Source organism: Rutilus rutilus (assembly GCF_951802725.1).
Source record: "Rutilus rutilus genome assembly, chromosome: 15".
NCBI classification, from domain to species: domain Eukaryota; kingdom Metazoa; phylum Chordata; class Actinopteri; order Cypriniformes; family Leuciscidae; genus Rutilus; species Rutilus rutilus.
Genome location: NC_140220.1, coordinates 4,028,100 through 4,172,278, shown reverse-complemented (window position 1 = coordinate 4,172,278; position 144,179 = coordinate 4,028,100). Strand labels below are relative to the sequence as shown.

The window sequence follows — 144,179 nt, the reverse complement described above, 5'->3', positions numbered from 1 at the left end:
AAAATGTGGCTTGAATTTACTTTGAAACAATTTTCACACCAATAAATGGTAATACATTGCATTCAATGTGAAATTTTGAAGTAGGAAGACTAAAGTAGTATTTTCTTGTAAAACGTACTCCAATTATCTTTGTAATAGATAATTTACAGTGTAATAGGATGACAGCTAAGGCTATGCTAAACTACTAGCGCAGAATCAAAATCATAATTTTCATAACCCTTTTGACGGTTTTATACTATTTTAATAAAATTTGCATTGCTGAATTCACTGGCTGACAGGAGCAATCAATTCAATATAGGGAAAGCGATGACAGAAACGCAATGGATGAGTGTTTTAATATTAAACAAAGAGGCCTGGTTGACAAACAAAATTTGAAATCATTTTTGTTTTGTCAAATCTGACAAGGCGTTCCAGACAAACCACGAGGGTGGGCATATATGACTCCCAGAGCAGCTTATTGAGAGAAACCGTAAATATTTCCACTGACATCATGGCCATATCCAGAGCGGAAAACGTTGGAGTCGATGGATTTACTTGTGCTCCATGGCACAGAGATTCCGTCGGATCAGGATCGCTTACGGTCTTAATTAACATCAGCTGCTGGTCTCTCGGCCGGCATATGAGAAAACCCCAGCGTTGCTTTTTCCAGCCTTAACACTCAAACGTCGAACCATAAACCTGAAGCTGCTTTCATTTAAGAGCATGGATTCTTCATGAGCACGACGTTCACAAATACACATACACGCATGCAGTTGGACTCACTGTACTTGTCCTTTCAACGAACACGTTCAGCAACGCATGCGTGTCAAATACATTTACGAAGCCAGATACTTCCTTTTTAAACTTTTAACTGTAGGTTAACATCAGACGTTTGTCATAAAAGTTTTATTGGGTGAAAAGGGATGACTGCCTCGACTAAATTTCCATTCGTGCAGCATGTCTGGCCGAAGTCTTACCTGTAATGCTGTAAATTGGTGCATAAAAATTCCATTATCAAACTCATGAGGATGAAGTTTACATAATGAATTATTTGACCAGCACTGTGTGGATTTCTCCAGTATGGTGGCCTACTGGCCTTTCAACGGTACTCTAAGTCTCATTGGGTCTACGGGCGGATTTGCATGAGAACACTTAAAGTGCGACAAAAATGAAAACCTACGGACAGCAGCTTTAACTACGACAGGAGTCATAATAATTCATGCATGAATAACAGCAGCCTTAACGCAACATCACTTAACTGGGCTGAATACTAGTTGTAGTACTTGTGTATTTGATTGTACGTTTATGATAAATAATGAGCTAAAATTGGTAAATAGTTAACAGTGAATTAATTATGATGTGCCCCCTCAAGTAAAGTCATGACACAGTCATGCATTAACAAGCCATTACTTTATGTTAGTGTATGGTTAGTTAATGATGAATTCATTATGATGTGCCTCCTCAAGTTAAGTCATGACACACTGATGCACTTACAAATCATTAACTAAAATATGAATAAACATATACAATAAGAGTGCCATCCTTATTCCTTTACAACCATGGTATAAAAAACAAAGATTTTGTGTGAAATTATGTGTAGTTCTTTTATTTTTATTTATACAATTAAACATATATGGACTTAAAAGAAAGCACAAACACACCTGTAAAGACACAAATATGGCATGTTTACATGGGCATAAGCTATAAGCTAATGCTAATCGAAGCATATACATTTAAACAACAAAACATACAGTTCATTTTTGTACATAACCTCCTGAAAACTCCCAAATACAACATACATGCAAACATGTCTTTAATTATTCATTCTGTTTACCAAAGCAGTCAACATTTATGAGATTAAAATGCCAGCATTACCATAGGAACGAGCGAGCACCGAGTGCGCCACTAATGAGAAACACTTTTCCCTCCAGAAACAAACCCTACATTCTGTAGTTCCAGGAAGAAAAGTAGCTGTAGTACTAAACATATAAAAGTCAGAAAACAGTTTAGTTCAAATGAAATTTATTAGTGGTAGTTATTAGTCTATTTTCCACCTTTATTTAGACGGATCTGTGTGATTAATGGCTAAATAATCATGTGCCATTTCGATTGTTTGTCACAAAGCTGCAGATTACGATATTACACAGTTTAAATTATGGCAGTATTAAATTATGTTTAATTAAGATTTAGATTACTTCTTATTTATTCTTACAGAGCCTGATTGATTTAGTTTACCCCTAAACGTTAATTAATGCATTAATTATCAAACATGTGCAAACATGTTTAAGGCTGCTGTTATTCATGAATGAATCATTATGACATCGCTCTTCATTGGTTCATGATTAGTTCATATCTTCACTAATCATGAGTTTATGTTGAAGTAACAAATTAATTCAGGTATTAGTACATGATTATTCATGCACTGTTATTGTAACGTGTTACCTTGCGTGGTAAACGCTCTTAGATTGTGAATAACAATGGAGTGTTGTTCTGCTGTTTGACAGTTTCTATCTACACAGAGTCTGCTGGTTTACTGAGAGTTTACCGGTAGCGTCTGGATTCGAAGAGTTCCTACGAAAACTGTCTGAATGCTAAAATACTTTCCTGACAGCGGAGCTCTACTGCCAGAACGAGGGGCTCATTGGTTCATGGAGGCAAAAAACAAACAAAAAAAACCCACCATTGACGCTGCCAAGACGATTTATCCAATCAAAGCTCTGACTGCAGACGCCAGGTCTCTGAGGAAAACTTTGCATCGGTCAGTGACTCTGATGGAAACATGCCATAACCGCTGCTGGTAAATGCTTCTGTTTGAGCTGTTGCTTCGAACCTGGTGCCGTTATTTATCATCTGTTGGTTAAACTGAATCCTCTGCCTAGACACTCGCCAACACAGCCTTTTTTGGGCTGATAAAATTATCTGAGCAGCATGGGAAGCCTGTAAAACTGCATGCTGCCTCACAAATGTCACCTCGTTCAGTCTCACAAATGGCTGATAGCGGCAGCAACTCGCTCACGCTGACGTCTGGACTCTGTAACTTGTGACAGGTGTTTACCGCAGCCCTTCGACAGAAACAAAATGACACAAAACTAGGACAATGTCGTCACAATGCACGCTGTGAAAGTGTGGCTAGTTTTGTCATACTGCATATCGCGTGATGTGTAATGTACACTGCCTATTATTTTTTTAGTATGGAAAGCAGTGTGCAGTACGCAAAGCATTTATTACTGTAATACTGTCACATTGGAGTCACATGACCTCATTATGCTACATTATGTTTCTTAAAATATGTCAGTCCAATTGAACAATGAGTCCTTTTAAAATCACCAATGACAATTTAATGGTTCATTTGTCACACTGGAAATCAGTGGTTGCCAACTCACAACTCAACTCCCAAAACTGCACATTTTGCTTGTCTCCTTTGTCTGACACAGCAATTTCAGGTCTTGGAGTCTACTAATAAGCTGATGACTTGTGTTTGATTAAGGAGACCTTCCAGGAACGTGGTTGGGAACCACTCGAATCCACTGCATTTATTTCATGCTGTGTGTTTCAGTTGTATAATCCAAGCTGACATATGTAGTAGGTCACCTAGTTATTCTATGCAAACAGAAAATTCACACACAACAGAGATGGAAACTCATGTCTGAGACAAAACTGACTTGAATATGCAATTATATATTGTGGGTTATAACCAAGGGAGATGGTTATTTTCTCTGAACAACACTCACTACACTATTTTCTCTCTCAACACTATTTAGATAAACTTGAGTTTCTCTTGTTGTTGTTTTTTTTTCATGTGAAAGGTTGTATTCTTCAGCAGCAGTTCCTTGAAATACATATTTTAAAAACAGGGTTAGTAAAACTAACATGCAAACTATTACCAAAAGGGATCTGAGACTTAACTTGGACGTAACAAAGACTTGCACTGCGGAAATAGTCAAAGTACTTTCCAATCCCATTATTTCTCCGCATGTCCATTCCTCTCAGCTGATTCAATGGCTGCATATGGAGAAATCAAGGGTGTTTATTTAATTAGTAAAAAAGACAGATGACCTTCACCATATGGTTTTGCAAATATAACCATCTGCCTTGTCTTATTGGTTGATCTGCTTTCCCCCAGAAAGCACAAGCAAATGCACATAAACAAAGAGAGATGTCTATCTTTGATGACAATAATATTTAAACGTAGCACCTCTGGATATATGATGTCAAACCCGGCAAGAAAAAGTAGAAATGTGTCAACCAGAAGAGATTCTGATATACAATTTATACCACGGTATATACAAAGCTCTGAGACGACTAGTGAAAATGCTTCCCTGTTGCATTTTTTAAAATAATTTAACACAAATGTTGCATTACAAACTATATCATCGGCATATTTGAATTGGAGAATGTCTCAGTATTTCGTGTGCATGTTTTGCAGCACCACTGGAGCTACATGCAGAAAAAAACCTGATGATCGTGTTCTCCAGCATGATCTGAAATCATCCAAAGCGCATCTGAGCTTCAGTGGAATAGGAAATCTGACCGTTTGTATGAAGAGTCACATGACCAATGTCACTCATTTACTTACATTTGATTATTCGTTTGATTATAGTCTGAAAAATGTATAATTCATTGTTTCTTTGTTGTGCAATTGTTGTGTGATCTCAGTATTTTTGAACTCCTCTGTTTATCTGCTTTATGTAATTTACATGCAAAATCAAACATTGAGTTATGTGAAAACAAAAGTCAGAATGTGTCCCAAACAAGTAAAGATCAGAATATAAAGGGGTGTTTGTTAGACACAAGAAAGAGAATTTATTTACATTACATTATGTTTACGTCATGATTGCCAAGCAATGCACCAGTTGTTGCACTAATAAGTAATTGAACTGCTGATCCAATCAGACGCAACTCAAGGATAGTTTCAGCAGTTTTACATTAAAAACCAGCAGGTTCATACATTTCCTGCAATCTTCTTAGACAAACATCTGTTCCTCCATGCATGACAGTGTCCCTGTGAGTGTGAGGTCCATAGAAATGCTTTACTGAGTCTGCTGTGGATAAACCTGACTGGCCCGCACAATATATAAAACTTGCTTATTATACGAAACTTCTTTTTCCATTCATTTACTCTTCTCCAGTCTTTGCCCCAGCTATGAGAAGATGAGAACATTCTCTCCCTGAGGACCGTGGATGCCAGATGACGTGTACAATGAACATTACCTTATACTTCAGATTAATGGATAGCCTTTCACTTCCAACTGGAAGATTGTAACACTTGGAAAGACAAAAAACCATGAGGAAAGACAGCATCTCTCAAAGGAATGACACAGACGTCTCATTTAATTGGAAGAGCGCCTTCCCCTTATTAGACGCACTCTTCTCTGGACACGGACGAAGACTCGCCTCACTCTTGAATAGCTGGCAGATGCGACTCGACTGGGGCCAGTGAACCAAGAATGGTGAAGGAAGAATGAAAACCAAAAGAGCCGAAAGCCAAAAGAGGATTTTAGTTTTGTATTTTGAGAAGGAATATAAAGATGGATGACTGATCCCAGCACCCGCAGATTACGTGCAAGTCTACATCTATAAAGCCGGACATGCAGCACATGTTGCTTCTGGCGTTGTGTTTGTCTTTGTGTTTTGTGTTTTAGAGTCAGTAATCCTCCCTCGAAACAATTCAACAGATGTTCCACTTCTTTGACCAATTCAATAACGTACCTTCAATGCCTAATGAAATACGGATTGAACGATAGACCAAACATATTTTTCATTCAGGGGCATATTTAAAGTTTTGTCTTATCAAATGCTTTCTAGAATGTACCCTTCACAGCTCCTTTAGCAATAGCAAATTGCAAAGTCCTGATTCATTGCTGTGGTGTAAAGTTAAGGCTGAGTGCTGCAGTGATGAGGTCATTTTGTAGGACAACCCGTCAGTTTGCATCACCCTGGTTGTTTTTTACCTAATAGGTTTTTTCCATTTGCTTTTGGATTAATGCAGAAAATAAGCTCTGTGCCCAACAAAAGTTTATGATTCTGACACGTTTTGTTCATCGTGACAATCTTCATCTTCAATGAATTTTGAAGCCTACGCACAATCGCCAGAATCAAAAAGCTAAACGAACTACCACGGTCGCAGGACTTCAACATAACCAAGCTTCCGACAACCCTTTGGTCTTTCTTAAAACACATTTTCCCCTGAAAGTTTGAGTTACGGAGCCCAGGAAGTAAAAAAACACACAAAAGAAACAAGACCTGCAAATCCATGGCCCACTGACTTCAGGACACTTACTCTTTTCCATGACATACAAAAATTATGTAATGCCTGCAGCACTGTATGATTTATTTATTTATTTATTTTTTTTATTTTTTTTGACAATTTTGACAAGCCAAATTATTTAGTAGGCTAGTCTTTTAATGGTCAGGAGCATCATCTTGTTGAAAAATGACATCTGATCATTCCTTTTTAGATTACAACTTTTCATTTGTGGGAAGCAAGCCATTCTGCAATATTTTCCTCAAAGCATTAAATGACTTTTCACACTGAAGTAGCTCACCAATACCAGCTAAAAAGGCTCAATATCTTTGAAGACATTGCTCTGGAGCATCACCATGCCACTCATGTTTCATTGAGATTCATCACTCCACACACAACTTCAAGTCTTTGATGTTTTTCTGAGACAAATAGTAGTTTTTAAGTAGTGCATTTGCTTACATTTTGCTAATTTACAGACCAATATTTGTGGTTAAGACAATTAAAAGCTTAGTGCACTTTTGGACTTGGCCCGTAGGCTACACACAGCTTTCTCCATGTCAAATTTTCTGTTTGCGAATATTTTAAAGCAACGCTTTCTGAACATAATTTACGCGAAATTTCGGTGCATTCCAAAATGAATTTAGGCCTACCTGAAGTAACTCGTTGAGGACGCGTCGCGCGCCTGACAGAGACGCATATTGGCTCCATAAACTCCGGTCGTTCACGAACGTCAATGCTGCGCAACCTCAGACGCAAAAGATCTCGTCGCTTCAATTTTGCGTGAAAGTCGCGCAGCTTTCGACTTCGTTGATAGAACAGAAGACATAAATAATTTACCTAACAAATGAAATCATCATCATCACCATCACCTTCGATTCAAATATGCTGACATCACACAGGTTTTACATCAATTATGTCAAACAATATTGTTTTGTTTCAAAAGTGTCTTTTCTTTATTGACATTTTTGAACCTATTATAAAAAGAGCACTTTGCACATTCTGCAATATACCTTCTTTTGTGTATCACAGAGAATGTCAAATGGGCTTAGAATGACATGAAGGTGAGTAAAAATAATTTTTGTCATACTCTACAGTATCAGCATGTTTAATTACATCAATAGGCCTGTTTTGACACTTCAGTGACTTGAATGTTGTAGTTTATGTTGCCCTCAACAATTAATTTGGTTGCTTGATTACAAAATGAGGTTTTATTTAACAAAGTTCGGGAGGAGCAGGTTCAGATAATTAACCAAATTATGCACAGCTGGAGATTAATCAGTAATCAACTCAATGACAGAGTATAAATTCACAGCAGACCTATCTCTGTTCATTGAAAGTTTGTCAGCATCCCTCCTCCACCCCATCTCCTCACTTCCAGTTCCATCTACACTTCCAGTTCCATCTACACCAACTGGGGGGAGTACTTTGGGTTCGGGCCTAACTCCGAGCTCGGAGCCCTCCCCCCGGACAGCACGCCAAATACGCATAAACTTATTGTATTAATTATATGTAGATGTGAACTCGTGAAATAGTCTCAGCTTCAGGTTTTCCCCTGAGGTTCCTGAATCTCCAGCTTCTTTCATTATGTAATTGTGGGCTCTCTCAGTTCTTCTGGAGCCAAACGAGATGATTGTGTCATTATTCAAAGGACATCTAAGGAAAGTCATGCCTTCCATGGAACAGGAATCTTGAACCGTTTCATGTATGTGCCGAACATGAGTCACCTCCTCATTTACGTCTGCGAGAAAACAAGCCTGTTGCAGTGTTTGTTTCTTCTGCAACAATTCGGACAGAAGATCATGCGTTTTCTTGATTTGTGAAAAAGACAGATTGAACATTCTTCTGCTCGTTTGCTCTTTGATGTCTTTTTCTAACATTCTTTTCCTCTGAATTTTTTTTTTTTTTTTGAAAGGCTGTTTTCAAGCATTGACTGTTTATGTTAGCGCAACACACAGTGCTCTGATGGAGACGGATGATATATCCTGTTCTGTGACTTCATTCACCATGAAACCAGACAATTGTCAGACACGCTCATTAGCCCTGAGCTGTAATCACATCAGATTGGCTTACATTTCAATGTGCTCACATCGCATATACAGGTTATAAAATGTGACCAATCATACGTGGCATGTGTTCATATTTACAAAATCACACGTTATGCACAAACAAAACTGTCAAATAGATGTGGTTTTTATTTATTACATAACTACTTCACAATACGTTTCAATTTGTTAACATGTTGACAGTTCATGAACTGGGAATCATAATAATAATTTTACAACGTTTAGAAATCTATATGAATGTTGTAATATATATTTGTTAAAAAATAACTAATTTAAATATAGTATGCAGAAATTAATAACCCAATAAAGGCTAGTATTGATCATCGTTAGTCCACAATACAATACCTAATGCATTAACTAAAGTTAACAAATCAAAGTGTTACTGATATCTTTGTGATTTACTATTTCGTGCATCAGATGGATAAAGAACAAAAATATGGACCATTAGTGCTGTTAATGTGCAATTGAAGAAAAAGACAGATCAGGAATATGTGACGTTGGAAAGCATGTCTGCTCAGCCTCAGCACGCAGAAGGAATGTGAAGCTTTGATTTGTGTTTGTATCTGGAACATTTTTCAAATGGTTTCAAAGGATCAAAGTGACCTCGAATCATAATGCCTGTCCCAGACAATGCCTGATCATAATCACTTTCTAAGCTTTTGAAATCTGCCCTGTTTGCGCATTAACAGAATAGTTTCCACAGGAAATGTTAGGACGCCACCAAACGCATGCATTGCCCAAGACCTTTGCTGTTCCAGTCCATAAAGGTCTTTGGTGTTCCTTCAGTAATATATATGGGGATCCAGGGATCTATACACTATGCTGTGATGTTATAATGACTAAAGCATGTGTGTTGAGGTCTGGCAGTCGTTGTGTGTGTGTATAACTTTCAGGCACAGACACAGCACTTCTTTTAAACTTTCCATTTTAATAGCTTGAATAGATAACAAACCATGCTGGGTTCAATAACACAGGCTAGAGGTCAAGGGTAATTTTTGAAGTGGTTTTTCCTATTGTGCATGTGTTAAAATATATCATGTTCAAATAATCACATGAGATACAGCATCACTCCCGTTATATGATGAAAGTTCGCACATCAACACCGCAAGTCATCAGACCAAATTTAGATTAATTACTGCTGCCATGATCAAGGGAAAATAAGCATCTCTTTAAAGCACAATGTTAATTTTTGTAGTGCTTGGATAAACTGGATTGTAGGAGGTTTATTATGCAGGTTTTCGTGGTGAAATACCACATTGTAATACATTGTAGAATATAGGACCTTTGACATGGTTTGACATGAAATATAAATATATATCCACACAATTCAATTCAGCAGTTGTTGTTTTTTTTTGCACATGTTGCAATTTTTCATTAAACAATCATCAACTGCGTAAGAGACACTCTGAAATTCAAATGATCATTAAAAAAGTATTTTATTCTTGCAAGAAGGCCCAGTTGCCACACAGAAGTCATTAGTACAGTCTGTGGAACAAGTGCGACGAAGGGAGGGAGGGCAGAGGAGCCTTTATATCTTTTCCAAGGTCTCTTACAGGCCGGCTCTTATCTATAGAAGGGAAGGTTTCTCTGCTAGTGACCTAATCCTGCTGAGTTTATTCCTACAAACTCAGAAGTCCCAAATGGGACCACCTCTGATCCCAAGGGGTCAGAGGTTCCCTTTACAGCTGTCTCCCCCTTTGTCTCACAGTGTTCACATTAATCATTATATTGAAAAATCAGGAGCACACCTAGAGTGTGAAAATTAAAATTCCCATTACAATCCCCCCTTTTTATCATTCATTGATAACTGATCAATCAAAACACATCATACTAATACTACAACTCTGATCACTCTTCTTAAACTTGCAGGAACAGAAAAAGATTAAAATGAAATAAGCTTAGGCTGTTCTGTAAGGATAGGCCCTTAATTTTATAGCAAGCAAGTAAAGGTTTATATAAAGCCGGGCTAGGTGGATAAGCACTGTTATCGCACCCCCAACACAAGGTCGGACCCTCAGTCACCTCAATATAAACAAGAAATAGAATAGATTATATTTAGAAAGAAAAACATCATTAGGAAAAGATAAAAGTAAGATAAAAGTCCCTCATTTACTTCACGCACACACTTTCAGGTGCCGTGGGCACAGACTTTTCACATACTTCACTCTGCTTTTCATTCAAACCCACATTCAACCATTGCTTCACAGTTTTTTACGCACGTTTTGCACAGGCACAACTTTCCTATGTCTAACATGCCCTTTTCCCCATAGTTTTCTTCATTGCACAGTACACTGGTGTGCAACATTTACTGTTAGATGCTCCCATGATGGCTGTTTTGTTTCTTTCACTGCTGCCTGTGGCTTTCTCAGCGCGCTTGAACTTTTCACCCAAAGTAAGGGTTGAAATTAATTTCTGCTTACTCTCAATATCTTTCTCTGGAATTCAGTTTCGGCCTGGAAATTCCTCAACCTGTTAGGTCTCAATTTTCCAGCCTTTTTAAAAAACTTCCTTCCCTTGATCAATTATTTCAGCCTTGAATTAATCTTCTGTACGAGTACTGGCTTCGGTCCGGACAATATCTTGACCTTTTGTGGTCTCAATTTCCTTCCCCTACTTAAAAGCCTTTTCCCTCGTACCACAGCTTTAGTTTCAGTTTTCAAATACAGCCATTATGGTCCATCACAACATTTTCTTTTCAAAAATTCTTTTCAAAATAATTTCTTAAAAACAAAAATTCTTTTCAAATCCCCAAAAGTAAATGAATTTACTGTCTCTTACCAGAGATTTTTCTGTTGTGAAAATTAAAATTCCCATTACACACATTTTTTACTAAATTTTGCACATTTTTCATAAAAATAACCATCAAAATGTTCACAAAATGGATATATTCCTTCTTGAAAGCAAACTGAGAGCTATAGGAAAAAACAGGTGGGTTCTCAGTGACCATAGTGCCTGAAAGAACATTTTTCTTTTTGTTTGAGTGGTTTGACATGTCCACCAATGGGGTGTGTGTGTGTGGGGGGGGGGGGGGGGGGTCTCTCTCACTTTGAGCTTTTGGATTCCATACCTCCACTGTTTCTCACAGTGTTTCTGTTTCTCACAGTATTTCTCAGAAGAAACAGAGTTTGTATTCTTTGGTAACCACCTCAGAGTTTCATCATTCTCTGTTACTACAACATCCAAACTTAATCTTCTCATGACCATCAGTCCAGTTTCTTACCTCACTTCACTCCATTAACACCACATGCAGCCAAATCCAGCCTGAAATGTTGAACTCACCATGCAGAATAGATTTCCAGTGAGGTTTCTAGGTTTTTTTAGTGCATTGCTATGTATTTTCTTGGGAGTTCTGGGTGGTTGTTTACTGGTTCTGATGTTCTAGTTTGGGATTTTAGTTGTTCGCCTGTTTTATCATCCGCCACGTGAAAAGAAAAAGTCTGTTGTTCATTAGAATGAGCAATGGTAATCGTGATGATTACCTTAGCAAACGCCACTTTGTGAAAGTGATTGATTGAATTCTTTATTTCACATTCTTTGACACCAGTAATATTTTCTGTTACAGTGTTCATGCCACAAAGGTTCATATTAATATCATTCATTATTATTGAAAACAATATTTAATTACAGACTCTTTGAAAACAGTTGCACATTAAGTATGTTATTCATTGCTATTAAATATAATTACACTGTAGCACGAACACTATTATGGAAAGTATTCAGAGAAAACTAGTTGCGTAGATTTGCGTTGTGCCGACGCACATTCTTTATGATTTCATTCCCATCGGAAACTCTTTTTTTTTTCTTGCACAACCTCCGAAAAATGATGGAGCAAATTACCTACCGTTTTGTCTGCTAACACGGCGTCCTCTGAGAAATCTAATCCCGGATATCTTATTTTGACAGCGCTTCTCCTTGGTCCTTTTAACCTTTGTCAGATACCGGAACTAAAGGTGATTTTTACATTTTGCGTGAACCTTTTGGGTTCAGACCGTTTCGCCAACTTTCCAGACACTTCCGTGATCCAAATCCCATTCCAATCAGTAAAAGAAATGACAATTTAAATGTTGTTTAGGAAACTAATCCTGTCTGAATAGTGCTAAAGACTTAAACTGTTTTTCTTGCACAGTGAAATCCCTCTCTCGCTCCCGGAGAAATGTCTTTGGATCAGCGAGAGTCAAATATACATATCTGACAAAGCGCTTACTCAACGTCAGAATGAACCCAAATCCCGAATCCACCCTAGACTTGATGAAAAATGTATGTCAGATATGTGTAACCTATTGAAAGTTCAAAAGTTGCCAAAGTCTGACCCAAGTATGAATGATTCAGCGTTATGAGGAAGGCACTTTTCCTGCCATTAATCAATGGAGTTTTTTCCATCAGACTGGGTCTGCAGTTCGTCTCCAAAGTCAACAGAACTCCAGGGATCATTAATCTCTCCTCAGGCCTTGTCAGAATATCGAGCACTGCTACTGATTTTGTGGACTTAAGGTCCTGATAACTGGCTGCCGTTCTCAGTCCACTGCTGTAAAGTACACTTAATTGCGGTTTTGAGAGTTCTTCCTCCCTTGTGCTCAACTACCCTTGATTTATTACTAACTGTTGAGAGACACACCAAATGATATTTGGGAAAATGAGTGGGTTGAGTTTAAACACATTAGCATCTCACATGCATCTTTGGTCTGGTGGTATGAATCCAATTCATGCTACAAGACTATATGCACTGAATGCAATTATCATTGGTTTTATGTGATAATAACACGTTTTATTTTGTATGATATATTTTTTATTGCTGTTTTACATGCCTGTTTGGTTGCTTGCTTAGCAATGCATTTGCTAAAACCAGCTAGCAGTGCCCTAGTGTAACAGAGGCCAGCTAGTAAGAGCTGTGTGAGTAAACCTCACTAGTGCGCTAGCAGCTGACATAAGAGTATGTGGTCTGTAGCGTCTTTGTTATTGCGCCCGCCTCCCATGCTGGAGACGCCGGTTCGAATCATGCTCAGAGTGGGTAGAGAAGGACCGGTTAAGTTTGGTGCCGTGACCCAGATGGGAGTGAGGTTTGGGGGGTGAGTATAGTGGAGGCCAACTAGTAAGAGCTGTGTGAGTAAACCTCACTTCCCTAATCTCAAGAGGCGCACTAGTGACTGAAACTAGAGACTGCAGGCTTTAGTATCCTTGTTAGCGTGCCCGCATCCCGTGCTGGTGACGCCATTTCAAATCCCGCTTGTAGAGGGTCGAGTAGGACCAGTTATTTTTGGTGCCGTGACCCGGTTGGGAGTGAGGTTTAGGGAGGTGAGTGTAACGGAGGCCAGCTGTAAGAGCTGTGTGAGTAAACCTCACTCCCCTAATCTCAAGAGGCTCACTAGTGACTGAAACTAGAGACTGCGGGCTTAGCATCCTTGTTAGCGCGCCCGCATCCCGTGCTGGTGACGCCATTTCAAATCCCGCTTGTAGAGGGTCGAGTAGGACCAGTTATTTTTGGTGCCGTGACCCGGTTGGGAGTGAGGTTTAGGGAGGTGTGTAACGGAGGCCAGCTAGTAAGAGCTGTGTGAGTAAACCTCACTCCCCTAATCTCAAGAGGCTCACTAGTGACTGAAACTAGAGACTGCGGGCTTAGCATCCTTGGTAGCGCGCCCGCATCCCATGCTGGTGACGCCATTTCAAATCCCGCTTGTAGAGGGTTGAGTAGGACCAGTTACATTCGGTGCCGTGACCCGGTTGGGAGTGAGGTTTAGGAGGGTGAGTGTAACGGAGGCCAGCTAGTAAGAGCTGTGCAAGTAAACTTCACTCCTTTAATGTCAAAAGGTGTGTTAGCCACTGAAACTAGAGACTGCAGTCTTTAGCGTCCATGTTAGCGTGCGTGCAAACCATGCTAGTGACGCTGGTTCGATTCCCGCTTGGAGTAGGACCGGTTAGTAACTGTGTAGCAACCACTCAGAACATCTTAGCAACTGCATAGCAACACCCTGGCAACCACCACAGTGACTTTTGCTCTGGGAAGCACAAGCAAATCTATAAAAATTAAGTTCTATAAAAAAATACTTATGTTTTATTGAGCTGACCTTGTGAAAAACAGTTGCGTAACGTCTTTCAATATGTAATTTAGAATAAAAGGCCATTGATATTTCTGATTCACTCTTGTAGCTAATTGCTATTACACATACATCACGTCTCTGGATGAGGCACACTCTTGCGTAATTGGGTGTTTCTTCAACTGTGGGCCCTTGTATGTCCCAGGGGATCATATTTATTAAATCTAACAGCTCAACTATATTTTTTATTTTTATTATATGATGGGCATTGAAACTGTCTTGGAAACCATGCCTTCATCATAAAATGTTTGCTACATTTCAAATATCTTGTACGATGCGAAATTTGCAGTTATCTTGTGATAAGACACAAACACACACACTTGGTTTCCATATTTTATGGGGACTTTACATAGACATAATGATTTTTATACTATACAAGCTGTATATTCTATCCCCTTACACTAACTCTACCCCTCACAGAAAACTTTCTGCATTTTTACATTTTCAATAAACATCACATAGTTTGATTTATAAGATGCTTTCCTCATGGGGACCAAAAAATGTCAAATGTCAAAAATGTCAGATGTTGTCATCTTTGTGGGGACATTTTGTCCCCATAATGTAGGGTTTGCCAAGACCACACACACACGCACTCACTCTCTCTCTCTCTCTCTCTCTCTCTCTCTCTCTCTCTCTCTCTCTCTCTCACACACACACACACACACACACACAGCCAAAAGTGGCCTAAAGGTTGAAGAAACACCCAATTTCTCTCAAGATAATTACTAGAAGAATTAAATAAACAAAATGGAGCATCATAACGGATGAAAAGCACCTTTCCTGTGGTGCAACCTAAAAACAGCACACACATCCAACTCGTAAAAATAGTTTTTACGACTGTCCTTAGAGAAACCCCTTCCCACAGTACACCTGCACAGCTGTGTCTATGCATCAGGAAATCCAGCCGATTAAAGTCAAACGATGAACATAAATGCTGGATAATGACACTTTGGAGAGTCTTGTGTAACATGAATAATCACTGTGGAATCAAGAGGGAATTACTCAGCATTCCCCGCAGCACCAGCGCTTGTTTGAATAGAATTTATAGACAATCACTAGTAAAAATCAAGCAGGTGTTTTGGTGGGCACATGCGTATGCGTCTAATTACAGCTGAGTGAAATCATCCCTTGACCCCGCTGATTTCTGACAGATGGCCGTTCTCATGCCAAACTCAGAAAAACTCTTTGGGGACAGTCATGGAAAGTCTATTATACCGTAGATCACTGGTTAAATGCTGTTTGAGTTGGCCAGGATGATAGCGGTCAGATCGATGTGATTCCGATGGGCAAACACTCACTGCTTGATGTGTAGTCGACATCTAAAAGATGAGGCAATTAAGGACTAAACTAGATCTTTACATTTTCAGAAGAATATAAAACTGATGTTTGCCCATACAAACAAATATTTGAAGTGGTTGCTAGAACATTGCTATGTGGTTCCCAGCTAACAGGGAATGATCTCAAAACTTTGGCTGGCGTTCTGGCAAGGTTCTCTCAAAGTTATGACCACCAAACATTCTTCCAGTAGGTAACAAAATGTTCATTCAAAGTTATCTGGTCTTTAATAATGATCTCAAAATGTTAGCACAAAAACATTATTTATACAGCGTATATGGAGCGTTTTCATCTGAAACGGACATTCGTCTGACATTTTTTAAACGTTTCTACTTGAATGTTTCAGAGAACATTCAAAAGTAATGTTCCCATAATACGTTTGCGAAATGTAATGATAAAATGGAATGTTTCCTTAAGAAAAAAAGAAAAGAAAAGACGTTTTTAAAACATTTAATGTTCTCAGAACATTCAGAAATAACGTTTTTATAACGTTAGTAAAGCGTTCTTAGAACATATTCTTTGCTAGTTGGGTTGATGCAAAAATCATAAGTCTAATGTTTATAAAAGCGCAATTTTTGCTCACAAACTATTAGGGTAGAGTGGGGGAAAACGCCCCCCTTAAGGAAAATGTGACATTACAGTGAAACAAAACATAAATGTGACTAGAATTGCCATCCCGGTTTTGAGTGACTATGGCAGGAGTTATTCACCAAATATTAATATTGCTCAGCCTTCATAATTAATTAGTATTTTCACTGAAAATATTTTTGTACAAAGGGGGCGTTTTGCCCCAGCGGTGGGGTAAAACGCCCCCCAAGGTGGGGTAAAATGCCCCCTTTCTTACCAACCAGTTTGCTTCATAGATCAACAGAAAAATTAACAGACAATAGTTTTTAATCTCTAAAGGTAAAAGGCAAGTAATGTATCAACATGTATATATATGAATATTTATTTCAGCAATGTCCAAAATAGGCAAAATTAACTACCTTCCATCAGTGAGCTAACTGTGCTAGCAAGCTAGCTAGTTAATGCTCACTTGAGGTAATTTTTTCATGTTTTGTTCAAATATTTTGATTTTACCACCTAGTTATACTGCATTACGTGTAAAACAAAGGATTTGATAGACAGAAATATTTTATTATAGTAATTATGATAGAGAAACTATGCCCCCAGGGGGGGCGTTTTACCCCTCAGCGTAGGGGGCGTTTTACTATTCAATGAGCTCATTGTTTCTGCCTTAAATTAATACATTGTTTAAATGAATACATTAGCTAACTGTGTGATTATATACATATAATATACATGTACATTTCTGAAATACATAACTTGGACACAGTCACCTCTGATAACAGATCAAGCTAAATTGTAACATAGACATGTATTTTCTGTAAAGCTGCCTGGAAACAATATGCATTGTGAAAAGCGCTATACAAATAAAAAAGAAAAAGAATTGAATTCCTGACGTTCTTCTGAGGAGATTCGGTCACTCTTAACACACCTCACACTACAGGAAAAACTGGTAGAATACTGTTCCTTCATTAATGAATAACTACACAGGAACAAATGAGTAGCCTAATGCACTATTAACATTGTAGTAACTACTATTAACTAACAAGAAACTCTGATTAACGAATTAGTAAGTCATAGCATTCAGTCGAATGTGGTAGTTCACTATTAGCTAATCAGTAACTACTATTTTTCATACCTCACTGAAGACTACTAAGAACTACTATATACAAGTTCATAATTAATATTAATAATGCATAATATATAATAAGGTAATGGTAACTCATTAGTAATTAATCTACATCCTTCTAAAGGAACTACTAATAATTTGGATCAGTATTCTAAAGTGAAAAACATGATAACTACCTAATATTGACTGAAGTCATTGTAAGTTTTAAGGCTTTTGTAAGGTTTTTGATAGTAATGACTCAAGTGTTACTACATCTTTCTAAAGGAACTACTAATTATTTGGATCAGTATTCTAAAGTGAAGATCATGGGAACACTAGTGACTAAAGTGTTACCAAATCCATTGGAAGGAATTACTATTCAAAATCTTACAAAAATCTCAAAAGCTTACAATGACTTCAGTCAATATTAGGTAGTTATCATGTTTTTCACTTTAGAATACTGATCCAAATAATTAGTAGTTCCTTTAGAATGATGTTGTAATACTTGAGTCATTACTAGTGGGTTACCATTACCTTTTATTATAAATTATGCATTATTCATGTTAATTATGAACCTGTAGATAGTAGTTCTCTGGGAGGTATGAAACAAATAGTAGTTACTGATTAGCTAATAATGAACTACTACATTAATCTGAGCGCTATTACTTACTAATTTGTTAATCAGAGTTTCTTGTTAGTTAATAGTAGTTACTAGAATGTTAATAATGCGTTACTCTATTGTTCCTGTGTAATTATTCATTAATGAAGGAACAGTATTCTAAAGTGTTACCGAAAAACTGCAAAGATAATCTGTGGATAATCAGGACTTTACCCGGGATTGTCGAAAAGGGAGACTTGGGCCCAAAATCGGCCCGATTATCTTGTAGTGTGTGGGTGCTTTTAGTGAGCACCACTTTAACTAATAACACAGACTTTCATCAGACTGAGAAGTTTCATGGCAGCTAAAACAGTCAAACTGCAAGATGTCAGGCATATGTATCTGTAAAATATGCAAAGAGTAAACAAATGCATAAAAACATTACGCCGTGACATTTAGGGAAAGTGAAATGCAATTGAAAACATTTGGCTCGATCTTGCATCTTTTTCTTTCAAGACATTGTTTGCCAGTGTCATATCAAATCAGACAGACACATGGGCTTTATTATTATGAGTCAGTCGGAGCGAGCCAGTTGTTTATTCACTTATGGGAGATGACATCTCATCCCAATCATATTTCATTGTAAAAAGACAGACACACTGTCTAACATCAGTGCAAACGGATTTGGAGTTTTAAAAATCATTGGTTGTGATTCAAACAAATGGCAGTATTTATGGGCCCTAACAAGTTAAAAATATTTAACAGGTTAAAAAGATGCACTTCAGGCAGATTTTAATGGCTCAAATGGAGTTAAGACCATCATTAGTACATTTTCAGGGAAAGCTTCAGTTTAAATGCAACACCGGCTATTAGAATATATTGAAGCTTACCTCATAATGTCTGCTAATTCAATAAATGCCTCAGCAAATTATGCCACTAATTACATTGAATAACTAGATTTAATGTGTTTAAATGTGAGTCGTGAAAAAAATAAGTTGGCCTGACAACTTTTCCAGCATTTGCCAAGTTTTGCTAATCTAAGTCTGATCAAGTAAAACCAAACCTCTCCCCAACAAAAGTTGCACTCTGAAGTTTAACACCTGGGGGTTAAAGAGGACATATTATGCTTTTTGTCCATGTTCATCTAGTGTGTAATGTTGCTGGTTGAGCACAAAGTCCCTCCAGCGGGAGTTCTTCTCTATATCAGTGTCAGTGTTTCTGAACTCCTGAAACGCCTCCATTGTAGTCTTGAGTTTCTTCCGGGAACGAACACGTCACAATATTCCTCATTTAAATAATTAATGCGCAGAATAAAGGGGCGGGGCCTGGTTGAGTTAGTTAGTAGTGTGTTGAAACCATAGACAGTATAAGAAGTGGACAGCCAATGAGCCATCTCATTGGAACTCAATTGAGACAAGTGAAGCCCATTTTTAGCGATTTTTTAGGACTTCCGTTCCTGACGCGCAGACTCAAACTGAGCTTGACGACGTAGATGTGACGTGAGCAACCGTCTGTCTTCTAGTAGCTGTGCCAATCATTCCCTTCCAAAACTTGCAGAGACGGAGAGTGTGAGTAGGAGGTGTCCATGAGCTAGGAGCAGGAGTAACTTTTGCTAAGTATTCTGATTAATTATTTTGTCATTTTGCCTCCACGTCCCCCCGATTGCCCGCGAGCTTCTCCTCCTGTCCATACGGTAATCTCTCTACTGTGCGACAGAGAGTCGTGTGGTTATGACGCAATCGTTAGCCTACTTTTACAAAAACTGCTTCTACGGGGCCATAACGTAAGATACAAGGTAATGGAGCATTTTTATACATTGTCGTGTTTCTTTAGAAATAAATAATGGACAAATGGAGTCTTCAAACGCCTCAGATGTAAAGTTATTCGCTGTCAAAGTGACGCCAAAATGAATGGGAGTCAATGGAATGCTAACAGCAGGTGAAGTTCTGCTACAAGATGGTGGCACGCGGCCGGCTTCAACTTCCGGTCGACTTCCTTCCCGCTTGGTTGAAACTGGCGGTTATGGTAAGGGGCGGGACATTTCCTCAAAGCTCTTGACCAATCATAACACACTGCTCCAGCCAACCAATCAGAGCACAGTGTGCTCTGATTGGTCGTGGGCTTCATAGAGACAGGAACTAAACAGAGCGTTACTGACAGACTGGGAAGAGAGGAGCTGCAACAATGGAGAATATGGGAAAAATAATGTGTTTTTTGAACATTAAAGCATGGAAACCTATTGTAATAGACCCCCCCCCCCCCCCCCCCCCCCCCAAAAAAAACAAGACTTTGTAAAAGGGCATAATAGGACCTCTTTAAGGTTTGTTCAAATCTTCATGAAATGCGTGTTCACAAATATGTGACCTCAACGAGAGGTCATACGACAACAAAAATAATTTAATTGAAGTTAATTCATCATCTTCCATATGCTTGTGTTTTTTATAAATGGCTTTGATTTTCCCAGATGTTCTGACACATGGCAGAGAAGGTCTTCGGCGGGTCTACTAAATGAAGAGTCCATAACAGGATAAAGAGGAAATGAGCCTCGAGTGATTTCATTTGGACAGGACGACACAGACCTTTAGCGGGTCCAGTGTTGGTTCTTACAGCTCCATCAGACCGCCATTAGGTCTTCAGGATTTGAAGTATTAAAACACATCATTCTAAATACAGGATTCCTCTTTGCATACATCATTAGATCTTCTTCTAAAGTCATCTTCCAGATTCAATAGCCGAATCTGTCGATTAGCACAGAGAATAATTTTGACTCAAGTGGACGTTGCAACAGCCACAAATGTTACAATACACTTTAAAAAAAAACAACATAAGAAATCACATGACCAGTCAAATTGAACGCTTCCAGTCTTGTAAAAAAAATTATAATCATGGGTGAGAAATGTGCCTGTGAAAAACTATTTCTAAAATCGCATTGGTTTTGGTTTTGCGTGATGCTGCTGGTCTGAAGTTTGGCGTCAGTAAGAGTTTTTTGTTTTTTTTTAAGAATACTTTTGAATACTTTTATTGAGCATTGATGCATTAAATTGTTCAAAAGTGACAGTAAAGACATTTACAATGTTGCAAAAAAATTATATTCCAAATAAATACTGTTCTTTTGAACTTTCTATTCATGAAAGAATAAAAAAAAAAAAAGATCACAGTTTCCACAAAAATATGAAGCAGCACAACTGCTTTCAACATTTATAATAATCAGAAATGTTTCTTGAGCAGCAAATCATCATATCAGAGTGATTTCTGAAGGATCATGTGACACTGAAGGCTGGAGTAATGATGCTGGAAATTCACCTTTGATCACAGGAATAAATTACAGTATAAAATATATTTGCATAGAAAAAAGTTCTTCTAAATTGTAATAATATTTCAGAATTTCTCTGTATTTTTGATCAAATAAATGTAGCCTTGGTGAGAACTCACTGTCATATGTGAGCTGAAAGAAGCAGCAAGTTTACATTTTCATGAAAAATTAGGAAGACAAACATTTTTATTCTTTACAATAACACGCACTGATGAATCACTCACAATAGGACCAGAATTGTGTACAAGCAAATAGGGTCAGTTTGGATTTTAAACTTGAATTTAAATGTCATCTATAACTAAATGATGAAAATTATGAAATGCTCTCCATCTGCCAGTAATTCAGACTGTATAGTTCCTCCAGCATTTTAGAGGCGTTTCTCATGCGTGTGTCTAACAGTATGTTAAATGTGTGCGAACCCTTCTGCTACTGAAGTCAAGATATACATTTTTTTTTTTTTTTCACAACATGTTTCAGGGGAAATATTTGATCAATTTCATAATGTCTACACAATATTTTGATTACCATGCCATGGTGAATACTTTGTAAACACAATTAAACAAAGTCTGTTTAAACAATGTTAGACACATTTGATGAGATCAGCGTTTGTTTTACATCTCACTGCTATTTTTATGCAGATGTGGGCTTTTGTAATGTTATAATTATAACATGCAGGGGTTGGACAATGAAACTGAAACACCTGTTTTCAGACCACCATCATTTATTAATGTTGTACAGCCTCCTTTTGTGGCCAGTAGAGCATCGATTCATCTTGGGAATGACAGATACAAGTCCTTCACAGCGTCCAGAGGGAGTCTGAGCCGTTCCTCTTCCAGAACAGTGTACGGGTCACTAAGCGTTTTCAGACTCGCTCCTCCAAAACACCTCAAACATCTGTAGATCTGGTGAGTGTGCAGGTCATGTGAGATGTTCAACTTCACTTTCATGTTCATCACACCATTCTGTCACCGGTCTTTCTGTGTGTATTGGTGTATTATCAGGCTGAAACACGACAGCTCCTTCAGAGTATACAATGTTTGAAGCATTAGATGCACATGGTCCTCCAGAACGGTTCTGTAGTTCTTGCCAGTGACGCGTCCATCAAACACAGTCGGGAATATCCTGATATTACAGCTCAAACCATCACTGATCCACCGAGTGTTGAGCTGCTCTGGTTCTTCTCCACACTGTAACTCCCAAAGACAGTGAAGGTGGACTCATCAGAGAACAACACATGTTTGTCCACAGCCCAAGATTTGCACTGCGAAACTGACATCAGCAGCTCGATCATGAACATTGACTCTGGAGCTCCAGATGAACAGTTCTGGTGGAAACACGAGAGTCGAGGTGTTCATTTAATGAGTCGGGCAGCTGTGGTTTGAAGTTTTTGGGATATAATCCGGGATAGTACCTGGACATCTCTTTCCGACAGCTTCCTCTTGCGTCGACAGTTACTCCTGTTGGATGTTGTTTGTCCTTCATGCAGGTAATCTGACTGGATACCAGAGCTCTCGATACACCACAGACGTGCTGTCCTGCTCACAGATGAGCCAGCGAGATGCAATTTGTCCTCTTTTGAACGCTGATATGTCTCCCGTTATGTTGTGTGGATTGCTCATATTTTATGCACAGCTGTTAGCCTGGATGCCAGCCGAACTTAGCCCCGCCCACAACATTTTTAGGTCGGGAAGATCGGTCTGGACTTGATTCGTTGTGGAGCAATTATGCTCGAACCAGAGCTGTTCGGACCAATCAGATTGTCAGAGCGGGCTTTATACGATGATGGACAGATGATCAACAGTAACATAATCATCCACGTCACCAACGAGCGCTTGGGTTGATTTTGTTTACAACAAAGACTGCCGCTGGAGAATTGAGATTTCACGAGGTCACACTTACAAATAAGTCAGATAGAATAAATGCATGTCCGAGGAGAGGCTCTGGACTCGGTATTCGGCCCGAACCCAAAGTACTCCCCCCGGTATTCCAGGCTGTGGAAGAACAAGCCAAGAGTGAGTGGAGGGATGCTGAAAACTGTCAAGGAATGTTAGGTGAGTTGACAGAGTGAATAAATATATGCTTCCTCTCATGCTGATTGGGTAGACGTGGTAATTGTTTGATGACAAGTTGATTGGATTGATTATTTGAACGTGCTCCTCCCGAACTTTGTTCATGAAACATCATGTGTAGATTCCGCCATCGCGTCTGTTATAGAAGATATCGACAGCGCGTTCATTTGAAAAGAGGAACAGAGAACCGCGATCAAGGCATTTGTCGATCAGAACAAATACGTCACTTACTCCGTTGCTCTGATTGGTTGTAGGTCTATCCAATTGAGTGCAGAGGCATTTTCTTTCCTGGTTCGGTCGAAACGCCCCATAATCACAGCCCAATGGAGCAGATCAGACTCACATTCTGACTAGAATCTGAGTATGACGACGTCAGGCTACACAGCTGTGCTATTGCTCTGATAATTCAACTTTCACACTCGGCTCTCACTGATGGAGTGTAAAATCAGTGAAGATTGGACACCAGGCCGTGAAACCTCAACACTATATTGGCCAGCGTTTTAGTTTCATTGTCCAAACCCTGCATTATATAATTATAGCTGTTATTACCTTCAGCCCTTTTTACCAACTCAAGGGACATAACCTTGGAAATAAACTTGAAAGAAAATCTGCGGGAGCTTTAACATGTTATACTCATTCTAAAAATGCCAGGTTTAAATGCTTAGCAATGTCAAAATCACAATGTCCCAAACCGTAGATACTATCAAATGGTATTAGAGTCTTTCCTGAACTATTAGGTTGCCTAGTGCGTGTACTTACAGTGTACTTACCATTAGAAAGTACTGGTAATATAAGGTAACTACATGGTTTAGAGGTAGGTTCAAGGTTAGTACCTAGTTATTACCCAGTTATTGCAATTACTATAATAAGTACATATTATGTGCATGGGAAACATGACTGTAAAATAAAGTGCTACCAATAATTGTGACCTGAAATGGATTTATTAGTGTTATGAAATATTGTGTGCCCCCTTTGAGAATAGCAGAGATCGAAATAATCAATTTTCAATCAACAGGATCATTGCTTGAATTTTCATAGATGAGTCCATAATGTTCAACAGACTAATGTTTGAGAATGCATTTACACTGGAATTATAAGTTCTGAATCTATGATTATTCACATTGCAAAAATGGACTGAGATCCAAACTTGGTGAAAGTTCTTTTATGGATAGCAGTTCACTTGAATATACCATTAATTACACTAGTGTTCTACAATAGATCTTTATAATAGAATAGAGAGATATATATATATAGAATAGTATAGAATACCCCAAAAAAGCATGTGGTGCTCAAACACTTTTTCCTACCGCTTGCATTGAGTAACTATTGGCTCTGAGAATGATCTCATATGATGTCATGGTTGAGATATAACCAAAAAGGCCGTATTAAAATATTCTTCACCACCAAGCAGCTCTCATTGAGGCCAAGCATTTCATTCATCTTTGGTCTTGTTCTCGCATATGTCGGTAAGGATATCAGGATGTTAATTTCTGCAGACAAGCACGTACTGAAACTAATTGGACCCCCTTCTGCTGTGCGAGCGGTCCGAGCTGCCAGATTCCTCCTGCTTTCTTTCCATGAAGTCATGTTTGGCCATTGAATCAATATAAGTTTCAGCTCAGCAAAGAAGGCGGCCGTGATTTAGAAGAGCGTCTGGGTTTTTTTTCCTCCATGTACCCCTCTGGGTTTTGGAAGCCGCCGCCAGCGAGTGTTGAAAGCCCCTTGCAGGAGACTTGAGCTTTCTCCGAGCTCTTTCTTCAGTTCTGTGATGTTCCAGGGAGTAAGTGAACAATGTGCTCACATTAAACCCTCAAATGAGTCATTAGTCTACAGGCCGTGATGGGCCTATAGTTTCCCGGAGGGAAATGTTAATAATCTAGTCGTGCCACTGGTGGTTTGTTCACTGTTGGTTGCCGCTGTGGTAAAAGAATCGTTCAGTCAAAAAAGACTTTCTGTGATCATTTACTCGTGTCATTCCAAACGTGGTGACCAGTTAAGCTTCGTACACGAGACACTGTAGTGCCCAGCCAACAAAAAGTCGCTGTTTGGATTTAAATAAGCAAATGCTTAAGAGTCTATGATCGGATCATTATTGCAGTGATTATTATGTTTCTATCATGTTTGGCAACAGTTCTTCTAACCCTAATTGATGGAGTGTGTAGCTTTTCATTTCTTAAACACCCATGTATGAAGACACATCATGACCATTTTCCAGGAGGACAGTGTCAAGATTCATCAGACTCAGATTGTGAAGGAATGGTTGTGAGAGAGAATGAAGAATCATTTCCACACATGAATCGTCTCCTCTGAGTCCAGATCTTAAATTCATTGAAAGTCTTTGTGATGTGCTGGAGGAGACTTTACAGAGAGCTGGACTCTTGCATTGACAATACAAGATCTGGACCAAAAAATTGATGCGCCTCTTGATGGAAATAAATGTGAATGTTATTTCAATCAAGAGGTGCTTTTTTTGTTGTTTTGTTTTTTGGTCAAGATCTTGATGATGACTGTTTAAGAAAAGAGGGTTTATTAGGGTTAGAAGAACTGTTGCCAAACATATAACATGATAGAAACATAATAATCACTGCAATAATTCCCCAATCTTAAGCATTTAAATACAAACAGACTTTTTCTTTGGGCCAAGAAGTGTTTATAATAGACACTAAGGCGTTTAAATAATCAACATGTTCAAAACTTTGCTGAAAAATCTACTAAATGCCTTCTGTCATCTGATTGATAGTTTATATAGTTTAAGAAAGTAAATGGCCGTTTAGTATAATTGTACAAATGTCCCCCTTCAGCTCGTGGTGTCTTTTTGCTATGAAATCTTTACCGTGTTTTATAAAGTAAACATAGGAATAACTTTTAATAATATTTAAAGATGAACACTTACTGGACTGAAGCAATTAGGTTTATGCACATGATTATCCATACATCATTGTTTTGTTTTGTTTTTTAGAAAAATCATGAAAAAATGTGAGAATCAAATATGATCCATCAGGCTTTGAGGAACGTTTATTTGTTCATCTCTCGATCATCATTGTATTGCATTGAATTGCATTATATGTGAATTCTGAATTCTCATTCCACTCTGCCATATTACGCATGTGACCAGGAGTTGTCAAGCTGCAAAAATGACAAATCACTCCACAAAAGTAGTGCTTTCTGAATGATTTCCCCTCTGTGGATATTTTCTTATCTAAAGGTCAGACCTTTCAGATCCGCTGCATCATGGTATATGTGACCCTGGATCACGTCACCAGTCACATGTCGCACGGGTATGTTTGTGGCAATAGCCAACAATGCATTGTATGGGTCAAAATTATAGATTTTTCTTTTATGCCAAAAATCATTAGGAAATTAAGTAAAGATCATGTTCCATGAAGATATTTTGTAAATTTCCTATCGTAAATATATAAAACATTTATTTTTGTGAGTGAATGCAGCACAATCGTGGACATAAATGAACAACTTTAAAGGAGATTTTCTCAATGTTTCGATTTTTTTGCACCCTCAGATTCCAGATTTACAAATAGTTGTATCTCGGCCAAATATTCCATGCATACATCAATGGAAAGCTTATTCAACTATCAGATGATGTATAAATCTCAATTTTAAAAAAAATTCCCCATATGTGTGTGTAGGCTGGATTTATGTAATCGTCTTATGTTTGAAGTCATTTTACACCGCAAATCTTCACCAACCCCTGAATCTACTGATAATGTGTTTTATACTTTGACACCATCAGAGGTCACGATGCTTTCTTCTCAATGGCATGTCTGGACGGACTTCAAACGCTTCAGTGCTTGTGACGTACCGTCATACCTTTCATATTAAATTTCAGACCGGCACTGCTGGAAACCGCTCACAGTTATGAAAGGTATGACTCTCCTCTAAATCAGTGAAGTTATCTGGGTCGTGGACACATCTATGTGTCTGAACAACATTAAATGTGGGCTATTGTGCAACAATTTTGGCCATAAATCAATGAAGCCCCTACTAGAAGCTTCCAGTCCGTCTTGAAGTGGTTCCTTATGAGGGAACGAGTCTTTGTACACATGCTTTTAATATCTGTCATGTGAAATTTTGTTCCCAGATTACAATGGCTGCAAAGATCAAATCTGCTCCCTACAATATGAAGCAGATGAATTTGTGCTGAATTTGATCAAAATACTTGAATCCGACAAAAACGAATCAATGCGCACTGAACAATGGCGTGAGAGGAAACAAGCTGTATTGGTCATAAGAAATAAATGCAATAATAATGAGTGATTGCAAGGCAGCCACTGTGTTGACATTTAAGTTTTTTTTTCATTTCCCCCACAAATTTCTGCAAATAATTCATTCCAATATGCATTGGCTACAACATACCGGTGGATTCAGCTGATTCAGTCTTATCAGCGGCAGATGGAGGGAGTGTTTGAAAACCAGTTTTTGTCCAGTCTTTGTTAATGCTTCTGTTCCTCTTTTGTAAGATACTTAAGAGCATCTGCTAAATGCACGAATACTAATTTAAATATCATAAGTTAATGCAAATGTACTACATGTATTTACAAGCTTGATGAATTGAACAGCTTCAGAGTTCCCGTTTGCACCACGACTGGTCATTTATAGGTAATGTGTATTCTGTGAAAGTCTCAAGTTAACCATAACTTGATTTACTCATAAATCACAAACCGCTAATTTCTGAGGAACTTTGCCTTCCTGATTGGCCTCCAAATTAATCTCATGAGTTGATTGGACTAAAATAGTAAAATCACACAATTATGAGTAATGTCTGACTATCAAAACACTATCCTTTTGCTGCCTTGCAAGCACTTGACAAACTATTTTCCTTCACGGTTTGAAGCATTTCCTGTTTAAACAGGAACATATTAGTTTATGTCACTTATATAAAATGCATGAAAGCAATAAAGACACTTTAGGATGATTTCTTGCCATCACCTTCACAGAAATGTTTCCAACTTTAGAGTTTAGATTTCATGCACGGACTAGAAGCCGGCGTTTCCGGCCTTTTGCTCCTGAAAAACCTTTATCAAATGACACCAGCAATAAATAAAAAGGGCACATGCCATATTTTCAGTAGTTTTATTGAAAAATGCCTCCTCTGTTTCAGAAATAAATAAGAAAATAAGGCTGTGGAATTCACAATGTGCAGTTGCAAACATGAAGCAGCAATACTATATCTATAGTCTTGCACGCAAATGCCAAAACTGCATTTGATATTGATAAAACAACAATTACAACAACTATATTCTGGATTAAAAAAAGGAAAAAAAACAAAACAACTACAAATGAAAATGAAAAAAAAACAAAAAAAAAACAAACATAATATACAGCACAGACATGCAATTCCACCTTTGGTAAAATCAGCTGTGAGGTTCAATCAAACATTCATCCAATATGATCAATATCTGATTTATAATATTGTGATGAAGGGCATGTTTTACTGCAGATGTTAACAAAAAAGACAATCTCTCAAGTGAACGCAGACAGAAATGGATAACTAATGTGTATTCATATGAGACATAAATGATGATTGGTGAATATGCAGATGGCTGGAAGAGGCGATGATCTTTGGAAACCCTTCAATGTTAATAAATTATCAAACACCTTTCAACTGCACGCTGCGATGTGTGACACATTCAATGCGATTTTACAAGCGATGGAGTACAAGTGGAAGAGAAAGAAGCTATGAGGTTACATTAGGAGATTCATGCGTCTGATCTGCTGAATTCACACACGGTTCGAAGGGTTAAATTGTCTGTACAGGCCGTCGGGAACGTCAACAAACTCCTTTTACCACGCTTTCCTTTCAGATCCCGTCTCAGGCAGAGACCTCTTGCGCCGTTGGTTTGGTGAAATCTCAAAGTCTTCTTCTAGGATTGGGTCTATGCGCTCGGCATCAGGTGGAAACTGTTCTGCTTGGAGATACGGCAGTGGCCAATTGAGTCACTCAAGCAAAATACCATTGTTACCTTCCTCAACGTGCAAAGGGTTAGAAACTGCTTGTTGGGGAGTTTTAAATAGGTCAGTGCTTTATATATGTACTTGACACACAGTGGGGTCCAGAAGTCAGCGGGGTCCAAATTACATCAGCGAAACAATTTAATAATCACTTGATCTTGTTCTCCAGCACGATTGATAAGGTTGAAAATGATCAATCTCGTAAAATCTTCACAATTTTTTTTTCCTGTAGCTCACGCCAAGGTCACGGGTTCGATTCCCAGGCAATACGAATGATGCCAACATAAATTGAATATAATCTAAGCGGCCTTGGATAAAGGTGTCTGCCAAATACATAAAACTTGAAGTATCAAATGAAAGATAAAAAAAAAAAAAAACGTTTTCAATGAGGTCTCAGGAGCTGTTTACACGACACTGTTTTCAACTAAAAACGGTTTTGGCCGTTCATTTGCATGACAGCTGCGTTTTGGGGGCCTGAAAATGCAAACTTCTGAAAACATGTTTCAAAGTGTGCATGCATATTACGTGTTCAGGCGCGTTCAATGTTCCTTTACAAGGTAACATTGCCAACTACTGGCCTGGCATGCAAAATACAAACTTTTTAGTCGGTTTCTCTGATCCGTGTGAACGATTTGACGATGTTGTCACCTGTACGCCAAAAACCAAAAGAAAAAACGTTTCCGTTTTTTTGTACATCGTTGGCATGTAAACATACCTTCAGACTTTTGGACACCACTGCTTGTCTGTGTGTGTCAGTATACACACACACACACACACACACACACACATACATAGACACTGTAAATTATGAGCATCAACACTAATGGTTGCTGATATGGGCAAGTTGGCCTGCCAAGTAAAAATATCAACATGAGAACTGATATCAAGAATTCAACCGCATGCCTGTTCAGATACTCATCTAAACCCTTAACTTACAGCCAATTGAAAGAGACATGATCTTGCCAAAACAGAAACTAACCATGAGGAAATTAAACTGGCAAGATAACTGTGTACATACTAAAAAGAAACAAAAAAAAAAGAAACATCCAGGGTCCGATTAACAAAAAGAGACGTGCTTCAAACTGGCCCTGAGCAAAAGTCTGTGAGATCACTTAAGGCAACCAGTAAAATAAGAGGCACTGGTGTGGGCATTCAGCAAGCAGTTGAGTCAAGCTCACTACAAGGGTTAAAAACTATTGCGTTTTAGTGGACTGGGATTCATTTACTAGGCACGATTAGTTTATTTACAGATAAACGGAAAACTCTTGGAGTTAACATGCTAAATGACAGTTGTTTCGGCTACAGATCCACCTGGTTAGTATTTGTTGTGGTTGCTGGTGTGTTTTTGCGTGTTTTGGTCATGCGTCTCCAGCCGACTGCAGCTTGTTTTCGGTTGTTTTGGCTGCCGTCACTGACGCCCGTGGCTGTGAGTTGTTGTTAGTACCCATCCGCAGATCGTAATCTCTGTTTGTTGCTTTTATTGTTTGTTTGTTTGCTTTCATTCAATAGTGTTCGCTTAATCATCTCCGTGGTGGTTATCCGCACAAAGCCCAATAAAATGTGATTTTCTCAGGATTTCAAAGTGTAAGCAGCACAGGTGGTTTAGAAAGTTTATGAACCTGGAACAGGTCAAAGAGGGTGTTAGAATTCTTCGCCAGACAAATCACAAACTGAAAATCAGCCTCTGATACTGTGATACTAAGTGAGGGTGAAGATCCGGAGCACATTTCATCCCAAAATCGAAAGACAGGAGAAAAACATATGATATTTTACACAAAGAAAATGAAGCCAGTTTTTTTTAGGACAATTAAAGGAAAATTCTGTCATTATTTATTCTCACGTTGTTCTTTTGTGTTGAAAGACTATGTTAAGAAACCCACAATATAAAAGCTTCAAAAAGGGCCAAAAATATTAAATGACCTGGGCACTTTATTCCAAATCTTCTAAAGTCAAATGAGAGCTTTGTGAGAAGTTCAACTCACAGATTTGATCGGTTTGTAACAACTTTCTTGAGAAATTCTCAGTGCATAACAACTCAAATTTTGGTTTGTTTCTCATATAAAAGTAGCGTAAGTCTTTTGAAGACTTGGAATTCTTCTTATTTTTTTATTTTATTTTTTGCTTTACCGAAACGAAAGATTTTTTTGCAATACACTACCGTTTAAAAGTTTGGGGTCAGTTAAGTTAATACTTTTATTCAGCAAGAATGCATTAAGAAAAATCTATTTCTTGAGCAGCAAATGATCATATTAGAATGATTTCTGAAGGATCATGTGACACTGAAGACTGGAGTAATGATGCTGAAAATTCAGCTTTGATCAGAGGAATAAATTACATTTTTATAAATATTCTAATAGACGAAGAGAATGCAGAAAAGACTTAACAACATACATTTTTTTTACCTACGAGCTCAAACTTAACGTTTGGTAGCGTTTAAGTCAAAATAAAGTCACGATGCAAAAAAATCCTAAAGGTAAAAAAAAAAAAAGCTTCATTTTCTTTATCCAAAATATGTATTCAAAATGTTCTTGGTTTTTTTCTTCTTTTAATTTTGGGGTGAAATAGGACAGGTTTGGCAAGTTTCACCCATGATAATCTGCATTATTCTGCTGAGCATCATCTACTGCTCAGTTCATGCACTGCGTTACACTACACATGCCATTAATGTTATTTCTACTGTCATGCAACAGGCAGAGCTAGATCATGAGGGACGTACCTCTGTAACCCTGTCCGTTATATGGCATACCGACACACTGAGAGGAGTCGCAGTAGCCTGGCGGGCCGGGCGGACCACGTACACCGGCGACACCGTTGCGACCGGGCGGACCACGAATGCCTGGAGAACCGCTTGAACCCGGAGGGCCGGTTCTGGACTCACCTGGTGAGCCTAAAGAAATCAGGGAAAAAATTGCCTCAGAAACAACATGTAACACTTTACTTGAAGCCTTTATGTACAGTATGATGCATTATAAAGGTATTCATAATGTACATAGCAATGCATTGCATTTTTCATGAACAACTGTAACCAAAGTTAAAATGTGTTTTAACTATAAGTACTATAATGCATTATAACTGTGGCTACAATTATTTAATTATAGAATGCATTATAACAATGCATATTTAGGGCATTAAAATAGGTGTCAAATAAAGTGTTACCATACGACCTTTAAATGTGAAATACAGTTTCTGTGATTAAAAAGTCTGGAAGAGTTATGCCAGCTCATTTTTTAAGCGTTTCATCATAAAACACATAACACATTCAACTGCACTGTGTCTAAAAATAAAAGTGGCGGACATGAGATAAAATATAGCAGAATCTCTAAGAAAAAGGAAGAAAACAGGCCAGTAAATCAGAGATATTTCAAGGTTTTTCATGACCGTGAACTACGCTAGGTAAATGAGTTTCAGCGTATAAATGAAACATACCAGGTGGTCCAGTGGCTCCTCTCTGTCCTCTCTCTCCGATGCCTGGATTTCCTCTGTCTCCTTTCTCTCCAGGTGGTCCTAATGTAAATGCACACAAACACAGAAATATAAGTCCAAACACAGACATGCATGCATATCTGCCTCGCAACACACTGCTAAACAAGCTGTAAACACACAGGCCTGACATAACACCTAAGTGATGGGTGCAGAAAATCAGTTTCAAATCAGGTACCTGCACTCTTAAAAAGAAAGGCTCCAAAAGTTTATATATATATATATATATATTTTTTTTTTAAGCAGCTATGCCATAGAAAAAACATTTTTGGATCCCCAAAGAACTTTTCAGGGAACAGTTCTTAAAATAACCCTTTTTTAAAGGGGCTTTCGCACAAGGTAGCCACCAGGACGGTCCCCCGAGAACTAAACTCCCCCCTAGGGCCATTGTCCTGGTTGCATTCACACCGCTAAAAGTAACTCTGAAGTGATATAAACCGGCCGACAGCGACGACGTTTATGTGCGCCATTCAACAACATCAACAACTGGAGGATGGAGGACGCCGTGATCGGAGCTGTGTTTTTGCAGTGTCTTGTGGGATTTGATTTCGCCCTGCAGCTCAGGCTGGAAACCTGTACATTCATCTCTGCAACTTCCTTTACAAATTTGCGGGAACCAATCACAAACTGGCTTATCCACCTGGCGCGCTATTGGTGGGTTTAATCCAATCCAATTCCAGAGCCGTTACAGCTCTGTCCAATTCCTTTTAACCTATCGACGATGCTCAATGGCTTCTTTTTAGCAAACAAATCACTCGAGTGGGTGTAAATACCACTCACTTTCATGTTTTTTTTTTGCATAACCTGCAAAAATCGCTCGATGCCATTGCTGATCCGCTGATCAACACACATTTCCTGCCTGGAGTTTTCGCGTCGCTCTGCACAGTACGTCACCCGGATCATTGGTCTGATTGGTTGAAGGACTATCCAATTGCGTACAGAGTCATTTGAGCTATGCCCGCTGATCACGCCTCTTGTGCGGTAGAAAATACAGAGCCGACTCCCCAGACCATTGTTCAGTCTTAGAAGATTGAGCTTCATCTGGTGATAGCCAGACTAGGGTTTCGTGATAATGGAGATTGAATTTGTACTAGAGCAAAAAGGAGGGCTAAGAGACTAAATCTCCTATAAAAACTTGTGCTACACATCATCGAGGATGAGAAAAGAACAACGTCGCAAACAGAGGCGACAGGTAAATGGCGTTAACATCAGCTTTCTGTATGTTACTGTCTTATCGCTGTTTTCCATATTTGTGGAATAAGTATATGTAAACTGTGTGTTTGCACAGCTTTTCAAAAATGGCGGGTGCCAGTGTTTTGTGCGGCATGTGTTCGGCTAATCAACATACACTTGTGTCACTTGTAGTTCCTGTTGTGCTGGGTTAGACCCTACTTTGAAGGTGAAGCTAATTGAGTCCCCCAAAATGTGTTCCTATAATTAAAATCGTTCCCAGTTCCTGCTCTGCAAACATGCCAAAAAGTGGGTACTTCGGCCAATAGTTATACGAACTATGAAAACTAACCTCCCTTTACTGTGAACATTTTAATAATCCAAAGAACCTTCTTCCACCATTAAGATGTAATGAAAAAGTTCCTTGGATTTTTCATGGAACCATCAACGCCAGTAAAGAACCTTTATTTTTAAGAGTGTATAAGGTTTCCTTTTAATTTAGACAGTAAACCGCACGGAAGCTCACTAGGCTTCAATTATTTGTCTTAGCATTTCTACATATACTGTACAGTGAATGGCAGAAGTCCAAACTAACCACAGTTCTTGAGGCTGATTAAAATCACATGGCTGTATTTGGCACGGTTTCATGTTTTTTTTGTTTCGATTTTGGCTGTTGTTTTAGGTACCTCGTTCTCCCTGCCGACCAGGCAACCCTGGACTACCGGGAAGGCCGTTCCTGCCCATCCGACCGGGCTCTCCACGTGATCCCTCGGCTCCGGGAGGTCCAGGGGGTCCAGAGGGGCCTGGACTGTTGCTGTGATAGTTGTTGGGGATCTGGTTCAGCATTTCGTTGAATCGACCCATTTGTCCTGTAAAATGTGAAACAGTGGATTATAATGCAACCCGTGTTATTATTTGCATATGCATATTATGGCTTACAAAATCCTTGAGTGCACTACTGTTAAAAAAATTTAGGGTCAGTACAATTTCTGATGGATCGTGCGACACTGAAGACTGGAGTAATGATGCTGATAATTCAGCTTTACGTCACAGAAATCAATTAAATTTTACAATATATTCGAATAGACAACAGTTATTTTAAATTGTAATAATATTACTGTATTTTTGATCAAATAAATGCATCCTTGGTGAGCATGAGACACTTGGAAATGCATTACCGTTCACGAGCTGTTCGCAGACTTGTCTGGCAATAGAGCGCATCATGCTCTGAGACGCAAAGTCTCCCTACGAGGACGAATACGAGATGTTAAAGTCTCCTCCACTCAAACTCTTATGAAATGATAAAAGCAGATATTACAATCATCACTCACTCTCTCTCCTTTGTCTCCTTTAACCCCAGAAGGTCCCTGTTTGAATGAAAAATCATATTTCTCTTTAAATAGACTGTGACACATCCAAAGATGAGCTAAAATCACTCAATCGCTCCTCATTTATGCCAAAACCGCACAGTGCATGTCAGTGAGTAAATATTTATTGAACTGCAAACAATGTGGATCTTGTTAGACTATTTCCTTTTTTAACTTGTACTTTTCGAATAACAGTCTCAATGTGTTAGAAAGGTGTCTAAACTCATAGAAAGGTGCTACTCGCGTTTTGTATTAAACAATTAAACCATTAAAAGAAAAGTGTTGGCCAGGGTTTGCTCTTTTATAGATCCGGAGACACAGTGCAGTTCTGAGTTATGTTTCATTTAATTATCAACTCTGTCTCAGATGTTTCTCCAAAAATTCCTTAAGAGAAGCAATAATAGACTAAAAATAGACCTAAATGTTGTCATACAGTGGGAGTTTAGAGCTATAAAATGAACGTGAAGCAGCTTAGATCATTTGATGAGAAATGTTTGAGTTCACATTGAGAATCTCTGATGTTAGATTGTAAATCTGAGCACAGTTTGAGAGATTCTTCTAAAAAAAAAAAAGTCTAGAAGAAACACGTGAGGTTACTGGGGTCTTTTTCTCAGAAGAAAAATCAGCACAGACTTTGGAAGAAATTTCTTTTCGCTCTCAAACAATAGATGTATTTAAGAGGTGTAGTTTTTCTTTCCTTCTGCCATATGCATTTTGACTAATTTAGCAAATCACTGGCAGTGACAGTGTCGTGCTGTTGTATGTCTATGAAAACCAGAAGGTTTCATACCGGAACACCTGTATCTCCATTCTTTCCAGGCTTTCCAGTAGGTCCTGGCATTCCAGGGGCTCCTGGGGGTCCCTGAACAAAAGAATAACAGCTCTGGTCTTCAGCAAAACAGATGTCTGCCATACGGTTTCGCATCTCAGCAAAAGAAAACAAATTTAACAACACTCCCTCCCCTCAAAAGAATCAAGAACATACCATAGGTCCTTGAGGGCCCGTGGATCCCGTCTGCCCCTCCTTCCCTGGGGGTCCCTGCATTGATAACATACACGCACAGATCTGCATTAGACTGATAACACGAATGCACGTTCAAATCCACATGTATCACATGACACATCTCTGTTGTATTTCACCCCAAACTAGGACTATTGAGATCTTTTGCATTGTGACATAGTTTTCATAACAATTAAGTACATTTTCCTCACACATTACTGTAATGCAGTAATAAAAATGACCATACACCGCTATTTTTTGCATAATAATTCTCAACTCAACATTTCATAAATAGCACATAGCTGACCAAAGTGCTTCACAGTATAACAATTAAAAGAACAGCATAAATCCATACATGTTTAATGTACTTTACAAATGTATGAAATGTACATGTTGTGCACTGAACAGTCTTCACTCACCCGTATTCCAGCCGGTCCAATAGGCCCGATGGCACCAGCCGGTCCCGGTGGACCCTGAGTGAAAGAATGGAAGAAAAACAAAAGCTAAAACTAACAGACTCACTGCCAGAGTCTCACACCAGTTTCACATTAGCACAGGTCGCTTACCTCCGACCAAACAAATGAAACTACTTTACACAAACAGTTTCCTCCAACACACAAGATGATATCCTTCCATTTCGTTCTTGCTAGCTTTCTTTCTGTCTTTCTTTCTCTTTGTCAATCCTGCTTCTCCTTTGATGTCTTGGCATTAGATTTACAGGGTACTTAATATATTCCAGATCCGTTTTACTGGCCGTTATAAACCCCGGCTGCATTCTCTGCGAGTCATTAAATGCATGTTGTTATAGCAACTCCTCTAACATGGTCACCTGCACGGCTCGGCCCACTCTTCGTTAACAGGGATCGGATATCACTGTCCGTCCGGAAGAATTTACAAAATGGCCATGCAGTATAATCACAACAGTGTGAAAACCTTCAACCTTTTTTTTTTTTCGGGCCCTCCAATTTGTTAATTAACTCAAATAAACATCATCTGCTTTTAAACAGGATCAGCATAACACTACCAATCCCTCATTTCCCTCATGGTCTCAGGAACCAGTTGTGCTTGTTCCTGAGTTTTTTGTGTTGTGAAAGATCTGATTTGTCTCATAATCACCATTGTGCTATTGCAAAACTTCTAGACTTTCCTTAGATGAATGTCCATAGTGCTCTTTTTCACAATGGGGACTGAGGCTTTCAAGCTTGAAAAATTACACATATCATTTTAAAAGTAGTCAAATAAGTCTTCAGAAGTCCTATGAGGAACAGACTGAAATTTAAGTCGTCAATCAAAAATCCACCTTTCATTTTGCTGCTATCAAGTATCATCTGAATACCGATTTATTCAGTCATAAAGTTATCATTTTGCTTTAAATGTGAATACAAGTCGTATAGACATTTATGATACCTTTATGGTGTATTTTTTTACTTTCTCTCTCTCTCTCTCTCTCTCTTTCTCTCTCTCTCTATATATATATATATAATATAAATATATGAGATCTCCATTTAACTCTCCCTTTCTTTATATTGGAATATATTGGATCTATCTATCTATCTGTCTAAATGTATGTATATGTATATTACAGATTTGGCTAAATTACAGCCCGAACCCACATTTTATCTTGTGGCGTGATCTACCACTATTGTTGAGCGCTGCCTCCCAGCCATCCCCCCTCCTGAGTTAAGATCTAACGTTTGCCACATGGAGCCCGTCCAGAGAGGTAGCGTAGGCTGTAGAGAGCGAATGATCCCATTTCCCCCCTAAGACTCCGGCAGAGCAACACTTACTTTCTGTCCAGGTAAACCAGCATCGCCTGGATCCCCCTTTGGACCTGGACGACCCTGCGTGGGGAAAATACCAGGAAAACGACATGTCAAAAGAGTGCCCAAAGCTTTGGTAAAATGCTTCAATGAGATCCAAACAAAAATTAAACGCATATATCAGATCAGAGAACAAGGCTGAGAGACAAAGTGTGATTAAAGAGATTGTCTCAAAAACAAGATGGAAAACTCGATTTCTAGAGTTTGTCTGTGCAAAATTCACTTCCAACATGCACGGGCTGTTGCCAGATTGTTGCTCTGGGTGTTTGTTAAGTCCAGGTCTCGAGATATAGATTTAGTCTCTTTTTCGATGTTAAGACGATAATGTTAGAACAATAATAATTGTTCTAATTATACAAGACCAGGAAAGTCCATACTACAGCCATAACTATGGCGACACAGAAGAACAATATTGTAGGAAATACTTTGAGAATGATTTTCTTTTCCTAGCTGAAGAACAATAAAAACATTTTTACGGCCCTCAAGTCTGTGGTATTTGTATTGTTTTGCTGTAAAGGCACAGTCACATTAATTAAACTTTGTGGGCAAAGTAGATCCAATAATGATGCATGAAGCACCTTTTACTCAGAGGCCACTTCCAAACCAAGCAACATTATTTTGGAAAACACAGTGAAGTGAAATCCATGTGGTGATATTTTTTTGCCTCGCGAGTCCCGCAAGCGAAATTCCAGATCACATATATATATAGAGGGGGTCTAACAGTACATGTATTCGTCCTGAACCGTCATGGTACGGACGTCACGGTTTGGTGCATAGAGTCAGATGACGAATACAGTCAGTCACAGACGATCAACGCTCCAATCCAGAATGGGGAGCGTGCGGTAATGCAATGCTGTTTGCTAACCTCCACAACAGGAAAAAGAGCAGAAGAAGAGACAATCTATGCACCAACCCAAAACAAGAGTTCAGATGGTACACAAGAGTTTGCTAGTAGCCTATACGCTGAGTTTCGATTCATTTTTGTGATGCTCTCCACAAACTTGTTTGTTTTCTTTATTTTACAGGAGCACAATGTTTTGCAAATAGACCCTTTACAGTTTCAAATAATGTCTTACTCTTATCTGTACGACCATAAATAATGGAGTATTTTAAGTTGTTTCCGCTGTTATAATGAGACAAAATCATTTGGCATTGTGCCGATTTGTGTTGTGACTCGTTGAAGTCTCACTACTACAGTCCAGTGATGAAATGCGCTTGTAAGTTTGAAAACAGCCGTTGCATTTTAACGCACAGCAATGGTCAATATATCAATTAGAGTAACAAATCTACAATTTCATGTAACTGGGGGGGCATGTAACTTATACTCGTATCGAACCGTGACCCCAAAACTGAGGTACGTACCGAACCGTGACTTTTGTTTACCGTTAAACCCTTAATATAAATATATATACCGTGAGATATATATCGTGCAGCCCTAAACCTCCTCCAGCCACATGATTTGAGGAATCATTCACATAGAGCGAGTTTCACACTGACGTTTAATGCTTAGGGTTATTGGTTTGTTTCAAATCCTCTTCCAAAGTATGAGCAATAGTAATAGTAATGCTTGCAAACAGCACTAAAACACAGCAGCTGAAACTGAGAGGGGAGTAAATCCAGTGAGATTTGTGTGCTAGCTGCAGGATCAGGCGGTTTCAAGCGCTCTGATGAGTGTAAAGCCCCCAGACACACAGGAATGCTGAATCCAGAGCTCGCTGCCATAATTATGCCTCCGCCACAACTATAATAAATAGCCTGAACAATCCCTGTTTGGTGTGCCGGAGGATTTACGACCAGCTACTGACATCTGACTGTGTGAGGATACAATGGACACATGATGGAAATTGAGATGGACTTACAGCCACGCCCGGGATGGAGTGCCCACTAGGGCCCTGTGGTCCTGGAGGGCCCATCGGACCAGGCAAACCCATGTCTCCACGTTGGCCGATCGGACCCTGCAGGAACAAACAGAATCAATATACGAAGATGTCAAAGTTCAATCCTGTAGTAAACTTGATGAATAAGCTATATTGTACATGTTAAGTTCATTTTGACAGAACAGAGAAGGAAAACTTACAACTTGACCGGTTTCTCCTCTCTCCCCTCGTGGTCCTTTGCTTCCAGGAGCACCCTGGGAAAAGAGAAATTACAGAAAGAACAGTTTTGCCATCAATCCAACCAATAATAATGTAAACATGTTAACTATGAATTCAATTTTTGATTAAAATTTTAAAAGCATTTTTTTGCAGAGCCAAATGATACAAACCAAACAATATTATGCAATAATTTTATGATCTAAATAATATTGTCTAAATTGTACTTCAGTTGACTTACCACTGGCCCCTGAGGCCCCTGGGGTCCCGTGCTGTCTGAGGTGCATGTGCAGGCGTTGGGAAGAGATGGACACTTGGATTCATCTCTCTGAATCACAGAGAGAACAAAAAACATAAGAACAAATGGCAACATCCACAAACCATTTGCTGATTTTGCATGTGGGTTGTGTGGGTGTCTAGCTCATGGACACTCCTGAACAAAGCAGCTATTTACACGTTCTGAAAGGCATTGTATAGGTACAGTAAATTAAAAGCTGGTTAGTGACATGACCAGACTGATAACCAAAGGGTTGTAGGTTCGACCTCTTGAAGAGCAAACTATCTTACTACAACGATTACTCTATCAGTGTCCTTCAAACAAAATGATGTGGCGAGTCGCTCACCACAGTTTGGGAATAACTTGCTTAAATTAAGATAAAGTTTATCATCATGCAAAAAAACTGAAACACTAAATATAATGGTAGAAGATGAGAAAATAATGAAGTTACAAGAGAAAAGTTGGACAGTCGACACGTCATAAATACTAAAATGAACACAAAGGAAACTCAAATTACATGTACCATAACAACACCTTTTCACCATAATGTTGGGAATTTGGCAAAAAAAGAGGTTTGTATGTCACAGACAGTTCAGTAAGTTTGACAGACAAAACAGTGGAATACAAAATACAATAGGCTCTTCAGTGCAGCGTTTTGATTGGCTGTTAGGGCACTTTAAAGACACTTACTGTAACCCAACAGCCAGACTGTCCGTATAATACGTATACGTAAATGTACTGCAAATTACCTTAGATAAAAGTCTGCTAAAAATCGATAATACCATATGTTGATCTAGGATGGAGAAGGTTTGGAAAAACAAATTTTCTCCACATAAATCAATGTTTTTGTTTTTGCATATATTGATGCACAGGCCACACAACTACAACAGGCCTAATTAAAACCTTGTGTTTTGACTGTCAGAAATACCATAAACACAATCAAAGTATTTAATAATTTGCTTATGAAAGACTAAAAATATAATAAAGAGTTTGGACACAGCTGGTCTCATGGTTTGCATTACAGACACACATTCGCAACCCTTTAAGGCACTTAAGTTCAACAATTTCACACATTTTCAAACTAAAAACCACAAATGAATGATAGTGAAACATCACTTTTATTAAAGGGGTGGTATAATGCCCTTTTCACAAGATGTAAAATAAGTCTCTGATGTTCCCAGAGTGTGTATGTGAAGTTTTAGCTCAAACTGTTGTTTGTGCTCACACAGCAACATTACACACTAACTAAAGTTAGAAAAGTGAAATCATAATCAACCACCCCTTTAAAACCCATCTGCTGTTGACAAATCAAATATCATGGAAGAGTGCACACCGACAGATCAAAGTAAGGAAATGATCTAACACTATAGCGAGCGGTTTAGCTGAGCACATGTTCAATTTCATGTTTGAATCAGGTCAACAGGGATGCATCAGAAACATATGGAATATTACGACAGACATGCGTGGGCAGATGAAGCTAAGAAAGATGTAGGAGATGTGCGTGACAGCCGATTAACGTCATCATTTGCTTTTAATTTAACGTGACTTTAAAGCACGTCCACTGAAGCAGTCTGAGGTTAAGAGCCTTGCTAAAGGCCACAATGATCAAAGGCATGTTGTGGAATGTAAACAGTCCAGTTCATGGGTCATCCGTACCTGATATTTAACCCAGGCTTTGGGCTTTTCACCTTTGTGTAACCCTAGGTAAGGTTGCACCAGCCGTTCATAATTTATACTTCAATTTGAACGTAAAAAGTCCACACTTGAGGCGTAGTCTCAACATTGTAAAGTTGTAGATAAGACAGAGGTTATTGGAGTATGTTTAAAGAAAGTACTATTTCAGTCTTTCAAAATATCAAGCTTAATTCAATGTGTCAATTGCTATTTTTTTGAATTATTTGTAAAATTTGCTAACAATTTCCGAGTGAAAAAGTTCAAAGCTATTTTTTTCAGTGTACTAGCTAGTTTGTAACTAATTATGTGCCTTATTCGGTTGCACCATTTATTCTTAAGGCAGATCATACTGTAGCTGGTAGGTCGCAAGCTTTCCATAAAGTAATGCGTAGTCGCATATTATGGCATTTACCCTCAGTGATCCAATGGCAGCCTTCAAATATTGTTTGTGAACTGAAATGCTGATTCTAATTTCTTTTGCCCCACATAAGTATCAGTAAAAATGTTTCTATTGAAATACGATTTGTAAATAACATTTAGAAACTGTATTTGAAATTAATAAGGATCAATAAATAAATAATGATACAAAATAAATGATTTATTATGATTGATTTTATCAACATGCACAATTCGGACCAATGCACACAAAGGGTCGAGTTTAGGTCGGGTTCGTATTGAAGAGCTGCTAACAAAGCAATTGATTCACATAATATTCTCGCTCTTAAAATGCAAACAAGTGAAGATGTCAACAGTATCTTATACGTCAAAAGCTGAGGTCTTCAACCCTGCTCCTGGAGACCCACTGCCCTGCAAAGTTTATATCCAACCTGCTTCATCTTGTGATTTTCAAGCGGTCCTGAAGAGCTTGATTAGCTGGTTCAGGTGTGTTTGATTAGGATTGGAGCTAAACTCTGCAGGACAGCGGTTCTCCAGGAGAACTCTACTCTACTCTAAAGGATTGAAATCTGTCAGGTAAAACGTGTTTATTGGTGCAATTCAGTAAATCTACTATTTTACTCCAACCATTCCTTCTGGTTTCTGGCTTCCATATTGAAATTATACGTAGAGTTATGTTTCAACTCATTTTAATGGTGCAATGGAAAAATATTTAGTCTTGTGTAAGTTACCTTAGTGCCCGTTTAGGTCAAAACTAGGCCAAGTTGTAACTTACGCACAGCTGGTGCAACTGGCCCCTGATCTCTAGAGGCTTTCTTAAAGTCTTCACTTACCATTGAAGGAAGGTCACAACATCTGTCCCTGCTGGTCCAGCCGAGACTGCACACAATGTCAAACATCTGGAGCTGGAACTGCCCAACCGGAGAGAAAACGGATGTTACACGTGTCTTTGATAAAAGTTTGCATTTTCAAATATGGGGCTCAGGCGCCCAATTAAAAGGATCCAGGCTGGAAAGAGCAAGAGAGCGTTGAGCTCTCAGTCAATACGTGATAACAAAAGTCGAGTTTTTTTTTTATTGTACACAAGATGCCACTCACTGTTGCTGATTCTGCTTTAGATCCGATAGATTTGGACATTTTCCCGAGCACTTGAAATCCATCCATCGATGTGTTTCCTACTGGTTTAATCTCCTTCTCAGCCACTTCCTGGCAGTCCACGTTCAGCTTGACGCTCTTGGGAGACACCAGGATGTGGAGCTGGAAATAAAAGAAGATTGTTAGATGTTCAAGCTTGTAACTGACTTAGAGGTCAGACCTTACATTCATCTTCAGCAGTGCGAATCATTAAAAAAAAGTCTCAGTTGGCAGTTTTCTATTGTTGTTCTTAACTCCAAGAGCTTCGGGCCTTAATTAGGGATTTCTGGGAGTCTCTCCGTTCAAAGGGAGTGTTCTGGCTAGAGGCACTTATAAAAACCAGCAAGTTCTTTCACCACCAAATTCATCCTGACACGCTCAAGGCGATGATAACAGCAAGTCCATTGTAAAATACTTTTAAAGAGAAATTTGGGAAAGATTAACAGCAGCCAAAAAGAGTGTAAACAAATACATCATCACATATTAAAGCTTAAATACATCAACAGTGGGACTGTCAAATCATCCAGCAGATTTCCCATCTGATCTTTCTGGAATGACAAAGTTTGAGGGGTGAACTTTTCAGCATCCAATCTATGCAAATGAGGCTCATGATGAAACTTGCCCCAAACTTTTGAATGGTAGTGTACTTTTACTCTTCTTGACCGTCCCCAAATTTGGGGAATTTCAGACATCTGACAATGAGGGTACTAAACAGGTTGCACGAAATGGTTAAACGTACTCAATAAACTTTGAACTACTCTGCCTAAAATCATGGTTCTGGAATCAGTTGATTCGTCTGTCATGGTAATTGTGTTGCTCAGGCTGCATGTGATGTGTTTGGCCCTGTAATGGCTGCTTGGCGCTATATTTCTTAGTGAATTGCCTCCTTAGAGTTTTTTCAGCTCTCTGATCCACATAATCAATGTACACTGATATTCCCTGTTCACCACAGCGCATGATGAAGTTGTTCCTCCATATGCCATGGCCCGTCGTGCTGCCAAGTATTAAACACCAGCTGAACGCTGCAGTGTAATCACATTTCTCCAACCCAAGCTAATGGAAGACATCAGAACTTATGCTATGGATCGGGAATGGACTGGAAATTTGCGGTTAGCAGATTGAGGAGATGCGATTCGTATCCGACCACACAGGATTGGTCAGGATTAGTAAACATGCTAGAGGCCTGAAATACAGCACACTGAAGTTCATTTCACTATTGGGCTAAACAAAGCGAAAGAGACATGATATTCATTAGAACGATGAAGTGATTGTTATGGAGCCAGACCACCATTTTTCTGTGAGGGCCTAAACCAGTTTTCTTTCGAGTCTCTTCATAAAACGCCTATCAAACATAGTCAATATCAAAACAAGCATGACGTAGACGTCTAGTCAAATGTGGTACGTATTATCTAGAGCTGTTCCTGTGGCACATGATTATTTACTGTTTAGCCTGGAGGTCTTCAGGATCTTCTGTTCTCTATTATTATTTTCAATACGGAATTACATCAGACAGCTTACTGCATAATGCACAGTATAAAATGTATTAATATAACTACTTTTGTATGTGAAACAGAACACATTATGCAATGAATAACATTTAAAACATTTGTGTTTTGCATACTATTTTAGGGTTTTCAAACTTTTTAATGCCAACGTCCACCTAAAATATAACGGTATCTCTTTATTAAGAAAAATAATATGAAAGAAAATATTTAGTGTTATATTATAAATACACCTAAATTAAACAATTGTTTCTTAAATTAAATAATTTTATACTATTATTTTATTACATTAACAATTTTCTTAAAAGTATTTACTTTTATTACATTTTTAAACCGGTTTTCTTTTTTCTTAGTGCTGTCAATAAAATAATCACAATTAATCTCACAATAATTGTTTCTGAAATTATATAATGATCCTCTATGCTTTTATCTGTTATGCTTTATCATTTTATTAGATTAGTTAAAATAATTAAAAATATTTACTTTCAATTTTTTTTTATAATTTTTTCACAAAACTATATGCAGATTTTGTTCCTGATTTTTTAAACCTAGTGCTGTCAATAGAATAAAGAAATCACAAATAATCTCACAATTCTGTCCAGTCAGAAAGCAGAATGAAAATTAATATTATAATTATGTCAAATTTGTATGGATATGCAAATATAGAAAGTTCACATACTGAGCACAGTATACATACTGCAAAACAATAAGCGTAGGATGGCCTTCCAAACCAGATACTATGTTTATAATCTGCTGTACTGTTATTCCGTTTAAACTATTGTTGGAACTGATTAGAATCATTTGATTCTGCTCATTTTGATTGGATCACTGGCAGCTGTCCTCAAACGCCCTCTTTAATGGCCACCTGTGACCGTGCCGAGAGAAGCAGGGTTTAAACAGATGACTTCTCCATTTCAACTGAACCTGCCACACGTTTGGACAGATTTTTCCAAACAGAGCTGTCCTTCATTTTCAGTCAAATCCACAGAGGATATCTGAAGAAAGTAACCCTGATACGTCTCTGCTGGCCATACTCGCTTTCCCTCGGCTGCTTGAGACCTTTCTGCACGCTCACGGTGATTTAGAGTTTAGTGTTAAAAGATTTTCAGAAATGAACATTCTGTCATCATTTAATCACCCTCATGCCGTTACAAATCTCCAAACGACTTTCTTCAGTGAAAGACAAAAGGCCATTCTGAATAATGTTCACATTGCTGTTGTTCATGCAACCGAACCATACAGTGACTAGTGGCTGTTGAGGTCCAAAAAAGACCACGAAAGAAAGATAGTCACACGGGTTTGAGTAAATGATGACAGAATTTCATTTTAGGGTGAACTATTACTTTATGAGCAACAGTCTTGCTGTTAAAAAAAAATCCCATTACTTGCATCATATGAAGAGCCAAAAAAATAAAATAAAAGCTTCATAGAGTTAAATACTTTGCTGAAGCTAGACAATCTAAATCATGTTTGTTTATCTAGACCAAAAAGCCATCTGCATGAGTAAATGATGTGCCAGAACCATGCAGCTCTTAAAAAAAAAACACATTTCATTTCTGAAATTCAGGCATTTTTTCCGTCCAAACAGGAGACATCTGAAGCGTGAACTATTTCGTCAAGCACAAAGATGAACGCTTATGCCACTCCATTTGCTTTCATTAGAAACTGTCATATGATTCAGAAGCGCAGGGTTTGCGCCCACTCTGCTCTTTTCAAGACAGGCCTGTGCAAAAAAAAAAAAATTGATGGAAAAATGGTTTACATATTAAATAATCGAGCAGTGATGCCTATTTTGGCCGATCCAGTAAATTAAACACTTTACAACTGAAAAGTACTTCATCTCTTTAGGATTTGGACCTTGATGGACTCAAACCAAAAGATCTATTCATAACAAATGAAGTCTGACATCAGTACAAAAACAAATTTGCATTCTATAACACTTGAGTTAAAAAACCAAAGACTTACAACAGTAAAACCAAATATGATAAAAACAGCTGATATAAACAACCTGTGACCCTCAACTGATTTCAATATCAATGCACCAAGTTTGGATATTGCTTGGCATACTACAGTAAACTCTAGCTTTGTTACTAAACCCCTAATAAATCCTTTATCTTGACTTATTTGGGACACATCCTGCTCTGTATCTTCACATTGCTTCATGTCATTCTCACATGCACATATTGTAAAGCAGTCCTGTCCACTGCCAGCCACACAAATACACAGTATCATACCATCCAGTCTTACTTAGCAGTGACTGGTGATGTGTTTTCCTGAGGGAAACTATAGGGAAAGTCTATAGACTGATGTTCACACAGGCCGAAACTACAACAAACAAGCCACCACACCTCTCGTTCAAACCACAAGAATTTCCCCCGTGGTCAACTTTGACAGGGAACCTGACGGTCTGTCAGGATCAAGGCCAGACAGATACTGACTGAAGATAAGGATGAACGTATAAATCAACTCAAAGTAATTCATCTGCTTCACGCTTGGCATCTGCTGGCACTCTGATGTAATTGTATTTTGAGGAGTGATTCAACATTTTCCTGTTTGTCTGCCAGAGAAACACTTTTGTGAAGGTGATTTCTGGTCTTTTTTTTGCAGCTTGCCACATCAAACTATAATTTCAACGTAAGACTTTTCTGGTGTTCCTTTTGGTTAAATTCTCACCAAAAGCCTTCATTTCAGATTCAAACCCTCTCAGTGGATGAATTTGCTGACTTTGCTGACTCTCTTTTTCCCACATTTCTGTTCCACAGTTGTAGACCATTGTCTCCTTGAAAGAAATAGCTCCCTTGATCTATATCTGTGAACATCTGTGCATGTTTTCCTGCGTTCAGACATAATGGTCATTTGTTTTGAGTCTGTTTTGCTGAAGACCTCACACATCTTGGCTCTGTATGCGGACATGAGAGTCATCTATGGTGGAGAATGTGGGCATACGTCTCCACCAATTTTTTACCATCAATATGCATAAAGCACAGTGATAAACAAGCAATTTACCTTGTGAAAGCTTCCATGGAAGATCCTCTTGATTTTATCATTTTTAAACGTGGCTCGTTGGATCTCTCCTGTTGTATCCTTATTATAAAATGACACAGTTTGGGCGGATGCTGAGCAAATAGAAATAGAAAAGTAGAGACAAAGAGTTAAAATTCCCACAAACTAGAACAAACAAACAAACTCTACAGTAAATGTATGATCGGTCTAAATGAGAAGTTGTGGACCAGGCCTAAACAGATAACTGGGACAGAGAGAAAGAAGCCTTGAGGGGCATTTTATTACTTTTTCAAAGCTTATAGATCTCAGATATGTGATTTAAGTATAAACTTTGTTTCTCAGATGTTTCTCCTCAGTAGAAATAAACTGAGAAACAAAGTAAAAGTCTAGAGAAATGAATGTGGACAGTGTACCGGACTCCTCCAAAATAAGGATGGGGAGATTGTATGCTCTGCAATCTTAAACATGTGGTTTTCTGTGAGGCAATCAACTTTGTTAATATGAACTCTGGTGATTTAAACTTGCAACCAAGATAGAGTTATCTGGCTGACACAGGTTTTTTTTTATTTTTTATTATTGCAAATGATTTATGACAGTCTTGGAAGCATCCATTGGAATTAATCACTGTATGATCAGTTTTTCCAGCAAAAGTGTGTGAGAGTTGTTGTAGAAGTAATATTAGATATGCTTTTGCAGATGAAAAACATAATAAATTACTTTGTCATTATGTTTTTTTTTCCCGGACATATAAATATTTGTTGTTAAAAATATATAAAGGAGGGAAACAGCACTTACGGTCGATGGTGACACCGGTCTCAGGTTTGTAATTCTTATCTGACACCTGCCAGATATCGAAGGCCTCGTTCGGTGAGTCCGGCAACAGTCGGAACATCAGAATGATGGTGTATGTATGAGGAAGGCCATCAGGATGAATATATCTGTAAAAAAAAAAAGAATTCAGTCAGAGCGAGGAGGAGTATCTGTTCTTTCTGCAGACATCAGCGCTGGCAGGCCAGACTAGATTTATTTGATCCAGAGTTTTATCAGTGCTTTTCTATGGTAAAATAATCACGGAAGTGTGTGGGAGAACCGTGGCTTTGAATGCTTTTGGATAGTCTACCTGGGCAAGCAGCAGCATGTTAACAAAAGCCAAAGAAAGCTCTCACTTTAGCCTTACAGGCCTCTAATGACACTCTCTAATACCAAATTACTTTCACAGTGATGTCTGCACACAAGCACACTGCCAGAGTGTCATCGTACGAACAACTGATTTAAAATAACCATCATTACTGTAATCAACAACAAACATGGCATTACATTTAGCATAACTGCAGTTATCTGAAGAAATGGAGTAATATCTCCCCTCCCCCCTCCAAAAAAACCCCTTCAAAACCCTTTTTTTTGAACAAAATCACTTATGCTCAGCAATGCTGCATTTATTTAATCAAAAATAAGTGTTTTCTATTTGAATACATGTTAAAATGTAATTTATTAATGTAATCAAAGCTGTATTTTCAGCATCATTACTCCAGTCTTCAGTGTCACATGATCCTTCAAAAATCATTCTAATATGATGATTTGATGCTCAAAAAACATTTCTGATTATAATTTTTTTTTTCTTAAAAGAACAACATTTATTTGAAATAGAATTGTTTTGTATAAAACCTTACAGACCCCAAACTTAATGAACAGTCGTGTACTTTAATTGATTAAGACTTTCGAGAAATACTTTAATTGACTTTCCGAGGAACACAAAAGGAGATGTTCATGCTGCTCTTCAAGCTGCAAAAAGTACCATAAAAGATTAGAAAAGTGGTCCATACGACTTGTATTTTACAGTAAATTTCTTCTAAAGCCATTCGGTTGTTATTCACTAAAAATCTTGCTCTTTGGTCTGATTCTTGAACATTCAAATATGGCGTGTCAAGACGCATCACGCCAGGTTTGACGTCAACTTCTTGCATGTCTTATAACAGATCACTACGTTTGCACCGTTCCTTTAAATTCACCATGCAGAGTCATGCATGATGAGCAACAGAAATGTACACAAAATCAGCATTCAAATCAAATCCAGAGAGGATTGTGCTCACGATGAGGGCTGGTTCAGGAAAGCGTTCTTGTGGAGCCTGTAGGCAGTGTAGCTGTTGAAGGAACCAGGCTCCATAGAGACACCCTTGGTGCTGGCGTACATCTTCTCAGTCAGATTGAAAGCTTCCAGCATTCTGAATCCTGGGAAATCACATAATTCATGTTAGTGGTCTACATACATAAACACACATGTGGATACACTACCATTCAAAAGTTTGGGGTCATGATGGTGTTCTTTTTTTAAAGAAATGAATAACCAGCTAGGACACATAAAACTGATCAAAAAGTGACAGTAAAGACATTTAGAATGTTACAAAAAATTATATTTCAAATGCTGTTATTTTGAGCTTTTTATTCATTAAAGAATGTTAAACAGTGTATATGGTTTTCACAAAAATATTAAGCAGCGTAATAAGAAATGTTTCAACATATTAGAATGATTTCTGAAGGATCATGTGACCCTAAAGACTGGAGTAATTATACTGGAAATTAGTCTTTGCATCACAGGAATAAATAACATTTTAAAATATAAAAACAGTTGTAATAAGTTTTACTGTATTTTTGATCAAATAAGAACAAAAAAAATAAATAAATCATGCCGATCCCAAACTTTTGAACAGTAATGTACAGTATATGACACACGCCTACCTGGTGATGTGAATCCATTAACATAGATCAACGGACAGGCTGTGGAAGCAAAACGTAAACGCGTTAATTTAAGTTTTGAACCGATCAGCTACAAGCTCTCTTAAAAGTATCATTTGTAAAGTACCACAAAACATCAACTCACAGGATGTTGCAGTTTCACAGATGAACGTGACCAGGTTGTCCTGAATGGTGGAGAAGGCATCAAAGTCGTCCACCACGAAGACGTGACGCTCGCTTGGTTTGCTGGCGATGTTCTGCAGCTCGACGAAGTCCACATCAGCCACGCCAACAACAAACACACTGTAACCTGATACGACACAACCCACATTAGCATATTTATCTTATAGTCTATACCTAAAGTGTTGTTGCATCAAAACAGACATAATTAGGTTGTGGTTTCCTACTACACCTTCAATGATCGTCAAAGCTCAGCATACTGGTGTAGTTCACACTGTCTTTCATCAGTTTTTGAATTCTGAATAGGTGTTGATGTGTAATTATGGGCTGTCATATGGTAATGAGCTCATGCTTATGTCATAACTTTGCAGTTTGGCAGCGTGTCATACCAGCGTGCTGTAGCCTGGCAGCATTTTTCTGCACTTCATCCTGAGAACGCCCATCTGTAACGGCCACCACGACCTTCGGTACGTTTCTCCTCATTCCATTGTCTAGAGTGAAGACCTTCTCATTCACATGCTTCAGGGCCACACCTGGGAGTGTCAAAGGTGAGGACACAACATCAACAAAACTCATCCCTCGTACGTTTAACATCTGAAACTCTAATTCTTCACATTAAGCTTGGCCAAAATATATTCAACATCAAGAAATATTTGGGTCATGTATGACCACAAAATCATTTATAAATTATATAAATTATTATACAAATTATAAAAATGTATAATGATTATGTATAATATTTTTTTCATTTTTTTAATGTATTTTAATTATTTTCGCACAAAGAAAATCAAGGCTCTTTTAGGATCATTAGGATTTTTAGCATTACAAAACGGTAAGCATTTATCATGGTCATCTTTGTTGTACTGAATTAAATTTATGCTGACTATAATTAAAAAAATTCAAAATAAAATAAACCTGAAAAAAACTTTACAGTGAAATATGAGACTTTCAGAAGTTTTTAGAGCAGCTGTGGATGTTTAGGTGTTGGAGTGATACCTGTTTTTGTGTTTCCTCCCCTGTAACGGATGAGTTTGAGAGCAGAGAGCACGGTGCCTTTATCGTTATACGCATTGAGCCGGAACTCGGTCTTTGAATCGTCACTGTACTGCACGAATGAAACCTTTCGACACAAAAATATTGAGATACAATTAAGCACGGTCCAATGATTCAGTGATGCATCATATTTGACCCAGAGATGATTGGTCCAACTAAATGTTTACATGTCCCAAAGTCGCAAACAGGTCGCAACATGTTATAGGTGATTATCATGGTGTTGCAAGTTGGTTGCTAGGGTGTTGCTATTCTCTTGCTAGGGCTTTACCTGCATTCCTGATAGGCCGATAACATCAAAGGCACCAATGACGCTGGAGACGAACTGGATCACTTTGCTGAAACTCTCATCTCCGATACTCCAGGAGCCATCGATGAGGAACACCACGTCTGCTTTTGCTCCTTTGCATACTGAGAACACAAAAACAACTCTATGAACTGGAGAACGCAAGAACAGCTCTAACCAAACCCCTTGTTTCTAATTAAACTTTTACATAAGAGCGGAAAATGGGTAATGAAATCTCACTAGCAAACACAAGCACTGAAAAAACACTTTATTATGCAAGAATGAAGTACATATGAAATCCAGAAGATCTAAAGGGGAACTAATAACACTGATAACACTTAAAAAAAAGTTCTCGTCTCTTAATTCATTAGTTGCATTATTGTTAATGAGCTAAGATTTTTTTACAGCAATTATAAATCTTAGTTAATATTAGTTAAAGCAGACCTATTATGCTTTTTTCCATGTTCATCTTTCTTTAGTCCCTCCAGCGGGAGTTCTTCTCTATATCAGTGTCAGTGTTTCTGAACTCCTGAAACGCCTCCATTGTAGTCTTGAGTTTCTTCCAGGAACGAACACGTCACAATACTCCTCATTTAAATAATTCATACGCAGAATAAAGGGGCGGGGCCTGGTTGAGTTATTTAGTAGTGTGTTGAAACTCATGGTTATGCTAAGGGACGGGGGCATTCCCCAAACACACTCGAAGCTCTTGACACAATAACAACACACTGATCCAGCCGACCAATCAGAGCACATTGTGCTTTACAGAAGGAGGAGCTTCTTAGAGACAGGAACTAAACAGAGCGTTACTGACAGACTGGGAAGAGAGGAGCTGCAACAATGTCAAACACGGGGAAAATAATGTGTGTTTTTTTAAATCAAGCATGAAAACCTATTCTAGTAGAGCCCAAAAACAAAACAAAATCAAGACTTTAAAAAAGGGCATAAAAGATCCCCTTTAAAAAAAATACAATGTTTCATATTAGTTCACAATGCATTAATTTGATTTTAGAAATGTTTTAGCAAATGTCAAAATTTAAAATGATCTAAGATCAATAAATGCTGTAGAAGTATTGTCCATTGTTAGTTTCTGTAATTAATGGTGTCATTTTCAATCAGTCGAAATGCCCTTTTGGAAAATGTCTCTCTTAAATGTATAATCCTCTGTGGATCATGTCTCTCCATACTTAAAGCCAGCTGACTCCTCTGGAGTAGAAAACATTGTGGGTTGAAGCATCTGGCCACTTGCAGACTTCTTGCATGATGAATAAAAAGGTTTTTGAGCATGATCCAGCATGAATTAAGGGATCCAATTTTTTTTTATGAATTGAAGATAAAAAGAAAGGATCCGTATTTTATTAGCAGAAGGATTTTCTCCAAGGTTTTAAAACTGAAACTAATTTGAGCCAAACTCATTGCAAAGAAGCAGATCTAGAACATGTTTGCAATGCACGTATCCATAAAAAGTTCTGCAAACTCTATTCCACCAATCCAAACACACCCTGCAATCTATTTAACTAACTAAGATTTTGAAGAAAACGTGAGGGCTGCTTGTCAATTGAAAATCTGCTGCCCCGAAATACCATGAAAATTGGCATGCTTTGACGTATCTATGGTGAGTTTCAATGAGTATAAGTATCTATGAGTTTTATCAAATCTATGAGTTGTGGCTGAAGGCACTTACCCGCCCAGCCGGGTGGAATAGTGGGTGGTGGTGGAGGAGTGGGTGGTTTTGTTGGCACCGGTGTTGGTTTAACAACTAGATGAACCAAAAGAAGTCAGAAGACATTGTTTAAATTCAGTAAGAGGATGAATTCTGCTTATTTCTGGATGAAGGCTGAACTCACGGGTGCGTTCTTTGGCACTGACTCCGGGTCCCTCTAGATTGGGTGTCTGGACAAACACTGTGGCGCTGTAGAGGGAGCTCTGACTCAAACCTTCGAAACAGTACTGACTCTGACCCGCAGTGATGGTGATCTCCTGCTGACCTTTAGCTGCCGCTGCAAACAGATTAAACAATAGTACCATGATACACTGAAGGTATCCAAACATACTACAGTATTTACATATATTCTAAGTTGTTTCAAAGAAAACCAATAGATTACTATGGTACAGTCTTGGTAGCATGGTTATACTCTGGGTACTTTTTTATTGCTGTTGCAAAATACAGTTTCTGAATTTGCTGAAATGATCTTCCATGAGCTCCTACAGAGCTGTAATCTGTAAAGGTCAATGGTCGAGATGCACACTAAACATTACAATAAAAGTGAACACAATAGATAAAAAAACAGATAAAGCTTTTCCCGAATCACTAATCTGGATGAATGAAGTCACAGTTAAAAAGCAGGGTGCTTCGATGTAGTTTCCACAACAGAAAAAGAAAAAAAAGTACGGTTATATATATAAGCCTATCATTTAAAAGTTTGGGGTTGTACGATTTTTTAATTTCTTTGAAAGAAGACTCTGATGCCCACAAAGACTGCATTTATTTGACAAAAATACAGTAAAAACAGTAATATTGTTAAATATTATTACAATTTAACTGTTTTCTATGTAAATATATAGTAAAATGTAATTTATTCCTGTGATCAAAGTTGAATTTTCACCATCATTACTCCAGTCTCCAGTTACCTAGGTGGGCAGCTCACCTGGTTTTGAAACAGATCAGTGCTAACTTAAAGCGTAACTCTCGCCAAAATGCAACCTAGGGTCTTTTTGTTAATCTACCCGAGGCAAACTTTCGTTTAAAAGCACAATTAGAATGGAAACGCCACTTTTAAGTTTGACCGTATTTTCGGTTTCGGTCAAATTGCCTTTTGAATGGGAGTGCTTGGGGCATTTCTATGATAGCATCAAAAATCGCTATTTTTAAAACACTAAGAAGACTCGACACAACATGAAACTTTGCTCGAAGTATCACCAGGGGCTCTACACATGAACTCGAGCATTGAGAACATTGTTCGTGTGCAACAGTTTTGCAATTTGGCGAGAGTTACCCTTTAAGGTAGAAGGTAGTGAGGGTTCAATTTAAGCGTGACTCACGGTCCAGTGGATTCAGCTTGATTCTGTAAGACGTGGCGGCACGGTGAGGCGTCCATTTAATGCAGAATCTGTCATAGCCAACGTCGTATGTCTCAAGGTTGGTCACATTGAGGTACACTGAAAGGACAAGATGTAGATGTTGCACTCAAATTGGGAATCTTGCTGGCATTCAAAACAGTGGCATAAAACCAAACCTAAAAAAACTAATTTCTGAAAACGTACATGTTGTCCCTTGTCCCGTGAGAGGCTTGCTGACACCGCCATCATATTGGGCGAACACCTGAACGTCGTATGTTGTGCCAGGAAGCAGGTTATGTAGGGTATAGCTGGTGACATCGCCAACAAACACCTCCAAAGACTCGTCTCTATCTAAAGGAAGAATGGCAACAAAACATTTAACGATTAAATTGCACTGTGGAATTTTAAACAAAAAGAAAACAGGGTCAATTATGATTTCATGATGACTTTTTTGGTACCTGTTGGTTGATAGACTAGTTTGTAACCCATGACCGGAGCTGAAACCGGATCCCAGGACACACGGAAGCGCGTGTACCACTCGTCTGAGACTCGCAGGTTCTGAGGTTCCAGCAGGCCAACTGAACATAAGATCCAAAGTAAGATCCATGGTTAAAAACTACTGCTAAATATCATAGTAATAGTGTTTAAATGCTCCTATAACAAGAAATGCAAAGGTTTACAGTGAGGTTTCAGTTGTGCTGTGTTACTATTAGCTGATGGATGTTCTGGATTCTAGCCCATGCTAACTGGCACATTTAATGTTAGTTTATGCCAACACAAACAACAGTTTTTCAAACTCTCCACCATGCCCTACCAGCAATTACTCACTCATATTCTCTTTAAACCCTTAAGAATATCCTCAAATGGCAGATGGCGAGGTTGAGATTGTACTACTTGTACTTGCTACTATTCAGGGTTATTATTGTTATAACGAAAACCAACTGTAACTATAACTAAAATTATTTTTTGTTTAAAACAGTTTTGAAATAAAGCTAAAATAACTTGACTAAACAAAAAATGTAAAAAAATAATAATAAAAAAGTCAGAAAAATGTAAGCACTAAAATTAGCAACTGGAATAAAAATAAAAAAATAAAAAATAAACCTAAATAGTTATTTAACTAAAACTAATAAAAATGATCAAAAGAACATAACAAAATGATTAAAAAAGTATACAGTGCTATGCATAAGTTTAGACACCCATGCTAAAGTTGACTAAAAAGAGGAATAAAAAAATCATCTTTTGGAAATTGAACTTAATGCCTTAATTAAAAAAATTTGGAAAAATCCAACCTTTAAGGACACCAATTTTCTTTGTGAATGAATAATGTATCGTAAGTATCCTGGATCCATGAAGTAACTGGCCTTTAAAAATAAAAATCTGCCTGCCTCTATGGGAATTTAACATAGGGGTGTCCAGACTTATGCACCCTGTATTTTAAGGAAGAACATTTATTTATTTACGATACATTATTCATTCACAAAGAAAACTGGTGTCCTTAAAGGTTGGATTTTTCCTAATTTTTTTAATTAAGGCATTAAGTTCAATTTCCAAAAGATGATTTTTTATTCCTCTTTTTAGTCAACTTTAGCATGGGTGTCTAAACTTATGCATAGCACTGTATAAACCTAAAACTGAAACGGAAAATATAATTCAAGCTAAAAAAGCTTCCCAAAATAAAAGTTACTTAAAAAAAAATTATAACTGTTGAAATAATGTCACGCCATTGAAAAATGCATTAAAGAAGTAATTTTGCAGCTTTTAGTTAGTTACTACTGACCACAAGTTTTCTTTGAATAGCGATCACAAAAAAAGCAACCAAAGCTTAGTAATCTAAGCGGTGGTTGTTTAGGAAGGGCACTCACGTGTTTTTCCATTTCCGTTCAGGGATCCGCCAGGTCCCTCGGGATAAACTGCTGTAACGGTGATGTTGTATGGGGTGTCAGGAAGCAGATTTTGAAGGATAGCATTATTTCTGTTGCCAGGAACAACAGTCTGTGGAGAAAACCATCAGATGTATAATGTTTGGTTGATTAACCACAACCAAGAATAATTTGACAAATCAAATAGAATAAGTATAATAATAAGCACTTAACAGGAAAATAAATAGAGTTCTTTTAAATTGTATGTTCACTTCATGTAATAGACCTTGGAAAGAGTTCTAAAATCAAAAGTATTGACAGAGTGAATAACTAAATATATAAAGTTGTAGCAATAATCACTGGACTTCAACTCACAAATTCTGTGATGGGATCCCCAGTCAAAGGAGCATACGCAATCTTATATTGTTGCACAGGACCCTCAGCGTGATCCCAACCGATGCTGATCGTGCTTGTGGTGGTTTCGAAGACCCTCATGTTCCTGGGTCCAGCTCGTGGTACTGCAATAGATGACATTTACAAAGCTTGTTTTGAGTGATTGCCAGGGAGTTGTCATGCTGTAGCTTAGGTGTTCTAGTAGATGGTTTAATGTCATGATAAAAACAGAAGTAGCAACAGATCTTTTCTTCTGTATTGTGATATACATCCAAGTGAAATGGATTATCGAAAAAGAAAAAAAAAATTGGGAAGGGACATGGTTCTGTGCATCAGTTGTTGATTGGCCGTTGAAAAGTGGGCGTGGCACTCAAAAGTGAATGCAAATAAAAGCAAGCTTGCAGGGGAGGGTTTAGGCAGACTAAATGATTCTACTAAAAGTCCTGCATTCGTCACCAGAGAGTCTTTCATTTTCACTGTCAAGGTCCAGTTATGACATTTTGATTAAACAGTAAGAGGTAAAAACAAAAAAAGAAACATATGCACAGATTGTTCACAATAAGATCTATAACATGCATTTAGAAAATGCATTTTTATGTCATCATTATCATCTGTGTTTTGGTGTATAAAGCAAAATTCTCAAAAGACTCAGCTCACATGTTTTTCCTTTTCCATCAATTCCCGGGCCTTCTCCGTCAGCGTATACCGCCATCACATTCACAGAGTACGGAGTATCCGGGATGAGCTGATCTAGGAAAGCATTGTTGATGTTGCCAGGAACGAGAACCTGAGGAGAAGACCATTATTTAGATAATGAGACCGGTATCTTCACAAACATCCCCTGCATGACAACCCGCTACAGAAGTTGCGAATCTGGCGAAGCGAATATACATAATGACGTCACTGTTAAATCCCTGTTTAGACTAGCGTAGCTAGATAACATTTCCAAACAGATATGTAATACAAACAGATGTGCTCATGGGGTTAAATGTTACATCAATACTGTCAGATCAGCGTAATCAGCTGGAGCTGAAGAGAGACTGGATTTGGGAGACGGGGAAACCCTGTCGGCTACCTGTCAACATCATGCAGGATTATCACCCCATCTGCTCAATTGTTTCTCATTTTTAGGCTTCACATCAATGATGGCAGCTGCATTCTTTCCATACACCAACGCTCATGACAGAATCAGTTCTGTCTTAAACTGATGGGTTTGACAAATATGGGTCAGCAAGCAGGATATGTATTTTGTGTGTGTGTGTGTGTTCCAACTTGTGTTTATAGCAATGCAGAAGGGGGACTTGTGAGCCTGTGAGACCCCTCAAGAACTTCTATCTATGAAAAACCCTGTAAATGACGCCTAAAAGCAAAAGGGAAGGTGCTAAACATCCTGAGCTGGGGAATAACTTTAATGAACTAACTTAAATCTGTAACTGTGACAGTAGCAAAAACAAAGACTAGTTTCTTGTTCTTCAATAATGAGCTACTATGTCCATTAAGTAGTGATGGATCTTGGAATAATAATAAAAAAACATTATTGCAGAGCAAGCTGAGGCAATAAACTCCGAGTCCTTACCCTAAAATATTCCCCACTCTCTCTTTCTCCGTAGTATTAGAAAGTCCGATTAATTTCAGTGAATCTACTCGGACGGTTTGTTGTAGCAATGAACTTGTTCAAATAAATAGATTTGCAGATTCATGAGTCATCCCCCAGTAGGGTTCACAAAAGCCATTTTACTTGCTGTAGTTTAATAAATATTTAGTTAAATACTGCTGTTTATCATTATGTTTTCAAATTCATTGTCTTTGTTTGGGGTTTTATTAGCTGCATTCTGTGTAAATTTACGTGTTTGAGTTAAGTGAGGTCCTCAATGTTTTTTTTATTATATAATCTGATAATTGTTTGAAATGTCTTGCCCCGTTTTACAGTTTCAATGTAGTTAGCTACAGTTTTTTAGTAACTTTTTAAAAAAGGGTGATGGCAGATTTACTATCAATCGGCTGCATTCCGATTGGATGAGCTGCATCCAAAACTGTTGTAAAGTGCTGAAAAAGATAAAGCCTTCAACATATATTTCATATTCAGTGTTCCTGTAGCTGAAGTGGCTGGGCATGATACTAGCAATGTCACTGATTTGGTTTCTATGAAATGCACATACATTTAATGTACAATACATTAAATGTATAACTTAAGTTCTCCATTGAAGTGTCCCCTAAATGCATATTAGTTAATGCTGTGTATGCGTGTTCGTGCATCACTCACAGACTCAAGAGGCCGGATCCCACTCAGCGGGGCGTAGACGACCCTGTACTGCTGCACCCGGCCCGAGGCGGGTTCCCAGCGCACGTTCAGAGTGTTCGGAGATGGGTTGTAGACCTGGATATTTCGGGGTGGGACTCTTGGAACTGTGTGTTGAAAGAGAAACCACAAAACAGCAGAGTGAGAACAAGGAATTTACAGAACAGCAGAGGAACAGCTCACAGAGACGTTTAAACAGGAGGAAGCTCAGTAAAGTTCAGGAATTAATGCTGAGCGAGGCATTCGACAGGGGCGCATACAGGTTTTATGGTGAGAAAGTAGCAAAAAGGAAAGGCGGGTGGTGGGGGGCATTTAGGCTTGATGCTAAGACGGCTTTTTACGCTTTTTAAACCAAAGCAGATGTGAAAAAAATCCTACAGAAATCAGTAAAAAACTATCCAACATGAGTTCAAAGGATCCCCTTTCTTTTAGTGCAACTTATTGTTATGTATGCAAAACCTCAAGTGCCCTAAACCTGTATTTTTTTTGTAGTGGGCTAACATACAATCGATATTTAGCATTTATACCAACATGCAATGAGTGGTGATCTATATCAAATCCAGTTGCTAGGGTGTTTTGAGTGGTTACAAAGGCATTGCTAACACGTGTCTACACCAGACTCGAGTGGCGTGATGTGACGAAGCCAAATACAACCTATTAAATTCAGTGATGCTGTCTATACTGGATGCGGCAAATCCCCAACAGTAAACTCAGTTCTGATGGGTTGTTCGGTCCAAGTAAAAAAATATGAATTGGGTCCTGCTCTTTTATTTTCTACCTGATGAACATCCTAAGTCTGAATATTCAGAAAAGTCTACTCAACAAGCCACTCAATTTGAACACCAGTGTACCTCACGATTTTTAAGCGATATCAATAGCGATGCGTGACAACTTACGTGTCTTTCCTTTCTCAGACTGTCGGAGACCCTCTCCCTCAGGATAAACAGGAACCACAGTCACGGTATAGACCGTGTCTGACAGAAGGTTTCTTAGGACGGTGTTGGTGGTGCCTCCAGAAACTTGCTCCTTTTGATGTGTAAAATTTAAGAGGAAAGTTATAGAAGATCAGTTAGCATCATGTCCAGAAGACAATAGAGGTTAGCATCTTTTACCATGTCCTCTGCTCCACCAGATGCCGGAACGTAGAAGATTCGATACTGCCGGACGTTACCCTCAGCGGGCTCCCAGCGCACCTTCAATGAGCTGGTTGTGGGATCAGTGACCTGCAGGTTTTTCACTCCACCCAGAGGCTCTGGGAATTGTGAGAGTTTAAATTAAGTATGCTGCATGCTAACACAGAGTATAATTCAAAGTTTACATTGCATGTACACACTTGTTTTCCCATTCTCAGACTGTTTCTTTCCTTCGGCATCTGGATATACTGGTACTACGGTGACCCTGTACTCCGTGTCTGGCTGCAGGTTTCTCAGAACAGTATTGGTGGATACTCCTGACACTTGAGCCTGAAGAGTACATCAGTGCAGGCACACACTAGTTAGCAACCAACTAACCAAACTGACAAACGTGAGACAAATCGGGATTTAGGTCATTACCGTGTTTGAAGCACCTCCGGCAACAGGCACGTAGATAAGATTGTACTGACGAACATCTCCATCTGCTGGGTCCCATCGCACTCTCAAAGAGTTTACAGTTGGGTCTGTCACCTGGAGGTTCTTCACACTTCCCATAGGTTCTGCGTTAATAAAACAGACATGATGAACCCTCACAAGACAATAATCCGGGATCCCATATAGAGAAAATTGCAAGTTACGAACATCTGGACTCACTTGTCTTTCCATTTTCTGACTGACGCTTTCCTTCCACGTCATTTTCATACATAGGCAACAATGTGACCTTGTACAGCGTGTTAGCATCGAGATTACGCAGGACGGTGCTTGTCGTGCCACCGGAAACTAGTTCCTGATCACAAAACACAAGAGATTTGGTTTTATAACGTGGAAGGTCCTTTATATAAACCATTAGAAGTTAATCAATCACATCCTACCATCTTCTCAGCGTCTCCAGGCTGCGGGACATAGAAAACCTTGTAATTTCGAGGGTTTCCAGCAGCATGCTCCCATCGCACGTTTAGGGTGCTGCTGGTGGGATCGGTAACTTGAAGGTTGCGAACTCCACCCAGTGGTCCTGAAAAGCAGCAATACATGAACTTCAATACCTCAGTCATTTTAACTCTTTCCCCACCAAACACTACATTTTCTGTTATTTGTGAGAAAACGCTTTCACAGAATTTTCAGTGTTTCCATGTTTTCACTGTTAGGGGGTGCTTCTGAAAGAGTACTGAATCTACTGATCAAAGCACATGCGAAAGGATGCAGAAACAAGCGATCTCATAAGTAATACATATGCATATGTAAAATAACGCAATCATCAACATTAAACAGCATATAAATCAAAACTAGGACGACCCAGCACGAGCTACAGGACTGTGCAAGCATTAGGGGTGTTGATGGACTTGATCTATTCCATCTATGTTTTGATCATCGTTCTGAATCCAATCCAGATGTATTCACCAGATGTAGTCTTTGACAAAAACGTGATTTTTTTTCCAGCTTTTTGCTTAAAATGTTGCTTTTTTTAATGAGTTACACATATTCAAGTGTCGATAAAAAAAAAAGAATGCATGAAGCTAGAATAAAAGGTTTTTTTTTAAAGCAGAGGGTCTGTTCTTTCTTTTGATATATGGCATGTTTAGATGGGGCCATGAAACTTAAGTGAAAATGATCAAAAATGCTGGCGGTGGCTGGCAACTTTTTAAAAACATTTTAATTTGGTGGCCAAGATTATCCAAAGATGCGCAACACTATATGTTCACCATAAACTCACTTGTTTTTCCATTTTCTGAAAGAGGTTTGCCCTCCATTTCGTGATATACTGGCACCAGAGTCACTGTGTAGGTCGTGTCAGGCTCCAAGTTCTTCAGAACAGTTGAGGTGGTCGTTCCAGACACTTGATCCTGCCCAAGCAAAATTAGAGGAATCAAGAAACAAAATACCGTTCAAGTTTTGCAGCAGACCTGTTAGCAACTCTTGAATGGATACATCAGTATTGATTGTAGGGCTTGAAAATGCTTTACAGGTGTCATTTGTATAAAGAGCAATCATTTACAAGAATGCATATATATATAACAAGTTTACAAGGAGATTTTTTTTCTTCTCTAAACTAAAGCACAATGATCAAAATGTCAATGTTCAGGGTAAGAGTGTATCAGTGTGAAACTACAGCGTTAAATTCTCTTTTTTGTTTTCCTTTGCTATTTCTGAAACATCCATGGAAATCATTCTCACCACTTCTTGATCTTGGCTACCGGCAGGAACGTAAATGACAATGTATTCCCGCACACTGCCCTCTGCGGGCTCCCAGCGTACGTTCAAGGTGCTGATAGTTGGATCTGTAACCTGCAGGTTCCTCACGCTGCCCAAAGGTTCTAAGGAGACAACAACGGAGTTGACTCAACATTGACATTGATCGTTTGCGTGCATTCTTCAGATATTCATATATGATTTCTTAGCATGACTGATGTCATTTTGGAGTCACTTACTAGTCTTTTCCTTCTCTGAGAGTTGAGGTCCATCTCCTTCAGCATACACTGGCAAAACAGTCACGGTGTACATTGTGTTTGGCATGAGTTTACTCAACACTAATGTCGTGGTGCTCTCAGACACTTGTTCCTGAAAGAATATAAAAACTAGAGCTCAGTGCACTTTATCAACTTCTTCAAACCAATTCCAACTAAGGAACCTTAGTTTGTTTTCATGACAATCGGTTGCACAAAGTCTATCCATCTAAACAGATATAGAAAATTTAACTTCTAAACTAAAAGAAAACTGAACACTCTCTTTGTAGCTTGCCAAACAAATCCGTTTCACAGTTTACTCCAGCTCCATCTAAACATTGGTGCTCCCAGTTGTAAACTTTCACAGCTGGTTTTTTAACATAATGAGACTTCAATTAAAGTTACATTGCACCACTCTCTCATCCTTGTTCCTTAAGGGAAGATAATGTCTATATACGTCTGTCTGCAAGCCATGTCATTAGATTTTAGAGAGATTACCACTTATGACATCAACACTGTAGAAACATTATTATAAGTTATTCCTACTACCATGAGCTCAGTTCCTCCGTTAGTGGGCACGTATACCACTTTGTAGCCCTGCACATTCCCATCAGCGGCTTCCCATGTGGCAGTGAGTGTTGTGAACGTGGGATCAATGAGACGGAGATTTCGAACACCTCCAAGAGGTACTAGAGTGAGACAGACAATAATTTGTCAAATATGCTTTGAAACAGCGCTGTTCCAAAAGCTATCGAGCTGCCTTGAAGTTGCACATAGTACACACAAATATGAGGTTAAAAACAGACATTTTAATTGTACTGAACTATTTACATAGATACTTAATGAGCTTACTACACTTTTTCTTGCATTTTAAGACATCATAAGCACCTGTTTGGATACATTTTTTGTAAATAAAATGCTTTTCAAAAATTGTAGTCAGCTCATTAAGTTTTGTAACAGAGATATCGTGTTTGTCCATAGATAAATAAGCTACAAAGTTGATACACACATGTCTTTCCATTCTCAGACTGGCGTCTGCCCTCTGTAGCGGGATACACTGGAACCACGGATATAGTGTATGGAGTATCAGGCTGCAGGTTTCGTAGGACTATGGTTGTTTGGGCTCCCGGGATTTGTTCCTATTTACAACAAGGGAAAATGGACTTCAGTGAACTTCTCAAAACACATTTGTAATGTACAATTTTAAGTAGACATCATGGTAGTGTTTGTAGCAAAAAAAAAAAAATTCTAATTTTGTTGCATTGAGACATTTTCATAATAATTAAATGGAAAAATGTACTGCTAAAATACATCTATAATGCACACTTTTAAGTACACGTCATGGTAGAGTTTGTTGCATGAATAAATAAGTAACTATATTCTTTAATCTGATAATAGCTGTGAGAGACAGAGCCCCACCATTGCCTCAGTTCCTCCAGCTGCAGGAACGAAGAAGATCTTGTACTGGCGCACGGCCCCGTCTGCGGGGTCCCATTTGACGTTCAAAGAGGTCATGGTTGGGTCGGTGACCCTCAGGTTCTTCACACCACCCAGAGCTCCTGCAAAGAAGATTTCCATTTTACTGTTTTGGCATCAGGAATATAAAGCATAATCCAGATCGCGCTTCCAAACTGGATTTTCAATCATGTTCTCAAACAATTATAAATCCCAAAATGGTGCAATACGCATGCTCACTCCTAAAAATAAAGGCTCTTCAATGGCTATTTGCAGCACATTGAGGTTAGCAAAGAACTACTTCTTGGTAGTTTGTCGGCTGTATAGTTGCACATAAGAAGCTTATAATACTTTCTACGGGCAAAAGAATTGGACAGAAATATCTAAGGGAGCCGTTTAGTCAGCTTTTTTTCATTCTTAATCAGTGAAAGCAAGATGTTGATAGTATGAACTCACTTGTTTTTCCATTCTCGGACATTCTCTGGCCATCTCCCTCTGCGTAAACAGGAATTAAGGTCACAGTGTAAAGTGTGTCCGCCTGAAGGCCTCTCAGAACTGTGGTGGTAGTGGTTCCTGATACCTGCTCCTGTTTCCATAATAGCACACACAGTATAAGTCAAAGAAACATTGCAAATCACTTCCCCTCGAGATCTGCGAATCAATATTTATGATTAATCTAAACATCATATTTGATGAGTTTATTTTTTAGTTGATTCTAGAAGTCCTACCAGTCCTACCATGCTTTCGGCACCACCAGCTGCAGGTGCGTAGACGACCTTATACTCCTTCACTTTTCCTTCCGCCGGCTCCCAGCGAACGTTCAGCGTGGTCATGGTGGGGTTCAAAACCTGCAGGTTTCTCACTCCTCCTAAGGGTTCTACAGGAACACCACACACAGCGTTACATAATGCCATCTAATTTTCATTGCATAACGCTCCAGATGTGAGTGAAAACCAAGATGCTTTATGGAATGCATCCTCCCTAAATGAGTTTATCATTGTTTTTGCTCCACGGAATGGAGTCATAAAATACTTCAGGACATTGAAAGGATTCTCTTGGACCCACTTACTTGTTTTTCCTTGGCCGGAAATATCTTTACTTTCTCCAGTGCGATAGACGGCAGCCACGGTAATGGAATAAGGGGTGTCATGGGTCAGCTTCTGAAGAATGACACTGTTCTTTTTTCCACCAACTTGAACCTGTTGAAAAAGATGTCAATAGAAAGACTTGATTTGTTGTTCAATGAGATAAAATATTTTGAATGTGGTGCAACACAAAAGAAATGCCCCATTTTGCTTCCATAATGTCAAGTATTTCCTACTAATTAATGGGGGAAAAATCGTAAAAAGTACCCTAAAATAATGCCTAAGTAGCTAGTTAACTTCCTTTCACACACACTCAAACACTCTTCATTTCTCTAGCTTGATTCCTCATGTAGTTGTCTAATAAACCTGGCATTATACATTGCGAATATTGTTGGCTCTTTAAAAAACGCTTTTGTTCCTCTTTTGCAAGTTGCTTTGGATAAAAGCATTTGTTAAATGCATAAATGTTATATGTTATATATATATAAGCAATAGCTCACATGGACAAGGTGTCTTAAGTAGCTGAAGACATTACATTTTGATGATTTTAAAGATTTTATATTTGCAGTGGAATAAAATGCAAGAAAATATTATGCACTAGCATGAATAAATCGTATGACTTTTTTTATACCAGTTTTCGTTGTGACCAGCATGCTGCATTAATAAAAAAACTTGTGAAAGCGCCATTGTTCAGTTTTAATATTGTTAGCCAAAGAAACAATACATGTTCTCTAGACTGATCATCTCAAGCGCCTTGACATTAACTTTATAACAGTGATTGTTTTGTATCTTGATGGTAACTGAGGGCCACATAACAGACATGTTGTGATGGTTTGCATCAGATCAGTGTGTTGGTAATGACTTTCTGTCACGACGTTCCTTTTTGGCTTTCAGCGGGCAGCTTGCTGTAATGATTAACACAAGGCCTAGAACTTCATCAAATGGATTCTGGCCTTTGCCCTGCTTCAAAACATCTCAATGGAAGTTGAAAGGGGACAGCTGAACTTACAGACAGCACTTTTCCACCCGCAACGGGCTGGTAGGTGACTTTGTAGTTCTGGACGGGGCCTGGCGCGTGGTCCCATTTCACCGTTAGTGTTGTAGTGGTGGCGTTGAAGACCTGGAGGTTTTGTGGTGGTCCAGTGGGCACTGGGAGCAGACAGAAAGGTCAATCAGCAAAAACGGTCTTTTGAAACAGTAGATAAAACTATTAGGGATGGGAATCATGAGAAATTTAACGATTCTGGTTCTGATTGCACTTATTGTTTTAGGGTTTTTGAGGAGGCACACTCGAAAAACTGTTCCGAATTGTAAAATAAACAAAAACAGTAGGATTTTGGTAATATATTCTAATGTTTCTTTTATTTTAAAGCACATTATTTATAGGTTATTGTAAAAAATAAATAAAAAAAACACACCAAATTTTTGTTTTTAACTAAACATATCTTATGAAGAACCAGTCAACCAACCTAGTCACTCAACAACCACTCTGACAAATATGGCGAATCATTAAATTGATTCAAACTGATAACTCAGGTCGATTTTTAACTGCTTCATTAAAACGAATCAATTCCTTCACGAATAGAACCAAAGATCATTTTATTAAAATTTGTTTTGTTAAAAAAAAAATAGAAACCTTATTCTGATTCTTATTGTTATTGATTCCCAACCCTTCTTATTATGCTGGTTACTTGAGCATCATGAGTCAATCCTGAAAAGCGGATGGAGGAGGTGCATGGATGTTTGGGATGGAGAAATGATAATTTGCAACCAAAAACGATGCAGTCGGGCAAGTTGTGCATGCGCGTTTATGACTGATGACAGATGACAATGATGAAAAAATGATAGTGATAAAATGGCAATGATGAATGATGATGGACATAAATGATGGTGGATGAGATTCTGATGAAACACAAAAATGCACATGCAGTTTGTCATCTTAATTTTTCATTAAAAGGTTCATCATCCTCATTAGCATTTTACATTCACAATAAAATGTCCTCTTATTGGAAACAACATACCAGGTGTAATGAGCTTTGACACTAGAAAAAGATAAACAACATGTTATTTTATTGTAACGTCAACATCTGTTAATGTGCTGGCTCTGAGTCTTGAGACATGTGACAAATGGGTAGTATAGTCTAAATTCAATAGTCTAAATTCAAGTGAATACAAGGTTTGTTAATGTTTATAAAATGTACAGTACTGTTCAAACGTTTGGGGTCAGTAAAACTTTTCAGATATTTTATAAAGAGGTATCTTATGCTCACCAAGACTGCTTTTATTTGATCAAAATACAATAAAACAGTAATTTTGTGAAATATTATTACAATTTAAAATGATTGTTTTCTATTTGAATATATTGTAAAATGTCATTTATATTTTCAGCATCATTACTCCAGTCTTCAGCATCACATGATCCTTCAGAAATCATTCTAATATGCTGATTTGCTGCTGCTTTATATTTTGTGGAGACAATGATACTTTTTTTAAGATTCTTTGATGAACAGAAAGTTCAAAAGAACAGCATTTATTTGAAACAGAAATATTTTGTAACATTATTAAATGTCTTTAATATCCTTGCTTTTTATAGTATTCATTTCTCTAAAAAAAGGAAATAACCTTACTGACCCCAAACGTTTGAACGGTAGTGTATTTGACACATTATTATAACAGGGGGGCGTCTCTTAGGGGTGAAAGAGGTACAGTTTAGAGGGCCAAAAGGCATTTGGGAGCCCGGAGCACAATTTCTACACAGTGGGAAGCCACCTCCCTCACCCCCCAAAACATACATTTGTTGAGACAAATAAAGCAGGAGGTTGTACACAAGTAAACGCCTCTGAACAGACTAATCTAAATGAATTCCTTTATACACAAACTGCTATTTAGGCAGTTTTTTTTGTGTGTGCCTATTTTTGTTCCAGTACACAATTCTGTGTTCTACACGTGTGGTTGTGTGTTAGTCTCACATGTGCGTTGGCTCCCCATCAGATCCTCGCTCTCCGACTCATCGGGGTAGATGGCTGTGACAGTCACGTCATACATCGTGTCTGGGTCTAATTCTGTCAGAACTTGGCTCGTCTCCTCACGACTCAGGATTTCCTATAAAAGATCAATTCTAGTGAGCCTCGCATGCTATTTGAGAGAGTTCATTAAATTTGCTATAAAAATACAATTATGTTGCTTAAGATCAAAGGTACACTTTTCTTTCCACAAAAGGTTCTTTATAGAGAAAAATGTTCTCTAGATTATTAAAATCAGTTCTTCATACTGAGAATTTTTATTTTATTTTGAATAAATATAAATGTTGATACAAATAACAAGCTGGCAAACGTACATATTTGAAGTTGTTCTCGCCCTTCTTGGTCCAACCGATGCGGTACAGAGCGACGTCTGGAGCTCCATGCTCCCATGTGGCCTTGAAAGAAGTCTGGCCCACCTCAGAAAACCTCAAGTTCTTGGGTGCAGGAACCACATCTGTATGTCAACAGAGAAAAGTATGTGACATAGAAACTGGTGCAAACACTTGGACTGTGAACCATCAGATCTGACAAGCGAACGTGTTCCTGTGTAAAGGGAAGCGGGTTGTGTGTCGGCAAGAAAACTACAGACTTGCAGATCAGCTGAGACTGATGAAGGATATCACCCATGGGACTGATAAAATAAAGCCATGAACACATTCACATGGCTTGGGTAAGGGTGGCGTCACACATGGTAGTCATTATCTAGACGGGGAGCATGAAAGACCTGCTGAAATAGCAGATCTTGTAGCCAGTAAGTCACATAGTTCAACACCAATGTAACAAACAAAATCCGGCAGCCGTGAAGCAAGATGCCAAACCAACATCATCCGTCAAACGAGTCATCTTGGAGAATCAGGGAAGATTATAAGCTCACCAGTTATTGCACTGCCAAGCATGGGATTTCCTGGACCCTCGTCGAACACGGGAGTGACAGCAACATCGTACTCCGTCTGAGAGCGGAGGCTGGTGAGAACCAGGGTGGTGATGTCACCGTTGACCTCAACCTGTCAAACACCAACGTCAGTGTTACCATTAACACATGTCAAGGGAATAGAAATAACAGATGCTTTTGACAGACCAGCTCGCCTCGGCTCCATTCGTTACACATGGACTGAAATCTGCGTTGGTGCAACAGAGTGAAAACTGGGTGTTTTTTTAACCAGAACTTTTTTTCCTTTAAGTACACTATCAAACTCACATTCTTTCCATTAAATTGCATTATACAGCATTTGTCCTGAATCATTGTTGATGAACTCACTGACTTCACACTAGGCTTTTATTAGGTGCTTAGGCACAGCCTGGCTTTAAAACGTAGGGTTTTCTTAACATACGGGCGTTGATGCAAGCAGATCTTGGGACATGACTCTGATCCCTCTCTACTTTGGTTGCACACCAGGCAAAAATCATATTTTGTAAACTAACAACGAATCATCCACGTCATACTCAAACCCTCTAAGTATGACAAATAGCAATAGTGATGTTTTGCCTTGTATGGATCCAAAGATGGATCCAGAGTTCATCTTAGTGAAACGGGTCATCTTAACCTCATTCCAGAGAACGTCCAAGAAGAGATAAACAAGGCAGTCTGTATCCTATCAACAAGTTTGCTTGGACATGACCTTTTGGATCTCCTCACATAGTTCCACTGGTTCATCTCAGTAGATCTTCAAAGATAAAAGACTCCTTTTGGTCAAAACAGCAGTACTTTGGAAATATCCATAAAGGCATCATTACAGAGAGACAGGAGAGCAAGCGGGGAGCCAATTACCAGAAGTGGCGTCCTCAACGTAAACCCCTAGATGTTGTCCTACCATATGACTAGGATCAGTTTGTGAATACCTCAGAGAGATTAATATAGGGGCTTTCAAAGTCCTAGCTAATGAACTCTTTCTATGGAAGACCCTCTTCTACAATAAACTCTGACCAAAAAGCTAAAGATTCTCTTCATCTATCTCACATTCCCTGCATAGCTCAGGTCTATTTCCCAACTTAAGCCTGTCAATCATAGAACAAGACAGTCCATTAAACTGCAATTAAAATCTCTTCTTTCAAGCTGGATGCAAGGATTATAAATGATTAAGGATAGGAAATGTAACTACAATTACAATTCCATTAATTAGTTTAGTCCTACCTTCCATTAACTGAAATATCAAACATCATTCTTTTTCAGAACTGGCTTCTTTTTATTTATTTTTATTGGAAATGGTTCTAAAAATGGTTCCTGAAACGATGCATGGGACATTTTTGATATGTGGAATTTTGTATTACCAGTCACTAAACTTAAATGCTGTGTGAATTACAGATTTTGATCACCTCTTTCAGCTCTCCATCCTCTCGCTTGTAGGTGATGATGTACTTCCTGACGTTTCCAGGAGCTGCATCCCAGATTAGACGCATGGAGCTGTGAGTCACTTCCGAGATTCTCAACTCACCCGATGGAGGCAGAGGCACTAGAAGACAGACAGAGATATAAGTTGATATTAATAAAAACATACAATAAATACTGACAATAACAGATTGAAACCATCCGAGGAGAGACGTACGAGTGACTCCTCTGTCGATAAGGGCTTCGCTGGCCGTCTCTCCGTGTAGAGCGAACAGGGAGATTGAGTACGCCGTGTTCGGAAGCAGCTGCAATAACTGGACATCGTTCACATCTGCACCAACTTGCATCTGCAGGAGAGAGGGATGTTAAGAGAATGGACATTAGCGAAGCAACGGCCCAGCGAGACAAGACTTGTTATGAGGAACACCTGGCATAAACACACTCCCGGTTAAGGTATGTCTCCTCCAGACTAAATCAGATCAGCCGGATCTCCTGGGATGATGCTTGTGACTTTTCCAAACTATATTATGCACTATTAAGTACATGACTTCAGGGAGGAGACAGATCCAGAACAGGCAGCATTATCTCCTTTTTGCCAAAAGCTTGTGTTTTGGGCGAGTCTGAATTTTGTAGACCCCATAGAGGATGACTTTATTGCTCAGGAGACTAAATGGAGTTTTCGACTAAGCCTCATTTAATTAGCAACTTTGTCTCAGATGTCTTCTGAAATAAATATAAGTTGACATACAATAAGAGTATATAGCTATAAAATGAATGTGGTGGATAGCAGATTAAACGATTTGGCCACAAAGGAATTTGATGAGAAATGATCGAGTTAAAATTGATAGCAGACTTCTGTATCTTTGTAACTTGGAGTTTACTTGGAAAAGACTTGGAGTTTTTTTCCGATTGATAAAACTGAAAATCCTTTATGTCAACTAAATTTAATGTTAGTTAATATTTTTTATTAAAATGAAAATTAAAGTATTGAAACTGGTTTTTGTTAACTGAAAAAAATTAAAATAATAATAATAATAATTAGGAAAAGTGTTAGAAAATTAGGAAAATAACTAGAAATGTAGCCTTAGCAACTAACTGAAATAAAACAAATTTAAGTTGAAGTACTAAAGTTACTCAAACTAAAATCAAAATAATTTTTAGCTAATTAGAGAAAAAAAATTAAATAACAAAAACAACAAAAGCACATAACAATATTACTAAACCTTATATCAAAAGTGAAAATCTAAAAATAAAAGCTAATTCAACATTTTAATAAAAACTATAATTCTATATAAATAACACTACAATAACACTTTGTGCCAGAATATGGAATTAAAATGGTTTCACATTGATTTTATTTGTGATTTATCTTTCCTATAGAGCTGAATAGCAGTGTGAAACAGTTTCTCCTTGCTTTGACCATCTGGCTATGCTAAAGGGGCCGCTGGCAGAAGTGGGTTTACTCTGCCTTGAGGTCTAATAAAGCAGAGGTGGAAATTTTGAGAGATCGTCTGGAGGTTGTTCTGGAAGGCGTCAGTGTGACAGGCGCTCACCTCCAATTTTCCAGAGGGCACACTGGCGTTGATGGTGTTGTAGTTCAGCAAGTACCCGCTGGCCCCGTCAACTAGCTCCCATCTGACCCGCATGGACGTCCGGGCCTCGTTGTACACGGTCATGCTGGTAACAGCAGGTAGGGGCACTGTGGTGAAAAGAGATTCAAATGATCTAATCTATCTTTGAAGCACATTCCAAACAGCTTTATAAGAATGAAAAAGAACAATAAAAAGTTGTGATTTCTCATTAACATTCATGTTTCGGTCACATTAAATGACCATAAAGCTAAAGCCACAATGACCACGGCAGATTATTGCATCCAAGTGGCTCATGACAAAACGATAAGCCTCTCTTTACGATGGGATAAGGTCTCATAATGTTGATCATAAACATTATAGTGAGAAATGTTTCAAAAGACTTAAGCAAACTATAAAGCGAGAATAGCCAATTAAAATGTTCTGCTTACTTTAAATCTGTTTAAAAATCATTCAAGTTTACTTTGTCCATCTATAAGACCAAAACTAAGCTGTTGACAAGGTGCCACTTCACAGATTTCACAGCTGCTTTATATTTGTGATGTGGAAACCAGCATTACAATTGTGTTATATAGGAGCTGCAGTGTTTCTTTGAGGTTTCATAATGGCTCTGCTCCAAACAATACTGAGCTGCCTACCTACTGTAGACACATGTTCAGGCATCATTAGTGTGCTCCCAACACATCGAATGTTCTTTAACTTAAAGGATCTTTTGTTTGGGCCAAATTTTTGCATGTATTTTTGTGGATAAGGCATTGTGACGAGACCGGCCATTCAAAAAATGGTGGAAAACGTGGGAAATTCCAGTTATAAATAGAACAGGATTTACTTACAAGATTTACATAAGAAAATGTGAGTGGTGTTTTGCTCATGCAAATCATGATGCTAGGGTGTTGCTATGGTATTCTGGGTGGTTGCTAGGTGCAATTTTCCACTGGAAAGTAGTTGCCTTATGTAGACAAGGTTGTGAAAATAGCAGCAGTATGCCGGGAAACAGCTGTTTCCAGTGGTTGAGATAAAGATATGGTTTATGTGGTGAGTTTTATCAGACATTGAGATTGAACAGTAGGAGAATTAGTGTGATTCACATAAACAAAAGGAGAGGTTTTGATCTGCTCGACTTACATGTGGTTTCGGTTCCTCTCAAAGGCTCGCTGCTCTCCTCACCAATCACTCCATAGACATTGATAACATACTCGGTCATGGGGGTCAAGTTGACCAGGACAACTGTGTTTTCTTCACCATCAGCGAACATCTGAAAAACATCATCAGGGAGAGGTGATCTTCTGCTGAGAGCGGTATTACACAAGATGGAGGGGTGGAACGGGGAGGCATGTGGCCATCTGAAATCATCTCTCTTTGGCTGCAGGTTCTTAGAGGTCAAAATTCAGCATGCGAACACGCAGGGCATGTTGTGAGATTTATGGGATCTAGTTCAGCCCATACTGATACATGATACTTTTAAGCCATATAGATCATGCCAAATGCACACAGTGTATATGGTAAAATAAAATATGACATGATGCATGGCTTTGAATTAATGTTATATGAAAGTTATCCTGTTTTATTGAAGTCATTAAGGTTACAACAAGAGGTATGTAGAGATATGGAAGTTAAATGTGAATGTTGCTCTTCATCAAACTTGACTTTTATAGCAAGCACGCAATGGGCACCATAATAAATAAATGATAGGCACATATAAATTCTGTTCCATAACTCAATCTTTCCTAGACAGAATCATAGATATACTCCCAATGCAAAAGATGCTCAAAAACGTGAGTAGGAAAATTAGACTAACCTCAAAGACAAGCTTAGTATAGAACCGAGTGAAAAGCAGATTTTCAATACGAAAAACTATAGTTAAAACATAAAACTAATTTAAAAAATGCATTTAAATATTTGTGTTATATATTTTTATTCTTAATAGTGTTAACATTAAAGGTATATTTCACCCAAAAAAATGTATTCTGTCATCATTTACTCACCCTCATGTTTGTTCCAAACCTGTATCAATTTCTTTCTTCTGTTGAACATAAGAGGAGATATTTTGAAGAATGTTAGCAATCAACCGGTTGACGGTTATCATTGACTTCCATAGTAGGAAAAATACTATGGAAATCAATGGCTACCGTCAACTCTGGTTACCGACATTCTTCAAAATATCTTATTGTGTGTTCAACAGAAAAAAGACACTCATACAGGTTTGGAACAACATGAGGGTGAGTAAATGATGACAGAATTAAAACATTTCTATGACCTTTAACTTAGCAACATGCTAATGTCTTTTTGTGTTGCTGCCTATTTAGAGTGTTTCAAATAAGAGGATTTTGAAGTTCAGTGATGGTTAGGAGGTTGCGTTATAAGGCAGCTCACTCAACAGTATCAAGTTTTGCACAAGATGCAAGAGAATGTAGGCTAATAAAAGAAAGTGCAATAACTTTCAGAAGTTTAAAGTCTGTGAAGTATCTACCATGCATGCATTTGTCCACTTGAACACAATATATGTGTTTTTAATGCTCACCACTTCAGTATTTCCTCCAGCGGCAGGGACGTACTCGATGCGAAACTTCTCCACCGGCTCGTCAGGCGGCATCCAGGTCGCACGGAAAGAGTAGTGCGTGACCTCGGAAGTCTCAAGGTCAGTGGGTGTCCCTGGGCCACCGCCTGGTTCATTGAAAGCAATGGAAAAATGTGAGCCGTGGTGTCAAGCAGCTCTCAAGCAGGTTTACACTTAGACTATAAATCTTCCTCAGGCCTATTAGCTTCTTGCAAAAGTTTAAATGGGTTATATATCACAAGTTTCATGGTTCTGTAAATCACTGCTATCCCCCAAGGAGGATCGGAGTGCAACCTACAGTTTTCCGTCTCAGTCTTTTCAGCAAGATTATTAGTAAAAAAAAAAACAAAGAACCGTCTGGGAAAACAAGAGTGCAAATCAAAAATGGATGGCACAAGTTCAAGCAGTTTTAGCCGAGCCAAACTTTGGGAGTTCTTGTTTTTTTTATTTCTAGTCTGCAGAACAGAACCAGGATAGATTTGTTTAGATTCACAGGTTGTTTTTCAGTCAAAACAAACACTAGTCAAGTATGTGACTGTCTGTACCTGGGCCTTTAACACTGTTACAGAGGTTAACAGTGAGGTCGTCCACAATGTCCAACAGGAAGGAGAAGTCGTTGACATTGTACATGTGAATATCATCAGGGTCGGACGCAATGGATCGCAACTCATTTTCATCTGCATTCTTCACACCTAGAAGCCAAGAGGAGCTCATTATTGAAAGATCTCAATTACTTCAGCCGCGTCAAAGAGACATTGATCAAGCTGTAGTCTTGCCAAATAAAAAGCTGTGAGATGTTTGGACACAGGAGAGCTCTGGGTTGAGTGTCTATCACTGGCATGCAAACTATCATAGTCCATTGTGACTGAATGGATAGTATGTCAGCAATGTGAAGAAGAGAAGAACTTACCGACGGCATAGAGCTCAATGCCAGAGTCACGCAGTTTCTGAGAATTCACTATAATCTCGTCCTGAGATTTGCCGTCCGTAACAAGGACACCAATCTTACGAGAATCGGGTCTCAGACCCACGTTTGCCCTGAAGTTGTTCTGGAGGATGTAGTTCAAGGCCATACCTTTGGAAACACATTAAGTTGCACGTTGGTTTCGTAACATGTCACCTTATTTTATTAGATCTATTGCATTTCTCTATGAGAAATGGCTGTTGTGGATTCATGCATTTCTTATCTGTCTACATTCTATGTGCAAAACACTTCTGAAACTGATTTAAAGGTGAAGTGTGTAATTTTGGCATTAAAAGAAGCAACATATTGAAAATTTTTGCATTTTGCACAAATATGTAAGTAGTTTGTAAGCTTGGGCAGATTGACTTTCATGTCAGTGGCAGATGCTAAAGTGTTCTTTTAGTGTAATTTGCTAGTTTCAATTCTCTGATTGGAGGAGGTTTCTTTGCAGAATCATAGGTAATGTACATTTTCACCAGGAAATCTGCTGTTAAACACAATTAATAAAAAAAATTTGTAAAAAATAATGTAGACTGATGGATTCAACAAAACCATATAGTTTTAAACAGCAGCTCAGAGTAGGTCTATCTTTAAATGTTATCTTTTTTAAAAATGAATTCCCGTAGAGTAGAAAATTCATGCGATTTTTACAGATAGCAGACTATCATATTTTTTGCAATTGCCACTAGAGGTGCATAAATGACACACAACACCTTTAAATGTTGTTTTCAGGGATTTAGATGAACAAATAAGAGTGCATCTTCAAGACTAATGTAAGAGCTCGGTACCCGTCATTGTATTTCCGCCTTTGTAGGGTAGGTTGGCCACAGCTTCCTGCAGCGACTGACGGGTTGCGTGAGCGTTCAAATGCCACTCGGTTTTGGGATCCCCGCTGTACTGAGCCAAACCTGTGAGAGAAGCACACGCCATTATGAATGCAAGAGTAAAGGTTCCTGTTAATAACTCAATAAGGAGCTCTGCATAAAGCTCACATCTGGAGTCCAGATGCAGGAATATACCTTCAACATATCTAAAAACATGAAGTAAACAGAAGCAGGGCAGACTTGCCGATTTGAACCCTGTCAGGGCCGATGTCAAAGACGCCCACCATGCGACCAATAAAAGCCCGGATGGTTTTGAAGTTCAAACGGCCGATACTCCAGGATCCATCAACCAGCAGGACGATATCAGCCTTGGCTGTGGTTTTACACTGAGCATCTGTGAGTTAAACACACCAGAGTTATACAGTGAGAAACGCCAAGAGGAGCTTAGATGTGATTGTATAATCGCTGATGGCAGGGAGAGTTCAACAAGAGAGTGATGAGAAACGGGAAAGAGACGTGTACACATGCTCACAGCAAATAAAAAGTCACATTTACACCGCAATAACTTCAAAACATCACAATTTTAGATAAGACTTTTATTTCTCTGTAATTTCTTGGAGCTACAGACTCTTTCCATTAAATTTCTACTTTTCTCCTTTGAATCTTCAGTCTTGCATTGTATCCAAATCCCCTTTGGCACCTGGCCCTGGAGGGAATTTTTCCTGGCATTGACATTGCTTCTGTTCTACAGAGAAAAGAAGTAGCCCTTTGTGATGCATGAAATACGAGCTTCATCTCTTTTGCGCATTCCACCTCGGGAGAACGTGTGGAGCTCCAGATACCTATTGAGGGTGAAAAGAGCCCCAAAACTGAGGCTAGAGCACTGGTGATCTCACTGGACACCATCACACATGGTCTGCAAGTGAAAAATATCTTGTGAAATTGATCATTTACACACATATGCTCATAAAATAAAGATACATAAAAAATGAGGCACCAGCTGATTGTACTTAGTTTTACATGGTTTCCAACTGGTCCAGGAGGTTTCAACCTTTTTTTTTATTAAATAAATAAACTAAAATACATGAAAAAAAAAAATAAAAAAAAAATCTGGCTTAAAAATTACATATAAAATGTTAATTTTAAAACAGTTTAGTCTGAAAAAATGCTGGCAGACAGCGATGGAGAGCAAAGACACATTAACTTTCCTAAACTTCTCTCTCTCCTCAATGAAACAGTGCCTAACTGAAAACAGAGCATTTTTTTCCATGAACTCGTGTCACAGTGCTAAAAAATGGGAGAGAGACACACATTCAGACAAACTCTCGTACATGCCAACAGCAGCATCCTAAAATAAAGACTAAACAGATATTAGGCTATAGGTTAACACCACCCGATATTCTGTATGACCTAGATGAGGTCAGTTGAATCATTTTGATGAACTATTTTTTTCTTTGGAATGTTTCATTTTCTGATTAATCATTTTTATTAAAAACATAAACAGGGTTCGTTTTGATTATACGTTGAACCTTGCAGACATCCTTCTTGACCAGACCACTGGTTTGGGCTAGTTTGATGTGACACTGCCCTCACGTGACCTTTACTGTGTTCGTTTCACCACTAAACTCCTGCAGCACACTCCCATCATCCTCCCTGAATCTGCTGCTTAAGTCCTCACTGCTGCACAACTTCACCACTGGAAAGTCTTTCACGTTATGACTGCTCTCAAGTCTTTAAACTTCCGGCCAATAGCTGCCAGAATCAAACTCAAGACACTGTTGCTGCCAAAGGCTTTGAGCCCACAACTTCAAACCATACGCTTGATCTCGCCATGAAAATTCGCCTCTCGTGTCTCTATTTGTACACTTTTGTTCATCGGAACAATCCCATTCATTTATTTGAAATCTAGCATTGAAAGACACTTCTTAAAGAACCTAGAAGTTGCATGATAACATTTGATGGCATGTCATCTTAACAGAAAAAAAAAAAAAAAAAAAAAAAAAAAAAATTCTTTACCCGATTTTGTGTCAGTACATTTAAAATAATTTATCAATAATTTGTACATTAGAAAGGGAAGGTGAATTGTGAGATACAGTATTCTTAGAAAATAATAATATGAATCTATTTATAATAATATTATAATATTCAATACTTTATTTTATTATTATTTATATAATTTGTTGTATATAATAATAATAATAATGTATTTTTTGAATAAATTATTAACATATTTTACCCTTAATATTACACATTTTTATTTATATTTGCTACATATTAGCATTTTATATTTCTCATCTTATTTACGGTAACATTGTTTATATTATTTATAATATTTGTACTGTACAAATAAATCTAACCTCATTGACTCGATTCTGCTTTAATGGCTCATCTTGATTCATATGATGCTGTATTGCAATCATTCTTCCTGGGGTTCTTTGTAGTTCTTGAGGCCTAACCTAAGCACTTCAACAGAAAGTACATGCTAAGAACATACTATAAACACGACGTCTTAGAATGATGTGCTGAGATTATACCGGAGAAGTCAAAAGGTGTTTCGTTGATAGGTGCATCAGAAAGGGTGGTCTTTTCCTCCCCAGCCAACGGCATACTTTGACCTCCATCAAACATGCCAAAAACAGCCACGGAGTATTTAGTTCCAGCTCTGTGAAAGAAGAACAAAACTGAAACCATATGTGCCATCTTAAAGCAAGAAGATGATTAGATGAAGATGATTAGCATCACTGCATTGAGAAAAGCATCTAAAGTTGATGCTAAACATTACCTGAGTTCCTCTAAAACAACCGTGTTGTCGTATGGTCCAACAAGAAGTTCTCCTAGATCAATATCATTTCCGCTGGGATGGAAAGTGACTTTGTACCCTCGTACATCACCGGGAGCAGGGTCCCAGGATACACGGAAACTGGTTTTGGTGGGTTCAGAGGTCTGTAGGTTTCTTGGGGCTTTATATGGTGACACTGTAGGATGAAGAGAAGGCGGCGATATCAGCACATGCTAACACAATCCAGCTACAAAATACTGCAATCACTATGGGCATACTTTACTTTGTATTTCATACGGTCAAATTCTATGCAACTAGATTTGTATGTTTTCTAAGTAAATAGTATGTGACTTGAATGACGCTAAGGTGCTCTGGGTGGTTATGCAGTTGTTTAGGTGTTTAGTACGGTGGCCCAGTAGTGCACAACACAACTAAATTAAAAAAGCAAACATAAGTTCACAACACAACGAAATTAAGCCACAACACAACGAAATGAATCCACAACACAACGGAAATGAGCCACAATACAACGGAAAATGTACAACACAACGAAATAAAGCCGCAACACAACGGAAATGCCCCCGACCACTAGAGGGCTCTCGGAGCGCGGTAAAGTTAGTTTTCCGGCAGTCTTAAAGGGATTAGTTTTTACAGTGTAACCATTGTATATCGACATAAAATATACTTCAAAATCACCTACATGAATTATAGCTGCGTATTTATACTGGAGAATGCTTTGACGCGCTACAACAGCGCATCCCTAAGGGAACGTCTGGCAATTCCACCAAGTGGTTAAAACCTATAATTTATTATAATATAATTTGATACATAAAAATAAAAATCATTTGGCGAATTGCAGAATTACAGGAAGGTATTGGTACAATTTTATTTGTAAGTCAGTCTGGTCACTAGGAACCTACCACAAGCTTTAGGACATGAAAAAAAAAACCTTTAGGTGAATTACAGCCTAATGTTTAAAAAAATTATAATAATAATTGTGTACTGTGTACTGTACATATAGGGAGCAATTGGCACAATTTCACCTGTTGTAAGTCAGTTTGGTTAATAGGAACTGCAACCTTTGAAACATGATACAAGAAAAAAAAACTTTTATTATATTACAGAAATTTCCTAAAAAAATTATTGTTTACTGTAATAAAGAAATCAGCTGAAGTAAGTCAGTCTACTACCAATACAATCAAGCTTTGGATTTGGAAAATGTCTGTTTTTGAATGTTAAAAGTAATTTTAATTGATACAAATTATACGTTTTAACAACTTGAAAGAATTGGCGGACGTTCCTTAGGGATCAAGCGCTGGTGGCGCGTCAAAACATTCTAGAGTATAAATATGCAGCTATAATGCACGTAGGTGATTTTGAATTAATAAATGTCGATATACAATGGTTAGCTACATACTGTTAAAACTAATAGTGGTGTTGTTAAATTTTTTTGTCTCAGTGGCATGGAAAACTAACTTTATCGCGCTCCGAGAGCCCTCTAGTGGTCGGGGGCATTTCCGTTGTGTTGCGGCTTTATTTCGTTGTGTTGTACATTTTCCGTTGTATTGTGGCTTATTTCCGTTGTGTTGTGGATTCATTTCGTTGTGTTGTGAACTTATGTTTGCTTTTTTAATTTAGTTGTGTTGTGCACTACTGGGCCACCGTAGTTTAGTGGTATTTTAACACTTCCGCTATGCAGTTGCTTGGGTGTTTGATTACTGGACCAAGCCAAAAGTCAAAATATTGTGATATTCTGGTCTATTGATATGGTCCCTCTTTCAATGTAAGTCTATGGGCCCTATCTTGCACCCAGCGCAATTGACTTTGTACACCAACACATGTATCATTCCTATTTTGCACCCGACGCACAGCAGACTTTTCCCTCCACAGATGCACGTCGGTAAATTAGGGAATGAACTTGCGCTCCCGGGGGCGGTTCAGCGAAAAGAGGAGGCGTGTTCCGGCGCAAACGTTCCCTGGTGCTATTTTGCAGTTTCAGAAAACAATTCCTGAGTTATTCAGATGCTATTTTAAGGGCGCATGCTTGGCCATAATGTAGCGTGTGCACAACGCGCATATACTTCGCTTCTCTCATCTACACAGACGCAACAGTTCCAATTTTTGCAAACCATACATAATTACAAGGAAAAATATTACCACACGAGGAAAATCATTAATCTAGTCAATCTAGCTTACACATTTACCCAAATTATTACACGCCTGTTTAACCGAAGCTAATTTGGGTGGGTTTCTCCCATCCCCATACAATGTCATTTCTCTGTCTTTTACGGCCCTGACGAGAACGTCGGTCTCCTCGGCTGTGAACCGCTCCTGGTGTGCGCCTGACAAATCCGCCGTTATAATAGCAATCCTGCTTTCCTGCTGAACTGATTGGTTTATTTCACGTTACACCCAAACCACACCTATGAGTAATGAAGCTACTTCAGACCAACCCATTTTAGATTTGCGTCGGGCGCAAGAGTCATTTATCCCGCCGGTATAATAGCAACAGCGCCCAAGACCCGCCCACAAAGTTACTTGTGTTTCGTGTTTAATACTTGCGTTTCAGATCGTTAAAATAGAGATCGTGTTTTTTGTCCGTTTTATCGTTCATGAGGTGAAAATCTTGTTTGACCACAATGCAGAACAATTTGAAAGAATCATTAATGTAAAGTGTCACTTAACAGTTTAAGTTTAGGGCCTTTGTTCCAATTCATAACCCTACACTGGAAAAAGTTATTCCTCAGAGTTTCTGTCTTTCTAGTACAAATAACCATTCTTAAATCAAGACACATTTACATGAGAAGCAAAATGATATTAAGTCTATATGAATGAAGTGAGCTTTTGGTTAAACCAAGGCAAAATATCTTGTTTTCCTTTGTAATTAAGTTGATTTTTCTGACACTATTGGCAGATATTATTCTTGTTTTAAACTTGAACTTCAGTCATTTTGCTTCTCAAGTAAATGTATCTTGATTTAAGAACTTTTAGATACTTGTACTGGAAAACTGTACTGTACTGAGGAATAACATATTTTTTTCTCCAGTGTAAGTGGTGATGTGTGCCTGTGTCTGTACAGATCTGTGACTCATGGGCTTTGAATTGCTGGCCAACGTACGTGTGGTTCCTACTCCTTGCCTTGCTTTTCCTTCTCCTCGTTTGTAAATGGGATGCACGTTGATGAGGTAGGTGGTCAGGGGCTGCAGTTTTCTCAGCATGGTGGTGGTGACGTTGGCTGGGATCTTCATCGTCATCTCTTTACCGCTGACCTGAGAGACGTAAGTGAGTTTGTAGCTCACCACTGGGCCTGGAGCGGCTTTCCAAGTCACACGCATGCTTCGTTCGGTTTCATCAAACACCACTAAAGCCTTGGCAGATGCAGATGCTACAAACAGACAAAACAGACAAGAACATTTGACTGAGATTCTACTAGACTTTCCCCAACGGCCTGGATAAATCAAAAACGGACAAATTAAATAAAAACAGACAAGCAGAGATGGTTCGAGGTAAACGTGAACCCACAAGCGAGGCAAAAGAAAAGCAAAGCAATTTCCAATACTTTTTCAATCCCCACACTGGTGTTAAGTTTCCACAAGTTTGTACGATTTAAGTTGGGGGGAGAAAACACATCCACGCTTCAGCCAGCGTCCCAGTCGACATATTATGGGCTGCCCTGCACACATGCAACCCTTTAAATCTGCCCTCTCCCGCAGTGGTGATGTTCACTGCACCCGTGCTGCGATCAGCTCACTTTTTCCACCCGGAGGCAAGTGACTACTGCACAGAAACTCAAAACTCACTGTACTCGCCAAGATTTGGTGCCAAGCGCAAAACCACAACTTTAAGAAATCACGCTAACTTTCAATAATTTTTGCGACTAGCTAAGATTCAAAGGTTTCTTTCCTTTTCCATTGCTTTCCTTCGATCAAACTACCACAGACTGCAGTAAAAGGTTGTCGATTGATGCACTTTAAATGATTGAGCCCGAGGCACAGGCGTGCATGTCCTGTCAGGTCTGTATTACCCAAGGAACCATCTTTCTTTCTTAGAAGATGTTCGCTAGATCTAAAGATAACCATAACCCTAATCTAACCCAACCCAACCCAACCTAACCTAAATTTGAGAATCTTTTTAAGTGACTATGAAATGATTAAACACACTTTTTAGGTACTCTTGAAGCAATATGTTTATCTGAAGAACCTCAACGTCAACAAACTTCTTAATTTATAATTAGAGTTGACATTTTTATTATTATCAATATTATTATAAATTCTAATTATAAAAAATTAAGACAGAAGTACTTCACTATTAAAATTTAAAGTACTTTCAAGGGAAAAATAATGTTACAATGCTAGTATTTCATAAATTCTTCACTGTTAAATGTTAAACCTTCTAGTTTTTGTTTTTGTGGAAACTGGAGGTAAACATTTAAGTCTCTGTTTCATTGACAACTAGTTTAAAAACACTTCTTGTTACAAATCTGGTAAAACGCTGAAACCTTGATGATGCCGAACATTTTTTGGAAATTGAACACAGTGCCGAGCTTAATTATTTGCAGCCTTTTGAAATTTGATAATCGCTCTGAGCCAAATTGCAATTTAAATTGTATTTTATAAAGATGAATTACTTATTTACTGAAATACTGCAGTCCCCATTTGGGAAACCCGGATTTAGAGAATATGGGATTACTACAATAACTAAAATAACATTTAAAACATACCATCAGTGGTCTCCTCTCCCACAAGTGGTTCTCCACTCCCGCTGTCATACGACGCGAACACAGACACCTGGTAGCGTGTTTCAGGGGAGAGGTTCTCCAACAGTGTGCTGGTCACATCTCCAGGCACCAGTTTCTCCCCAGACTCCCCGGAGAACAGAGACCTCCAGCGAACACGATACTGCCTCACTCTTCCTGGAGCGGCCGTCCATGACGCCATGAAGCTGGAGTCGGTCACATCACTGGTTATCAAGTCTCTCGGTGAACCCAATTCTGCAGGCAAAAAATAAAAAAACTAACTTTAATATACTTTATTACTTAGTATACCACTTTATTTCTGAGTGGATATAGCTCACGACCAAAATGGAAGTTTACAGCAATTTTTGATTTAGCAAATGCTATAAAATTGAGCAATGTCATAAATGGTGGATTGTCACTGTAATAATTGTGCAGTTTCTTTGGCTAAAATGACTACTTACTCACAGAAAAAAAGATTTATAAGCAAGAACAAGGCTGTATTTCAGCAGAATCACCCTGGGCCATAATCTGTGATATATTTCCAGAAGCAGACGGGCCATTTCTCATGATGTCTCTGGTGTCATTGGTGCAGGTGTGTCAGCGCTGCAATGAGCACTAATTCATTCAGATGAAACTAAACTTAGCAGCTGGTAATAAAGTATAAAGTCAACACGTTCTCACACACACATACACCTTGCAAAACCAACCACACAGAGAGTCCAAAAAGCAATTTGTCATTGCAGCTAAACTTCATATACATCTTGGGACAGTCTCTTCTAAGTGGACGCCTTCAAATATTTTACATCACATGTAATGAAATTCTTTTACTTAAATGATGTGACAGTGTCTCAGGAAGATTGATGTACCATCAGATATACAGTATGATCTCCAGGCATTTTAGAGTTGTAAAGATAGACTGAAGATACAGACAATTCAAAGCTTGTTTCTGAATAAATGTCTGTTGAATATTCTGAATATATTTGTATGCACTGCTATTTCAGCATGATTGAAATAGTATGATATATTTTTATTTTTGTATTTCCCATTTTAATTTAAGATAAAGTTGTGTTTTGTTTTGAAATTTGTATTAATTATTGCTTTTTATTATTTTCATTTTTAGTTTTAGTTAATTTAGTACATTAGGTTAAAGTAAATGAAAATGAGAAATTCTGCTTTGGCAACTAGCTGAAATATATATACTGTTTTCTTGTGCTAGTACACATGAAAAATATACACTGTTTTAAATCATTGCAAGATACTGAGACTATGGAGAAGAAGCAGAGAAGCGAACGCTTGCCAACTTCTTTTTGTTTTCCAAAACAAGGCAAATCCCCACAAAACCACCATAAAGTGCTCTCCTCAGATGTCTGATACCTTCTCAAATCCCAAGTCATTCTTCATCCCTCTATCCTTGTCTATTCGCCCCCTCCTGTTCTGTCTCATCCTCGCCTGACACGATTATAAGTCCCCACAATTTTCACAAATTGGAAACAGTGCATCTTGTTGAACAATCTGACTTCTAACATCTTTTCTCAACATGTGACTTTCATATGCTTTTTTTTCTGCAGCCCAACAGCAGGATTTTATTTGACTTTGCCTCTAAAAGAGCCTTGAAATTCAAATGATCTTTTATATCCATTTAAAGATGCAATTCCATTCAAAAAGCCAAATCCAGCATCCCATGCTGCCCCGAAATCCAGAGCCGAGACAGGCCATACACACATGCAGTAAATTTTCCGCAGTGTTTTTGAAGTTTAACCTCGTGTCAATCACCGGGAAAGCGCAGGTGCTGAAAGAGCTTTCGGTTGTCCCCTTCATCTGTGCTTTACGTACATCTCCGAGTTCATGAGCCGGACAGCGAGACCAGCTTGAATGCATTACGCGCCTTGACAGATGGCAAACAGGAAGAACAATCCTCCTCTGAGGATACCCAAGTGCTGGAGTACAAAGACATCGTTTGGCCCGTTTGTATCTAGCTGATTAAGTCTTTATTTTAAATTAATATCCATGTGTAACAGTATAATATCCTGCTATGTAATCAGTCTCACTTCAATTGGCCAGGTGCTACTCTAACGAGAATATAATACAAAATAAATCCCTTTGAAAGCGGTCTAAAGTGCGAGGCAGGTAACGCGTTCCACATGCGTGCACTTTTGCGTTTACATTATGATCACTCGTGGCTCTTGATTCTCCTTTGTATATATGCATATGGGATCATTTTGTTTAATTTTTCAATCTACTGTTGGATGGTGAAACAAAACAGCTGATTTTAGTTTCACGGTTTTCACCCAGCAATGTCACAGACAGACACTTTCAGAGCGACGGATTTAACAGACACAAGACCATCACTTTGCACACAGCTTAAATTATTATTGAGAAAAACAATTCTTTTTAAATGTTTATATTACGATAATTGAAATGTCACACTGTAGGACCACAATTAAAATATAACAATTCTTTAGTTCAGAATAGCTTAAAAGCTACAACAAACATAATTTAAGTAAGAAATATGAGAACTATTATAACGTCATTATAACATTATAATGCACACAAACGTGTCCCTGTTCTAGATATACAATCATTTATAAACATCTTAAATTTCAATGAGGAATCATTTTTTTAACTTTATTTATGCACTAATGTGATTGTTTATGCACAATGCATAGTAAGTAGTAGACGAAAGATTGAAAGTAGATTGAAACTATCACATGAGTTCTATGTCGATACATTAAACTAAATGTACTATTGTAATTGATTTCTGGACATTTTTATGTTATTTATTTCTACAATTTATATTGTACACATCTGATATAGTATTGTATTAGCAGAAGAATTGCTGGACACAAGCATGTAAATGATTAGCTAAGACAGTGTGAATTACCTCAAAATGTACATAGCATCTGGGACTGTATCCCTGCTCTACAAATGGATACACTAGGTCATAAACTGGACCAGAGCCCGGTCAATACACACCTGCATCAGATTGGGGACAGAACGGAAATCTTTTGTGCTCTGCCTTATGCATATCCTCCTGAGGACGCAAAGGAAGGAACAGAGATGTCTGGGTAACTGCTCTACTACTTTGTTCCGGAGTGGGACGGGGGTGCATAGTTCCTGCGTTATGTCATTTTCTGGAATTGAGAACTTCATTTAGCCCAGATCCCACCGTCCGAGTCTCAATGGATGGATGGAGAAACTGAAATCACCATCTCACATGTTCAATGACATGTTCAATGTCAGTCCATAATCAAACTGCAATGCTACACTCCTCACAGATCATATTTCGAGAACAGGGACTTCTGTGTGCTAGACGAACCACTGCATGGTCCACATTTCATGATTTAACCCTGAACTAAACTTGAACTTCACTTTGATGCACCAGGCCAAATCCCATGCAAACCCTCATTACACACCCTTAATCTCATTTAAAGAAACATTCACCCAAAAAATATGACATCATTTACTTCTTGTTCTTCCAAACCCATAAATATTTCCACAAATGACAAAAAAGCACCACTTGTGTACTATATTCCAAGTCTCCAGAAGCTCATCTTTTTCAGTCATGTGACTTTTTTTTCCTCATCCACCATATTTATGACCATCAGCTCGGCAAAGTAATGGTGAATACAAAAAGTGAATACAAAAACATATGATGAGAGATACCATTTTTGATCATTTTACCAGGTCTACATGACTGAAACAGATGAATATAGCTAATGGCAGATATAATATAGCTTTAGAATTATATAAAGCATGATTAATTTGGACAACCTTTATGGTACTTTAATCATTTTCGGTCACAATATGTTTTAAGTGCATGGACAAAAAGTACTCTTGACATCTAAGAGAACTTCTTTTATGCTCCACGATGACATAATTTTCATTTTTGGATGGTTTTCAATCACTCAAAGCATACTCTTTCTGGGCTCTAATCTTTGGCCCTCAAATCTGACACTGCAGATTCTGAGACATAAGATTACTGGAATTCAGTGATTTAAGGTCTTGGGCAAGCTTTGCTTCTGGTAATTTCATTAGAGTATACCGTAGCCATGTTACTGTCGCTTAAGATTCGTTCTTCTGAAACCCCAGAAGACCTGTGAGCTGTTTATCTGGGCTGAAGGAAAGAAAGAACATTATAATTGCTTGACTCTGTTCAACCTATTTGTTTATCCTTTCTGACTGGAGCTGAGGATGTTAAAAATGCCTCTAGTCCTTCCAAGGCTGTACTTTCTCAAAAGATAAAAAAAAAAAAAAAAAAACTTAGATCTTATGCTGCAATGCACTCTCAGAGACTTCGATGGGTGCGTTTTGCATTTACACTAAATAATATATAATTAAAACAATTTCACATTTAAGTGGACTTTTCTTGGCAAGAAATGGGATGTGTCTGGGATATATCCTTTGGTACTCAGAAGCCTTAGTTCTAATGTCATTTTGCAGATTTAGGCATTTAGCAGCCTTTTGCTCTTTTATGCTTCTTTGGATAAAGTAATAGTGTTGCTGGTTCGATCCCACCATATATTTTCATTTACAAATGTTGAAAATGAAAATAAATGGGGACTGAGAAGCTCCGAAAATGACAAAAAAAAAAAGTAGTCATGTGTCTTGGATGTTATATTCTTATCGTATTATATCTCAGACGTGGAATATAGTGCACAAGTATTAAGTACTTTTACTTCAGTAGTCCAAATTTGATGTAATATATTTTCTTCTGTGTTTCAAGAAAGAAAGAAAGAAAAATATACAGGTTTTTAATGATATATTTAAGTTTTTGGTGAACTATACCTTTAAAGATCCTGGCTCTCTCCTTTGTTGGGATTGAACCAGCAACCGTCCAGTTGCCAGCCCTGAGCTTTAACCTCTGCATCACACCACCCCAAAAATGGGTTTAAGACACTGTGCCCTTAAGATACTGATGCACAAATTCTGTATTTGTACATCCACCAGGTGAAAAATCACAAGTCTGATCATTTAGGCCTGGGACACACAAGATGATTTTCAAATGTGAACTGATTTTAAAACTGTGGGAGACCACAGACATAAGGGCAGTTTCAACCGATTTTTTTGCATTATAATCCTCCGAATGCACACACTAAATGATTTGTCCAGACCGCGAGACCACACACTTGTCAATTGCAGTAACATATTCACAGTGAGAAGACTCGCACGATCAAACGTGACTTGAGAAGAAAAACAAATGGAGGACAATCGATATCGTCAGCTGGTTTTCCTGGCGTGAGTTTTGTTTGTTTGGAAGTAAACAAAGGAGAAGAAAAGAATATGGGGGTGATCTTCTTTCTCAATACTTCACTTTCGTGGCATGTTTCAGCTATAGAAGCACGCAATATCCGGTTGGTGAAGCTTGCTCACTCTCATTGGCTATTGCGGGTAGCAAGTCAAAGATCAAGAGTTGTAAATATCAAACATGTTTGATTTTAACGATTTGGGATCATGCAGGTTTCCGACGCGATCGGGAGCGATCAAATAATCATAATGAGACCACACAACTGAGGATTTTTTGAACAAAAAGTCAGTTGCGAGAAGCCTCGAATCGAGCCACACCCCCCCCGGATCGTTGGGAGCTGCAAATCGGGCCCAAAATCGGGCTTAAAATCTTCAACTGTGTGGCCAGCCTTAGTAACAGCCCACCTCTCCTCAACATATTGAGGAATCATGTCTTTAGCAAGCAGCAAAAAAAAAAATCTGTTGACTGGAACAGAGACAATGCAGAGATTAAACTCTAGTTTAACACAGGAGTTAAAAGTCATGACCTGGGATTTGTCCTTCGCAGATAATAACTGTGGACGGACTGCAGCTGCATCGCTGTAGGCAGCCATTAAGACACAGCTGGCTCATGCTTGGACACTAACTACTCTCAGCCTTGATAAAGAACCCAGAGGTTTTGCCTAACCAAACAGACATTTATCGCCAATTCAACAAAAGAAATTCTGGGAAACGTCTCATCGAGTTTTTGTCAAAACCAACTTTGATTTTCCATTCACTTAAGGTGTTTGGCTGCTCAAGCAATCGCTGTAAAACTTTACACCAGTTTTCTGAAATACCAGAGATTCACACCCTCAAGCAATTTGTGGGTCTTTAAATGCCTGGGAAACAACCAATGAAAATGCTAGAATGAGTGGGCACACGTGACCTAGATGAATGTAAAAACTTTAAGTTGTTCCAATCACCTTCTTTGGTTGTTCCATCAATCTGCATCTGAGGTCCAACACCTGATGGGAATTCAGCTGCCACAGAGACACGGTATGTCGTAGCTGGGTAAAGTTGCTGCAGAACGATGGTGGTCTCAGGGCCAACTGTTGCAGTTTCTAGCAACCCACTATCCCCTTGGACTGGAACATACGTGAGTCTATACCGCACTACTGGACCGGGAGCCTTCCCCCATGAGACACGGAAACTGCTTGTGGTCTCCTCGGACACCCTCAGGTTGTTCACGGATCCTTGTTCTGCACAAATCGGTACATAGAAGTCACAAAAAGCAAAATATCTTAAATGAACAGTTTACCCTAAAATTCATCATGTACAATGGCCAGGATGTTCTTTAAAAGTGTTGCACAAAAGAAAGACAATCATAAAGAACAACATTCCTTTAAAAGTAATTAGCTAAGCTAACATTTATATATAACAGTCACTAACCTTCTAGTGTGGTCTCAAAGTCTGATAGAGGAAAGCTTTCTCCCTTCTGGTATTGGGCGTAAACCTTGACTTCATACTTTGTGACTGGAGTAAGGTGATGTAAGACGGCCGTAGTGGTTTCTCCCGGCACAGAGACGGAGATGTATCCCACTTCTGTGTCAGCATCAGGCCTGTATTGCAACAGATAGGATTGCACATCCACGGCATCTGTTACCCAAGAAGCCCTGAAACTTCTGGAGGTCACCTCTGAGAAGGTCAGAGACCTGGGTGCAATCAGATCTAGAAGGGAGAGCAGAAATATAAATATATGAGATTTCTCCCTTTGGTTTCCCATGAGAATTTAGTTCACATCCCAATTTAAAGCCAAAAAATATATACAAATCACAGACTCAGGCAGTTACCATGTTACCTATTAGATTTTAAGCAACACCAAGGTATTGTATGACATTAGAAGACTTGAAATATAACACACAACTACTATGTTTTGGTGCTTGTTTGTTTGTTTGTTTATTCTTGGAGCTTGACAGCTTTGCTTACTATTTTTATTGTTTGGAATTGAGCAGCAAGAAAGAAAGAAAGAAAACATTCAAGTGAGTGAATGGATGACAGAATTTTCATTTTTGGGTCAACTTAACCTTTGAACTTTTGTACAGATTGGTACAAAACCAGAGTTAGAACCATATGGTTCTATGCACGTCCCAGACAGAGAGCCCGACAAATTTAACAGCAGTTAGTGAAAAAATCAAACGATACTCACTTCTCTTCTTGATGTTCAGAAGCTCTTGCTCAATTCTCAGACAGATGGACTGGGTTAGCTCATTGGAAATCCTCTGGAAAGCATCAAAGTCGTCTACGGTGTACACATGGGTCTCCACTGGGGAATTAGCGATCGCCTCCAGCTCCGAGCGGACAGCATCTTTCACGCCCACTGCGAAAATCTCTACATCCGTGTTCCTAAGCTTAGCCGCCGGGTCTTTGAAAGCATCCGAGGACTTTCCATCGGTGATCAGAATCATAACACGAGGTACATTCGCACGAGCGCCTCTGGTTTGAATAAAAATCCTCTCTCTCACATACGTCATGGCTTTGCCGGTGTTCGTGGAGCCACCGCGGTAGGGGAACGTTCTCACGGCTTTGACCACGGCGCTCAGATCGTGGTGAGTGTTCAGGTAGAACTCAGTGTGTGGGTCTCTGCTGTACTGGACCAAGCTGATTTGAACTTTTTCCGCCCCAATGTTAAAGGTGTTGACCAGGACTTCCAAGAAAGCTCGAACTTTAGCGAAGTTTGCAAGACCGATACTGTAGGAACCGTCGACCAGGAGAACGACGTCGGCTTGTACGTCCACACCAAGAGAACATTCTAGAAGTAAAAAGAGCTTGCGGGTCAAACAACTATTTAATCAATAGATTACTGTGGATAGTTAAAGAGTGTGGACCTTTCCTCACCTAATGATACTTTTAAAGGCTGGGTTTTCTCCATCGCCATAACGGCCTCGCTAGGCGTCAGACCTTTGAGTGCAAACAGGCTGATTTCGTACTCTGTATCAGGGGACAAATCTCTCACATTCACAGAGGTCTGAGTTGGCCCAACGTACAGCTCTTGGCGTTTGCTGCCAGCCAACATGGGAACCATCTGCACCTTGTATCCAGTCACTTCCCCTATAGATGCATCCCACGTCACCCGCATTGACTTGGATGCAACCTCTGTGACTTGCAAGTTGGATGCTGGTTCAACAACTGCAAATAAACAAAAAGAGGAAAAATGGGGTCATGTTTAATGCTCGGGGTTGTGTTTAATAAACCTGCTAAAGCAGATTTACAATTGTTATTGTTTGTTTACCTTCCTCGCCGCTAGCCAGCGAGTTGAGCTGGTCATCCACACTGGTGCACACCTGCGTGATGAGTGATTTCTCCACAGCTTTGATCATATCGAAGTTTGGCACAGTGTACACGTGTGTTCTGTAGGGCGTTGAAGACATTTGTTTCAACTCTTCCTCATCCGCTTCTTTGATCCCTGAATAAAGGAGTAAATAATAGCATTATTTCTCAAAATTCCTTTCAAGGATTTCGTCTATGCGGATGGATTTCTTGAAAGCTGCCCAGTTCTTGTGAAAAAGAAATCCAGACCGAGAAAGACAGCAGTGATGAATGACCACATACCCAAAGTGAAGATTTCAACTCCAGCATTCTTCAACCTCTTGGCGTAACCCTCCACAGGGTCCTGAGATTTCCCATCTGTGATAACTACGGCTACTCTGGGGAATCCCTTACGAGCACCGGCGGTCTCTGTGAACATGTTTTTCAGCAGGTGGTCCAGGGCTTCGCCTGCACACACACAAAAAAACAAAAAAAACAATCACAGACTTGAAATTCACATTGTAGCTTTGTTGTTCAGCAGTAATATTATCTGTAGGTTTCAGTATGAATTCATAAGTATAAATTTGGTACCTGTCATGGTGTTGCCACCCTTGTACGGCAGATTGTTAATGGCTCTGAGCAGCTCGGCCCGGTTGAAGTGCTGGTTAAGGTTAAACTCGGTTCTGGTGTCCGTGCTGTACTGAACCACACCCACTCTAGTCTTGTCCTCTCCAAGGTCAAATGCTCCTGCCATGGCTGCCATGAAGCTGCGGATGAATTTAAAATTGTCCCGCCCGACACTCCAAGAACCATCCACCAGGAAGACCAGGTCAGCAATGGCACTTACTGAGCATTCTGGGAAAAAGAGTGAGAGGTCAATGAGTCAGAAGCTTGCTTGACTTCAGATAAGGGGATGAATTTTTGAGAAGGATGCAAAGCTTCTAAAACATAAACCAGTCAAGAGTTTTGGCAAACACATTTGGTACATAACTCAAAATTCTGACCTATTTTTCCATTTCAGAAAAATACCAAATCTTTTCGTATTATAAAACCATGTGATTTCATTTGCATGGTAAGTTTATAAATCGCACATATTTTACAAATGTATAATCCTTAGAGGTTCAAAGAATATTGAATGAATAGAATATACAGTATGTGTTGATGAATGAGGTTAAGTATTTTCAACACAATTGAACGCATTTATAGTTAACATTGACTTAATTCTTACTTGACAGTTTAATTCTCCATCGTGACATTTTTCACATATTTTTCTCTTTTGTTTACATACTTTTTGAGCTTTGACGATAGTTACATTTCAACGTCTTTACTTCATTTCTATATAAATTTCCCATTAAAAAGATGTCCATCATTTAACGATAAACGAGAGTAATGAACCTGGTCACCTGCAACAGCAACTTCGCAAAGATTATGACAATTCCCCAGGTTTCTGTAGATTTGGATGTCTCAAATGTTGTAAATATGCAAAAAGGTTTATGTGTTAGTTGATACTGTATGATTCAGCATCTATCAAAATATAGAAAATGTACATGTACAAATACAAAGGAGATCCCCTTTATAACAGCACCACATTTATCTATTACGCAATACGCACCGGTTACAACTCATTCCCCATTGACACATGGGTTGAGTATGTCTCCATACGAAATGCTATTAGGCGAGTCATTACTAGTCATTCCCTCTCTGTTGAACTACATTCATCTTAATCCTCTATACGGTTTGGAAAAATTCCTCATCTTTCAATCATATTTGCCCTCTATCACGATTTGTGGAATTTGCTGCCCTTGAAAGGATTGTGTTGGCTACATCTTTGGTGAGATGTTGGCAGATGGGTAAAGAACAGGATTTTGTTTGACATATCGTGGCTTGCCTTCCTTTATTACCGTAATTAGATTCACTTTTTTCCACTTGCGCCTGCAGAAGGGAAGCACTGGAGCATTGAAACTGGGTTTTGCTAGCGAGTCGTCTGCAGAAGGCAGCTAACTAACCGTTATGGTATTCGGGTGGGGTTTAAGGGGAGGGTGTTTGGATTTTCCACTTCTGCTTAATGTAGGAAAGGAAAAGTAAAGCTATTCACCTTCATCTGGAGGACGAGGCCACAGCGCTCTTGTAAAGAGAGAGGCTGTAATGCTTTCCACTTTCTGCACTGCGAGAGGTTCGGGTTTTTATTTCAAACAAGGCGAAAGGGGCCACTTACGAACTCTCACCCAAAAGCCATGCTGGAAACGTTGGCTCGAATTTATCATGTCTGGAAAAGTTAATGCTGACTAACAAGCTAAATTGTTATCAGGAATCATAAATTCGGAAAGAAAGAAAGGCATACACACATTTGCGTACTGACTAGTATGGAAACTCCCAATAAAATGTAGAGACCACAGAAGCAATGGAAAGAGCCTGGAGGTGTGTACTTACTGACTGAATCTGAGACATGAGGTTTCCTGGTACTTCCTCCAATACTGCTTGATTGGACTAAAACAGAAAACAATACATCAATAAATATTAAGGTAAAAGTATTCCTTCCATTAAAAGGGTTCCCATACCCTTAGGCCAACAAATTTCCATGCTTTCTCCACTCTGTTTTATAGAGATTGCAATCACAAAAAGCCATTTCTAGTCAATTAAATATCTTATAGTTGAACTTTACAACAATTTTAAACAATTTTTTGTCCACTTTTTTTTTCCAAATCACAACTTAAAAATTCCCTGAGACTTCCAGGCTTACATGACCATGGGATCCCTATATGACATATTTAAAGAATAAGATGCCCTGCCACTTACTTGTAATCTGACCAGAGATTGGTATACTCTCCTCAGATCCAAAATATGAAGATATCGTAACAACATAATCCACATCGGGGGTCAGATCTCTGATGGAGGTTTTGGTTGAGGTTGGAGGAAGTGTGAATTCCTTAATAGGCTCTTCTACAGGCAGAAGGGAACATTTGCATTTTCAATGTGTAAATGTCATATCATGATATACATTCTACATGAAGATAATATCTCGCCACCCTTCATTTATAAGTAGATAAATCTAGTCTAGACACACAAGACTCTAGATTAGGGAAACATTAATGACTTCCCAAGACAAGCGATGAGTAACGGTCCATGTTTAAATCATTTTTTGAAGGGCACGCCAGAACGCATTTCCCAAGAGTTGCCTGTGGCAGTGAGTTTAAAGGTTACTTGTCGTTTACCAGATGCTTTCTTATCTCAAGCAACATAAGGTACACTTACTACGGTTCCCCACGAGTAACCTTAGGTTAAGTGCTTCTCTCATGGGCTCAGTGGCAGTAGATCAAGAAACAACCTTTGCAGGTCTGAACAACCCTTAATGTTAGCCGACATGAGTTTTCTTTCATACTACACATTTTCTGGTATGGAGTGCCAAGTTATTCAGAATCCAGTCAATTGGCAATTGATAAAAATTAGTTCTGTCACATATAAATTTCCAGTCCGAAACACGTCACTGACAAACCTAGCAAATGTTTCATGTTGCTTGCCGTTATAATTTCAACACGTTTGGTGCTTTCACCGTTTCACCAACCTGTATCCGACGTCACTTGTACTCTGAAGCCCTCGGTCCTTGACAGCGGTTGCTTCCATATCATTTGCACTGTGTTTTCATTTAAAATCTTAAACCTCAAGTCTGATGGAGGCATTACTGTGGAAAGAGGAGGTGAATCAAGTTATTTCCAAGAAACCGTTCCAAAAGCTGTATTTATGAGAAGAGCATACAGGTTTATGGACGAAATCCCAACAGAGAAGTTCATTGTTGGGCAAGGACTCAAGGCAACATGAAACAAACGTGGACGGCGGCCATTTTGGGTAAAAATGACATCTGTTTGAGCTGTCTGACCGTAGGGCCATTGACTACTCAAGCATAGACACGTAAAGCGCGTTCCACAAAGACCTCGACAGAACATTACATCGGGCCAAAACTTGTGACGTGCATGCAGTCAATGCGGTCAACCCAACACAGCCAGAAGAGCTGTGTTGAACTGTTTCAACAGTTGACGTCACAGATAGACAAGAAGTGTTGATTGTACAATGGACTTGAAAGTCGACAATAATGGGTAACATTTTATGTGCAACTGCATTAATGTGATCACTTTCCATTGCAAACTGCTTAAAAGGGTGCACAACGACAACCTTTAATAAGAACATACAGGATAGTGACAAACAAGTAAATATATAAACGAAAAGAGGTTACGTAACATTGCACTAGTCTAGATGAACTAGAAGACTCATGCACTTGTACATGAAAAGTTGTCTGCAACAACTTGTGGGACTAAAAGGACTTCATGTACAAGACGCACATGTAGAGGACTTTGAAATATTTTAAAGTGATATTCTTATGGTATTTTGTGTTGTATTGTGTTTGAAGGGTCAGTGTCTGTGTGGAACATAGAGTTCGTGTGTGCATGTCAGAATATCACAATAAAATATTTTGTGAAGCTGCGGCTCTGGTCAAATTTTGACCAGGGCTTAAGCTTGACCGGGAACAGGTTCGCCAAAATCAAGATTTACCAACCTGGCTGACCAGATGTCACAATCGGTTCCATTTCTGACTCCAAAAGGGTCCAACACAACCGCTAACTCACACCGATTCATCACCCATTCTAGATTTTTGTCTTTCTTTTTTGGGTCCATCCAACCCAAACCAGTTTTGGTGCAACCAAACTTCGAAGATCATTTAACAACATTTATTTTGCTATGCTGAACATCTAACCAGTTCATATAAGAAAGTGACAACGTTGGTTAAGGTATTTGTTTGTATTTTACATCTATATATATATATATACTTTTCTTATTTTACATACTACAGCATTGAGAAGTAACACACTTCTTTGCCCTCTCTTTATAGAAAAAAACAATAAAGCTCATATTTTGTCTTTTTGGTCTCTAAGAGTGCGGAAAGTGGGGAAAGGAAACTTGGCCTCCACATGAATTTTTTTTTTTTTTTTTTTTGTACAATAAAAGCTGTAAAATGTTCCACTATACTTTCCACTGAACTCTGGCAATGTGCGCTTTAACACCCTGTCGTTTATTCAATGATTTGATATGGTTAAGTCACAGTTTTAATACCTCTAAGACTGTTCAAACCTACAAAGAGCTCGGCTACTGAAAGATATACTGTAAATACTAAAATAAATGAAAAAGTGTTTTACTAGAGAAATAAAAGTTGAACGTGAATCTGTCTGGCTGAGATATCTGGTATCCAGCAAATGATCATGGGTCTTAAGATGCATATGGAAAATATTTAAAACCAAGTCATATTCAATACTAAACATCTGCTGGATTGGCCTTACATGTTCTATCCTATAATTTGCAATTTAAATACAGTATATTACAGTTGATACTCTTGAAGAAGTTGCTGAAAAACACAGTTAGATCAAATTAAGTATCCTGTCCTGTCATGCATTTCTATTTCAACTAGCATTAAAACCACAAATTGTTTAAAGCAAATCTTATAGGAGAGGAAAACTCCTCGACCTAGTGTCTACATTAACGGAAACTATTTTTCTTCTCTATTTTTGTTCATTTTTTTGGGAGATTAAATGTAAATTGAAAAATATTGAACACACTTAAACAGAGACAAACGTTATTGTACAGTTATTATGTATAAGGTTTTTTTTTTTTTTTAGAAACAATAGACTATGATCTTAACTGTTGGAATAAAGTACTTCTAATTTAACAGGGTGAATGGGGATAGATTTGTTGGCTTTTTTACCTTGAGCTCTCACTGATGTCAGTACTGCGAGTGTTAAGAGAGCGGCCGCTGCCAAACGCCTGACCGACATCTTCACCCCAGTATCAGCAGAACATCAATCAATCTGAAAAATCAACCATATTACACACACACACGCTGCTCATAAATCAATCCAGAAATAAAAAAGAAGAGAGAATGCACTGGACTCCAGCACAACTCTCATTCAAATCTGATTTTAATTATTTCTTCATTCAAAATTCCAGCTGTTTCTCTGGTCAGCAGTGGAAAAAGAAAAAATCTTTCCATGGTTAATACTCCAAAACTTTTCGGAAAATATTTATAAAACAAGGTCACTTAATAAAATAACTCACTGTGAGCCTTAGAAAAACATTGTGTCTACAGCAGTTTAACTGTAAAACGATTATAAACTGCATATGTTGTATGTCATTGCAAACCCCACTGATTCATCCGTTTAACGTCGGAAACTGTGAGTTCATAGACTATTGTATGCAATTGTCTGGACGTTTTCCTGATTTTGGATCCTGCACATCAGGGGTGGAAAAACTTTCCTGCAGGGTTCCTGCGCCCCCTGTTGTGCCTGGACAAATTCAGATTTCACATCCATATATTTATGCTGCTCTGTCTCTAAACTTTGGCAATGTGCTTGATATCTGTATTACACATTATTGCATGTTGCTATAAATAATTACCAACGCAAGAACAAGCAGCTCACAAAATATTTGCACATTGAGTTCAAGTTGTTCATTAAGATCACTCAGCAATTAGTATTTGCCCGGACATTTCAAGCAGTGCCCTGCAGTGTGGCATGATTACTCAATCTAAAACTATTTCAAACAACATTTTTTCCCAGTCCTTTTATATTATACATGACCTCAATTGAATTAAGACTACATTTGCACTTTTGAAAAGGCATTCATCACATGGCAAGACTTTCTGAAATTAACCAGGGCAAACGGGTATTTCAATTAATGAAAAACACACTTTGAAAAAATATGCAACGTTTAATTGAAAAAATACAGCATTTTTAATTGGATAGGTGAATGGACATGCAAAGTGTGAGTCAAAACTTAGCATGCAGGCACACGTTGTCTTGAGTTCGGTGTTGTAATAGTTTAAGGATTTAAGTAAAGTTGAAAACCTCTTACGGTGTAAAACAAGCTTTCTGAACATTTGTTATGCCAAACAGGTTTGAACCTCAAACCTCTAAATCTTTTAATTATATTTATCTAAGCTCTTCTATTCTTTAAGCACTGTTACATGTGAATTGGGTAAATAAACATAAAAATGCCCCAATAAATGAAGTCTTATGAGTCTTACAAGTTATCTAGATTTCTCAACTAAAGACAATATATGAGCATCATCCCAATCAACTTTAAAAGAGCCCAATAACAGGGTGGTGGAAAAAATGAAATCGCCATACAAACGTCTATGGAAAAAGTGATCAGAGCCGCTGAAAATGGGTCAAGTGTGCACACATTCATCATTTTTCATATTACATTTGATCTAATACGTCTCAAATTTAAGATCAATAACACCTTCCTCCGTTTAAATAGGTTTATCAATAAAAGAAGAAACTCCACATGAGCACTTACCAAACTCCCCAAAGTTTCCAAAATCTCTCAATACATCACAAAACTGTTGAATGAAAGTGGAAATTTTCGCCCGGATGCAAAGGGATTTAAAGGTCTTTACAGAAAGGCAAGAGATTCTCCGTGATGCTGTGGTGATGGAGATGGAAATGAAGAGGAGGATCTGATCACCCACAGCTCGTGAAAGCTGTTTTCAAATGCACAGGATCTCAGACTAGAAAGTGCTTCTAAACAGGGGGCTGATCCCGAACCCGGAGCTCTGACGTCACCGTGTGATGGATGGATGTGTTGGGATGCGCTTTTGGAAAAGTCGCGCATATTTTCGGCATTCCTGCAGCATGTCTCTAATCTATGTTTTTGATTTCAGGAGGAATTATTATGGACTAGGCTACATTACTCCGGACGATATTCAATGCGAATCGCACATTTTTATACATTTAATTTGATATATTCAGGATTTGGGATTTGTTTTTAACTCATTTGCAAAGTTAAGGAATTATAAATAACTATTAAAGTAATTAGAATGTGGTTTTCAGAAGGGCGAACATTCTCAAATAAATATAGCTCGGAGTAGCCTACAATCTGAGGAAATCTCCCGCCATAAAATAAGAATAATGATTTATAGTGCTCCCAGCACAGTTGAACCAGCCGACAACTATAGTAAAACATCACGAATGGTTTTTACATACAATTTCGTGCAATATGTACGCTAAACATAAAATAAGCAATCATAATGACAATATGTTTCTGACGTATCGCTCAACGGTCCTAACGGCTGGCGCTTGAGTGGTTGCTATGGTAACATCATCTTCGCGCCAACACAACTACTTTTTGCTAGTTGTGAAAGATTTTGACTCATCTTGTAATCACACTTTTGTAGTGTTGTACTTTTTTCTCTCTGTGTGATATTAAAACCCTGCTGGAAAATCAAGCTTATAAGCAAGTAGCTGTGTTTTGGATCATGTTTCTTAGCCTGAAAGCTCATAACCAGCTAGATCAGGTAAAATCCATCTACTGCGTCCAAAACATAGATATCAAGATTTAAGCAAAGCAATTGTGCCCAGCAATATCAGAAAAACTGACTAAGTAAAATGTTAAACTGTACTTATGACAACGATTACAGATCAGTTTTACAACCATGCATTCCCATTTATTTGAATATGTAGCCCCCTAGTGGTCAAATCGGGTAACACACAGAGGGAATGGAGATGTCCAACACATCTTATGAATCAAAACTACACCTGATCTCATTATCAAGCAATACATGAACAGTTCTGTTACCCATCTGAAGAATAAACCATTTAAAACACATGTGTGCAAACTGGGAGACAGGGTAGAGTTTGATTTGTGATCACTGAGTCTATTAGTTGTTTCAGCTGAGTTCAGGTCTGTTTTTAATTTGATCATTAGCTCATTACTCTCATTGTTCGAGAGAAATGCATAATAGTTCTATTGATCAAGGGAAAGCTTGAACTTCTACTGCTGCTTATAGATGGCTTGCAGAATTAATGATCTGTGCTTTATAGTTTTATAATTAGCATGCCATTAAATTTTGCTACGTCTGTTTCAATCTCTGCAATGAACTGAGAGATTTTGTATGGGACACAAAGAGCACATTGTTCGCAATGCATGTGATAAATTTCCATATGAGCTCAACTGTATAGACCACCAATGCTGAGCTCAAATGATCAGATGTTCCTGTAAATCTGAAAAACATTTCTTTGATGCACAGGCATTTGGAAACTATTTGATATGCCTTGAAAACACATTGTTTTGACGAACAAAAAGGAAATGCACATTACTGTTTGTCTCCAGGGAAACGACGAGGACGTCCAAGAAACAGACCGTATCGAAAACATGCTTCTAAACGCTGCATTGTGAGTCACAAACATCCCGCATCAGTTAATGCTAACTTACGTACACTTTCAGAAGGTTTGTTTTCTTCATCACGTTCTTTAAGAGAAGAATATTATCACATACATCTCAAATGGAGGAGGCATGAAATCAGAAGACGAACCTCATCAATAACTAGAATTAAAAGATGGATCGCATGAAAACCAGCTTAGAAACATCTAAAGTCTGTAACATTACACCCCAAAATCAAAAGAAAATAATGACATTTTGCATAAAGAAAATGTGCAATGCAAGGCAAAAATATCTTAATAGTGGTCCTAAAATAATTTTCATTTGGGGGCATTTAAATTGTCATTGAGTAAAGTAAAACAATCAAGATTTGTCCAGTTATGACAGGCACAGTTTGTTTTATTTAAATCACTTTGGTCCCTTTTACCTTCCAAATGAAAGATTAAGTATATTGCGTGAAATGCTCATAACGTCAGGGCAGGAGCTGACGTCAGTCCTTCTTCTGAGGCACAGCTGCCTTTACTAGTTCATATATCACACATGCAGTTCCTGAAAAGAGACACATGAATGATTAGTGATTAGAGTTTACTATGATTATTAACTCAAATACATAGGCCTTGTTTCACAGACAGGGCTTAGATTAAACCAGGATTAGGCCTTAGTTCAATTAGGACATTTAAGTATCTTTTATAAACGTGCCTTAGGCTCTGTTTACACCTGGTATTAAGAGACATTTTGGTCGATCGGATCACAAGTGGACGCCGCTAAATAGAGGTGTAAACGGGGTCTAAAACGGTTTGAGCTTGTCCACTTCTGACCACTTCCAGATGTAGTCAGATTGCTTTCGTAGCACAATGTTCTCACACCATTCCTGATTCCTAACACACACTCACAGCGTTCGGCTGGTCTTGAGGCTGTCTAAACTAAAGCTGATGCTCTCCGTGTGTTTTTCTCTTTTCTCCGGTCGTGTTCATATGTAAATTGCGTGAGCTTATTTCATCCATTAGATCGAAAGATCTGAAAAAGTCCATACATTCACCCGCCCATAGACCCTCCCCTTGAAGAAATCAGGATGAAAGTGGACAAAAGAGACGGATTAAAACACCAGGTGTAAACAGGAATGTGTCTCCCTCGTCCACTTGTTATCCGATCAACCAAAACGGTGTAAACAGGGCCTGAGAGATGTCATAGCAAGTTGCTTTCAGTCAAGACAGCTCAAACATGCATTACAGTCTGGGACTAGACTTCATGTGTTAATACGCTCAATGACATACCTATCACCGTGAGACCCATAGTTGCACGGTAAAGAACAGCGTCACTGACTCCTCCCTTCAGATGAACTGGCCTCCCATTAGCCTCCTAAACAAGAAACAGAAATCAACATTTTCACAAGCACATATAAAACACAAACAAGTGAACAACCAAAGCAAAACGTTCTGAGCTCTATTAAGTGAACACAGCCTTTAAGTAAATACGTATAATGCATACATCTAATTCAGTTATACATTAAATATATACAGTATATCGCTGTCAGGGGTCAGAAAAAGTGACAGCCATACCTGAAACAGTTTCTGCTTCTCTGGCACCTTATTCAGCAGCTGCCTGTGGACGGTTCTGGAGATCTGCCGTCTGGAAACCTGCTGAAGAGTCTCATGGAGATAAAAAATAAATAAAAATTAAGTAACTTAAAGATGACAAATGTGATGCACATACAAATGTCATCAGAAACTATATTAAATATTGTAGAAAATAAGTGTTTTAGCAATTAAGTGAACAATTACCTTCATCAACTTAATGTGTGCGTGTAATGTGTAATATTGACAAGACAGACAGTTCATAGACTCACTGCATGTGTACCATAAATAATGCATGTCATACTGACAACTGAAGAAAACAATGATGAAACAGAAATGTTCTGATTCACGATTATTATTATTTTCTTCTCTGTTACTAACACTTACATTTTTTGGAGCTCCTAGGTCATCCGCCCGTGTCTGTGTGACTCAAAAACGTTCTTCCTTATTCTGAAACTTCGCTTCATTTATTTTAACAATACAATCAGGTTAAATCTCCTTCGGGAGAACTTAAGTTGTTATCTTTCTCTTTTTATAAAATGTCATTTAAACTTTTCGCTGAACGACATGTTTCTTTATACTATATTTATTTTTTTCTTTACTTTTTAATCACAAAAACAAATTTCTCAAGACTTTGCCTAGATTTGATGTCTTTCACACTTAGAATTCCCTTATTGTAAAATATCTTAAACTCACTGATAACAATAAGAACAAGTTTCTTAAGAATTGTGACCACATTTTCTTACTAGTTGAGGAGCTTTGTTATTTGACTGTATTTTTTCTGTCTTCTTTCTTTCTTTCCCTTTTCATGTAATTTCATGTTATTTTAATGCAGTGCTGTATCTTTTCTTGCAACAAACAAACAATAAATAAATAACTTTCCCAGCTAGCAAAAAGTCGTCTATTAGACGTTGAATAGATGTAAATCTTCAACGTCTAATTACGACTTTCCAACATTGAAAACAGGTGGATCTTCAACGTCTTGATGGAATATGTAAAACTCTTCACATTTATTTGACATAATAATGAACATGGTTTGGTAGTTTGTTTTTCTCCGTTATTTTAGCATGTATAACAGACTTATCAAGCGGGACAAACCGTCCGGCCGAAACTACTTGAAATTACGTCGTAAACCACACGTCGTGGACCGACTTGTTTTCAACTTTGAAAGACTGTAATTGTTTACTGGGTTCTTCCCTTTGGCCAATGACTTTTAATCATCTGGCGTTTTGGTGATTTTTAGTGGATGTTTGAAGTTCACACAGGTGAATGACTTTCAGACAGTTTTTATGACCACAAATAAGTTACTCCAAAGTCCAAATATGTGTGAGACCGCTTATGTTTACTTATTACGAGCAGGAATAGGAAATATAAAACCATATAAACATATGTGCACTCAAACAGCAGCTCTTTAATAAACACAGACCACCATCTAAACAATTACAACAGCTGTTATTTGAATCATAAAACATGATCATCATCTCCACCATCAGTTTCATTGATTGTAGACGTGCAAAACGTCAAACTGCTCATGACTCCCGCGTTTCACTTCTTCCTCAAATTCAAAACTACATAAACAACCGTAACCTTTGACGTGATAAAAAAAAGCTAACGCATGATGAATGATTTGTAAACTACCATTCATTATTAAACTTAAACAGAATATTTGTAATAATTACCAGAATGTGTCGAAACATTTTCAGCGTCAATGACTGAACCAAACTGAACTCAACTCACGGGACAGAGAGAAACTGGTGTGAAAGAGAAAGAGAAAGAGTCTCCATCTGCTGTTCAGGAGAGACACTGCTACGACTATTGTCCGCAAACAGAAACAAGTCACACTCCCAGAAATGTTTCCTCACTGACACACAATGGAAAAATAAAAATCATTAAGGGGAAGGGTAATTAGCAGCTAGTTATTAGCAGCGCGTCCTAGCCGGAGGGACAGTGAACACAACATGTCAATTTTGCATATATCAGACATAAGAGACAGACAGACAGAGATAGATAGATAGATAGATAGATAGATAGATAGATAGATAGATAGATAGATAGATAGATAGATAGATAGATAGATATCTCATGCAAATGTAGATTTATTCATTCCTTGTTTGTGGTGCAGATTTATCCAGTGGCTCATAAAGTCATGTGCTTCATACATGTGTTTATTTGGTGAATTTCTCATTTTTATATATATGCAGGAGCTGACAGACAGTTCAGTGCGCTCATTTACAGAGGTCATATGGTGTAAATGAAATTAAATGCTATTGATTATAAGGATTTTGTGGGTCGCAGTTCTGTGCGGTGAGTATCCTTTCCCCACATGACCATCTTTCAGGACATGTTCTGCCAGCATTAATAGCAGACAATTATTGATAAATGATCAATAAACTGCTCCCAGGAGTGACACTTTTAATCAGTCTTTTTTTTTTCTTTTTTTTTTACCAACCAATATATTATTTAATAATAGACCAGTGTTTAAAGTCAACATGGACTTCCTTACACAGTCCGATTTACTTCCATAACTCAACATTTCCAAGTGAAACTACATTTCTTACAAGAAAAAAATTCAATAGAAAGATTATGAAAACACGTTTTCCTTTAGAATAACGCACACTCATGAATGTTTGTCCAAGTAAATGGGGTCCATTTTGATTTCTTGTTGACTTTTTCAATGCTTTTCCTCGTCTGACTGAAGCATTTAAAGTGTAAGTTCACCCAAAAATTTAAAATCTGTCATTAATTACTGACCCTCATGTCGTTCCAAACCCGTAAGACTTTTGTTCATCTTCAGAACACAAATGAAGATCTTTTTTATCAAGTCTGAAAGCTGTCTGTCCCTCCATTGACAACTACGCAACTACCACTTTGGCGCGTCAAAAAGTTCATGAAGAGATCATAAAACTAATCCATATGTCCAAATTTAGTCCAAACGTCAAGCTCAACCGAACCTGCTTGACACGCAAGAACAAAACTAATTGGTTCTTGCAGAAGCTCAAACGTGCTGCGTAACATGAGAATGAACCTCATTGGTTCTTGCAGAAGCTCAAACGTGCTGCGTAACACAAGACTGAACCTCATTGGTTCTCGCACGTCAAGCGAACATGCTTGAGCTTGCATTTACAACAAATGATATGTGACTATAAATAAACTAAAGTCTTATGAGTTTGGAACAACATGATAGAGTAAATAACAGAATTTTCATTTTCGGGTGAACTATCCCTTTAAGGCCCATTTACACCAAGGACAATAACTACAGCAATGCGGTTTTAAAAATTGTTCTAAATGTAAAAAGAAAACAGAGTTCACACCACAACTATAACGAAAACGGCACAGAAGAACAATATCGTTGCAATAATTTTCAAAACAATTTTTTTCTGGCTGATGAACCATAAAAACATTGACAGATAATCAGAATCCATCTGACTCTGAGCATTTAAGTAGCACGCGGCAAAACTGCAGTGCATCCTTTAATAAATAGTTATAGTTCTTGGTGTGAATGGGCCTTTATTCTCAAAACACATGTAAAATATATGGGTTTCTCTTCTTCTCACATGCTGCAACTTTTCATGTTCTGTAGGCCTATCATTTTGTTCTCAAAAGCATGACCTAACTTTTTACTCTAACTTTCTTTACTGGCATCCAGGTTTCAGCAGTCTTGTCGTCTGTCTGTCTTAGCCTGTGAATGCATGTGTACGCGAGCCGCCACACTACAGATCCCCTCTTTTATTGGTGCGTTTGGATGCAGGGCAGGTGTAGAGACCCTTCTGTCAGGCATATTACGGAGAGCATCTGAAACAGCCTCAGCGCGGCTCTCTCTTCACAAGGAGCACAAGATTCTCTGTGGATGAAAACAGGGAAAGTGAGCTTATACTGAGGCAAAACTGCAATCATCTGAAACCCACGACTTACTGCATGGAAAGAATCAGTGTCACATTCATGCTGCGCTTTTTGAGCAGCCAAGTTCATGGATGGTGAAAATATCAGAGCGATTTTACGATCGTTTTCTGGGAATCTATCTCATGAGTGATGTCATCAGAGAGCTGCCAAAGCCTGTTATTACGCATGGATGGATTAGAAAACGAACACTGTCAGTTTGTCTGCAATGAACATGGAATTAATTGATTTAAAAAGCCCTCGATAGCGACACACAAAACAGCAAACACAAAAGCTCGTTGCCTTAAAGGAAAAGTTCATCTAAAAATAAAAAAGTTTGTCATCGTTTAGGCTACTCACCCTCATGTTGTTCCAAACCCGTTTGACTTTCATTCTTCTGTGGCTAATATCGTCTAAATGAATCGAAAGCACATTCGAATGAGATTTTGAGAGCTTTTTTGGAGCTCGACAGCACCAGGCCTCATATGAAAAAGATCATTCAGGACCTTCTGCAAAACATCATGTAGGAAAGAAAGTCATACAATGTGAGGGTGAGTAAGTGATGACATAATTTCAATTTTGGGCAAACGGTTTCTTTAATGCTAAACATATAAATGAAGTGTTTTTTTTTTTTTGTCTTTATCTGTGTAGTTGAGATTGTATCCGGCAGAAAGACACGATCAGGATGTTAAACGGGACTCCAGATCTCCAGCTGTTGTTTCTGATTTCTCATAACAATGTCCTCTGGCTCCCAGATGGCCTGGATTAAACACGAAACTCTGATCGCATTGCAACATCTCCAGAAGAAATAATTTAGAGATATTAAAATAAATTACCCTTTTTTTTTTATTATTATTAAAGTGAAGGGCACTAGACTTCCCCTTTTCAAAGCAAGTAAATGTGTCCAAATCTTCATTATAGGAATGTTCTGGGTTCAATATTGTAAATTAATGTTGTTTAATGGAAAAAAAGAAAAGAAAATAATTTAGACTCCTCCCTCAGTTTGCATAAAGAAGCACAAATTATGTGTACAGTAATGGACTTCTATGGGCGAAACATTGAGGAAAATGTGCAAATGCTTGTACTTATATTTATATTAAAGTGTTAGTTCACCCAAAAAAATAAATTCTGTCATTAATTACTCTCCCTCATGTTCTTCCAAACCCATAAGACTTTCATTAATCTACAGAACACAAATGAAGATCTTTTTGATTAAATCTGAGAACTTTCTCCATTGACAGCTACACAACTATCACTTTCAAGCCCCAGAAAGGTCGTAAAGACATGATTTAAGTAATCCATGCGACTCAAGTTGTTTAACCTCAATTTTATCAAGCGATGCGAGAGCTTTGTTTGCGCCAAAAACCCATAATTTAGCACTTTTTCACAGAATATGAATCTCCAGCGCGCGTTCACTCAACAACGTCAACGCAACACACATGCGTCGTGGTGCTCTCGTGAATGTGTTGGAGATTACTATAATATTTTGTAAATAAAGTGGTTAAAAAAAAAGCACTCATGTCACTTGATAAAATTGAGGTTAAACCACTGGAGTCACATGGATTACTTTAATGATGTCTTTACTACCTTTCTGGGGCTTGAAAGTGGTAGTTGCGTAGCTGTCAATGGAGGGACAGAAAACTATCAGATTTCATCAAAAAGATCTTCATTTGTGTTCTGTAGATGAACGAAATTAATAGGTAATTAATGATTACTTCATTTGTAGGTGAACTAAACCCTTAATTGTTTCTTACAAAAAATGTGTGTGTATTATTAATCATTAAATTGATTCAGAATGTGTTACTAAATTGCAAGGAAGCAAAAGACATTGATATAATTTTAGGAATAATATCAAATTCCTTCACTGTCAGAACATTTGTTCTCCAAAGCAGGTCAATCATGAGTATCAGTTTATCCACTGAACATGCTTTACTAACATCAATATTGTTTAAAATGTTATTCATTTCACACATTATGGAGGTTTCCTGACCTTGGTCCAGTACCCCCGACAATATATATATATATACAGCATGATAGAAATAAATAATATCATTTCCTATCAAATATCAATATATAAAAAAAATTAATAAAAATGACTTAAAAGCCCAAACTATGTTTCTATGCGTTCTGAAAGGAAAATTTATTTAGTGGAATCACAAAATTCAAAATTCAGTGACATTTAATACATTTCATTCCCCCCTGGAAACCTCCACAAGCTGTTTTACAAAATAAAACATTAGTGAAATGCTAAATGGAAAAATAAATACTAAAAGAAAAAGAAAAACAAGGTGAAGAGTTAGTCTATATGTGCTTTAGCACAAGTAAAACAACACGCGTGCAAAGATCAGTCACTTTTCCATTTGTATGATATCCAACCATAGATGTCTGTACATAAAGGCTGATTTGACATAGAATATTTACAATATTACAATAATGTTTCTTAATCCAGAAATGGAGGCCCCAGTGCCACTGATTGCTTTGTTTTTACATCGCAACATTTCTGTTCAGATTTCGTTCAGTTCTGTAGTGCTTGGATTAATTTCCAGTGCCACATTAACACGAGCCAATCTCAGCTCTTTCCTCCCCCTCCAGCTGCAGAGCTGCAAACTGACGATTTCCTCAGTTCAATTTTCATAGACTGGCTTTCAGAGCGTGACGTCGTGGACAGGCCTAAGACCGCTTTCCCTGTTTTCATACCTTTTGACATGGGGATTCGTGTTGCTGTGGAGCGAGATGACTGCACATCCGTTCCATGCTGAAAAAAGCAAAGGGAAATATGAGATCACATTTTAGATTTTTTTTTTTTTTATGAACCATGTCTTTATCATAATTTTAAAAAGTGCATTTTGTATTTGTATTTATGCAGGTTAACTTTCTGTTTGAAAGGTTGGTAAAGGGGTCTTACATTAATTCATTTATTTTAAAAAACTGAATTAAAAATACAATTATATAGTTCAAATAAATATATAGTTTTATAATCAAATAAAATAAGACAGGGTGGTCATTCACAATAGTAGAAATGTATCCTGTATTAAGTCTAAGTACGTATTATTTATTTATTTTTTCAATTATTCATCTAATATTTGCAAATGTAAAATGTAATATTATATTATGATGATAACAATATTTCATTACAATTGGTGCTTGATTTAGTAGGTTTTCCTAGGCAAGGATATGAAGGTTAGCTTCTGGTCACACATAATTCGGTTTTATAACAGGTTAAAACATGAGGGGAATGGTCAGTCGGTGCCACTATTTAAAGGATTTTCTTGACAAGCTTTTTTTGGTGGCAAACATGTCAGAACATTCCAGTGTTGGTTAGCGATAAAGAAATACCTTGAAAGAGAGCTATCTAGGGAGCAGACACCCCCTGATATCATTTTGAAACATTTCAGAAGCAACTGAAATATAGAAGATTGAATATGATCATTTTGTTTTTAGGGACACAAAATCACAGAGTATTAATTGTTAAATGACTATTCTTGTCATTTGACGACATATACTGCTTGCAGGGCCTAAAACTAACTTTTTGCCACACCCACCAATGGCCGGTGACTTGAAAATGTATTGGCTATAAATATTTTTTACCGCCCATATGAAAATGTTCTTGCAAAAACAGGCTGTAATGACACCAACATTTTAGATACCAGTGAAAATTCACTATTTGATACCACAGCTAAAACTACTAGCCTAACTTGTATGAATTTAAAACATTATTAGTATAACAAATATACAAATGAAATAAACAGTGCTTTTCAGGATTTTCAGGTCGGTCTAACAAGTCCTAAATAACTATTTAATTAACATTAAAGACAGACAGAAGCAGGAATATTAGGCTGCTGTCACTTTAAGAGTGAATGCAAAGATCTAATATACTGATACTGTACACGTGTTTACTTTCTCTGTTTACGTTCACTTAAGACATTACCGACTGTTTACTAGGACGCACGCACATCTAACTTTCCATACAGTGTGCGAGTAACGAATTGAGCTCTCTTTCGCGTCTTCTTGCACTTGAATATTTCAATTGTCAAGGCTTAAACTTTAACTGGCCAATTGGCGAGTGACGCCGTTTCATATACTCGCCAACGTTGATTTTTACTCGCATTTGTCGCTTGGCGAGTGTTAATTTTAGGCCCTGCATGTATGCACACTCACTTTTCATTCCGCATCTTCTAAAATCCAAACAGAGGGACAACGTAATAAATCTGGTACTCACCACAGATTGAGTAGACCTGGTTGGGGCCGAGGTTATGGGGGTTATTGTGATGCTGCTGGTCACCTTGCCTTGGATCATGTTCCCGACATTAGCAGACGTCTGTCTGGGAGAGCGCAGAACGGTCCCCGTTGACATCTCCTTGCTGTCTGAGCTCACACCATTAGGCCAAAGCGTCACTGTACCGCTTCTGTCATCCTGAGGTTTCTTGAACCCAGGTGACCCCAGGTGGATATGGATCTTGTTGTCCTCTGTGGTTATAATATTAGAGTTGTATTTCCGGATGGGCGTTGGAACTGTCTGCTTTTCAGGGGTCAACTTGAACACGGCTCTGCCCATGGTCATCTCATGGGGTTCTGGGGAGATGGATGCCTGAGAGACCGGAGTTGCGCTAACGGTTATGAATGACAGAGGAGAAATAGGATGCTCCGAGAAGGAGCCTTTACCTTTCTCTGGAGATTTAGCTCTGGAGATGGCCGTTATAGTGACTGGAGACTTTGTTCGTTCAGCTGGCCCTTCGTTGGCCTTGGACTTGGGCAACATAGAAGCAGGAACGATTGTTATGCGTGGTTTCTGGAGCCCGAGAGTCGGGATGATGGTGGTACTTGAGAAGAAGTCCTCAGCACGTGGACTGGTGATCTCCAACGTGGCAGTGCTGCTCTGATGGTCTGGAGTCACCTTAATATGGAGGGGTTGACCGGATTTCCGAGACATGATTAGTTCTGGTGATGACTGTGATGTTGTTCCATTGACCTGCTGGGTTGATGAAACATCCTGAATGACAGTAACGGCTTCTTTCTTCTTCATCCAAGGGTTCCAAGACTTTCTCATCCCCAACTCTGCCGCTGCCGGTGGGTAACGGTCCAACACAGTCGGTTTCTTGAGGCTTTTCTGCCTCAGATTACTCATGATGTGATTTTCCTCTAGAACAGACTTTTGGATGAACACAGCTGGAGTCTCGTCTTCGATGTGTTCATTGATGTCTGCGTCGGTCTGCACTGCAGTGGAAGCAAGAGGAACGTCCACAATCCTCCTTCCGTTCATGCTGGGTCTAAGGGCACGGCTGTAACGCTTCGTAGCTTCCAACTCTTTGGTTAGTTTGAGAACTTCTTGATTCATGTCTTTCTTCTTATCCTCCTCTTCAATGAACCTCTGCTGGAGAACCGTGTAGTCCACCTGAATCTGAGATAGCTGATCCTCCTTGTTCATGAGCTCATGAATCTTCTCCTTTAGAGCTTGGACATCGGCCTGAAGATCCCTCGTTTTGGCCTCCTCCATTTTGCAGCGTAGTCTTAGCTCAGACTCTTGGCTCATCAACTCTCCTTTTTCTATGGCTTTGTTCTTGGTGATCTGCATCTTCATTTCCTCAAGGAGCTGGGAAAGAGCGTTGGCTTTGTCTTGTTCGGTTCTGAACTTCTTCTCAAGCATGTCATACTCATCCTCTGTCTTCAACAAATCGCCCTCCACAACCTCCAGCTGTTTAAGACGGTTCCTGAGTCTCTCAATCTCCATCGTGAGCTCCTTAACCTTGTTGTCCTCATCAGGATATCCAACTTTGTCCACAATAGCTCTGTTTCTTGTAAATTTCCACTCAGCTTTCTCTTGCTCATCCATTTTACTTTGCATCTGACATACCTTTACGCTGAGATCCTTTCGTTTCTCTTCTACACTTGCAAGTTCAGACTTCAGATCATCTTTTTCCTTGGTAAAAGCAGACACTTTCATCTCCATTTCAGACTTCAGTTTAAGAAGCTTCTTACTTTCCTCAATCAGCTTTTCCGTGACCTCCATGACTTTGCATTGCTCAGCTTTAAACAGTTTGCTCATTTCTTCACTTTTCTGCTCCTCCTGTTTGATTCGCTCTGCCATGTTCTTCCTCTCATCCATTAGGATCACTGTGAATGACTTTAGTTTCGTCAAGTCGTCCTTTAAACCCATCTCAGTCTTTTCAAGCCTCGATTCTGAGCCCTCAAGCTCTTTGATATGGTTTTTAACTGTTTCTAGCTCACACGCCAAACTCTTTGTCAAAGTTCTTTCTTTCTCCAGGTTGGTGTGAAGCTGAGCACATTCAGATTTGCTCACATTGAAAGCTCCCTCCAGTTTCTCCAGGTCCACCATCCTCTTCTGCAGCTTTTCAACCTCTAGTCTCAGCTCACGACTGTGATTCTCCTCATCCTGAAGCCTCCTCTTTAGCTCCTTGCACAGTGCTTCTGTTTTTGTGATCTCCTCATCCTTGCCTTCCATTTCCAGAACTCTCTTCCGAAGGTTTTCCAGTTCGGCCATTAAACTCGAATTCCCGCACTCCCCTCTGCTTATTTTGTCCCGCAGGTCCTGAAGGTCCTCCTCGGACTTTTGCAGTGTATGATTGGTCTCCTCCAACTCCTCAATCCTGCGTGACAAGCTGGCCAGCTTTAGACGCAGCTGTCGACTTTCGGACTCCTGTTTAGCCAGTTTGGCGGTCATCTCCTCATGTTCCTGTGAAAATTTGGAGGTCTTATGTTCTAGGTCGAACTCCAGCCTCTGGATCCTCTGGCTGTCTTCTTTAGCTTTGCTGTTGATGATATCCAAATGCTGCTCTCTTTCATGGAGCTTCTTGCTGAGATCCTGGAACTTCTGCTTTTGCTGGTCAATCTGTTCAATGTGAAGCTGCCTTTCATCCACCAGCATCAGGGCAAATGATTTCAACTTAACCAACTCCTCCTGAACTTTCTCAAGACGTTTGCTGTGATCCTTGTCCTTGCGAGCCTGGTACGCCTTCTCTTGCTCCAATAGTCTCTTGAGTCTGGTGGAAAACAAAAAGAGATTAATTTATTAATTCTCATTCAATTAAGGTCAAACTTTAGAGTCACTCTCATGGTCCCTCTCAGAGTCAATTGAACACAATTGAAAATGAATCATTATCAAAATAATTTAATATTTTAAGGTGCACATTTTAAACAACATTACTGATATTAATACATATTGTGATAAATAAACAAAACATGGAATATATATATACAATTTTCATATTCATATGTATATTTAGAATAGATATTATGACATTAACATTTCACAGTATTACAGTATGTAATGATGATGTCAGATGCAGTGTTTCTGCTGTTTTCGTCATATTGTCTTATTGGAAGAGAGCGAATAAACTCAGCATTAGAGCTGTACAGATTTAAAGTAGAAGACAAACATGTTAAAAGAACAAGGAGCAGTGTCTGAATGCTTCAGTGATTGCCTCTGACAGTAGTTACTGAACATTTCATGCTTGCATGATCACAGGATCGAAACAGCTCGCGGACAGCTTGGCACATCAACAGGAAAAAGTTCCCACCTGGCAAAAAGTCTACTAGGACATCAAAACAGTGGGATTTGTGCCAACAGAGGCACTTGAAGAAAAGTCTATGATGCTGGTGAATGTTTACACTGATAAAGCTCTGCGGGAGTCTCCCTGTCGAGAGGAACTTGTCCTTTGCGAAATAAGTGCACAGAGTTTGCAGCATATTTCCTTCATAATTCCATGATCTCATTTCCTCATTGAGAATTTTACAGCAGTTATAACAATATTACATATCCGAACAGACCCATGAATGAATACTGTCAGTCTATTTGCATACACTTCAAACTGTTGTCAAACTCACCATCTACTGCAGCTGAGGAGTCCAGGTGGGTCCGTGCCTAACGTGTTTTGAAGTGCACGGCTTTTGTAACTCTGCTCAAAGCCTCATTAAACGGCTCTCAGAATTAGCCATCACATTCCAACCATGTCATGAGCGCAGTGAAAGGTGAATGTTGTGTGAAAATGCATTGCCCCACTTGCTGGTGATATCATCCCTCTAACATAGATCTGTTCTGCCCTTGTTTGGGCAAAGGAGGCGGAGTCATCTGAGAGCTTTTCATGCACTCTTTTCTCAGCTTTCCTCTCTTATTCTCCCCCCCCCCCCCGAGACTGAAGTCAGGATATTGTTTTAGGAAATAGACAATTAGAGCTGTGGCCAATGCACTAAACCCACTGTATCATTTCAAGGGTTCCCTTTCAATTTCATATAAACTATTAAATGACCCAATTACTTCCTTTCTCACATGCAACCAAGCATTCCCATGGGAACAGACAACAATGCAAGGGAAAAGTTTTGTTAAGAGAACAATGTCGCACTCTCTTGGTTCAGATGAAGCCCTGTCACTCAGAAATGCGATGATAAATAATTAAATAAATAAATAAATAAATAGAAATGCAAGATTTTTTTTTTAATGTTTTGAAAGAAGTCTATTCTTCTCACCAAGGCTGCATTTATTTAATCAGAAATACAGTAAAAAAAAAAGTCATATTGTAAAACATATTATTACAATTTAAAATATAACTTTTCTATTTGAATATATTTTAAAATGTAATGATGATTTCTGAAGGATCATGTGACACTGAAGACTGGAGTAATGATGCTGAAAATACAGCTTTGATCACAGGAATAAATTACATTTCAAAATATATTAAAATAGAAAACAGTTATTTTAAATTGTAATAATATTTCAGAATATTTGTGTTTTTACTGTATTTTTGATCAAATAAATGCAGCCTAGGTGAGAATATATTTTATATATATATATATTTTTTTTTATATAAAAAAAAATCTTAATTATTCCAAAAAAAAAACATGTTCAGTGTAAATACATAAAAAGTAAAAATGAAAAGGTCACTGCTCAGCAAATAATATTTGGAAAAAAGGTTGAATCATTTCATTACTGCAGGAAGTTTACTGATATAGTGTGTCGTTTCTCTGATATTGGCAAAGGTTTAAGATGACAGCTGGGAAATTCTTCAGAAATCATCAGATCCACTGTAACATGTGCAGCGAGAGACTAATAAATCATAAATCATGTGAATGGTGATAGAATGACATCATCATCTGGTGTCTAGAATAAATGTGCTTGCGATTTAAATTACAGCCTGAATATCAAGAGCACATGAAACTTCCAGATGTAGTTTTAATTGGCGATGTTTGCTAATGCAGCTAAAGTAAGTCTGAAACTTTGATGTGTGACTCCAGACATAAATGGTGTGCTATTACTTTTCTAGGTGATCAGACTTATAATTTTTGCCTGGCGAATGATAAAACAGGTGAAAAAAATAAATAAAAATCCCCTAGACTTACAATGACAGAGGACCTAAGGCCATATTGACAGACAAAACTATCAGAGTCTTGAGGTGGGCCTACATAAAGGAATATGAAACACTTTTGATTTCATGTTGACTTCATGAAAACAACAAACTTGTTAAGGGTAAAATCATTAAACTTGTTGAGGGTAAAATCATTAAATGTGTTGAACACTTAAAATCATTAGTGTCTGTCTAGCACTGACCTATATGCCAATCAAAGAACAAAACTAGTTGTCCTCTTCAGATTACAGTCTTTTTTTTTTTTTTATGTGGGACTTCAAGAGGAAAACCAGCAAGTGTAAATGTCATGTGAAAGAGAGAGAGGTAATTTGAGGAGGAAGGGCATTACAGATGCTTCTAGAAGCAGTTTTATATTCCTGGCGGGATTCCCCGCCATCGCCCCGCGTTCAGTCCCAGGTGGCGTGGTGCTGCAGTGACCTCACCTGCTATGAATCTCTGAAATGAGAGAATTATGGAGGAATGTGCAAACACACGGGCTGGAGATGAGCGTGATAAGTGGAGGGAATGGGTGTGACTGAACGGTGCCAATGCAATAAACTAGAGCAAAGAAATAAGGTTTTTATAGACTGTTTTTTTTTTCTGATGGTGCATCACGCAAATTAATTCTGTTTTAAAATGCAGTACAATTAATATACGAAAACAAAAGATTAGGAAATTAAAGATACATTTTACAGTGTTTTCACAGCACCTTAGAGTCCAAACAAATGTTAATTTGGGGTTAATAGAGCATATTTCAATTTAATTCAGTTCAAAAGATTCGATGAGTTTCGTTAAGAAGTTTTGAGCAAAATATCGTGTGCTACTCAAGTTCAGGGTGGTAAACGAGTGAGGCAGGGGACCGTGACTGTGGTCGACCACTATAGGGGTCTCATCAGAATATGAAGGATCTCATTGTCTCTGTCTGGAACTGTTTGGATTTTGCGGTTATGAGTCACCTGATTTTCCACTGATAAATATATTGCTTAATAAATCATTTCTATGTGCAGTGCACTGGAGTTTGAAAAGTTTGGGGTTGATTCTTTTTAAAGTTTCAAGTAAAAATGTTTTTTTTTTTTTTTAATTTGCTTACAATTTAAAACTATGGAAGCTTGTTTCCGCCACAGAATAAAAAATTTTAAGAGATAATTGCGACTTTTTATCTCACAATTGCGAGTTTACAATTCTGACTTTATTTCTCAGAATTTTGAGATATAAAGTCAGAATTGCGTGAAATAAAGTCAGAATTGCATGAAATAAAGTCGCAATTGCGTCTTATAAAGTCAGAATTCTGACTTTTTTTCTCGCAATTGCGACTTTACATCACGCAATTCTGACTTTATAATACGCAATTGGGAGATATAAAGTCAGAATTGCATGATATAAAGTCACAATTGTGTGTTATAAAGTCAGAATTGTGAGATAAACTATTCTGAGGTAAAAAAAAAAAGTCCGTCTTTTTTTTTTTTTTCTTAGAATTGGACTTTATATCTCACAATTCTGAGAAAATATGTCAGAATTGCGAGATATTAACTCGCAATTGCGTGTTATAAAGTCAGAATTGCGTGATATAAAGTCAGAATTGTGAGATAAACTATTCTGAGGTAAAAAAAAAAAGTCCGTCTTTTTTTTTTTTTTCTTAGAATTGGACTTTATATCTCACAATTCTGAGAAAATATGTCAGAATTGCGAGATATTAACTCGCAATTGCGTGTTATAAAGTCAGAATTGCGTGATATAAAGTCGCAATTGCGAGAAAAAAAGTCAGAATTCTGACTTTATAACACGCAATTCTGACTTTATAACACGCAATTGCGAGTTTATTTCACGTAATTCTGACTTTATATCTCGCAATTCTGACTTTATAACACGCAATTGCGAGTTTATTTCACGCAATTCTGACTTTGTATCTCGCAATTCTGAGAAATAAAGTCAGAATTGCGAGATGTAAACTCGCAATTGTGAGATAAAAAGTCGCAATTATCATTTACATTTTTTTCTTTTGTGGCGGAAACAAGCTTCCATATAAAACAGCTCTATTTTAATCTTTTCTATGTGAATATATCGTAAAATGTAATTTATTCCTGTGATCAAAGCTGTATTTTCAGCCTCATTACTCCAGTCTTCAGAGTCACATGATCCTTCAGAAATCACTCTAATATGATGATTTACTGCACAAGAAACATTTCTGATTATTATCAATGTTGAAAACAGATCAATCTTTTTGTGATGCATTCATTTTTACAAACAGAAAGTTGAAAAGAACAGTATTTATTTGAAATAGAAAGCTTTTGTAACATTATAAGTGTTTTTACTGTCACTTTTGATTAATTGAATGCATCCTTGCGGAGTAAAAGTATTAATTTCTTTCAAGAAAAATAAATATATTCGCTGACCCCAATGACCCAAAACTTTTGAATGGAAGTATAGTTCAACATACAGTACCGGAGCTGTTCTTAATTATTAATGGGTGCAATATCTGCAAATATATTATTTGATAAAATAATACTTTTTGCGTGTCTGTAAGCCAAGGTCACTGATTTTGCCAAGAAAGACATGTTCCTGGCAACAAATCTAACCCTATCCATGACTTATCCCTAAAATCAGAGGAAACTGATGGTGAATAACACAGATGTAGAAGCACCTAACCCTGGTTGTAAGCCTAAACTTGACATAAACTGTAAACTCGTCCCTCAGATCTGATTGGTTGATTGGAATGTTCTTCCAGGATTAAAAAAGATGTTGATCCAGGAACATGTTATAGTTATTGAAATCATGTTCACCGTGTGGGTCACTGCAACAACATCTCCACAGGTGGAAAAATGAAGGTCTCCTTAATAAAAGCCTTCATTGTAAAAACGACATCCTTAATCAGTGTCTTTGTCCACCATGAAACAGTGATTTTACTCCTGCAGAGTGACATGTTTCAGAGTGAACCGGGATAATCAAAGAGAAAAAAACCAACAAGTGGAAACAAAACTTCATGGTATCCATCAGAAACTGGTGGTGAGAAAAAAGTGGTTTTCAGACCCCAGATTCCACCATCTTGCATAAACTTTACAATTTAAATAATATATCATTATACATTATTTCCACAGTACTCATATTGAAAGTTTTTAGGGGAAATGTACATTTTCTTCCCTGCTCGAATCCCTTTAATATGTGCTTCCAGAAAAGCTCTTGACCCGTGGAGATCCCCATGTTGTCATTTATGTTCTTTTGAGTCTATTCATGTCCATATATAGCTCAGATGCTCCTGGTCTAATGACTGGAGCTCTACAGGGCCTCAATCTGCCCGTTTCACATTCTCAGAAGAACACCACGCTAACGACAGGCCTTTTTGATGCCGTCACCCCTTCATTCGCTGCTATAAGGCCCTTTGTGTGATTTAGGACAGCCTGTGGTCACCAATACAATCATGTGCAATTCATAGCTTTGATGCCACGTGGTTGTAGTCTCTTTCAAACGAGGCTACAATGAGAAGGGTTTCCTACATTTCAGAGCAGAGTTATAATCATTAACTAGCCCCCGTATAAAAATCAACCAATAATTTTTTTGACTTTATGAGCAGATTTGACTGAAAATCCCTTCTGATTCTTGTGTAAAGCTCGTCTCCTCACCTCTCTCTCTCCTGCTCCAGCAAGTTGGTGAAATCATCGCTTTTGTTCATGAAGTCGATGTGTTTGTGCTTTTCTCTGTCCAGTTCGGTGACGGTGCGCCGGTGGCATTTCTCTGCTAAGAGCAACTGCTCTAACATACGCCGGTACGTGTCACGCTGCTTCTCCTCCAAACGGTCCAGCTATAAAAACAACGATTATCATCACCAAATGCTTGCACTAGCACAACAATATGCTATAATCTGCACTGCATTTTACATTTTATGCATTTGGCAGACGCTTTTATTCAAAGCGACTGTAGATAAATTCAGGTTTGAATGGCTTTAGAGATGAATAAGGCAGTGTTCCTCACCTCTATCATAGGTATCTCGTAAACATCGTCTCTAATCATGTTGCTGCTGGTCATCAGACTGTCTCTCTGCAGAGCTTGAAGAGGTTTGACTGGAAGCGCGGATCCGTAATGAGCCTCCAGAACCTCGGGCCGTATTCTCTCAGACTGCATCATGTAGATAATGTCTTCACGGGCCTAAAATGATGGAATCATTGCATGTCATACTTTGATATGTACCATGGTACTGGATGTTTATCAAATGACTCCAAACAAACAATACTTTGGTACAAACATGACCTATGAACCTTTGTGAAATGAACTATCTTCAATGATTTTTTTCTTTTAATAATAATATTGCGCAAACTGTTACATTCTGACTGTTCACCAGAAGGGGGCGCTCTCTGCTTTTACAAAACCAGAACACTAACACAACCACATGGCTTCAGCTGTGTTCACTATATACTACAGTTTGCATCCTGAGTGCAGCATGCACATTTTCTACATGCACAGAATATAAAAATTACCTAGACTACCATTCAAAAGTTTGGGGCCTGTAACATTTTTTAATGTTTTTAAAAGAAGTCTTTTACGCTCATCCGGGTTGCGTTTTTGTGATGAAAAATACAGCAAGAACAGTAATATTGTGAAATATTATTACAATTTTAAATAACTATTTTATATGTGAATATATCATAAAATGTAATATATTCCTGTGATCAAAGCTGTATTTTCAGCATCATTACTCCAGTCTTCAGTGTCACATGACCCTTCAGAAATCATTCTAATATGATGAATTGCTGCTCAAGAAACATTTCTGATTATTATCCATGTTGAAAACAGTTGTGCTGCTTCATCTTTTCTTGGACGCTGTGATGCATTTTTTTTTTTTCAGGATTCTTTGATGAATGATTTTGTATCATTATAAATGTCTTTACTGTTACTTTTGATCAATTTAATGCGTCATTACAGAAAAAAAGTATTAATTTCTTTCTTTCAAAAAAAAATCTGACCACAAACTTTTGAAAGGTAGAGTTTCTCATTTGCCAAAAAGAGCAGTACACAACCAGAGCATACTGTATTTACCCAGACGTAACATTACCATACAGTAGTTTCTGTCAAAATACTTTGTTAGTGCTTTTAAATCATAATACATTTATATGGAAACTCCTCCAAAAAGTGTAAAAAGCTTCAGAATCTTATTTAATTCCTTTGTGAATGACAATGATGCAAGTATACAGTAAAACTTTTTTTTTTTCAAGTATGTTTTACAAGAAAATATATTGTAGACTTTAATCTACTTCAAAATGTCACATTTAATTCAATGTGTTAATTGCTGTTTCATTGTAATTATTTGTGAAATTACTTTGTGAAAATTGTTACAAAGCAAATCCTATACCATTTTTTTACCCCAGTGTACCAGGTTACCGCACTTTTACTGTAGTAGTAATGGTATTTTGGCCGAAACTTGCATGGTAAACACACAACGAATGGCAACACGCAGTCACATTTCACCTGAACTTCTCCCTCCATGACCCCCAGCAGATGAACGAGATCTTCTTTGGAGAGGTCCATCAGTCCATCTCTCCTCAGCTGCATCTCACCAGTCTTCTGAGGCTTTTTCAAAGTCCCACAAACAACAACCTTCTCCTCGCTGCTCTCTTTCTCCTCCTGAGCTTTGGTTTTCTTCCTCATCAGCTCCTGTTTGCTTCCCTCTTTCTCAATGTTGTGTATTCTAGCGAGCGGCTTAAGTGGTCTGTTCTCTGGCCCCTCCATATCGCTGGTCCTGGACCTCATCTTCACCTGCATGTGCAAACGAAAGACATCAGCCACAGAGACACCTGAGACAACCTCCTGAAAATATCACAATGTTACGACAATAAAACAGCTAATATCTTTCAGTATCCGATGCTCCCGTTTTTTGCAACTGTTCCAAATGTATATGATGGGATTTACTTGGCATTACCTGCAATGATATACATCAAAAAAATTAAAATAAATGCAAGTTTTATGGTAATTTATGCAAGACACTAAAGGCAAAACCACTGTTTTTTCATGCACTGGTCAATTTAGAGATTTTGGGCTATTGTAACATGTTGTTTCAGACTAGCGAAAAGAAACATCGAAATACACTTTAAAGTGTTTCTTTTATTGCATTTTATCTATTTGCATCTGTATATTTCAATTACAGTACATAAATTTAAAGGACACAAGCTTTTTCTGAGTCAGAAATCTCCATTTCAGCAGCTTTACACACACCAAACTTACTGTTTTATTCCTGTCTATTTTCTGCAGGTTTTTACAGAGGGGTTTGTTATACAGCATTCACATGACTTTATACAACATTTTATTCCTAAAAACATGGTGAATTAAAAAAGTTGCTGGGGTTTTTTTTTGTCATTAAAAGGCATCCAAAATCCCCTCTGTAAAACCCTTTAACTCTATCATATTTTAAACCTGGCTCAGATTTCTGTTCTGGATGAGTGCATATTTAATTAGATAAATCCTTATCTTACTTTAACATTATAGAAATCTTGTAATAAAAAAAAAAAAAAAAGTTTGCTGAATAAAAGGTGCATTAAGGTTTGATGCAACAAATGTTTCAAGTGAAGTAAAAAGCGATCCCTTTTCTACAGAAGACTCATATCAAATGTCTGCCGTCTCAAGCTCTGAGCCAAATCTTAATATTTTAATGTGTAGTTTGCCCTTGAAGTTAATCGGCAACAGCCTCATTTCTCATGTTCCCATGTGCAGATTTAAGATGGGGATTTCCCAGAGAGAGAGAGAGAGAGAGAAAGAGAGGGAGAGGGAGAGGGAGAGGGAGAGGGAGAGAGAGAGAGAGAGAGAGAGAGAGAGAGAGAGAGAGAGAGAGAGAGAGAGAGAGAGAGAGAGAGAGAGAGAGAGAGAGAGAGAGAGAGAGAGAGAGAGCGAGAGAGCTCAACCATGACATCATGATTTTTGATAAACTGTGTACACGCTGCCTCCCGTATGATCTCACACCCAGCCTATCAGGCCTGGCTCACACTCAGACCCAGCACTGCCCTCAGAGAGTCTCTGAGAGATCGACACTCAAATCTCACACATCACTCAGGATCCATGTTTCCTCCAGAACCGCATCCAGTAGCGCGGGAAGGGGGGTGCTGCGGGGGCTGCAGCCCCCTCGTCATAGTATCAGCACCCCCAAGTGGGGGGCTGTGAACTAGCATAATATTGTACTTTAAAAACGTGAAATAAAAATAAATAAATGGACAGCGTTAACTAACTCTCTTATGCCTAATGAAGTGAGTGTTCAAGCTACGGAGAAAATGAAATAAAGTTTTAATTTGTCATGCTTTGTTACGTTCAGAGCACGTGAGTGGAGAGCGCATTTCTGAATATTCCGCTCGCTCGCTCATTCCGCTCAGGGTCGCTCGCTCAACCCAGAATGGCCTGCTGATTCAAAAATACGTGGAATAAGGGCTGCCTCCGACTAAAGTTTTTTTCTAGTCGACTAGTAGTTGTTCATTTAAGCCATTAGTGTACAAATCGCCCCTTTATATTAATTTTATTACTTAAATAGTCTATATACAGGATAATGAGCGTGTAGCCTGTACATAATATAGCCGCACTCAAGCGGACGGCCACATGCATAAAGATGGCCACAAAGAACCGGCAATATTATGAATGTGTCAAAAATAGCAAGGAGACATTTAATTGTTTATTAATAAACTGGTGTTTTCTGTGATGCTGCAAAGATGGAGTTGGCGATGCAGACTCGCCATGAACGCCAGAGAGAAATGCATGTGAAATACACATTCCATATGGATTATATAATCAGAGAATAGCCTATTTCTTTTCGTTTTGAATATTTTCGTTTAAAAGTAGACTTTTCAAGCTTTCTATAATAGATAGCCTATATTTCTAAAATCTGTGATGCACAAGCTGAGTTTTGGCGCCCTCCAGTTCACGTGCAATGCAAGTGATCGTGTCGGCGCCTTATTACATTGTCTGCTATATATTTGCGTCTTATTTATTAAATCCAGGCAATTGGTTGATAAAACAATGATCAAAATTAAGATACAATTTATACAAAACGAAAATCTTTTAAAGGTAGTCTTTCTACAAAACAAAACTCAATGAAGTGGTAAAAAGCATGTCTTACCCACTCCATGTCTCCAGATATATTGCACATCTCATGATGTATCTTTATCTTTCTCATGTTGCATATGCTCACTTTCATAATCAACATTGATTAAATTAAAAAATAACATTAGCCTTTAATATTTAAACATAAATATGAAACTAAATGTTTTCTTTAATGGCTACAACACATATACAGTACAGAGAAATTTCATGTCTTGTCGTTGGCCACAACATAATGACGTCACATATTTTCCAACCCAGCCCCCAGCCCCCCCTCCATGAAACAGCTTCCAGCGCGCCTGACCGCATCTGGATAAAGAGATCAGAGCTTTTAATGAAGCTTATTATGTTCACTATGTTGAATTCTGCAGAAGGTCATAAAGGCCCCATATGAGTGTTTGAGCTACGAGAAACTAATCTAATCGTTACTTTAGCTCTTTTATCCAAAGATACTTACAAACAAGATAATGACATTTTATAACCAAAGTAAGAACTATTCTGACTGTTCTGCATATATAGTAGCTTTTAACCTTATTAAATGCGAAATATTATACAGCACATATTACAATAAATAAACATATTTTGTAGACAGACACATACATTTATGTGTATATACTATTTTTATATACACACATGTATATACATACAAACATGCACTGTTGTGCCTGAACGCGTTCATTGAACGATAGTTCATGAACTTGTTCATATTTTGGGCGAACGTGAACTGAACATACCGTAATACTGCCTGATGAACGTCACTGTGAACTCGTTCATTCTGGTGTCTGGGAACGGCACGCTCTCTCAGTTTAACTTCATTCAATAGGGTGCCAGATTTCTGTAGAGCCTTCCAGGCAAAAACCCGGCTAAAACACACCGTAAACAGGCCTTAATATGTAGTGGAAAAAACACCCAATCTGGCAACACCAGCCACCAGTGTCGCACCGCCGCATGCGTAATCAAAACAAAAAGCAGCGAGGAGGCGTCGTATGATCATTTAAACGAGTTTTATGACAAGGTCGGTGAGGATGGGAACAATCTTACATTTCTGTAAGAACTGTGAACTTTGAAATTTTGAAGTATGACCTATGACCTGAACTAGTTCATTTTAAATTTTGTGAACTGAACTTTGAAATAGTTCATGTAGAAAGTGAACTTTCCCAACACTGCAAACATGCATACATATACACGTATATACATACATGTGCACAAACATCTACATATATTTTAACAGTATTAAATGAGAAATATTACTAGATAATTTATTGCTTTTTTAGATTTCACAATTATATAATTTATAAATGTATTATATGTAATGTTATTATTATAGGACGACACAGAGAGACAGATAGATGGATAGAATGACAGAACGATAGACAGACAGACAGATGAAACAAGCAAGTAACCAAAGACGGGAAAACCCTGGCCGATAAACTGTTGCAGAAAGTATTTGTGTTATTAATAGCAGCGTGTTGCGCAGTTGCGGCCATGGGAGTGTTTTCATTTTGATCTTGACCTTGATTTGTTGTGCTTCTGTTATGACATTCGATCACTGTCCAAAATAGCAATAACAACACTTGTATATACACACACACACACACACACACACACACACACACACACACACAATCATCATGTCCTCTATGTTAAAATCCCCCAAAACATACAGAAACTGTTGACAGACTGATACTGTCTCCAACTGCAATTTAGATGAGAGTTCAATCTATTGCAGTTTTTCAAAACCCTCAAAGTAGTGACTCGAGACGGTGTATTCTTAGCTTTGATTATGCCTGAGAGTTTTGGGGTGACCTTAGCTCTGTTATTATTGGAGACAGAGGCAGCTGTGAGATTTAAATGAGAGTTGGTCTTATATTTACTCTGAGAACATGCACCTCTCTCCCCGGCCGCTCCACGCAGCTGCTCCTTGCTGAAATCGAGCGGTATTTATAGAGACACACTTGTGCACAGGAGACACCAGACACACTCACACTTCATCCACCAATCAGAAGGCTGTTTAACTTCTCAGCTATCAGCTTTGTTACATGCATGACTCCAGGGAAATTGAAATGCCCGAATGCCGTGAATGAGCGGCGGTTACTCGCAGCTCCTGTGATAATTAATTCCTCAGATTCTCGGGGTATTTTCGGCGGACGAGCATCTGTGGCACGTCGTTTATATTTAGTAATGGATCCTGCTGGAGCTCGACGCACACGGACACACACTCAAACACTGGCTCGTTCTGTGTTGGGCATAACAGTACGGCTAATCTGGGAGCGCAAAAATGCATGGATGTATTTTTCACAAAATCTGAAAATTATTAAACAGATATAAAAAAGCACTATAGTATTGAAATCGTAGTATTATAGTAATCGTAGAAATATAGTATTTTTCGAATAAGTAAAGATGGTGGCATCTTATTCAAAAACATTTGTTTTTTCAATTTTCAGATTCAGATTCACTTCAAACATCAAACTTCCAAGAACCTGAGATTAACATATTTATATTAGTGTTTCTATTATTCATTTGTGATGTTTTCATAGATTTTAGGTCTTAGGTCTATCTGTCATTTTATCTATCTATCTATCTATCTATCTATCTATCTATCTATCTATCTATCTATCTATCTATCTATCTATCTATCTATCTATCTGTCTGTCTATCTATCTATCTATCTATCTATCTATCTATGTCTGTCTATCATTCTGTCTGTCTGTGTATCTATCTCTCTGTCTGTCTGTCTGTCTGTCTATCTATCTATCTATCTGTCTGTCTGTCTGTCTGTCTGTCTGTCTGTCTATCTATCTAGCTATCTATCTGTCTGTCTGTCTGTCTATATATCTGTCTGTCTATCATTCTATCATTCTATCTATCTATCTATCTATCTGATGCTAAGGCAACATTTCTAATTTAGTGTAAGTTTTTCATCTAATACTTATATTTAATTTGATTTCAGCTTTTTTTCAATTATCAAAAATATCTGTAATAGTCTACTCTATAACAACACTGACATGCACTAGTGGAACTGGCATTGAAATATACAAAAAAAGTGAATAGATAGTTTTCTCCAGGTATTACAGACCTCCTTGAATGCAACCACTACTAACCCTCAACCTCAACTATAACCAGTGTTAAACAACAAAGGCTGCTGGTAACAGTTGTCTAAATATTTTCTCACACATCTTCCACCACACAGAGAGACAGACCTGAACCCGCACACAGACAGTTCGTGAGGAAAACGTCAGAGTTTGTTTCCAGGCTGGAGAAATGTGACTAAATATGGGCAGAGAAACTCTCACATTGACGCATCTGTCTGGCACAAACTGAAGCGCTGGATTTGTGTTGATCATATGATTGCCAAAATAAAGCTCATCATATGGTCATTACTTTAACACATCAGGCACACAGAGCTATTTGTAACTGCCCTAAATATATGTATGTGTATGTTATTGGACATACAAAAATGCAACAATATGTGTGTATGTATACGTATGTACGTGTGTGGATAGTGTAAATATGTATTTGAGTATAGTTCAACCAAAATAAAAATTACTGTGTGAGAAATCTTATCTTATTCAATCAAAATCTTATCATCTAGCCATCTCCTCCCTTCCTCTTTATCCTCATCACCAAAAAATTAATTGTAGGTGGACCGATCAATACAGTACAAAGAACATAAAATATCACGAGGAACAAAACAAACATGTGGTCTCAGGATAAGCCAGGGTCTGCTAAAATGTTGGAAAATGTCCTCAGAGCTCATCTTCAGCTGTATCAGTGAGGACTGTTTTTCAGCTCGGTCTTTGCGTGTGAAGTCTGGTCTGCGGGAAGTTTCGCCACATTATTATAATTTTTTTAACCTTCGCTATTGATTGCAATTGCAAATGAACAAGCACGACGTTATTTGTTGAGTAGCGACGTGTGTGTTCAGGTAAGCCAGATATGAGCAGATTCTGTGCAATACGCTGTATTTCATATAACATGATTAGTGTTGTCACGATACCAAAATTATTGTTTCGATACCGATACCAAGTCAAGTATTGCGATTTCGATACTTTTTCGATACTTTTCCTGAAAAGGGAGAAACACTCTCAAATATCATTGCTGTGCTTTATTTTAAAACCGGGACAACATTCTAATCATATAACACACTAATAAATGAACATATGAACAGCAGATATATTAAACATTTGAACAAAATATGAAATATCAAAATATAAAAAATAAATTAGAGCAATGACATTCAAGGTAATTTTTTTTTATAAATTTAGCAGCATTATCTCATTTATCATAAGAAACATAAGAGCTTTATCTTGATTCTGAACTTTGAATAAAAATATGAACAGCGATTATATTAAACAATGTTTAATATTGGTAACATATGATAAGCCTCATTGGTGATATATTTGACATGTGGGGAGAGAGTTGTGGAAGGCCTATACTTCATGTTAAACATAAATATATAGCAGCAAAGACAACGTCGGCAGTGTTGGCGGCAAAATAGGCTACAGAATAATTCGTTCTGTATTGAGAGGTGCAATAATTGAAAATCGATCATATTTTTTTCAATTACATTTATATTGTATTTATGTCAAAACTTTCAAACATCAAAATGTCATTTATTAATATGTATTCGTGTCAAAATGACATAGAAACATCTTTTCCTATTCTATTTTGCCTGGGAACGCTTCCAACACGCTTGTGTGACGCGTGAAAAATCAGGCAGTCAGTTAACATGGGAGCCGAAATAAAAACGGACACGACACGCAGCCAGTGTGTCGCCGGCCTTACAAATCTGGAACGCGGTCATTCTTAGAAGTATGGATACTAATAAATTAAGGAATCGTGACGTTTTTAATTTCCGATTTACTTTTGAAGTATCGGTGCACTGTGCAACAGAGCAAGGTAGGCAACGTACTTCCATATGTCACTCCTCGCGTCATCTTTTTCTACGAGTCGTGGACCACTTGTGCTCACACATGCAGCCATCTCGCTATAGTGTTTTGTCACATGACACTGACAGCGGCAGGTTCTTTGCTGCGTGCGTCAGGAAAAAAACACAGACGTCCATAGGGAGGCGTTTTTTTTGTTGTTGTTTTTTTAAGTATCGATACTGATAAATTTAGGTATCGTGACGTTTTTAATTTCCGAGTATCGCGATACTTTTGAAGTATCGGTACACCGTGCAACACTAAACATGATGACTTACGAGTTGAGTGTTTGGCTAAATCTGCGCAGATTTGTCTTAAACCACAAACTTCCCCAGCAAAGCAACACTTTGGCTAGTGATTTGACAGCGTTACCCGCCACAGTTTTTACCCACATTTGGCAGGTTGGCAGGTGTTAATTTCAAACCCTGATCGCATTAATATCATATTGTGAGTTCAGTATTGTGATATGTATCGAATTGTGACACGAGGTCGTTACACCCGTATTATAAACCCATATGAACGAAAACATTTAAAGGGGTGGTATAATGCCCCTTTCACAAGATGTAAAATAAGTCTTTGATGTCCCCAGAGTGTGTATGTGAAGTTTTAGCTCAAAATACCCCACATATATTTGTATATAGCATGTTAAAATTGTCACTTTTTGAGGGTGAGCAAAAACACACCGTTTTTGTGTGTGTCCCTTTAAATGCAAATGAGCTGCTGCTCCCAAAACAGTGGGCGGAGCTACAACAGCTCGTGTCCTTTCACCTCACACAGACATGCACTGGAAATGTCAAAAATCTTTAGCCTTTTATGTTCAAACCGGAGTCAGACAAAGATGAAGAGACTCAAGCAGAAGTGACAACATGTAGACAACCTTTCTGAATGGTTAGTTGGTGAATTTATGTAGCTTATGTGTAGTTATCTTGTAGTCATTACCATATTCTGTCATGATAATCTAAATCGCTTTCCCGGGGGCGGGGTTTATGTAAATTCTAGGGTTGGTGATGTCACTAACCCGGGAGGAATGTGGTGTAGTCTCTACCAGCCATTTGTTGAAGTCCTTAAAAAGCAATATCTTTAAAAGAAAATATCTCCCTTTGCTTTGAACTTTGAGCGTTGTAACTTTGCAGATGTTGTTTATGCTCAAACAGCAACATTACACACTAACTAAAGTTAGAAAAATGAAATCATAATCAACCACCCCTTAAGACATCTTATTTTTAATGATCCCATTTGTTTCTCCCAGACAGCAATGAAAGCAAAAATTAAAGGGATAGTTCACTTTGAAATTAAATTTTGGTATGTTTTAGCTTACCTCAAGGGCATCCAAGATGTAGGTGTCTTTTTTTCCGCAGTAGTTTCAATTTTTATATTTTTAGGTCAAACCGTTCTTGTCTGTCAGTCATTTAATGCAGGTCTATGGTCACTGTCTCAAAGAGCATGCACAGAGTCGAAATTAAAACAATTCCCCATCGTCCAAATGAAACAATTCCCCATCGTAAGTACACATTGATGGCCTAAGACACGAAACAAGCGGTTTGTGTGAGAAAACGAGCAGTATTTATATCGTTTTTACCTCTTGTAACACAGCCACGTCCAAGTGATCTGTATGCAGACCCGTGCATAGATATATACACTAGATTTCGCCTTGGCTACAGCAGTTCTTAACGAATGCCGTAGCCAAGGCGACATCTAGTGTATATATCTATGCACCAGTCTGCGTACACGTCACACAGCAGGAAGCGCCCGCGCCCTCAGATCACTTGGACGTGGCTGTTACAAGAGGTAAAAACGATATAAATACTGTTCGTTTTCTCACACAAACCGCTCGTTTCGTGTCTTAGGCCATCAATGTGTACTTACGATGGGGAATTGTTTAATTTGGACGATGGGGAATTGTTTTAATTTCGACTCTGTGCATGCTCTTTGAGACAGTGACCATAGACCTGCATTAAATGACTGACAGACAAGAACGGTTTGACCTAAAAATATCAAAATTGAAACTACTGCGGAAAAAAAGACACCTACATCTTGGATGCCCTTGAGGTAAGCTAAAACATACCAAAATTTAATTTCAAAGTGAACTATCCCTTTAAGCAAAAGCTGACTTGCTGAAGTGTCCTGCTTCTCAGATGTTCCTCCTGAGGAAACAAAAAGTAGATGTGTCTGCTAATGAGTCTTTTTTGACTTGCTTCCTTACAACAAGATACATGTACATTAAGATTTGATTTCAGAGAATGCATCTTAACAGCATCTTTTTTCACACTTAAAACAAGTGTGGGGGAAAAAAAACTACCAAGTTCAGTAAAACAAAATAAACTATTAACGATACAGTCTCTGAAAACAAGTCTTAATATTGTATGCAACGCAAATATGTTTTGAAGATTTTGGGATATTTTAACTGGAAAATTAGACTAAAATACTTAAAATTAAGAATTGATTAAAGTTCTTTAAGTTGCGATAGTCTTTTCTTCTCTATTGTGACGTATATCTGAGTGAAACGGCTTCTGGAACAAGAACAAATGTAGGGCGGGGCTTGATTTTGTCCATGTGGAATTGATCGGATGGTTGTGGTTTGCTATTGGTCAATCTCATGTGAGTGACAGGTTGCCCCGCCCTTGCGGCGGTAAACACGCCGTCAGAGATTTTTAGATATTTTAACTGGAACATTATACTAAAATACTTGTTAAGAGTAGGATTCTACTTGCTGTATGCATAATGTAATTGTCAACTTTCCATCTATTTTTATTGCTCCGAGGAAAAAGTTCATACTGAAATGAGCATAGCAGAATGCAATTTCACCAAAAGCAAAGCATTGTCCTCCGTAATGAGAAAACCCTCCTTACAGCTTCAGTCATTCTCTCATCAGAAACACACACAACCTACAACATTTTCAGTGCATTGGACGAAACGCTTCCTGTGACGGCACAAGCTCTGACCATCTGCCATGTCCTACTGTATTATCCTGTAACGTAAGCCTCTAAAAATACCCATATCACAAGTGCACACCAGCTATTTGTGCCAGGATGCAAAGTAAAAATCATCAAATAAAAAATGAACCCTATTTACTGCCTTCTGAAAGGTCTACAGCCTTAATCTAATAAATGTGACCTGATGTCACCCAACATGGCAAGGAGAGAGAGTGTGCGAAAGAGATATATAAAGAGAGGACACTGAGAGGTTTTAGAGTGCATTTAAAAATAGGAATCATATATCCAAGTTTAAAATAGCGCCTGATGAAATATGTAGAGTCGCGTTTTAGGTGAGAGTTCAACAGGACTCTCATACTGTACTTTATGATGGTTACGCAGTTTTACTGCACTGAAATTTGCCTCTTTTCTCATCTGTATCACCTGTGCCTATTTCATTTACATTTTCCCCACAGTCCTAAACACCATGTCAGAGGTAAAATACAGTCAGTCCGTCATTAAGGCAAAACAAACACAGATTGGATGGACAAAACCCCCGTCTTTATACAATTATGATTGTGGAATGTAGCGGTTGATCAATCAGAATCAGGTCTTCTAGAGAGCTGTGGAATATATAATAACTTTCTGTGGAAGATGCAGACTGTAATTCCAAATTTATTGTGATGGGGTCGAAATAAGTTCAGTTAGTAATGATGATGATAAGTACTTTAGGAAGTGGTATTTTGCAAACCTGTAGTTTAAGAATTGTCAAATGAAAACCTACATTTGGATGGATGGATGGATGGATGACAGAATGAATAAATGACAGACAGACAGAACAAATAAACGACAGACAGACAGAACAAATAAACGACAGACAGACAGACAGACAAAACGACAGACAGACAGACAGATAGATAGATGGATAGATAGAATAAATGACAGACAGACAGACAGAACAAATAAACGACAGACAAAATGACAGACAGACAGAACAAATAAACGACAGACAGAACAAATAAACGACAGACAGACAAAACGACAGACAGACAAAACGACAGACAGACAGAACAAATAAATGACTGACAGACAGACAGACAAAACGACAGACAGACAGATAGATAGATGGATAGATAGAATAAATGACAGACAGACAGACAGAATGAATAAACGACAGACAGACAGATAGATAGATGGATAGATAGAATAAATGACAGACAGAACGAATAAACGACAGACAGACAGACAGACAGACAGAACAAATAAACGACAGACAGACAGACAGACAGACAGACAGACAAAACGACAGACAGACAGACAGATAGATGGATAGATAGAATAAATGACAGACAGAACGAATAAACGACAGACAGACAGACAGAACAAATAAACGACAGACAGACAGACAGACAAAACGACAGACAGACAGATAGATGGATAATAAATGACAGACAGACAGACAGACAGACAGAATGAATAAACAACAGACAGACAGAACAAATAAACGATAGACAGACAAAACGACAGACAGATAGATAGATAGATAGATAGATAGATAGATAGATAGATAGATAGATAGATAGATAGATAGATAGATAGATAGATGGATAGATAGAATAAACGACAGACAGACAGACAGAACGAATAAACGACAGACAGACAGAACAAATAAACGATAGACAGACAAAACGACAGACAGACAGACAGACAGATAGATAGATAGATAGATAGATAGATAGACAGATCGATGGATAGATAGAATAAACAACAGACAGACAGAACGAATAAACGACAGACAGACAGAACAAATAAACGATAGACAGACAAAACGACAGACAGACAGATAGATAGATAGATAGATGGATAGATAGATAGATAGATAGACAGACCTTGTCAAGTCAACATTATATTCATTTAAAAAAATAGTTTCAGAAACAAACGGCACTATGAATGCAACGACAAGCCTTTTCTCAGAAATAGCTCTGCTATCTGGAACATTCTTTCCGTTGCACAAACGGCTCCTTCAAAATCACCTCCTTCAGAAAGACATCTGCTGACCCAGAATGAGAAACACTCGTTGTGTAATGACTTCAGCGTCAGCTTCATACACGCTTTGGGAGTCATTTATATCACAGCGCTCGCTTTTGTCCTGCCTGGCTGAGATCGATGAGTAAATGTTACTGATAAGCATGTTTTCTTACGGCCGTGTGTTTCTGCTCCGATCGTCCGTCACAGAGGACGAATGTCCAGATGAACAGATGCCTTTCTGATGGGAGGAAGATGATGTCATTTCCCATGTACAGTTAAACAGAGGATGGAGGAAATAAGTTAAAGTGATCAAGCTATTGTATCACAGCATGAGTAATTTTATATCACACTAACAGCATTAATAATGATTCTATAGTCATTTTTGTTGGAAAATAAGACCAGGAACACGTATTAATAAAGTGAAGTGCATACATTTTTATCTCGTTAATAATATTTAAGAGTATTCAAATCACTTTGGATAAATTCCTTTCTGTGATTTTAATTTTAATTCCTTTATGTGTAAAGCACTTTGAATGACCATGTATGAAATGTGCTATATAAATAAACTTGCCTTGCCTTAAAGTCTGAAGTTGCGAGAGTGTTTTCTTCCCTATTGTAACGTATATCTGAGTGAAACGGCTTCTGGAACCAGAACAAATGTAGGGCGGGGCTTGATTTTGTTCATGGGGAATTGATTGGATGGTTGTGGTTTGCTATTGGTCAATCTCATGTGAGTGACAGGTTGCCCCGCCCTCGCGCCAGTGAACGCGTCATCAGAAAAGAGAAGAGATGTCGCTGCAAGAGGCCGAGGAAAATATTTTTATTAAAGATTATGAGGCAAATGAAATTACAAATTATTTATAACAAATACTGCAATAGTCGATTAAAAAAAAAAAAAAAAAAAAAAAAAGAATTTTTGATTTCATGGTGACTTTAAAGAATAAACTAAACATCAAATTAGTAATTAGTAGTATGTCACAATCGGGAAGAAAACAAAAAAACTATTCCCAATGGATCTGCTTGCTCATTTGGAAGAGTTTTGCAGAAAAAGCGCAAAGCCATGAGCGAGCCCAGATCTCTCAGCGTCTGCAGTAATGCTTTTGGCTCTCTGCCGTGTTTTTTCTGACAATAGGTGTGGGCTGCAGCGGAGAGATGATCTCACCAGGGTCTGCTTTAGCTGCAATGATATAATGTTAATCCTACATCCCACGGCTGTGTCACTTTTAGAGACACACACCCTTCCAGAAGGAGTAAAGCCTGAGGCTGTGCAGCCTTGAGTACTAACAGGTGAAGAGTTTAAACTTCAACACATGCCCGATGTCACCGCTCATACTCCTTTAAAAATAAACACACCTCACTTTCTGTTTATAATGGTTCCTATAGACATAAAATGTGACTGCTAAGTTTACAACAAACTACTCTAACTGTGCCAGTACCATGGTAAAGTGATTATGTCAGATGGTTATACGTGATTTATTGTATATCCTTCAGTATTTAAGGACTGTTCATAAATGTGTTTTTTTTTTAGGTCTCTTCTGCTCACCAAGGCTGCATTTATTTGATCATAAATACAGTAAAAACAGTGATATATTACATTATTACATGGCTTGGTTGAATTCTAATGTAGAATGCAGTCTGTTATTTCTTGATATCAGACCGCTGCTAAGTATAACACACCATTGCCATGAAAAACAGAGCGTTGCTATGGACGCAGAATTCCAACCGTAGAGACGGAACGGACTATTTTCTTTAGCGGAAGCAATACAATCATTTTTTAAATCAATAAACTCCTTTTTGAATCAATATTTTGTGTCAAATTATTGATTTATTTGGTAGGTAGCCATGTAGTAAGCGGGATAATGTAGAGCGAGGTGGTTGTTATAGCGAATACAACCCCGACAGGCTGATTCAAGCTCCGCGTCGGGGTCCTGATCAGCCCGTCGGGGTTGTATTCGCTATAACAACCGCCTCGCTCTACATTATCCCTTACATATTAAATAACTGTTTTCTATGTGAATATATTTTAAAACGTAATTTATTCCTGTGATCAAAGCTGAATTTTCAGCATCATTACACCAGTCTTCAGTGTCACATGACCCTTCAGAAATCATTATAATATGATGATTTGCTGCTCAAGAAACATTTCTGATTATTATTAGCTAATTTGGAAACAGTTGAGCTGCTTCATTTTTTTTTTTTTTTTTTTTGAAATCTTTGTAACATTATAAATGTGTTTACTGTCACTTTTGATCAATTTATGTTGTGTCCTTGCTGGATATAAGTATTAAAGGGGTGGTTGATTATGATTTCACTTTTCTAACTTTAGTTAGTGTGTAATGTTGCTGTTTGAGCATAAACAACATCTGCAAAGTTACAACGCTCAAAGTTCAGAGCAAAGGGAGATATTTGCTTTTAAAGAAATTGCTTTTTAAGGACTACAACAAACGGCTGGTAGAGACTACACCACATTCCTCCCGGGTTAGTGACATCACCAACCCTAGAATTTACATAAACCCCGCCCCCGGGACACGATTTATAGATTATCATGACAGAATATGCTAATCAATGACTAGAAGATAACTACACATCAGCTACATAAATTCATCAACTAACCATTCAGAAATGTCCTGTTGCTTCTACATGTTGTCACTTCTTCTTGAGTCTCTCCATCATTGTCTGACTCCGGTTTGAACATAAAAGGCTAAAAGTTTTTGAAATTTTTAGTGCATGTCTGTGAGTGCAAGCTCTTGAAGCTCCGCCCCCTGTGCCGGGAGCAGCAGCTCATTTGCATTTAAAGGAACAGACACAAAACGGTGCGTTTTTTGCTCACCCTCAAAAATGGACAATTTTAACATGCTATATAGAAATATCTGTGGGGTATTTTGAGCTAAAACTTCATATACACACTCTGGGGACAACAAAGACTTATTTTACATCTTGTGAAAAGGGCATTATACCACCCCTTTAATATCTTTTTTTTTTTTTAATGACTGACCACAAACTTCCAATACTATGGAATTTACAGTACATTGTTTTCATAGGAACTGCAAAGAATACCCTAGTACATGCCCCAAAACATTGTGATACCAATGTAGTTTGAAATCTCTATGTTTGAAATATACTCTGGTAGTGTTGAAATATTTTCTCTATTCTATCCATCTTATTCCTGAATGAGCTATCAGTTTTCTTTCATTTTTTATTTAAGAATAACGTAACACTTGGTATTTTAACGTGACGTTTATAACAAGAATATCTATGAGCTCTTTACAATCACTGCATTCTTTTCCTCATGGTTATTTTCTTTTTTCCTCTTGCATTCCGCTGTAATAGTATGAAAAAGGTCAACATGTACTGCACATTTGTGGTCTGTTCTCCCGATTTAATTTACGATAAATGCCATTAAAGGAGAACTCCGGTCAATTTTAACATTGAGCTCATCTTTTTGTACATTTGGAGTGCTGTCAGTACAGAGAACAACGACAAAAATCAGTGTTGCCTACACCGTGTTATCCTCGTTTTAAAATTTGCACCCTGTTGACTTCAATGGGGCAAGTTTTAAACCTGCTTTTAGCCTCTTAACATCCTTGATGTGTCATTACAAGTGCACAGGTCATGTGAGAGATTCCTTCAGAGTGAACGCGGGTGAATCTGACTGCAGTAGATGTGAAAGAAATATATAAAAAATGATGTTTATTCAGCACACGCGCGTGATCATAGGTACTAAACCTATGCGCGTGAACTCGACAATCGATTACTGTGGACTTCGACCGAAAACAGGATGTAAATACAGGTATGTGCGCTGGCTGAATAAACATCATTTTTTATATATTTCTTTCACATCTACTGCAGTCAGATTCACCCGCGTTCACTCCGAAGGAATCACTCACATGACCTGTGCACTTGTAATGACACATCAAGGATGTTAAGAGGCTAAAAGCAGGTTTAAAACTTGCCCCATTGAAGTCAACAGGGTGCAAATTTTAAAACGAGGATAACACGGTGTAGGCAACACTGATTTTTGTCGTTGTTCTCTGTACTGACAGCACTCCAAATGTACAAAAAAATTTTCAATGTTCAAATTGACCGGAGTTCTCCTTTAATAATTCACTGGAATGCACGAAGAAGAATCTCTCTTTTTTTTCTCCCCAAATCCTCACGTCTCTTTCCAGGTTTGTGTTCACGGGTAAATACAATTTATTATCTGTCAAAATGACTGAAATCACTTTGAAATAGTATCACGCAATGCTGAAGTAAATATTTATTTTTATTTTTAATAAGGCAACGTATGTTACATAATACAGATGACCACAGTGATATTTAACCGTCCGATTTTGCTGTGGAAAGATTCACGCTTTTGGGGTTATTCATGGTCTGTTGATGCTTTTACACCTTTAAATGTCCTTTTAATGTTCAATGGTTGAAGGGTGAGTAGAAAAATGTAATGTCATATATTATTGCGTCCATAGAGATTGTTTACAGCTTAACGGAAGGTACACCCATAATTCACGCAAAGCATCATGGGGCGTAGGAATAACGTGGATAGAAAACAATTGTAGAATTAGTTTTGAATACAATAAAAGCCAGATGTGTTTTTAAGGGCCTTATGGCCTATGTGACTGTGACTACAAAGGTCAAGATGTGAAGTGTGTGCAGCCACTGAGCAGTTTTTGCATAGTCAGGGATTTTCTGGTAAACACCTGACTGCTGTGAAAGAATAAGACCATTGTTAAGAGGTGTCACGTGGAAGAGTTGATTGGCCTTGGAGAATGAGAGAGTTGACCATCAATTGGCAGAATGCCACAATTAGAGAGAAAGGGAAAAGATGGTGGAAAAACAAGAGGGGTGAATCTTACCAGACGTTACGTCACTTGGTTACTGCGAAATAACAGATAAGAAAAAAAGGTATAATAATTGTGTCTTGGTCAACGGAACATTCAGATGTTTAAAGTCTTATTTTGAGTAGCCGTATTCATAGTATTACCATGGCCTTAGGTAATGTCATGGTACCATACACGTTTTTATTTCATACTTTAAAGAATACCATGGTACTACCAAGGTACATGTCTAAAACTGTAGTATATCCATGGTACTTTAATATATGTCATAGTACAAAATTATATATTCATATACCAAGGTATTTACTATGCCGCATGTTGTAAAGTCTTGGTAAAGTCATAGTTCTTTGATAAATACTATGGAAGTGAAAATGATTTACATGGTTCTCCAAAGTACTTCAACGAATACCTTTTTATGTACTTTTCGTAAGTGTGTGTTTTAGTAAACTCACTAAAGAGTGACGGCAACATTTTAGAGCCGGCATGCTTTTTGTTAAAAATAAACTAAACATTATGTGAATGAACTAAACAAAGCATCTAAACAAGCAGCCTCTGTTTTGTTGTCATGACGATGACGAGCACCGAAAGCAGGAGAGGAGGCTTGTTGTCGTTTCTCACACGGTGGTGCAGAATTAGAGAGGTGATGTCATGTACCGTGTCTTATCGCAGCGCGTCAGGTCATTAGTTCAGACGCTAACTGTGGCCGATGATTCAAAGGAAAACATTGGGATAATCATTCCTGCAGGGCACGGAAGAAATCAGACACTTCTGATCTCACAGACTGCAGACACACCGTTCCCAAGTGACCATAATAGTGTACTGATGATAGTAAGAATACAGAAATCATTCATCATCAGTACCATTGTTGATATAACAAAGTAGCACGGTATTGCATGGTGACGTCACATTATGACAGCTCAGGAATTCCAACATTATTTGCAATGCCTAAACACAAGCACTCTGGACTTCATCGCTTCTCTTTCCCCCTCACCCACATGTGGACTTCCTCCACAAACTGAAATGTTTAGACAGATCCTCAAGTCCAGAGAGAGTCCTGAGTCACACAGGCTGATTTAAGACATCATCTCTGTCGCTGACGAACTTTAAAGCGCTGTAAAGGTGCCAGTCGGCTCCCCTGGGCCCGTCACAGAGGAACTCCTTCAGTAGGAGATGGAATCGCTAAGTGCAATCTGATGAAGCGCTTCCTGAAAGCTGCCCTTTCTCACAATGAAGTCAGAGCCCAACAGACCTCGCAGTTACATGGTCACCGTGCACATAAACACAAATAAAACTAGATTCTTGTACTTCCTGCAAAGGATGCGAGGGGTTGTTGAAGTTAAAAGATGGCTTGAGTCCGTTCTTCAACATAAATTTAAAGTTTTTTTTTTTTTTTTTATCCAAATCATCTGCCAGGCAAAACTGATAAATATGTATTTTTCTGCTTAGAAATGTAGCGGGGCATGTTGTCACACTCTATAGGGTAAGTTAACACTAAAAGAACCTGTTGATTGTAAGCTTCTCATTTAAACAGTACAAAACAAATCTTAACAAAATTAATGGAAACATAAGAATTTTAGAGGAAAAAAATAAATGTATCATTTTGGTATCAAAAGTAACATTATTACAATTGTAATAAACTACATAAAATTACACAGACACACACACATATATACACACACATACATAGATTATATACACACATATATATATATATAGTGCTGTATATATAGGCTATATATTAGTGCTGCCTAACCGATAAATCACGATTAATCACATCTAACATAAACGTTTGTGTTTACATAATATATATGTGTGTGTGTGTGTGTGTGTGTGTGTGTGTGTGTGTGTGTGTGTGTGTATGTATATATATATATATATATATATATATATATATGCGCGTGTGTTTATCTGTGTGTGTAATTTTATACCATTTAATAATTGCTTAAATAATTTTACGCTTTTTTGTCAGTCAAAATTATATGATATTTTTTCCTTTAACATTTTCATTTTTAATCTCACACACACACACACACACACACACACACACACACACACACACACACACACACACACACACACACACACACACACACACACACACACACACACACACACACACACACACAAATATTTTGATAAAAACATAATATGACATTTTTAAGAAGTGCACAACATACCTTTTCTTATATGGTCCCAAGTTACAGGTCTCAGTTCACAGATGACTTTGTGTCAAAGTCAGCGAAGACTTTAAAACCGTGTCAAAAGAAACGTCCACTTTAACGTCCATCTGTTCCTGGAATAAACCATCACAAAGACGCTCCTTCTTGCTGTCCTGCCTTTCCGTGGTCTTTCTGCTCCTACAGGGATTGTCCAAGCACTGGCGGTCTGTGAGAACTGTATTGTCCTCTGTCCAAGCCCGAGCGAGCAGAATGACTGAGAAAAGAGAGATAGAGAATGACCAATAAGAAAGAAGGTAGAGATCTGGTTGATATCACTCAAGCTCACTTCTTTTGCCTTCTCAATGTCCTGGATGAGGGAAAGACGGGACAGTTTAGACTGTCTGGAGAGACCCCAAAGTCCTTTATGTCCTGACCCGTGAAGCCGTGTGTTGACTAAGAGCTAATTTTAACTCATGCGCTCAGTCTCTCGTAGCGTTTAGCAGCTGAGGGGGTTGAAACAGACGTCTGTGAACCCTGCTGACAGCTGGACCACGGTATTCCTCCAAATGAGGAAAAGACTGTCATAACTACCCAAGCAGTTGCTGGGAAAGAAATGAACTTTCTAACTCAGGTAGATCAAACACTGGTGAATGAAGGGGAAACGGCGTAGGGGAGCAAAACTCATATTTGAGAGCAAATCAGAGTGAGCTGTGAACATATCCAAATTTATATACAAGTATCACATTTTATCAAAAAAATAATAATAATAATAATTATATATATATATATATATTACTTTCTATTTATTATTTTATCTATTTATATTTTATTTTATTTATTTTTATATATTATATAGGATATTTTTGAGCTGTTATATATTTATTTATTATTTTATTTGTATTTTTTCCCATAAAAATAAAGCATATTTTTGAGCTGTTAATTCATTCATTCATTCATTCATTCAATTTCCATGACAATTAAGCATATTTTACCTCCAAATTCTCATTCCTATAATGCAAAAAAAAATTTTTTAAATAAACAAACGTAAAATATTTATGCATTCTGGTAGCATTTTTTCTTTTGCATTTAATTTATTCTAAATAAAAATAAAAATATAAAACAAATAAATATTAGTTTAAAATATACAGTTTTGCTTAGCTTCATTTATGCTCTACTTTTATTTCATACTGATTTAATTAATAATAAAAAAAATACATTTGTATTAGTATTTTTTTTTTAAATTTACTGGATTTACAATGAGGATCACTATATGAAAATCTATAATGGAAAAGAAAAATATCTTGATGCATCACAGCAACAAGAACGAGATTTCTCTCCGATTTATGATAATGAGAATTAGGGTGACCTACATTTCCTTTATCTCTCTTTTTTTTTGCTTTTGAGTATGGGGTAAACTGTGACTGAGACATGTTTTTGTGAGATTCATTCACTAAGCTGAAGCATGTAAACAAAATAAACATTTTTGACAATGTAAAACAAGCAGAACTATTGGTTGGGAGACAAGTTACTCCCTGACTTTTGGCAAAGTCTCGCAAAAGTGCCACAAGCGTTACAGCAGGTCATGACAAACACTCACACAGAAGTGTCAGTAATGTCACAGAGTCATTTAAACAGGCTTGTGTTTACAGCTCAGTTAGCTACTGTAAAGCTGTTTGGCAACAACACTTGTTGTCTTGCAACACATTAGCCATG

At 38.1% G+C, this 144,179-nt stretch overlaps 3 protein-coding genes across 8 annotated transcripts; all 3 read right to left on the bottom strand.

Annotated features, from left to right (window-relative positions):
• Positions 1-28,442: 28,442 nt before the first annotated feature.
• Positions 28,443-101,075, bottom strand: col12a1b (collagen, type XII, alpha 1b). Of its 2 annotated transcripts, none has more exons than XM_084431770.1 (76): positions 100,878-101,075; positions 99,286-99,388; positions 97,099-97,215; positions 96,333-96,476; positions 95,967-96,023; positions 94,128-94,391; positions 93,840-94,004; positions 93,520-93,693; positions 93,126-93,416; positions 92,437-93,039; positions 91,680-91,958; positions 91,214-91,489; positions 85,011-85,280; positions 83,409-83,675; positions 80,294-80,486; positions 80,046-80,173; positions 77,756-77,905; positions 77,476-77,595; positions 76,634-76,798; positions 76,269-76,415; positions 75,688-75,830; positions 74,292-74,421; positions 73,131-73,276; positions 71,795-71,924; positions 71,565-71,701; positions 70,126-70,255; positions 69,566-69,705; positions 69,198-69,330; positions 67,238-67,377; positions 66,213-66,342; positions 65,881-66,020; positions 65,600-65,729; positions 65,108-65,247; positions 64,698-64,827; positions 64,238-64,377; positions 63,674-63,803; positions 63,420-63,559; positions 62,959-63,088; positions 62,120-62,259; positions 61,902-62,034; positions 61,668-61,807; positions 61,448-61,577; positions 61,227-61,366; positions 61,011-61,140; positions 60,079-60,221; positions 58,473-58,602; positions 57,798-57,940; positions 57,426-57,555; positions 56,019-56,138; positions 55,765-55,911; positions 55,543-55,659; positions 54,348-54,500; positions 54,185-54,259; positions 52,486-52,625; positions 52,161-52,284; positions 51,554-51,697; positions 51,130-51,294; positions 50,988-51,026; positions 50,342-50,480; positions 49,047-49,189; positions 48,255-48,364; positions 43,711-43,869; positions 43,446-43,523; positions 40,507-40,593; positions 40,250-40,303; positions 40,032-40,127; positions 38,140-38,193; positions 36,772-36,825; positions 36,338-36,391; positions 36,143-36,214; positions 35,317-35,352; positions 35,164-35,230; positions 34,672-34,854; positions 32,762-32,839; positions 32,052-32,222; positions 28,443-30,954 (listed from the first exon to the last, which is right to left on the bottom strand). In XM_084431770.1, the coding sequence occupies exons 2-76, from the start codon at positions 99,353-99,355 to the stop codon at positions 30,947-30,949; spliced, it is 10,545 nt and encodes a 3,514-aa protein (XP_084287896.1). In that variant the 5' UTR covers positions 99,356-99,388; positions 100,878-101,075; the 3' UTR covers positions 28,443-30,946. The 2 variants fall into 2 exon arrangements, with proteins under 2 accessions (XP_084287896.1, XP_084287895.1); XM_084431769.1 differs by having other exon boundaries at positions 28,443-29,289.
• A 2,040-nt stretch (positions 101,076-103,115) lies between these two features.
• Positions 103,116-106,129, bottom strand: cox7a2b (cytochrome c oxidase subunit 7A2b). Its single transcript, XM_084431781.1, has 4 exons — positions 105,991-106,129; positions 104,297-104,386; positions 104,012-104,096; positions 103,116-103,286 (listed from the first exon to the last, which is right to left on the bottom strand). Exons 1-4 carry the CDS (start codon positions 106,006-106,008, stop codon positions 103,228-103,230), a joined length of 252 nt encoding a protein of 83 aa, XP_084287907.1. The 5' UTR covers positions 106,009-106,129; the 3' UTR covers positions 103,116-103,227.
• A 327-nt stretch (positions 106,130-106,456) lies between these two features.
• Positions 106,457-142,943, bottom strand: filip1b (filamin A interacting protein 1b). 5 transcript variants are annotated; one of them, XM_084431774.1, is made up of 9 exons: positions 142,813-142,921; positions 142,485-142,740; positions 123,001-123,288; positions 121,510-121,683; positions 121,161-121,339; positions 112,407-115,185; positions 111,524-111,588; positions 110,885-110,942; positions 106,457-108,152 (listed from the first exon to the last, which is right to left on the bottom strand). In XM_084431774.1, exons 3-9 carry the CDS (start codon positions 123,280-123,282, stop codon positions 108,132-108,134), a joined length of 3,558 nt encoding a protein of 1,185 aa, XP_084287900.1. In that variant the 5' UTR covers positions 123,283-123,288; positions 142,485-142,740; positions 142,813-142,921; the 3' UTR covers positions 106,457-108,131. The 5 variants fall into 5 exon arrangements, with proteins under 5 accessions (XP_084287900.1, XP_084287901.1, XP_084287899.1 ...); XM_084431775.1 differs by lacking the exon at positions 111,524-111,588 and having other exon boundaries at positions 106,756-108,152; XM_084431773.1 differs by lacking the exons at positions 106,457-108,152; positions 111,524-111,588 and having other exon boundaries at positions 110,306-110,942.
• Positions 142,944-144,179: the final 1,236 nt, after the last annotated feature.

Bases quoted from the DNA above. Each gene is read 5' to 3' on its own strand.
- col12a1b (XM_084431769.1), bottom strand. From the start codon at position 99,355: ATGTCGGTCAGGCGTTTGGCAGCGGCCGCTCTCTTAACACTCGCAGTA. The intron at 75,831-76,268 runs GTACAGACAGTC...TCAATGAACCAG, and splicing joins TAACAGTGTTAAAGGCCCAG to GCGGTGGCCCAGGGACACCC. The intron at 61,578-61,667 runs GTAATGACCTAA...TGTACTCTTCAG, and splicing joins CCGGAGGTGCTTCAAACACG to GCTCAAGTGTCAGGAGTATC.
- cox7a2b (XM_084431781.1), bottom strand. The intron at 104,097-104,296 runs GTATGGCTGTCA...TTTCTTGTTTAG, and splicing joins AGAAGCAGAAACTGTTTCAG to GAGGCTAATGGGAGGCCAGT. The intron at 103,287-104,011 runs GTATGTCATTGA...GTCTCTTTTCAG, and splicing joins TATGGGTCTCACGGTGATAG to GAACTGCATGTGTGATATAT.
- filip1b (XM_084431772.1), bottom strand. From the start codon at position 123,282: ATGAGGTCCAGGACCAGCGATATGGAGGGGCCAGAGAACAGACCACTT. The intron at 115,186-121,160 runs GTGAGGAGACGA...GTTTTCCACCAG, and splicing joins CTGGAGCAGGAGAGAGAGAG to ACTCAAGAGACTATTGGAGC. The intron at 110,943-112,406 runs GTGAGTACCAGA...TGCTTTTTTCAG, and splicing joins CCAGGTCTACTCAATCTGTG to CATGGAACGGATGTGCAGTC.